The 144,179-nt window shown below is 45.4% G+C and overlaps 1 protein-coding gene across 1 annotated transcript; it reads right to left on the bottom strand.

Annotated features, from left to right (window-relative positions):
- Positions 1–73,377: 73,377 nt before the first annotated feature.
- Positions 73,378–120,487, bottom strand: TMEM170B (transmembrane protein 170B). Its single transcript, XM_066579365.1, has 3 exons — positions 120,045–120,487; positions 97,330–97,500; positions 73,378–77,557 (listed from the first exon to the last, which is right to left on the bottom strand). Exons 1-3 carry the CDS (start codon positions 120,139–120,141, stop codon positions 77,427–77,429), a joined length of 399 nt encoding a protein of 132 aa, XP_066435462.1. The 5' UTR covers positions 120,142–120,487; the 3' UTR covers positions 73,378–77,426.
- Between the last annotated feature and the right edge of the window lie 23,692 nt (positions 120,488–144,179).

Here is a 144,179-nt window from a genome sequence, read left to right as displayed (position 1 = left end):
TTAGATTTCAGTACCTGAGATGGGAGCTCAAGGTCTACTTTCTTGTACCTTGTCTTTCAGGACACTGATGCAGGACTGGATTCTGTGTGCTTACTCTAGCAGGGATGTAACTATAGAGGATGCAGGGGATGCGGTTGCACCCGGGCCCAGGAGCCTTAGGGGGCCCATAAGGCCTCTCTTCTCCATATAGGGAGCCCAGTACTATGAATAAAGCATTATAGTTGGGGTCCCCATTCCAGGTTTTGCATTGGCGCCCAGGAGCTTCAAGTGACGCCTCTGTACTCTAGTGTTCCCCTCCAGTGGTCTGGAGTCTCACAGACCTCTGCACTTGGCTTCTCACCTAGTGGCAACTCTATATGTTTTAGTGCCCTAGTGGCACTAGCAATGTAATAGTATTACTGAAACTTGCCACTAGGGATAAAACTATATATCTGTCACTTAACATTAGGAGCCTCGTGTGGTGCAGAATGCAGTCCTAAGCTCTCGCTCAAGACCTGAAGGTTGCGAGTTCAATCACTGCATGGTTCAGGTAGCTGTCTCAAGATTCACTCAGCCTTCCATCCTTTGGAGATAGCTTGTTCTGCACTATAAAATGTATACTCTATAGAATTAATGTTTGTGCTATTGCATTTTTATGTTTGCTTAATTTTGTATTGCCACAACAGCAGATTTGTACTTGCCCGCTTCTTTTCCTTTGTTTGTATGTAACTTTATTTTTGGTGGTGTTTGTTTGGTGATTCTGAAGTGTTTTGTGCTGCACTGTAGTATTTGCTTCTACTGAGGGCTACTATTTGTGCTGCATGGTGACATTTGGTGGTGTTCCTATGGTGGGATCTGAGTAGATAATGTTTTTGGAACTCTACTTTAGGGTGACCATACACAATTGATTGGGCAAACCCAGACTGGTCGATCATCCAATGTCTATGGGGGCCTCCTGATCTCCTCCGAGGGCAGATGTTGGGGAAGATAAGGATCTTGATCTTTTGTTCTCAGTAGATACGTCACTACCAGAAGTATCTAGCAGCAGCTTTCTCCCATTACTACATACAAACTCTATGCATGCCAAGTAAGCATGTTTATGGGGTGGGGGTGCCAGATAGATAGCAGTCGGCTGTATGTGCGTTCATCCAACAGTTTATGGGTTCATGGAAAAGTGCTGGCAACTTGGGTTAGAGTCCTCACTTTACTATTGTTTTCTAATGTTGACTAAAACCAGTTTTAGACCCCTAGCATTAAATTAAATCTTTCTAACATTTTTAAAAAAAAACGTCCTTTAATCATTGGAGCATTTCTTTAATTAGTTTGACTAATTCAAACACAGTCCTGATTAGTGAATTACAAATGTATGGAGTTTATAAACTTGTTCTATCGTCTGATTCTCATGCATTACAGATCTCTAGGCAGCTGCCCTCTCTGGTCTACCAGTACAGCTTGTGCACTTCTATGCTCTTCATTACAGAAGTTCATTTTCAGTTGAATCGTGTGGGATTAAGAACATTTTGTTGTGCTTGAGAAATGCTGAGATGATCTCAGTGTGAGCAGCTTAAGCTACAGTAACTCAACACTTTGATATAGTTATGTATACAGAAAATATAATTGGATTTTGCACAGAAGATATGCTGGAATGGATACGTTAAATAATTAATTTGTATAATAAAAATAAATGTAGTTTCTGATGTGAGGGGGTTGTATAGCAAGCAGCATCCATATAAGACACAAATAATTACCTCCACATGGGGAGATATTGTATAATTCATGTTTGTGGATCAAACTTTCATTGACCTGGAAAACAAACACGAGAACTGGCAATGACTAGAGGAGGATGCACCGAAAAAGAATCAAGCCTCCATTAAGTTTGATATGTAGAGCCATTACTAGTAATAATTCTTATAGTTTCACTTTATACTCATTTTATTTGGGGGCTTTTAAAATTATTTATTCGATTTTGGATAAGGGTTAGGATTGGAGATGAGCGAGCATACTCGCTAAGGGCAATTACTCGAGCGAGTGTTGTCCTTAGCGAGTACCTGCCCGCTTGGAAGAAAAGATTCGGGTGCCGGCGCGGGTGAGCGGTGAGTTGCGGGAGTGAGCAGGGTTGAGTGGGAGGGAAAGAGAGATCTCCCCTCCGTTCCCCCTGCTCTTCCCCCGCCGCTCCCTGCCCCCCGCCGGCACCCGAATCTTTTCTTCCAAGCAGGCAGGTACTCGCTAAGGACAATGCTCGCTCGAGTAATTGTCCTTTAGCGAGTATGCTCGCTCATCTCTAGTTAGGATTGCTTTTGCGGAGATAACAACACTTTTCTTTATATTAGTGGACCTAAAACACAAGGAATTTTTACATCCTTCCAATCATGTAGAGCTAAAAATGTGAGTCCTACCACAGTCCTTCATCTAGGGCACACAAACCTATTGCCAGAGGTAGACAGGGAAATGGACTGCACTTAGAATTTGTTGTTTTTTCTTGGATGCGAGGCATTATTTGTCTAGATGGAATAAAAATGTCCCCAATTTGTTGACGAGCAACTTAAATCTTAAAAAAACTAAAAAACTGAACTGAACAGTTGGTGTAAACACCTATATCAATTCTCCTCAAGGTGTATTCAAAAGTGTCAAAACTAAAAAAAAAAAACTACCCTGTTTCCATGATAATAAGACTTACCATGATAATAAACCCTATGCTGATTTTTGGGAGGAAGGGGCTTGAAATATAAGCCCTCATCTGAAAATAAACCCTAGCTACACGAAATGAAAAAGGAAAAAAAAAGCAATGCTTACCGAGCCAGCGACATCCCAGTCCCTCGCGCTAGTCTCCGGCGCTGCAACAGGTTGCTGTGTCCTCCGCGCTGACAGCATTCTCTTCCTGGTAATGGGGCTTTGAATACCCCGCCTCCAGCAAGCAAGTGCTGTGATTGGATCACATGCACCACTTGCTTAGCCAATCAGAGACGGCGCTCAATCATTCACAGACGTTCAGTGAACGACATCACTATATGGTTGTGATTGGTTCATCGAGCGCCGGCTCTGGTTGGCTGAGTTAGTGGCACTTATGATCCAATCGCAGCACTCGCTTGCTAGAGGTGGGGTATTCAAAACCCCATTACCAGGAAGAGAATGCTGTCAGCGCGTAGGACATGGCAGCCTGCCACAGAGCTGGAGACTAGTGCGAGGCACCGGGCCGCCGTCGGCTAGGTAGGTATAAGACACCCCCAAAAATAAGACATTGTGCCTCTTTTGGCACAAAAATTATTATAAGGCAGGGGCTTATTTTTGGGGAAACACGGTACATGTTGTCACTTTAATCTTTATAGGTGGAGTGCCCAAATTTCTTTTAATCACATGACCTCTAGTTAATGTTATCTCTTTTCAGCGTATTGCCTCAATTGATGATTCATGTTTGAAACATTGGGGCATATTTATTAATGCTGTAATAGTTACACAATGTAAAGTTAGACTAGACAGTCTAAAAATGTGCCAGATTTATTGTGAGACACTGTGATAAAATCTGGTGCATTTTAAGAGTGTTTAGTCAAAGTTGATAATACCTATTATTTGTTGGAAAGATTTTGTTCCAAAATGTTGTGCATTTTAGTAGGAAAATACCCATTAATACCACGCCCTATTTCCTAATGAAGTCACGGGCATTTGGATGAAAATATGGCTTTTTTCAGCCTAACATACTATGCTAGATTCTATTCCAAAATTTAGCACATTTTGGTAGAAAAATTCACATTCCCTCACAAAGCCACACCCCTTAAAGGACATGGCAAAAAAAGTGTCTAAAAATGTTTAAACACATCATAAATGTGGTACAGGGCATTTAAGACAGTTTTTGACAATTTGGACGAGGAAACTGGCACATTTTCAATAATGTACCCCATTGTCTAGCGCTAGAGGAAAAGGTATGACACACATCTTATAATTAGAGTTATTTATCTGCCAGTTAACGAGTGGATTCAATCTAGCTCTCAGCCATATAATAACCTGATGATAATGAAAACTACTTTGCAGTTCTATATGAGGAAAATGTTTTGCTGAAGTAGGGATAGAAGGCTGTGATAAGTGGGCCGGGAGGGGGTCATGTTACCACAAGAACACTTGACACCAAGTAATAACACACATAACGGCTTCAGCGCTGGGATTTTGATATTTATATGTGGCTTGCTGGTTATCGTGTTTCTTGTCCATTCTCTGTTCTTAGTGACTTCCTGTTCTGTTCATTACCAGGGTTATAACGAGGAAATCTGGAGTGTGCAGAAGTAAACCATGGAAGAGTACAAGAAAACACGGGGCTGCAGGCACGACTTTCATATTATTCATTTACTCTCTGTACATTTTGTGCTTAAAGTTTGAATCCATCATCTTTTTTATTTTCTAAGCTATTATTTTAACAGTCTTGTTTACTTCACACTTTGTTCTCTAAATCTTAATCACAGTCATTCACTATTGTGCGAATGTCCAGGGACAGGAAATAAATGTCTGATTTACCTAACTTTGAGATTGATGACGAGTCTTGGACTAAATATTTCTTTTGGTCTCATTAGAAGTTGATTCCATATGTAAAATAGTGTTTTGTTATTTTATATGATTTGTATTTTCTGAAGGTTAACCCCCTTAAGGCCGTGGCCCATTTTTTTGGGGTGGGGTGAGGGGTGTTCCCTCCCCACTTTTAAAAATTGTAACTCTTTTCTTTATCCATTAGCATAGCTATCTGAGGGCTTGTTTTTTTGCAGGACATGTTGTATTTTTCAATTGTACTACATAATGTTCCATATAAGTAGAGATGAGCGAGCACCCAAATGCTCGGGTCCGCGTTATTCGAGTGGAGCTTTTTGTAAAATTCAAGAGCTCTACTCGAGTAATAAACCCCATTGGCTACAATGGGAGACTCGAGTATTTTTGTATGTGGGACGCCGGGTGCCGAGCTTTTTATTTTCCCCTAGGTTCTATCTCTCTCCCGCTGCATTGCGGCGGGGAGGGGCCAAAACAGGCACGTCACAGCGGTGAGGAGCCAAAAACTGGGGCGGGGTCGAACACGGGTTGATGCTCGTTCGAGTAACAAGCACCATCGAGTACACTAAAACTCGAACGAGCATCAAGCTCGGCAGAGTATGTTCGCTCATCTCTACATATAATGTACTGAAAAACTTTTAAAAAATTCTAAGTGAAGTGAAATGGAAAAAGAAGCGCAAAACTTTGGGGTGTCTTGAGTCTATGGTGTACATACTGCAGCAAAAATGACACGATGACTTTATTCTATGGGTCGGTACTAGAGATGAGCGAGCATACTCGCTAAGGACAATTACTCAAGCGAGCATTGCCCTTAGCGAGCACCTGCCCGTTCGGAAGAAAAGATTCGGGTGCCAGTGCGGGGGAGCGGTAAGTTGCGGGAATGAGCAGGAGGGAGCGAGGGGGAGTGAGGGAGAGAGATATCTCCCCTCCGTTCCCCCCTGCTCTCCCCCGCCGCTCCCTGCCCCCCGCCGTCACCCGAATCTTTTCTTCTGAGCGGGCAGGTACTCGCTAAGGACAATGCTCGCTCGAGTAATTGCCCTTAGCGAGTATGCTCGCTCATTTCTAGTCGGTACGATTACTATGATAAAGCAAATTCATATGGTTTTTTTTGCTGAACTACTTTTAAAAAATAAAATCTTTTCAGAAAATAAAATTATTTTCTGCAGTCATAACTTTATTATTTTTTAGTCAATCTAGTTGTAGGGGGGCTCTTTTAAAAAAAAAAAACGGCCCGTACTTTCTATTGGTAACATTTTGGAGTACATATGACTTTTTGATCGCTTTTTCTAAAATTTTTTCTTCTGGACGCGGTGACCAAAAAAAGTGCCAATTGAACATTCTGGTTTTTTTTTCTGACAACGTTCATTGTGCGGGATAAATAATGCATTTCTTTGATAGATCTCACTTTCATAGATGCAGCCACACCAAACATGTTTCTGTTTTTTTGGTTTTTTTTCATTTAATTAGCTTTTATTTTTTTTAATAATTAATAAAAACTTTTTTAAAACTGATTTTTCTTTATTTTAGTCCCCACAGGAGACGTGAATTTGAGATGAGATGGTATGGTTGCTACTGCAGTATGATGTAATAGGGTCTCGTGTGGCGCAGAAATGCTGCCTTAACACTCTGCACCACACAAGGCTCCAATCCAACCTAAAGATTGTCAGAGCCTCTCTTATAATTGAGGCTCTCACTCACAACCTGAAGGTTGTCAGTTCAATCCCCGTATGGTCTCAGCCTTCCATTCTTCCGAGGTTGGTAAAATGAGTACCCAGTTTGCTGGGGTGGGGGTGGGGGGTAAAGAGATGACTGGGGAAGGTAATGGCAAACCACCCTGCAAAAACAGTCTGACAAGAAAATGTCAAAATGTGACGTCACACTAAAAGTCAGTCATGGCTCGGTGCTTGCACCAGGGGACTTTACCTTTACCTATGATGCAATATCATATTATTACATCAAACTACTGTCTGACAGGTAATCTACCAAGCCACGCCACAGGCATGACTTGATAAGCAATCTGCAATGGCAGCCCTGGGGGCTTTCAGAAAGCCCTGGCTGCCATGGCACACCGTGATCTCATTGTGAGGGGCTATTCGGGACCCCTGAATTGAGATCGGGGCATTTAAATGCTGCTGTCAGAATTGATGGGGGCATTTGAAGGGTAAACAGCCACCGTCAGCAGGTGTGCTGACCACAGTGGTTGTGTTTGAATGTCAGCTGTAAGAAACAGTTGGCACCCACATTGTATAGAGCGGGATCAGCCATGATATAACTGGATGTCCTGGAGAGTTAAGGGGTTAAACAAGAATAAAATCACTCTACTCGTACAAATGGTTTTTTTATTGGCTTTTAGGAAAGTATAAGAAATAATAATTTATGTTAGCATCATGTGATACAATATATTAGAAATGTTGAAAAATTGAAGGTATAAAGAACTAAATTCTTTATAGCAACAATAGTCTTAGAGCTCAGACACACGGGCGTTTTAATGTGCATTTTTCCACATGTCAAAAAATTCGCTATCGCATCCAGGGGTTTCACCTTGCGCTCGATGGGGCTGGTGGCAGCAGCGCCGACCACATTGAGAACATATACTGAAGATCGCGATCCTCTGCCACAGGAGCGTGATGTTCTCCCATTGAATTCAATGGAGTCGGCAATACAGCTGGCTCCATTGAAAGCAATGGGCTGCCGGCAAGCGCTGCAGTGATTTTCAGGGAAGGGCTTAAAATATAAGCACTTCCCTGAAAATCAATCCAATAATGTGTAAAAAAAAAAATCTATACTCACCTCTCTGCAGCTGCCGGGGCTCACCCACGACCAGCCAGCTCTTCTCCAGCACTGCTCTGAGGAGTATTTAGCAGATGGGGATTTAAAATCCCCGGCTGCTGAATGGGCTGCCTCTGATTGCCTGAGCACTGTAACCAATCAGAGGCAGCTCTCAGCTGTCATTCAATAGCTGCCTCTGATTGGTCACAGTGCTCGCTCTCCTCTGCCACAGATGTGACAGCTGTGGCAGAGGAGAACGATCTTTAGTATGTGTTCTCAATGGGGTCAGCGCTGCTGCTGCCGCCCCATTGGCCACAGGTGAAACCCCTGGCACAACAGAGAGTCATCAAGCATAATACTCAATGATAAATATATCAACAATTGCAGAAATGTAATAACCTGCCAGAAAGAAAAGGTTACAAGCAACAGGCAAAGAAAGTGAGACTAAGGCCTCATTTCCAATTGCACACACGGATTCCACTGCAGTAGTATCCAGCCGTGCTCACGGACATGGAGAGGAAGAGACAGTTTCTTACCTCTCCGAATCCAGCGCGGGTCTGAGTCGGCTGGATCTTCTTTCTTCAGCACGGCGAATCCATCTGGGAGCGTTGGCCGATGCTCCCAGCGCATGCACAGTGCTTTTTTTTTTGTTTTTGAATCTCCTGTTTCCTGCGGATTTGCGGCACAGCCACAGCTGCGGGTGTGCCGCACATCGGACAGCTTCCATTGACTTCAATGGTAGCCGTCTTTGCGGGATCTGCAGGAAAATGGAGCATACTGCGATTTCGCCCCGCGTGTGCGATCCACAAGCCGGGAAAAAAAAAAAAAAATCACATCCGCATGTTTTAAATTGCCGTGCGGATGCTAATGCATCCCTATGGGTGGCAAGAGGTGTGGATCTCCGGTGCAGGAAACCTGCACGGATTTTATAATTAAAATCCACCCATGGACACTGGGACTAAAGAGACTGTGCGTCAAGTATATGCTATGTCTACCCAGAACTCTGGAGCTCAGCATTAGAAAACCGGAGCTCTGACCGCTATAAACATGTATTATGAAATTAATCAGCACAAAATTTGGAACCGAATTACTATAAATGAAATTGCTGTAAATGATAGCGAAATTCTATGCCAGTTGAACTGGCATAAATGTCATTTTCTGGTGCATGGACAGCCAAAGATGCACCAACTTTATTAAGAAGCGTGTGCCTTTTAAGAAATTTGGTGCACCTTCCTCCAGTGCATTACAGATAAGGACTGGCATATGAAATACCAGTCTTAGTACATTCTCCCCAGAGGTGTAACTTGAAGCTCCTGGGCCCCAATGCAAAACCTGTAACAGGGCCCCCAACTATAATGCTTTATTCATAGTACTGGGCTCCCTATATGGAGAAGAGAGGCCTTATGGGCCCCCTAAGGCTCCTGGGCCCGGGTGCAACCGCATCCCCTGCACCCTCTATAGTTACGCCCCTGATTCTCCCCAATAACTTCCGATTCTTATTCCATGTCAGAGAGGTATTGTGTCATACGGCACCTCTCATAGCTTAAGTAGCTTGCATATTGCAATTATTTTATTACTTACAGCATGCATTAATCAGGAGCTGCAGATCTCTTTGTCGCTTTTGATAGCTGTAAATGTAATATGTCAAATTATTTTTGTGAATTAACCTTCAAGTCTGTGAAAGTCTCCCATTGTAGAGGAAGTTAAACTGATTGTGTTAATGACTAAAAATATAATTCTTTATAGGATCCCGTGAATAACTGTCTACTTGTCAGCTGTATGTCATGTAGTCATAATGAAGAATCGGGAGAAAAGGGAAAATGTAAAACAGGTGTATTATGCAACAGGGGAAACTATTACCTGTAACTAAAACTGAAACTAAAGGCAAAGTTTCTTCTTTTGACATACTATAGCTATATGTTTCTGGCTTTTCTGAGCAGTGCTCCAATTTTGAGGGATACGGTATTTTAAAAGCAGATGGTCTAGAGTTGTCCAGTTAGGATAATCCCTCTAATTAATTTTATGCTAGTCATACACTATAGTGGCAGGCAGGGGCATAACTAAAGGCTCAGGGGCCCTGATGCAAAATGTGAGCTGCCCCCCCCCCCTCTATCTGTATTTGTACCCGTACCCATACCTAAACCATGCTGTACAGAGACATAACTTGAAGCTTCTGGGCCCCAATGCAAAACCTGTAACAGGGCCCCTAACTATAATGCTTTATTCATAGTACTGGGCTCCCTATATGGAGAAGAGAGGCCTTATGGGCCCCCTAAGGTTCCTGGGCCCGGGTGCAACCACATCCCCTGCACCCTCTATAGTTACGCCCCTGGTGGCAGGCTTGGGAAAGCATGGGAATAACCCCCTTGGTAGCTATACTGGTGACCATATTAATGCTTATAGTTGAAAAACTTTTTTAAGGGACTATATTACCAAAAGGTCTTTTTAATTAATTAAAGCCAGATAGAAAAACATTTTCCAGTCGTCTAATCTGTTTGTATTTTTTGATTGTATATTTTTTAATTCTGCTGTCTGTACTTGACTATGGGGGTGGCCATCTTTTCTGAGCTACATCTAACAGTGTTTAGAGATATGCTTTACAGCAGCCTCATGGGCCATTCACACAATAGACAGGAGCTGACCCATTGACTTGTATTGACTGTTCTAGACATGCTCTGTGACCTGTATAGAGGTCAATTTACAAGGAGGGGGAGGAAATTGTCGCAGTTTATACCTATTGTTAATGGTGGAGCCTGTGCTATCTACATAGAGGTGTTAAGGCCTATTTACACTGAACGATTATCGCTAAAAATTCGCTGATCATTTTAGTGATAATCGCTGCATGTAAATGGGCGCCGGGCACCCGCATTTCGGGCACTTTTAGGTGATCATTAAAATCAAGCTCACCTGAAAATCATCCCTCACTTTTATCAGTTGTTCTCAATGGGGAGTGCTGATAGCATTGTTTCCCGCTGGAGAACAAAGGATCTGAGCGCAGATTATAGGCTAGGGCTATTAGCCTGTGTTCACTGAAGGCTTAGTTTGCGTACATAATTGGTATTTAAGTAGCTGAGTAGCTACTTAAATACCAATACATCGCCCTGTCATAACATATACCATAAACTATTATGGTATATGTTATGGTATATGTTATGACAGGGAGATGTAGACTTGTATAGGAAATCTGAAAAGAGTCCGATTTTCGTATGCAGTCTGATCTTTACCTGGTAACAGCACCAGATTGTAGGAAAGGGTAAGTATAAAAAAATACATTACCGGGCTCCTCTTACATTCCCTAACAGCATTATAACTTAGTTTATAGTGTTGGGGGAACATGACAGGGTCTCTTTAATAAATGAGTAGTAATTATTAGGAATTATATAGTACCAGTGTTTCTGGTGGCTCAATGCGCCACACAGCTCTGCTACATGCACATCACACACACACACACACATCTCTGCTACATGCACGTTACAAACACACAACACTGCTACATACATTCTTCATACAACAGGGATGATAAGCAGCACAGCAGAGTCCTGCACACACTGAACACCCCCAGCTCATGTGACCCCAGATCTCTCCCACACAGGTGACTGATCACATAATGGTGACATCATCACAGGTACTGTAAGCACACGGTTGTTGTAGGTGTTTGTTAGTATTCCATTGCCTACATCCCCCACAGCCTCAGTTGCTATGGAGTACTAACGAACACCTACAGCAGCCGTGTGCTTACGGGACCTGTGATGACGTCACTGCCATGTGATCAGGAGTGGAGCATGTAACTCACTCACTCGGGATGAAGGACTTTTGATGACGTCACTGTCATGTGATCAGGGGCGGAGCATGTAACTCACTCACAGACAGGTTGTCGTTAGTATTTTGAATGATTAGGGCAAGCGAGCGGAACCAAAGTGAGGGGAGGAGAGAATGCACTGAGAGTATTGCAGATTTAAAAGGTAGTTCTGTCTAAATAATGTGAAAAAAAATCAATAGACCAAATACCCATTGATAAGGTCCACAGTATGCTGTGATACAGTACTGGCCTGAAACACTTCGGTCATCATATGTAATTCTTCGAATTTCCATAATACCATAGCTACTACACCTCTATACTCTAATTTAGGGGTGTCTAACTTGCAGCCCATGGACCATATGCAGCCGAGGATGGCTATGAATGTGGCCCACAAGTGCAGATTTGCTGTTTTCTGCACCGGAAAAAATTCCCAGTGGACCAACGTCTCTGTGGGCCGGCCACTGCGATTCAATATACACAGGGCCGGCCTCTGCCAGTAACAACCTAACCACATGTGGCTGACCCTGTGTATATGAACCACAGCGGCCTGCCTGCCCAACTACTACTGTGTGTGACTGTGAAGTAATGACGTATGGAGACACTGGCCCACAAGGAGGAGGAGCCTGGGGAGTGCACACTTACAGTTTAGCCACCGATGTTGCTGCTCCAAGTTGCAGGATAGTCCGTGTGGAGAGAAGAACCAATAGGGAACGATGCTGGCCAAGTCTAAGCTAGTGAGCCGCCTCATTGGTCCAGCACTATCAGGTTGCAGATAGACCAGCGCTCAGTGCCTGGCAGTAGTACTGCGAGTCTACATGAGTTTATGAGCAGGTAACATAGTAACGTACATAGTATGTGGTGGCCCAGTGCAGACAGTAGTTAGTAGACTAGCTAGGTCTATACAATTGGGTACTGACTATTCGAACCCTAAGGATACATTAACACGGCGGAATTTCCACACGTGTGAGTCTCGCCTCTACAGACTTTGGCAAAATCCATGACTTTCTGTCGCAGCTTTTACCTTGGCTCCACATGCGGATTTTGCCTGTCATTGGGCAAAATCTATGTGTGGAATTCCAACACATTTGGTTAGTGTTTGTGTACTTAATGTGTGGCCCAAAACAACTCTTATTCTTCCAAGGTGGCCCTGAGACGCCAAAAGCTTGGACAACCCTGCCCTAATAGTTACAGAACACATTACACCATTAAACGGAAAGCTCCATTTTACGCTTCATGAACCTATCTAAGGTGAATTGGTTTTTCCTTATATCCGATAACATAGTGAATAAACATAAAAGAACTCCTTCCTTATAACAGAACGAGTGTGCTTCAATGTAAGCGAATGTTCTTCATAAACCTAACAGCACGTTCTATTCAAATGTTTTGACATTCAGAAGAAAAAATGTTGAAACAAATACAGAAAAGCTTGGAGCTGGCACGCTGGCCCCGATTCAGACGTATTTGGATCCTGGATCTCATTTCTGATTGGAATGCTGACTCGCTGTTTTGCATTTTATTATTTTGGTGTACAGCTGCATTGTTTGCACCTGCCGGCTCGTACTGTGCGTAGCTGGAATTTCTGTAATGCGTAATCATTTTAAAGACAGGAACATAAACATTGTTGCCTTTCCTTAAAAGACTTTGAGTATACATCTCAAAAACTTCCTATAGGCTATGACTGTAGGCTTCTGCCAGGCATCATAAAATGACTTTCCTGTGCAAACGGCCCTTTCAATATAGACTCGGATACCGGGAGAAGAACAGAAGGTCAATAGACAGGATACTCAGCACATATTGAATGGAGCTTACTGGTCAACAGATGCCACATATATCAAGAATTCTGCCCTTCGGGAAATAATAAACCTGCATCTAACATCCGCTTTCCATTACGTCTTCAAAACAATACTACACATTCCAGAACAGAAAAACATTTTTGCTAAGGCGTATCAGTAGGGCTGCTCGAAGGACAATGACCATAAATGTTAGCTTTTTACCATCGCTGTTCTAGTATCCTGGAAGTAATAGTGTTAAAGTGAAAAGAAAGTCACTCTGTTCCGTCTTCTAGGATAAGAAATCATTCTGTTAACCTCAGAAAAATAACGTCAGCTTGTTGACCCTTTATGGATGATGTATAATTAAGGAATGTTCGTGACATCCGCATTCATCAAAGAATCTGAATGAGTTAATCGTCCAGTCCCTCCAGGAATCCAGACATCATGATAGTCATCTGGGTATCAATACACTCAATTCTATTGTTTCGTTTATCTTGGTGACATATTAACCTGTTTTGTAACGGTGTACTCTTAAAAATGCAAAGGATGGAGAATCAGAAGCCTTAAATATACAACTAACTTCCTCAAAAGACCTATATTGACCTGACTTTTCTAAAACCTACCTACATTACATTTCCTTGGCTTCCAATGCCACAGTCATAGCACTAATCTTATGTACAGGCATTACAACAGTAACAAAGGGGCCTTAGACTTGGTTGCCGTACAAACATAGTAGCCTAGTGTAAGGCTGGCATTGGAATCCAGTACCGGGAAGAGTTGACGTTCGGCTGTCTACTAATAGCTGGGCTCATACTCTAAGAGCTTATTCAGACCACGGTATTTATGCAGGTATTTCGGCGAAGCATTGGATTTCAATGGGTCCATTCAGACGACCGTTTTGGTCGCCTGTTTTATAAGGCACGTGAAAGTATAGGTCTCGCCCTATCTTCTGACATGATACGCAGCAAGCTCCCATAGGAAAAAGGGAGGGGGACTGAGTTACCCTGCGTATAACCTTGGGAAAAGAAGACAGCCGAACATAATTAAGGATTTGTGGTCATTCCAAGGACTTCACTGCTTGCCATCGCTTCTGCGGATTATTTAAAATTCACAGTGTGCAGAAAGCCTAGAAATATTCGAAGCCCTTCACAGACTAGACTCTTTAAAATGATTATTCTTTATTGAAAAGTATCTAAAAAAAATATACACTCAAGGGCTAGACCAAATGGGATAGGGGTAAATATGCCCCAAAACCATGTGAAAAACACACAAAAACAGACTTAGACACAAAGAAGAACTAGGAGAGACACCGCTCTCCAGTAAAACCCCATCAAGGGCTAAAGATGGTGATACGAGAAGAGGACACAATGCACATCCATATCCCTAGTGTCAGGGTCGGGTGTAATAGATAAGGAGCAGAGGGTCTCAATAGAAGTGCATTGGGGTTAGTGATTGTCAACAAATGAGCATCACTACAGGCTCTACGCGTTTCACCGCCCGTGTGGCGGATCTTCAGAAGATGTGGATGTGTGGGTTAAGGCCGACTGAAATAATCAAAAGATTGTGGTTTGAGTCACCAAACCATAAAATGTTATGGGTGCGGCAACATTTATGCAGTCACCCTTGAAGAAAATAGGTTAGGGACCGACGCTCAATAGTGATCAGCTGTCAGAAAGATTGTTTCCCGCTCATTCAAATAGTACCTATCTAAAGAAAACAAAAAAGCAGCAGCGCCTCTGGCCTGTATGGTAGTGCGCATTATTTAACATTCACGCAGGAGCGCCCCATGTGAATGGCTTGAAATACATGAATAAAGATTAGCACTCAATCGAGTCAAAGCTTCATTCGTATTATTATACGGTGCATATGGACGAACATTAAAACGCATACGGTCATGTGAAGGAGGCCTCAGGCTGGATTCACGCAGACAAATTTGCATGCCCAATACGCAGTGAATAGAACCCTTTGATTTCACTGGGTTCATTCACATGCGCATATTTTTCTTGCACATTTCGGTTGTGCAAAAAAATATGGAGCATTCTCCAACAATTTTGCGCAATACTCTGGAAGATGAAGCACTGCGTAATTGCGCAGGAAAAAGGAACACTTCTGGAATTGAGTAGACTAATTAGCTATTTGAATCAGCTTTATTTTTTTGGCAGCTCGCAAACACACACGCCTTGCATGTGGAAAAAGTACAACAAAATATACCATAACATAATTCGTTACGCAAATATGCTGCGCTCATGCGCACTCAAATACGCATACGCTTGTGTGAATCTGGCCAAATGGCCAGGAGCAGAGAAACCTCTGATCAGATTGTAACCCCCAACATGCTGCAATCAATAGCAATCACGGCATGTAAGCGGTTGACAGAGGAGGAGGCTCCTGCTGTACCCATTAGCATTCTGCAGTGTGATGGCAGGCACTGGTGTAATTATAGTGGATGCAGGGGATACGGTTGCACCCGGGCCCAGGAGCCTTAGGGGGCCCATAAGGCCTCTCTTCTCCATATAGGGAGCCCAGTACTATGAGTAAAGCATTATAGTTGGGGGTCCTGTTACAGGTTTTGTATTGGGGCCCAGCAGCTTCAAGTTACGCCTCTGCGTTAAATGGTTAAGAGAAGTCGGGTGGCCCCAAGATAAACTTTTGCCCCCGGGCCCATTAGCTTTTAGCTACACCCCTGATGGCAGGTATATGTAGAATACCACTGACTATATTTTCAAGTATGCTTGAGGGACAAGAAAATGTGTATACATGAAACAAATAAAGTTCAATTAAAAAAACTGAGTAAAAGGACCAACACGTTTTTCCCTATAAAACCCTCTTTTATTATGGAAAAAAAATTAGGTATCACCGCTTTCATACTAATAAAAATATTATGTCTGTTATCCTGGAAGGTGAATGGCGCAAAAATATATTTTTTTTAAATGCTAGATTTTTCCATTCTTCTGCCTCCCAAAAAAGCAATAAAACTACAACTTGTCTTGCAGTAAACAAAACCTCATACAGATTATTTGGTGAAAAACAAAAATGGGATGGATGATGGAATCAAGCAACGCAAATACAATTTTTTCTTTTTAGGAAAAAGTGTTTTTTTTTATTGTGCACAAGCAGTAAAACACATAAAAAATATATAAAGTTGATATCGCCGTAATCATATTGACCCAAAGAATAAGGTTAACATATTATTTATACTGGACGGTAAGCGCCATAATATAAAAACTACCAAAAAAGCCAGAATTGCTGTTTTTTGTTCATTTACTTCCTAAAAATCACAATAAAAGGAGATCCAAAAGTCACATATGCCTCAAAATGGTGCTAATGGAAACTAGAAGTCCCATAAAAAAGAAGACCTCACATAGCTCAGTTGTCGGGAAAAAAAAATGTAATATATCTTGGAATGCGGCGATACAATAATTTCCTAAAGGTTTTTATTGTGGAAAAGTAATAACACATAAAAAGTTATATAAATACGGTAGCGACGCAATCATATAGACTCTTAGAAAAAAATAATATGCTATTTAGGCCGCTTTCAGGCGAACATTTTTTAGCTCCGCATTTGGTCCCTGTTTTGTGGACTGTAAAACAAAGCTATTGCAAATCTATGTATTTATTCAAATAGCAGTATTTTTCACAGCAATTTTTTAAAGAACGCAGCAAGACCTATTTCTCCATTTTTGCCTCCATATTTCTATTCTTCTCTATTGGGTTTATTTGGATCAGTATTTGCCCAGTAGAAATAAAATATACAGAGGCAATGTTATGTCTGTTACCTGAAATCTGTAGTTCTACAGGTTCTCTGGAGTTCTCCTACTTAGGTGTGGGGGATTGTGCTGGCTGGGCATGTGTGTGTCTCCAGTCAGCCAATCATTCTAGGTCATTACACGTAAAGCGGTCTTCCCACGTGTGCGGGTGTTCAGCTTTCTCTGTTCTCATTCTCTCTCTGTGTGGTGTGAGCAGGTTCTATGTGTGGTGGGTGCAAGAAAGGTTTGTGTCTTGTGGTTTTGTTTGATTATGTTGCTGGACTCCTGGTTAGTGTAGTGACTAGCGGTATTTCTGGAAGCTGTGACGTGGCCTGCTAGCTTCCATATTTTGGCCAAAATGTCAACAAATACTTGGCATTCTCAGCATTAACATCTGCTACTAGTGTTTGCATATTGACTACTGTATGATATAATTATGGCTTTGTGTGTCTTCTTATCCTGTCCAGTTGTCCCTGTCGGTGGTGGCATTTGTATGCGTCCTAGCCTCGGTGCGTCGATTCCTAGTGGCAGCAAGGACCAAGATCCGAAGACCACTGGGCCGCCCCCTATTGGGGCGATTGCCCTGTTCAGGTAGGTTCTTGGTCATCTTCCTTTGTAGAAGATAGCGAGAGGTGTTAACCGGTGGTTGTTTCACCTGGTGTTCCCTATCCTATTGGTAATGTTTGTGTGGGCCCGATGCTCACATGAATGTAACAGGCAAATTCTGATCAAATAGTAATTAAATACTGATGACATATGATTAAATTGTCATCTGTTACACATCTATAATACCAATCTATATTATCTACGTGTTACAATATGCTTGTTTGAAACTGGTCTTATATTGTATGGTGAATCCAGTTTTTAAAAAATGTCTTCTGTACACGGCACATAGAGAAATCAGAAGATTTTGCTCCTTAACTATCTAAAATACACATAGCAAATGAAGAGAAAAGGAGTATAGCTCCTGTGCTCAGGGTAACCCGTGTGGTACCGAATGTGACTGCCTGTCCGGACACTTATAAATGTGTGGACTAGGGAAGCACGTAGGACATGGTAAATAGTAACAGAGCCCTCTGGGGTGTAATAAATAATAGAATTTATTAAACAGAGTTACAGTGGACAGTGCAACGCGTTTCGGAACTAAAAAGCTCCTTAATCAAGCACTGTAACTGGGTCCGAGTCATTCGGTACCACACGGGTCACCCTGAGCGCAGGAGCTATACTCCTTTTCTTTTCATTTGTTACCACTTCTGGGTTTTTTCCCCCAACCTTTCTCCATGCATGCTGTCGTCTGATGCTTCTCGCTGTAAACTATCACAGGTTTACGCCTCACCAATTATCCACAAGAGGCGTTATCCAGTTCTCATGCTTTCTAAAATACACACAAAGTTATACAATCATTATGGAGAATATATACCAGTACTGAGAAGTGTAGATATGATTTCAGTATCAGTATATCACTTACCAGTTAGTTACAGCAGTGTCTGTGTCAGTCTCTCTTCTCTTTCCTTTCATCTCTGTAGACTTCGATGGGAAGCATGAGTCATCACCCTCCTACTGTTCCCAGGTCCCATCTTATGTCTGTTACTAGAAAAGGACTTCACTTGACAACAGGCAGTGGACAGCAAAGTAGAAGGGGAGACACCCTAGTTACCAGTACTAATTAGAATGGTTTTTCAGCACAAAAAAACATCCTTTTAGGTAAATAAAATGATCCACCCTATTTCTAATTATCACATTGGCTATCATATTAACACACATTTTCAAAAAAGTGCTGAGGCCACTTAAGTATTTAGACTACTATACAGTAATTAGAAATTCAGACATACCTTCTATAGGAGACATCTACTTCAAATGTAATGGGATGTACAAAGGGTAAAAACTGCAGGACTGTGATAGCAAACATTAGAAAACTGAGTTACGAGAAGACCCAACTAGAGATGAGCGAGCGTACTCGGATAAGCACTACTTGCTCGAGTAATTGGCTTTATCCGAGTATCGCTGTGCTCGGGGCTAAAGATTCGGGTGCCACTGCGGCTGACAGGTAAGTCGCAGCGGGGAGCAGGGGAGAGCGGGCGGGAGAGAAGGAGAGAAAGATCTTACCTCCGTTCCTCCCCGCTCTCCCCTGCAGCTCCCCGCTCCGTGCCGGCACCCGAATCTTTAGCCCCAAGCACAGCGATACTCGGATAAAGCCAATTACTCGAGCGAGTAGTGCTTATCCGAGTACGCTCGCTCATCTCTAGACCCAACCTCTACAAGGTATTGTATTTAACTCTGTGTTCATATCCGAGTCGGAGGCTCCGTACAAAATTCTGGATATTATAGCACAACAATAGCACAACATGTTCAGGAACATGCCAAATGGTATGATGGAAGCCGGGCAGGCCCCATCAGAATCAGCGGGGTCCGGTGAGCTCTATTTGTATCAGTGAAGTACTGGACCTGGCCGAAGAACAGAAATATACAGCGCAAGTATGAACAAGGCCTACCCCAATAAAGTCTTAAAGAAATAGTGTTCAGGTCACTATGGCCTATTACTAGTTATCCCCATTTTATAAAGTAATGTGTAAATATATTTAGATTAAATTACAATAATGTGTCTCAGTGTTAAAACATCTGTAAAGAAGTTAGAAAGAAAGAAGTTATCTAATCTTTTGAAGAAACATCTGTAGGAAATAGCACAGCAAACTTGTAATCTCTCAAAAGACTAACACTCAGGCACCGGGCTGGTCAGGGAATAAGGAATATGATCCTGCTATAATGGGGCCTTAGAAAAGCTCATAGGAAATTATTCCCTAACTTAAAAAAAAAAGCAAAGAACAAACAAAAGGAAAGCAAGTTCTTGATGGCCACAGACTTAACACATGGATTTTGCATTGAGCTTGGAATTAAATCATGGCTTGGAAAATAGTTGACAACGAATTTAAGGAAAAATTAGCGAGAGGCAGTGGAATCCATTTATTTTTTTCATAAGGCTGGTGGGATTTCCAATGTGCCAAAATAGGATTACTGTAGAAAAAAATAACATAATATGAGCTTTTCAGATGTTTTAATATTTGTAAAGTTATATTAACTGGTGGAACATTTTATGGTCTTTAAAGGGGTTGTCTATTTTTGAAAACCCATTTATAGCCTTTTTTTTTTAAGTGTGGGTCTATAGTTAAAACTAGAGCCCTCTATTCAAGATTCTCATCACAGTGGGCAATCTGGCTGCGAACAGCATCATTCACTTTGGTGGGCCCAGTAAATCCTTGCATTGCACAAACCACCCATTGATTTCAATGGTAACTGTAATTTTTCATTTCCCCTTGTGCTGGTGGCACAAGGTAATTGAATGTCGGGTTACCACCACAGATCAAATAGCAATAATCATCAGGGTTTAGTATGTATAAAACTGAAAAGCAGTCTAGACAGTAGTTTGGTGGAATCAGCCAACAATCTAATGTTTATGAGGCCTAATAGTTCTCAGTCCAGAGTGCATAAGAATAACAATAGGAGCAATATGAATATATAGGAATCGCAGGCACTCATGAATCTGTCCAATTATGAAACCTTGACTATCAAACCTGCAGATAAAGGGTGTACCATCGTGGTTATGGACACCTCTAATGATCAGAGAGAAATTCTTAAACAGTTGAATGATAGGGATGTGTATGAGATCCTGAGGGTTGATACAACATCTAGACTGCAGATACAACTAACAGTTCTGCTAAACGAGGCACTTCTTCAAAGTGTGATTGATTCAGACATTGTGAGATCCTAAAATACCAACCTTGTATATCCTACCCAAAATTCATAAGGACCTGAAAAATCCACCTAGTAGGCCCATTGTGTCAAGTTGTAATTTTCTATTTAGCAATGTGGCTAAATTTCTGGACAAAATATTACGTCCATATGCGGATGAAGCAGCTTCATACGTACGGGACGTACGGGCAGCTTCATACATACGCATGCGCCCCAAACCACAGGATGGAACAGACTGGGATATACACCTATACTATTTTGGTTACCATGACAATTAACATGCCGGTAGTGATGGAGAGACGCCCAAATCACTCTGAGAGTGGGAGGTTCCACGTCAGATGCGCTGATGCAGAGGCATATATAAATGAGTATGGGCATTCGGAACATAAACTTACTGCATTGTTCTATCAGATAGCAGTATGTAACACACTATTCTGAGAATTTTTAATTACCTATGTGTTTTTAGAATATCTTGTACATGTACTGTGTGTATATATATTTATGTGTATATGTCGTTTGGCATTGTTTTTAGGCTTGAGAAAGACCATTTTGGTGGAAACGTTGCCTACATTTCTGACTATGCAACAATAAAAGCTGTGTTTGTATTAAGAAGCTATTTTGCACCAATTAATGCTGCCAGACTTTGATATACTCTGAAGATTTGAAGTTGAGTGTTCACAACTTTCTTGATGGCTGTGCATCTATATATATAAAATTGAATGTATGTCTGTGTGCGTGCGTGTCTGTCTGTCTGCGTGTCTGCCTGTCTGTTTGTCCTTTATGCGCTACTACACCATTCATCCGATCGCCATGAAACTTTGGGAAGTTGTTGAGTACACTCCTGGGAAGATTATAGGCATAGTACAACTATCCTACGATAAATGGTGCGCGCGCGAGCGTCGTCGAAAGTTACCACCCCCCCACGTAGATCGAATAAGTAAGCCACCTGCTATTGTGATGTCATCACTGATGTCATCAACATCGGACGCCCTTGAACATGCCCCAACATGTTCTATAAAGCTGCATTGTGATGTCATTAAGGCTCTATTATGACACTTACAGCTTGGAACCACTAGAGCACGCCAGCCAATTACCATTGGAGTTGGAAGTGGGTAAACAAGTACTAGGATATCTTCCTAAGAAGCCACAGCAGCCGGATAAATTGTATGTTCCACCCAACGGCTATGTTATTCAGCCCGCAAGGGGGAAGCAGCGGCCTACAAAATCTCATTCCCTCATTTCCTGATGTCATAGATAGATAGATAGATAGATAGATAGATAGATAGATAGATAGATAGATAGACTGTATGCAATAACCCTGATAGATAGATAGATAGATAGATAGATAGATAGATAGATAGATAGACTGTATGCAATGACACGTACCGCTTGGAACCATAAATACTAGAGCACGCCAGCCATTTACAGTCAGTCTCCATTGGAGTTGGAAGTGGGCAAACATGTACTAGGCTATCTTCCCAAGAAGCCACAGCAGCCGGATAAATTGGATGTTCCACACAACGGCTATTTTATTCAGCCTGCAAGGGGGAAACAGCAGCCTACAAAACCTCAGTGGTCGCTGCTGCCGTCATCTAGATATATAAAAACGAAGTATGTATGTATGTCTGTCTTCGCAGCAACGCGCAACGGGTACGCTAGTTTACTATAAAATTAGAAGATTCCCCCCCCCCACCCCCCAGAGCGGGGCTTGCCTATTTTGTGAGTGCTGCTGGATATTTCAGTATTATATGAAAACCAGGAGTCAAACGGGAGTCAAGCAAAGAGAACGTGGGTGCAGCTGGAAGACCATGCCAACACTGGCAAGGATCAGCACACACAGACCGGTTTAAATGCTGTCAGAGCTCCGGCCCCAGCAGCTGATTGGGTCGGGAGTCCGACAGCAACAGAATATCACACAGGCGGAGCTGGGAACAACCCCCAGCTCTGCAAGATAGGCGAGGTTCAAGATGCAAGCCTGGTTGCCATGGCGCCCAGGACATGGTGGCGAGGAGGAGCGCGATGGCCAGGGGAGGTAACCATGACCGGTGCTCCCCTGCGCCGAACGGCAGCCGCTTGCATGACAGGACCAGCGGTGAGGGCACGGAGACCCGTCAGCCACTGATCCTGACATAAACACTAGCAGAGAGATCCCGCGCCTGCGCGCTAAAGCATGCTGCAAAAGATTTGGTATTCTCTGCTAGGCAGTGAACGCTACGTCACTCCTAACATTCACTGCCCTGCAGGAAGCAGAATGCCTGCGAATGTACGCTATGTAACAGAAGGACGAGCATCCGGCCGGCTGGAGGTGAGGTGACCCGGGGGGACTGGAGGAGCCAGGAGAAGATCGGTGAGAAGAAGATCTGGTAAGAAGACTGACTGGGGAGGAATAGGTAAGTATAGGATTTTTTTTTCTAATGACAGAACCCCTTTAACTCTTTTGTTATTAGTATTTATAAAGAGTCAAAAAATATCATCATCTATCTGGAGTTCAGTAAAGTCTTTGATATGGCTCCACATAAAGAGCTTATTGATAAGTTATTGAAAATTGAACTTAAAGGGCCCCCTCACCTGATTGCCTGTCACACTCTGGAAGTCTTCTCTGTGTATTCCAGCTACTTCCATGCAGTACAGACCCCTGTCTGTTGCTTATCAGCAGCATCTTGAGGGTGAGTTTTTTTTTACTTTCAGTTTCACATCTATCCAGTGATGCATCAGCACAGCATTAACTGAGGCCAGGGGTGTAACTATAGGGGATGCAGAGAATGCGGTTGCATCCAGGCCCAGGCACCTTGGGGGGCCCATAAGGTCTCTCTTCTCCATATATAGAGCCCAGTACTATGAATAAAGCATTACAGTTGGGGGCCCTGTTACAGGTTTTGCATTGGCGCCCAGAAGCTTCAAGTTACACCTCTGGCTGAGGCTATATCATTCTGCCTGCTAGGGTGGACAGTTCCATCATTACCTTCTGTACTCACTTAAATAAGCTACAGACCATACGTATACAGTCAGGAGGTTGAACTGTGATCTCCTCTATTATAACTGTGTGACAGGAGCTGTATGATCATCATTAGTAACTGTCATAGGAGTGCCTGTTTCTCCCCCTTCTAGGCAGTCTCTATTCCAGATCCATGTAGTAGCATCACACAGACTGAGAATCTGACTAGAAAATGAATTGATAACCCCAAGAAATTCTGAGCTATTCAGAATTGAGATCATATGACCATCTGAAGAAAAAGTGGCTGGTATTTTCAGACAGAAAGAAGGTCAAGTGGGGTGTCATCTCTCCTTAAGGAGAGTGCCTAGAAAGTGTGTGGAGACACCTAGAGGGCGAGTGGGTTGGGGTAGAAGGGCATCGTCTCTCCCCATTGGTTTCCATATCCCCAATCATTGTTTTACAGACTTGTTAAAGAGTCGTACATTGATTTGAAGGAATACTGCCATCCAATAGGTGGCACTGCAGAGGTATTGCTCCATCTCCCTTATTTGCAGATGTAGTGTACAGAAGTCAATGTACAGAACTTTCTAGACATTTCTGAATGATCTATGTAGGTCTTGTGCCTATGTATTATCAGTGTCTTCTATGTGAGTGCATTTTATGTGTATTGCATAGCTGCAGCACCAAATGAGGTAATGTCTGGGTTATGTGTGGAAATGTATCTTTTGTATGTCATGTGACCTTTTTTATATATGTGTTTGCAAGGTGCATGAGTGAGGTCTTTTCCATAAGCCTTCTGCTAGGGGTATTCAAGTCAGGAGCCTGTCTGCACACGGACACCTTTAGTCTGTGTGTAGTGAAGATGGAGGAAGCTGAGAGAATGGCATGTGTGTGTCTTGGGTCCCTTCTACCAAAACCCTGTCTCTACAGAGTGAGAGAGGAGACGCAAGTCTGCAGCACTAACTAAATGTTCTACCCCGTCAGTGTGAACCGTTAGAGAGTTGGAGAGTGTGAGAGGAGTGGATGGAAACAGACATACACAGATAACTAGGCCTGTGAAATCCCTCTATCCTCCCGTGACTCCTCCCTGTCACACCACGAGTCCTCCTGCACCAGTATCTTGCCGGGCCATGTAAATTGTATGGACTGTTTTCCAAGTTTATTCAACTTATTTTGCAAGTAGACGGCTCTACCGTCCATTTCCAGTTTATCCTTTAAAGCTCAACTCTGTGTGCATGGACCTTTTGTTACATCGTCTAGAATTCACCACAGAGGATGGAACAGTGGCGTCACACGTGACAAGAAACTAAGGTAAATCGCAGTTGGGTTACTCCTTTCAATAGCCTGTCCTCGGCCCCTTGGATGTATCCCTGATTACCCTCTGGGTGGGAGACGGTAGAGCCTGTGACAAGGCCCAAACTCTACCCCGCTGTCTCTTAGGGCGGGGGCCCGCTCCTCGGACACTGCACAGACAGAAATAAATAACTATTCAAGGTACTGTAAGACTATCCGACTTATATGTACATGGGATACCTACATAACTAATGAATTTTTAAAAAAATCACTGGGGTGGCCCTTTCATCCTTTGATACTCCAGTGGATTTGCATTTTGTTAAAATAGATATGAATGTTGTAATCAATAAAGTGTATTCTGAACTGGGACAAGTTACAAGTGGTGACCACAAGGGTCTGTCCTGGGTCCTATTCTTTTTTTATATGTTCATAAGTAACGTAGGAGAAGAATTAACAAGTAAGGTCTGTCTGTTTGTAGATGACACAAAATATGCAATAGGGTTGATACTTCTGAAGTCGTCTTGACCTTGAAAGATTTAATAGCTAAATTGTTTAAACCATGGAAACTGCATTTCAATGTTTCCAAATATACATGGAGCTCTGGTAAGAACATATCTGAAATACTATGTTCAGTTTTGGAGACCTTATCTACAGAAAGACATTGATAAAATGGAACCAGTCCAATGACGGGCTACAAAAATGGTGGGAGGTCTCAAGAATAAAATTTATCAGGATAGACTTAACTAGCTTACTTTTTAGAGCCTGGAGGAAGGAAGGGAGAGGGGGGGGGGGGGGGGGGCATGAGCAAAGCCCTATGTTAAGGTAATAAATAAAGTTCAGGGGGGGAAGTGTTTTTATTAGGAAACACTAGAACAAGGGGACACAATCCGAGATTAGTTGAGGTAAGTGTCAGGACAGTGTCCGGGATATGGGGGTCCCTGATATATCCCGCAACCCCTGTCCCTGCCTACTTGCCCCCCTGGGCTAACCCCCAGGGCGACAACTGGGCGGCGGTCCCTACCCTCACTAGGGAAGCGGGACACGGGAAGACAAACAGACACTGAAGACAAACAACGGTAGAACGGTCAGACAATCCGGGTCGGCAACAGGAGGGTACGCAGTACAGGGGGGTCAGGCAAAAACGTAGTCAAGGTCCAAAAGCAGAGGTCAAGAAAGCCGGGGTCACAAACAGGAGTCAAAAGAATACGCGGGTGCAGCTGGAAGACCAAACTAACACTGGCAAGGCCTGAGAGGAAAACACACCTATTTAAATGCTGTCAGCGCTCCCGCCCCAGAAGCTGATTGGGGCGGGGAGCCTGACAGCAGCAGGGCTAATCAGGGCGGTGCTGGGGGCACGCCCCCAGTCTCACTGCACAGACAGTTACCAGGGAAGCCAGCCTGGTAGTCAAGCGACTAGAAGCACCAGCTGCCTCCCTAGCAACCCGGCGGCGACCAGTCTTACAGCGGCCCGGGGAGATCACAAGAACCGGGGTACCTCTGCGCCGTGCTCCTGTACCCCGGGTGGCCGGACCGGTGGTGCGGGCACGGCGGCCCCGAGAGTTGCCGGTTCTGACAGTACCCCCCCTTCTACGGGGGGACACCGGACCCCCATGGCCAGGTGCGGGCTTAAGCGGGAAAGCCCTGTGGAATGCCTGGACTAGGCGTGGCGCATGAACGTCCCTGGCAGGGACCCACGTCCTATCCTCAGGGCCAAATCCTCTCCAGTGGACCAGGTACTGCAGCACACCTCTAACCCGTCGGGCATCCACCAGCCTTTCTACTTCATACTCCAGTTCCCCCTGTACCAGAGAAGGAGGAGGCGGGTTCTGGGTGGGTAGAACTGGAGTCACATACTTCTTAAGTAAGCTTTTGTGAAACACCTTGTGGACCTTCCAGGGGTCAGGAAGTGCCAACTTATATGACACCGGGTTGATGACCTGAGAAACAGTAAATGGGCCAATGAACCGAGGAGCAAGTTTCAGGGAGGGAACCTTGAGTCTCAGATTCTTGGAGGACAACAAAACTTGCTCCCCGACTACAAAAGGTGCAGAGATGGTACATCTTTTATTTGCGTATTTACGCAGTTTCTCTTGGGAACCCTGAAGGTTCTTACGAACCTGGGCCCAAACTGTGCACAGTTCCTCAGAGGATATGTCGGCGGCCGGATTGTTCGAGACCACAGGAGTGGAAAGCGAGAACCGGGGATGAAACCCATAGTTACAAAAAAAAGGTGACAATTGGGTCGACGAGTTAACATGGTTGTTGATAGCAAATTCGGCGAGAGGTAAGTAGTTGGCCCACTGATACTGGTTATCAGAGACAAACAGTCGCAGATACTGGATAAGTTCTTGGTTCATTCGTTCCGTTTGTCCGTTACTCTCGGGATGGAAAGCGGAGGAGAAGGACAAATTTACGTTTAGATTTTTACAGAAGGCTCGCCAGAAGCGAGCGACGAACTGAACCCCTCTATCTGACACAATGTCCTCGGGGATCCCATGTAACCGAACAATCTCCTTGATGAACATTTCAGACAGAAGTTTGGCGTTAGGCAACTTGCAAAGCGGAACAAAATGTGACATTTTAGAGAAACGGTCTACTATTACCCAGATGACCGTATTCCCCAGCGAGGATGGCAGATCAGTAATAAAATCCATGGACAAATGGGACCATGGCCTGGACGGAATGGGCAAGGGAAGAAGAGGACCCTCAGGACGTCTCCTGAGATTCTTCCCCCTTGCGCAAACCGGGCACGCGGACACAAATACCCGTACCTCCTTGGCCATGTGCGGCCACCAATAGAGTCTGGATACTAACTCCAGCGTACCCCTGATGCCGGGGTGTCCAGCTAGGACAGAAGCGTGTGTCTCCTCTAACACTTTCAATCTCAGTGACGATGGGACAAATAATTTGCCTTCCGGAAGGGCTTCAGGAGCAGATTGTTGAGCGGCGTGAATGAGAGGTGAAAGGTCGGAGGAGACAGCAGCGAGGACCACCCCAGGGGAGAGAATGCTCTCAGGCTCCGGCTCGGCAGGTTCCGGAGAACCAAAGCTCCTAGACAGGGCATCAGCCTTGACATTCTTAGAACCGGGTCTATAGGTAACCACAAAATTGAACCGAGAGAAGAACAAGGCCCAGCGGGCTTGCCGAGCATTTAACCTCTTAGCGGAATCTAGATAGGTGAGGTTTTTATGGTCTGTGAGTACCGTGATCTGGTGATGGGCTCCTTCCAAAAAATGCCTCCACTCTTCGAAAGCCCACTTAATCGCCAGCAATTCCCGGTTGCCTATATCATAGTTCCGTTCGGTGGAAGAAAACTTCCTAGAAAAATAGGCACACGGTCTAAGGTTGGTGAGAGTGGAGGGACCTTGGGACAGTACCGCTCCCACACCAAACTCAGAGGCATCTACTTCCACCAAAAAAGGGCTGGACAGATCTGGTTGTACTAGGACAGGTGCAGAAGAGAACGCCGCCTTTAGGGTATCGAAGGCCCTCAGAGCCTCAGAAGACCAGGTCCTCACATCTGCCCCCTTTCTGGTGAGGTCCGTTAGAGGTTTAGCCACCACGGAGAAGTCTTTGATGAATTTGCGATAGTAGTTGGCGAAGCCGAGGAAGCGTTGAAGGGCTTTCAACGACCCTGGCTGGGCCCACTCCGTGATGGCTTTCACCTTTTCAGGATCCATCTGGAAGTCGCATGGCGTGATGATATACCCCAAAAATGATATCTTTTGTACCCCGAACACACATTTCTCGAGTTTAGCAAACAGCTTGTTATGTCTGAGTCGAGCTAGTACAGTCTGAACGTGAGTATGGTGACTTGGCAAGTCGGAGGAAAAAATCAAAATGTCGTCTAGATATACAACCACGAACACCCCCATGATATCCTGAAACACTGAGTTCATGTACCCCTGAAAAATGGCGGGGGCGTTACACAATCCAAAAGGCATAACTAGGTATTCAAAATGCCCGAGGGGCGTATTGAAGGCGGTTTTCCACTCATCCCCCTCCCGAATGCGGATGAGGTTGTATGCTCCCCTGAGATCAAGTTTAGAAAACCATCGGGCACCAGCGACCTGGTTGAGGAGGTCAGGAATGAGTGGAAGGGCATACTGGTTTCGTACTGTGATTTTGTTTAGCTCTCTATAGTCAATACAGGGCCGGAGGCCCCCATCCTTCTTCTCAACGAAGAAAAACCCGGCACCCACCGGGGATTCTGAGGGCCGGATGTGCCCCTTGGCCAGGCTGTCCTGGATATAGTCCCTCATGGATTCTCTCTCAGGAACCGTAACGTTATAAATGCGGCCCTTAGGAAGTTTGGCCCCAGGAATCAAGTCTATTTTACAGTCCCATTCCCTATGAGGGGGCAGAGCTTCAGATAATTGTTTGGAGAACACGTCAGAAAACTCGGAGAGGTAATCTGGTAGGGGGGTCCCCTCGCAGGTGGAGATTCCCACCTTCACCGCACAAAGGTGGTTGGCACAGCGGGGACCCCACTTTACCAGTTCCAACGTGTCCCAATTTACTACCAAGTTGTGCTCCCGGAGCCAGGGGAGGCCTAGGACGACGTCCACAGACAAATCTCTCATCACTAGAAAGGTGCAGGTTTCCACGTGTAAGGCTCCTATCGTAAACCTTACTTCAGGGGTAACCAGATGAACCACCCCTGCTTGCAATGGGGTGGAGTCCACTCCTGAAACCAGAATCGGGGTCTCTAAACGTAAAAAAACCCCGGACAGTTGAGCAACGAAATTAAAGTTAACGAAATTCGCCGCAGCCCCAGAATCAACAAAGGCTTGCCCAGTACGGTGGAAAGCATGAAATTCTAGGGTGCAAGGCAATAACATTTTGGATAACACAGGGAGTACCTTAGCTCCTAGACAGTCCTCCCGACAACTGCCTAGGAGCGGGAGTTTTCCTGCCGTGGCTTCTTAGTGCAGGTGGCAATGCGGTGACCCGGCTCCCCACAGTAGAAGCAAAGATTCTTCTTCAGGCGATATTCCCGTCGCTGCTTGGGGTTCATGGCTCCCAGTTCCATGGGCTCGGTGGTGGGAAGTGAGAGAGTCAGGTCAGTAGAAGAAGTGGGCGTGGGGAGTGGAGTGGCCCGAGCGGCGTGTCGGCCCCTCAAACGTCGGTCGGCCCGAATAGCAAGCGTCATGGCTTGCTCCAGGGTTCTAGGCTCTGGGTGGGCCACAAGTAGGTCCTTGAGACCCTCAGACAGACCGGTCAAAAATAAGTCTTTTAGGGCGGCATCGTTCCACCCGGATTCCGTACAATGTTGACGGAATTGGGAACAGTAGTCCTCCGCCATTTTACAACCCTGGCGCAGGGCCAGAAGTTTGGAGACTGCGTAGCCCGCCCGGTCGGGTTCGTCATAAATTTGACCCAGGGCGGAAAAAAAAGCGTCAAGGGATAGTCGGGCTGGAGAGCCTGCTGGTAGCGAGAAAGCCCAATTTTGGGGGTCCCCCCTCAGGCGGGTAATTACAATTCCCACTTTCTGATATTCAGTACCAGAGGAGTGGGGTCGGAGATCAAAGTAGAGCTTGCAGCTCTCTCTAAATGCAAAGAACTGACCTCTCTCTCCAGAGAAGCAGTCCGGCAGCGTGGCTCGGGGTTCTGACATAGTCCCGGGAGCGGAAGGGGGCTGCATGGGACCTGCAGCCGCCACTTGTTCCTGTAGCTGCATGCGGGCGGTTAGGTCCTGGACCAGGTTAGTAAGGACCTGGACCTGGTTCGCTAACGCAGCCACGGCCTCCATCGAGGGATTCAAAGTAGCCGGGCGGATGCACGAGTCTGACCTACCTTCGGCCAGTGTTACTGTCAGGACAGTGTCCGGGATATGGGGGTCCCTGATATATCCCGCAACCCCTGTCCCTGCCTACTTGCCCCCCTGGGCTAACCCCCAGGGCGACAACTGGGCGGCGGTCCCTACCCTCACTAGGGAAGCGGGACACGGGAAGACAAACAGACACTGAAGACAAACAACGGTAGAACGGTCAGACAATCCGGGTCGGCAACAGGAGGGTACGCAGTACAGGGGGGTCAGGCAAAAACGTAGTCAAGGTCCAAAAGCAGAGGTCAAGAAAGCCGGGGTCACAAACAGGAGTCAAAAGAATACGCGGGTGCAGCTGGAAGACCAAACTAACACTGGCAAGGCCTGAGAGGAAAACACACCTATTTAAATGCTGTCAGCGCTCCCGCCCCAGAAGCTGATTGGGGCGGGGAGCCTGACAGCAGCAGGGCTAATCAGGGCGGTGCTGGGGGCACGCCCCCAGTCTCACTGCACAGACAGTTACCAGGGAAGCCAGCCTGGTAGTCAAGCGACTAGAAGCACCAGCTGCCTCCCTAGCAACCCGGCGGCGACCAGTCTTACAGCGGCCCGGGGAGATCACAAGAACCGGGGTACCTCTGCGCCGTGCTCCTGTACCCCGGGTGGCCGGACCGGTGGTGCGGGCACGGCGGCCCCGAGAGTTGCCGGTTCTGACAGTAAGATCAGAAGCAATGTCAGGAAATATTTTTTTACTGGAAGAGTAGTAAATGCTTGGCACAAACTTCCAGCAGACGTGGTTGGAAAATTAACAATAAATGAATTCAAGCATGCCGGGATAAGTATATATCTACCCTAAGGAAAAAAATAAAAATGAAATAATAGAAGGACAGACTTGATGCACCAAGTGGTCTTTTTTGCTATCATTTTCTATCTTCTAGTGTAAAATTCTTCTTCCTGACTCCTCAGTTTAGAGTCCATTAGAGGTTGACTGGTCTATCATGGCTTTCTGGTCTTGTCTCTGTTTTTGTCAGTAAACAAGTTCTGGATTCATAGTCCCTCTTGCTATTATGCACAATGTTTAGTCAGTGTGGGATAAGTACCTGAACTACTCTGGTGGCCCGTCTGGGGAAAACATGCCGCACTGCACCCTGGCCTAGTCCGCCCTTGGGACTATTACTAGTCCAAAACAGAGCTGAGCATCCCTACTTCTTGGTTTCGTGCTACACAGGCTAGAAGTACTTTCCTATAGTCCATTTTTGATCTTGCTACTGTACAATAAGACACGTGAAAATTTCATTTATTTTTTTTACTATTTTTAACCCAATAATTGACAATCAACTTTTCAAATCATCCAATATACATTAGAGTGTTGTAGAAAACAAAATATTTTAGGCTTCTTCAACTTTTCCTATTTCTCTTGCTTACAGTGTTGGTTATTGGACATGACCTGTCTGCACGGTGCTTGTATATATTTTCAGGAAGGTTTTGTTAAGTAATTAGTTTCGAACAATTAAATGGTGAATGTCGGAGCTGACCCATAACATTCCTCTTCAGAATCACAGAGTAATTGTTGTTTTCTTCCTTTCCAAGTCGTACATCACTCAGCAGACAGATCTACAGAGGTCCCCTGAGCATTTGTTTATTTGTCTAATAAGTCTCTTCCTGACTGGCACACTGCTGAACTGCTATCCTGATGTAGGGGAGACCTTTATCTCAAACGTCTTCCTTCCTCATCCAGGCTGATTTTAATCTCTAGTTGATATATAATAAATTTGTCATTTTGTAGAAATGCAGATAATGAGATCCAGCTGCCAATGAGCAACATGTATACACACCCCACTGCTCACTAAGGTTGCAGCTCAGGAAGCCTTTTATTTTAATTACCAGTTCACACTGACCTTTGTCACCAGTTTAGAATTTGATGCATGTGAAAGCGGGACAATTAATTTTTAATATATTGTAATTTTATGTCTACTGTAGAAGTGGTAGTATAGTTGTAGTGAAAAGTTGCTATTTAGGCTCAAGTGGCTACGATCTCAGAGCCAACTCAAAAACCCATAAAGGACCTGGCAGCCTCACTGACTTCATGAACATTTTTTCTTCTTTCTTTTGCATACTTGCCTCCTGTTAGGTGTACTGTTCAGACACAATCTTCTGCTTCTGTGCCTGGTAAATATGGGCGTCGTCCCATTCTCTTTCTTCCCTGAGCTTATAGTCACTCTCTTGCAGCAATCCTAGGGTTAATAGCTTCTGGTTTCCTGGTCAGCTGATGCTCCTTTTCTAATCACCGTCTTATATAGCTGCCCTGGGCCTTTCAGACCTTGCTGCAGTGTTGATGAGAGTTTGTTCCCTTCACTTCACGTCTAGCCGCTGCTTCGGCAGTTACCTTGCAACCTTGCGTTCTGCTTGTGTTCTGTGTTCTTTGTTTGTGTACTCTGTAGTCTGTTGTTCCCATTGTCCGCTTCTCTGTTTATCCCTGCCCGCTTCTTCCTCCATTATTTCTTTACTTTACTCCATTTATTTCTATCTTTGTCTTATAGGTGTTCTGGCCCGCCAAGGTAAGTCAGTACCTAGAGGAAGACCATGTGGTCATCCTTATTGGGATGAGTGCTTCACTTGTAGGCAGGGGTCTCCCTCTCCTGGTTATTAGTTCAGGGCAAGACACCTTCCCTAGTCTCCATCTATATACGGGCTGTCATCTGGTATCTTAACTCCCACGCTGGGGTTGGCTGTCAGCTGTGCTGGATCGGATCTTTACCTACCCGGTAGGTTGACACAGTGGTTCCACATCATCAGTCCTTACACCTCTTTTCACCCGGATGGGCTTTTCTTAGGTCCAATGCCCAGAACTGTCAAACTGTCACGTGGACAGTCACTACCATTCATTGTCAATGGATGACTTCAGACTATCAATCATGTGTGGACCACCCACTTGACACAATAACAACACCAGAAGGCAGACCTAAGAAAAGCTTGCCCAGGAAGTCAAGTATGAAAAAAAAGGGTGTTGAGTCAGCAGGGTTGTGGCTACAGAGCCATACAGCAGACCCTGCTGACTTCATCTTGTAACAGGTCCTCTTTAAAGCATTCCTACAATTTCAAGTGACTCTACATAACAAGCTGTCGTGTGTGTACATAAGGAATAATACTATTTGTGGCAATTAAATGACTTATTTTCTGAAATTTTCACCAGTTTTTCCCTTTGCATGCTGTGTTTCTAATTATCAGTTTTCTCTTAGCAGTTGGGTAGAGACTAGCTGCTCTGATGTTTCCCATAAACTGTACATTAAGGAAACAGTAGATTCTGCTCCCTCTGCAGCAAACAGAGAGAAATAACAGCATCATGGAGGACAGTGTACAGCAGCACTGAGCAGTGTAGATGTGATTTCAGTAGCTGTGACAGTAAATCACCCACTGTTAGCTACAGCAGCCATGTCGTTCGCTCATCCTCTTCTCTATAAATTTTTATGGACAGTATTAGCCAACACCTTCTTTCCAAACAAAAAAAAAGAAGCACTACGGGTAAGAGTTTATCAATCCAAACCTCAATGAGCCTGTGAACCGAGTGTTCGTGCCTGACATAACTGTACTGTGTCGTAAGTGTGAATTGGGATTAAGGACTTTGGAGTCAGGTACTTTGGGGAAATCATTTGGATTTAATTACTTTTTATCTATTTGAATTTTTGCATATACTACTTTCACCTAATCTTTCTGTACGATCCCCATTTAGAATGTGCTCCATGATTGACAATGCCGTTCAGTGTGTATTTTGCGCCATGTATGCAGTCCTTGAACAACTGTTGGAGGGTGCATACTGCTGTAAGAGATGTGAGCGTGTTGCACATTTGGAAGCCCAGATCCTGGGTGTCAATGATCAGCGTGCAACACTGAGATCAATTGACAACACAGAAAGGAGTTTGCTGCTCACTGAGCACTTGCTGGGGTAGATGTGGGAGTGGACGGTAGTTCGGGAGAGCAGGATGAGCAGGCAGCTAGCTGGGTGACAGATAAAAAGGATTGGGTTTACACATGACTAAGAAGGGCTGGTGAGGATCCAGTAGTCATGGTGCACATTGGCGCCAATGACAAAGTTAAATGTAGGTGGAAGGTCCTTAAAAATGATTTCAGGGAACTAGAATATAGGTTTAGAGCAAGGACCTCCATTGTAGTATTTTCCAAAATTCTACCTGTAACACGTAGCACACCAGAAAGGCAGAAGAAGATTAGGGAGGTAAGCAAGTGGCTCCAGAGTTTGTGTAGGAAGGAGGGGTTCGGGTTCCTGGAGAACTGGGCTGCCTTTGCTGTTTGCTACAGGTTCTACCGTAGGGATGGACTGCATCTCAAATGGGGAGGGTGCAGCTGTGCTGGGGGAGAAGATGACTACAAGGTTGGAGGAGTGTTTAAACTAGGGACTGGGGGGAGGGCAACCAGAAAGATAGGGGGGAAGACAGTGTAGACAGGGACCTAGGACTAAGTAATGGAAATGGGGGCATTGAGGTGGGAGGGGTTAGTACAGTTAGAACTGGCAGAACAGTTAGTAGGGACACACATAATATAAAAATAACCAAAACCTTCTAAACTCTATGGTGACTAATGCTGGAAGTCTGACCAATAAAGTAGAGAAACTAGAAGTAATAATGTCTGAGGAAAACCACGACATAGTGAGAGTAACGGAGACCTGGTTAGATGAAAACTGTGTAACCCTGTAAGTTCACCTCCCAGGCAGTCAGTTCAGAAGGGATTGTGAAAACCAGAAAGAGGGAGGAGTTTGTTTTTATGTAAAATCCTGTTTAAAGCCCACATTACGGGAAGATATATGGGAGGGAGATGAACATGTGGAGTCTCTATAGGTAGAAATACACAGAGGAAAAAAAAATAAACTCCTCATAGGGGTTTTCTATAGCCCACCAAATATTACAGAAGCCACTGAAAAACTATTATTGAAACAAATTGATGTAGCAGCAAATCACAATGAGGTAATTATTATGGGGGACTTTAACTATCTGGATATAAACTAGGAAGCCAAAACCTGCAGCTCTCACAAAGGAAACAACTTTCTGTCAATTACTAAAGATAACTACTAGAGATGAGTGAGTATACTCGCTAAGGCACATTACTCGAGCGAGTAGTGCCTTAGCCAAGTATCTCCCCGCTCATCTCTAAAGATTCGGGGGCCGGCGGGGGGCGGGAAGCGGCAGGGGAGAGTGGAGAGGAACAGAGGGGAGATCTCTCTCTCTCCCTCTCTCCCCGCCGCAACTCACCTGTCACCCGCGCCGGCCCCCGAATCTTTAGAGACGAGCGGGGAGATACTCGGCTAAGGCACTACTCGCTCAAGTAATGTGCTTTAGCGAGTATACTCGCTCATCTCTAATAACTACCTCACCCAACATGTACAGGACCCAACTAGGGGGATGGCTGCATCGTCCAAGGAGTGGGCCCTCAGCCTAGGAGACAGCAGGGTAGAGTTTGGACCTTGTCACGAGGCTCTACCATCTCCGACCCTGAGGGTACCCCAGGACCCATCTAAGTTACTGAGGGGAGGTCTTGCACAAAGGGTAACCCGATACATGGTTTACCTTAACAGTCTGTTGTCACGGGTGATGCCACCATTCTTTCCTCTGCGGTGAATCCAGATGATTAAGTAAATGGTCCAGACTCATAAATGGTTGATATATAAAATGAGGATGCCTGGTCTTGGCAAGAATGTGTGTAAGTGGGTAAGTAACGGGCTCAGAGATAGAAAGCAGAGGGCGTTTATAAGTGGTACATACTCTGATTGGGTCACCGTTACAAATGGGGTACCACAGGGTCGAGCGAGTACAAAGGCGGGCAACTAAAGTAATAAATGGAATGGATGGACTACGATGCCCAGAGAGGTTATTAAAATTGGGATTATTTAGTTTGAAAAAAAAAAAAAAAGATGGCTGAGGGGCAACCTAATAACTCTGTATAAATATATCAGAGGACAATACAGAGATCTCTCCCATCATCTATTTATACCCAGGACTGTGATATAACAAGGGGGCGCTCTAATAACTATGTATAAATATATCAGGGGGCATTACAGGGATCTTTCCTATGATATGTTTATACCCAGGACCGTGACTGTAACAAGGGGCATCCTCTGCATCTACAGGAAAGAAGGTTTCTACACCAATATAGGAGGGCGTTCTTTACTGTAAGAGCAGTGAGACTATGGAACTCCTTGCCTGAGGACGTGGTGATGGCAAATTCAATAAAAGAGTTCAAGAGGGACCTGGACACCTTTCTTGAGTGTTAAATCCAAAATGCCAGCTCACCACATGGATACAGCAACAATCGGGTGCACAAGCAGGCGCATCCCACAGCAATAGAAAACAAAAACCTCCAGCACTTCCATGGATACCAGGATAGAAACAGTACTTTATTTTGACATCATGGACAAAAATATTTTCCAAAAAAATTTTTTTGCGCTTACATGTTTCGAGTTCTTATTCATAGCATATTTTCTTACACAATGACTGTTCCTTAAATATACAGAAAGAGCAATGGAGGAGCCAGAAATCCCAGCCAATAACAAAATGACATTAATTATGCTACATCTGTGAACAGCAATGCATATAAAACCCAACAACACAATCACATTTGTTTTTCTGTATCTACAAATAACCCAAATAAATGTTCAAGAGGGTCAAAACACCAGATTTAGGGTGCATTCAGATGACCGTATATCGGCCGTGTATTCACACTGACCGATATACGGCGTCTCTCTTTGCATGGGGAGGAGGCTGGAAGAGTCAGGAGCAGTGCTCTGAGCTTCCGCCCCCTCTCTGCCTCCTCTCCACCACCTGCACTATTTTCAATGAGAAGAGGCAGGACGGGGGCAGAGCAGAGAAAGATGCCGTATTTCGGCCAGCGTGTATACCCGGCCGATATACAGTAAGGTCGTCTGAATGCGCCCTAATATTGATATGACAAATCAAAAGTCTTCTTTTATCACCCCCTCTCCCTGGTGACTTAACCCTCTCAATCCCAATCACCTGACAGGCTGATGTGTCTCCTTTATGCACCTCCTGAAAATGCAGATTGTAGCAGGGCAGTATCAGAATGGCCTACAGAGGGTGCTAAACAGGCATTCTGATACCTGGAAAAGAGATAGAATGGGTTAACACCCTAGGTGTAGCAGGAATTCGTTACAGCTGAGATGGATAAAAGCAAGTTCCTGCCAGAATCAGGGAGGAGAGGGACAGCGCAGCAGAGCTGAGGTGCTGCAGGCTGGTGGTCTAGCAAAGGCCCGAGTCCGACAGGGACGACAACCTTGGACTCATACCCGGTACTGTTGTATCTTGACACCACCGGATGTTAGGGCTTTGACAGTCCTCAGATGGAGGGATGCCCCTGTCACACCCCTAGCTCCCGATTGGCTGCATTGTTGTCCGGCCGGGAAGATACTTCGGCCGGGGAACATAGTTAGAGCTGCCATGCTGAGCGACCTGGAGAATTACCGGCTGCCTGGTAACATTGCTCAACGATGCAGCACAGCTCAGAGGCCAAGGGGGACCCTGAGAAGGTTGCTGCTGCTGGCAGTGGCAAAAGACCCAGCACAGTTCTGATGGTGAGAGTGACCATCAGGAGACTGCTGCTGACGGAAGTGGGCAAGGCAGTGTCGGCGGTAGGAACATCAGCAGCAAAGTGTGGCTAGCAGCTCCGCTGCAGTTACCACACGGTGAGTGCAGCAGCGGGGGTGAGCTGAGTGTCAGCGGAGCCACCTGCAGCGGCTGAAGCCTGGACGGGGCGACCAGGGGGAAGGCAAGTACAGGTGGCAGTTCGCCAGCGACAGCTGCAGGGGAGAAAGCTGAGTGACAGCGCTCCTGTTTGCAGTGGCCGAAGCCTGGATGGGAGCTGAGATGGCAGTGGCAGAAAAGTGGCAGGGAGAGATGTGCGTTTTTCGGCATGGGGGCAAACAAGCTGGCCCAACTGTCAATGTCCTCCCTGCCGCACTAACAGCCAATCGAAAGCTAGGAGCCGGACAGGGGGCGTTAACTCCAGCAAAGCCCTCTCAGCCCCTAGCTTCCGGTGGCGTCAAGGTACAACAGTACCCTCATACCCTAGTTGGGGCAGACAGGCCCTGAGTTAGACAGGGTCGACAACCTTTGACTCACACCCAGATAGGGTGCATATGAACTGTGTTTTGTGATTGTTGTGATGATGAATAAACTCTGGCAGGTGCCAGATAAAGAAATCCACTTCTCCTGAGCAGTTTCTGTGCGTGTGGTGGCCATTCTGAGTTGAAAGGTGGGCGATCTGCAGGCAGGTGTACCCCAACTTGTTACAAGATGCATTAACTGCATTGGTGTGAACACTGTCTGACAAATGTTTGCAGAACCGGACTTTAAGAGTACAGGTAGTGCAACCCACATATTGTATCTTGCATATCCCACATGTAATTCAATATACAACAAATATGGTATTGCAGTTTATATAGAATGCTATTTTTTATGTTTTGCTATTATTGCAAGATGCAAAAGTGTCAGTTCTCATCATGTGTTTACAGACTTTGCAAATATTGTGGCCGCACCCATAGCATCCCTTTACTGACAACCAAGTTTTGTTGTTTATCTTATTTTCAGAGTACCGTACAAACTTGGAGTTAATTTTTGTGCCAAAGTAAGAGCCCTTTTTGATATATATTTTACTCCATCTTTGATCAAGTTATCTAGGATCCTACCCTGTGCAAAATTGGTAAACCGTTAAAAAAAACAAAAAAAAAAACATTTTTAATGCGACCAAATTCTGAACTATATGCAATTGAGAAGACTAATCCTCATTTTACATTTTTTTGTTCAAATATATCTTCCCTGTCGTTCAGTGATATAGCAAGGGGGCGCTCTAATAACTATGTATAAATATATCAGGGACAATACAGAGATCTCTCCCATGGTATGTTTATACCCAGGACAGTGATATAACAAGGGGGCGCCCTCTACATCTAGAGGAAAGAAGGTTTCTACACCGACATAGAAGGGGGTTCTTTACTGTAAGAGCAGTGAGACTATGGAGCTCTCTGCCTGAGGACTTGGTGATGGTGAATTTGATAAAAGAGTTTAAGAGCGGCCTGGACGCCTTTCTTGAGCGATACAATATTATATGTTCTAGTCACTGATTATTTCAGAAGGGTCGGTGATACGGGTATTTTTCCGATTGCCAGATTAGAGTCAGGAAGGAATTTTTTTTCCCTTTAAGGGCGCCTACCCACTGGCGATTTTTTTTTTTCCTGCGATGTTTTGCGTTTTTCTCAAGAGCAATTAGTATAGAATGTGTTCTTGTCCATCTGGGTTTTTTTTCCGTTTCGTGGGGTTTTTTCACATAGGAACTGTCAGTTGCATATGTTTCCTTATTTTTCTTTTAATGCACCCATGATTGTCAATGAAGGGCCGCAAAAAACGCGCGAAAACGCCGCGTTTTTCACGTGCGAAAATCGGCAACGCAAGTGGGTAGGCGCCCTTAGGGTGACTACCCACTACAGTTTTTTTTCACTGTGAAATTCACAGCGTTTTTTTTTCTCCAAGGGTCTATGGGACTCATTAATGTTAAAATCACGATCGCGCAAAATTGCAATTTACCGCGAAATCGCGATTTTAACATTAACAAGTCCCATAGACCCCTGAAGAAAAAAAAACGCTGTGAATTTTGCAGTGTAAAGGAATTGTAGTGGGTAGGCACCCTAAATGAGGAAAATTGGCCTTTACCTCATTGGAGTATGTTTTTTGTTTGTTTTTTTTGCCTTCCTCTGGATCAACATTGGAGGTTAATAGCCTGAACTAGATGGACATATGTACTTTTCACCCTGACATAGTATGTTACTTCCTTTTTCTATGTTCCATCTGTATATGAACATAACAGGACAACAGGCAGTGGCCAGCAAATTAGAAAGTAATGGAGCCCCTAGTTACAAGAACATTTGAGGGATTTTCAGCACAAAAAGTCATTTTAGATAAATAATGGGATTTGGACTTTTCCTAGTTATCAAATTTGCTATTAAATAAGCAAAAGTTTGTTCAAAGCTCAGTGATCATTAAACTAGAAACTGAATTTTCATCTAAACTGGTACAGAATCTGAGCAGCTATATAAAGGGGTATAAATTAAATGCCTTCATGATTGGGGGGGGGGTCTTCGTGCACAGAGCAAAATTTCCCCTTTTGGAATGCTACATACTAAGGGCTTATTCACATGGGCGTAGGCGTTATTACATGTGCCCGCCAGCCCCGTAAAAACATGTGAACAGGGGCAGAAATCTGCTGTTTGTGCGCCCGTTCAGATAGCCCGGGTCCAATGCATATACGCCGAGCCCAGATTGGCAGCGGTCGGGGGAAGATGGGGAAAAGGAGGCAAGAGCTAGTGTGCTAAGCTCCTGCCCCCTCTTCACCCTGGTTGGCTGCCAGCAATGGGAGGGGGCTAAGCTCTCATCCCCTCCCATTGCTGGCAGCCAACTAGGGCGAAGACGGGGAGGGAGCTTAGCAACTAGCTCCCGCCCTGGCCGCCCCCTTCCATTGCAAACAGCCGGCAAGGGTGGAGAGAAGGAAGGAAGGGGGTGGAAGTTTTGCAGAAACGCTACTAAACTCCCTCCCACCTCCCTTCTTCCCTTCTCGCCTCCCTTCCATAGGAGTCTATGCAGCGGCCAACGTATTCCAGACAGGAAGATAGTTCCTGAACTATGTTTTCTGGCTGGCATAAAAGTGCCCGTCCGAAATGCGCTCGTATGCGCTATCTTGGCCGGACGGACGCTTTTATGCCGTGGTAATGCGCCCATGTAAACTGATGGATTGTAAACTAATGCATCAGATGGACAGCGTATATCGACCAGGCATGAAAGCGTGTGCTCGTGTGAATAAGCTGTAAAGGTGGGGTTTTTTTTTTAATTGTTTATTAGTAGAGATGAGCGAGCACCAAAATGCTCGGGTGCTCGTTACTCGAGTCGAACTTCCCGCGATGCTCGAGGGTTCGTTTCGAGTAACGAACCCCATTAAAGTCAATGGGCGACTCGAGCATTTTTGTATATCGCCGATGCTCGCTAAGGTTTTCAATTGTGAAAATCTGGGAAATTCACAAAAGTGATGGGAACGACACAGAAACGGATAGGGCAGGCGAGGGGCTACATGTTGGGCTGCATCTCAAGTTCCCAGGTCCCACTATTAAGCCACAATAGCGGCAAGAGCGCCCCCCCCCCCCCCCACACTGTGAGCATAAAGATCGTTCTCCTCTGCCACAGCTGTAACAGCTGTGGCAGAGAAGAACGATGTTAGCCCATTGAATTCAATGAAGCCGGCAATACAGCCGACTCCATTGAAAGCAATGCGCTGCGGGCGATCGCGGGATGAATTGTCGGAAAGGGGTTAAATATATAAGCCCTTCCTTGCAATTCATCCAGAAATGTGTAAAAATAAAAAAATATATATATACTCACCCGGTCCCGGCAGACGGAGTTCAGCGGCGGCCGGCGGCAGTTCTCTGAACTGCTCTCTGTAGTATTCAGCAGCCGGGGATTTAAAATCCCCGCCTGCTGAATGAGCTGCCTCTAATTGGTCACAGCCTGACCAATCAGAGGCAGGTCTCACTCACACACCCATTCATGAATTCATGAATGGGTGAGTGACTGCTGCCTCTCATTGGCTCAGCGGGACCAATCAGATTGGTCCCTGCGCTGAGCCAATGAGAGGCAGCAGTCACCCATTCATGAATTCATGAATGGGTGTGTGAGTGAGACCTGCCTCTGATTGGTCAGGCTGTGACCAATTAGAGGCAGCTCATTCAGCAGGTGGGGATTTTAAAGCCCCGGCTGCTGAATAGTATAGAGAAGCAGTTCAGGAGAACTGCCGGCGGCTGCAGCTGAACTCCGGCTGCAGCGGAAAGGTGAGTATATATATATATATATATTTTTTTTTTTTACACATTTCAGGATGAATTGCAGGGAAGGGCTTATATATTTAACCCCTTCCCGACAATTCATCCCGCGATTGCCCGCAGCGCATTGCTTTCAATGGAGCCGGCTGTATTGCCGGCTCCATTGAATTCAATGGTCAGTGCTCGTTTAATCGAGACGAGTACCGCGTGGTGCTCGTCTCGAGTAACGAGCATCTCGAGCACCCTAATACTTGAACGAGCATCAAGCTCGGACGAGTATGCTCGCTCATCTCTATTTATTAGTTCACCCCAAAATGTTTTATTGTCTTTTTTGGAGCACATGGGGCTTTTTTATTATTTATATTGGAATGAATATAAATTAATTTTGTAAGTCTTATTTTTAGGGGAAAATGGTCAAAAATTTTCCCACACTATATTTCTTTGTTCTGGAACTATGTTTTGACCGGAATACGTCCAGCCGCTGCACGGGCTTCTATGGAAACCCATGGCAGTGGCCGTAGGTGGGAGGGAGTTTAGCAGCGTTCTCCGCCCCCACCCATGCAGGCTCACCTGTCTTCCTCCCTTTTCGTTCTGTGCAATGGGAGGGGGCGGGATGTGGGCGGAGCTAAGCACGGGTCCACCCCGCCTCCTCCCATTGATGCTAAGGACAAGGGATGGAGCAGAGCTAAGTGCCCACCCTCTCCCTACCCCTTGTCCATAGCCATCAATGGGATGAGGCGGGGCAGACCGGCGCTAAGCTCCGCCCTGCCCCCTCCTATTGCATGGAAGGAGGAAGAGAGGTGAGCCTGCGTTGGGGAGGGAGGGGAAGTTGGTGATTGCCTGGTGAGCTCGGCGCATTTGCGCCTTCCTCACCAGGCCATATGAATGAGCGCACAAACGTTAGATTTGTGCGCCCATTCACCAAATCTTTCACTAACAACGTAGCGTATATCGGCTGGCTGTGAAAATGGCCGGCCGATAGGCGCTCTAGTGAAAGAAGCCTCAGCCTGTATGCAGAGGGAGCTTATTTCCTGGTCATCGCAGCATGAAATGATTGTTGTGGTGCTGCTGGGACCAGAGAATCACAAACTTCCTGCTTCTTCAAGCTCCCACTATGGCTGTAATTAACAGCTGCTGATCCAGGATCCGTTATCGGCACTGAACTAAATAGTTTCTGATATAGGCACCTGGACCAGAGGCTGATAAATACCACCATAGCCGGAGCTTTGAAGTAGTAAGAAGCCTGCAATTGCTACTGAAAGGCTGGCCGTAAATAGACAGCAGGTCTGCAAACTGGCGCACATTTATAGCATGTGATGTGGTCGGGAAGGGTCTAAGGGCAGGGGCGTAACTAAAGGCTCAGGGGCCCTGATGCAAAACGTGAGCTGGGGCCCCCCTCTATCTGTACCCGTACCCTTACCTAAACCATGCTGCACAGAGACATAACTTGAAGCTTCTGGGCCCCAATGCAAAACTTGAAACAGGGCCCCCAACTATAATGCTTTATTCATAGTACTGGGCTCCTTATATGGAGAAGAGAGGCCTTATAGGGGCTCCCCAAGGCTCCTGGGCCCGGGTGCAACTGCATCCCCTGCACCCTCTATAGTTACGCCCCTGTCTAAGGGGGTTCTGACCAGTTTTATTTAGGTTCTTCTGGTTTGTTGTCTGCATGAGAAATAGGGGTCATGTGTCCTATTTGTGATTCAAATGGGGTTGGGTGTCCTATATAAATGGGCAGATGACAAGGCCAAACTTTTTGTATGCCCCTTTTAGGAATCTCCCCAATATCTCTACTCAAAAGCCAACAAGTATGTTCTAGAGTCCGACGAAATGTTCTCATTTAAATGATTGATTCTATCATATTCGGTTCAATGCAGATTGATACATTTCAAGGTCCGAGAAATTATTTTCAAGATTGTTAATTGGACCATTGAATGAAACCTTCATCATATCTCTGACTTTTCCTATAAGGTTGCATACATGCTGACTATTGCTTTACAAAAGCATGTACAAATATAGACATTACAGTCTATATTGTTCTGTGGATGGCTATGGCTGGTACCATTACCAATATAAGCTGGTCTCATTTAGGAAACTACAGAGCTCTAATGAAATAGCAGAGGATTTGAAAGTGTCATGCTGCCATCTAGTGTATCACAAGTGTAACTGGATTAGCAAGACATCAGAAATATACATTAGAATCCAGAACTTATACAATTAGAAGTAGACAAACCAGAAATTCAGTCCTAGTCCTGGCACATACATGATTGAGCAACATTAGGAAAGATTTATGAGTGGAACTGGCACCAAATTTTACTACAACCTTGAAAATATTGATCCCTTTAGTAGCAGAGTGATTTTGCTAAGAAAATGTATAATAAGACTGATAAATGAAGTTGAACTCTTTCATGATTCCGGCATGAAGGTATTATACATTAGTCCTATTCCAGTGTAATCACTTCAATAGACAGTTACATCCAATTACTTTATTAGGTAGTTATTCAAAGTTTACAAAGTAGAAGCCTGTAGATTTAAAGGGGTTTCCCAGGGAGAATACTATTGATGACATCCTCAGAAAAAAATCAAAAGTTGATTGGCTACGGTCTTTTGCTCAGGACCCCAACTGATCAGCTAATTGTGTACCCGCTTACAGCACTGCAATTGCACAGAGGTCAGAGCAGAAGTCTCTGCTCTGACCTTTGTGTAGTGGCCGGCGCTTGTAACTGCAAGCAGGGCTCTCATTGAAATCAACGCCTGCCATGCCTGCAGTTCAAAGCGCCAGCCACTACATAGAGGTTGGAACAGAGACTTCCGCTCCGCCCTGTGTGCAATTGCGGTGCTGTCAGCAGGCACACAATCAGCTGAGCGGTCAGGGGCCCGAGCGAAAGATCCCACCTAGAGATGAGCGAGCATACTCGCTAAGGGCAATTACTCAAACGAGCATTGCCCTTAGTGAGTACCTGCCCGCTTGGAAGAAAAGATTCGGCTGCCGGCACGGGTGAGAGGTGAGTTGCGGGAGTGAGCAGGGGGGAGCGGGGGGGAGAGAGAGATCTCCCCGCTCTCCCCCGCTGCTCCCCGCCCGCAGCCAAACCTTTTCTTCCAAGCGGGCAGGTACTCGCTAAGGACAATGCTCGATCAAGTAATTGTCCTTAGCGAGTATGCTCGCTCATCTCTAATCCAAGACGATCAACTATTGATGATCTATCCTGAGGATAGGTCATCAATCGTGTTCTCCCTGGAAAACCCCTTTAAGTACTATCCTGCATTGAGTGCCTAGAAGAAACGGATCATCCCTGTGCCAAGAAGAAACCACAGGTAAATGCTAGGCAACACTTTTCACTTTACACAATCAAGTAACGTTTGATTGATTGGACTTGATGCCATATACAATGCTTTATAGTTGTAAGATCCTTGTTTCTTGTGCCTTTGAGATAGCTGAGCAAAGACTGACTATTGGACAAGGCTTTGTTTGCGCACGTATCAGCGCATCTTATCGCACCTTTTTTGCCCACAGGGCACGTTCATTTGTTTGCGGCAAACAAAGACACTGATTGAAATGACTAAGTGTTCTTTTTGCAGCAGAATGGCGCAGTGTTTCACACATCTCCTTCTGCATTGCGTTCAAATTTGTGCACCCCACCATTGACTTCAATGGGGAACTTTGGTGCGCAAATACGCAGAAAGATAGAGCATGTTCAATTTTTTTTTTTGGGCGCGCGCAAATTATGGAAATGTGAATAAAGCCATTGAAATCAATCAGTTCTAATCTCTGCTTATTGCAAATTTTGAGCACGCAAATTGAAGGCGGCCTATTCCCTGTCTAAACAACTGCTATACACGATCTAGTCAGAGGTTACAAGACAGACAGGATGGATACAATGTAACGACTGAGAAAATATTAGTTTGGGGCTGTTTGTATTGGCTGTCATCAACTAAAATAAAATAACATAAAAGCAAAAAATACCTTTTGTGCCTCTTTTAATAATATTTTACATATCTAATATAAATATGTTGTTGTAATCTAATAAATGTAAGCAATGACACAAATAACAGGAATCCGATATAGTCAGTGGAATACGTTCCTCAGGTTTCGGAGAGGTCTGCAGTTCTCCAATAGGATCCCTCTAGTACTCCACTAATCCTGTACTCAATGGGAGGAGATGTAGTATTATTGGTGCCTTTCACGCTGAACTGAAGCTTTTGTTCTGACTTGTTGAAACGATATCCAGTGTTTAATAAAATCTGAACCTGTGGGGCATATCGGGGGTTAAATAAAGACCTAAAATAAGCTGTGCCGGCAATGGGAATTCTAGTTTTTACCTGCTGTTTTCTAATTGTCATGATTAGGTCAATTGATTTGACCTGGTCATGACATGTCACCTGGAGAAAAGAAAGCTTTGTGGTATAAAGTTACACAAGCTGAAGTTTCAGAGTTTGTTTGAGTTTCAGATGTTCCTTCTGGGGAGGTGTTTATTATCCATCCAGTTTATAAACTGAATTTAATTTAGTATAAAGGAGTACTTTAACTGGGCGATGTTTCGCTGAGATATCATTGGGTCTAGGGGCCTTTAAGATGGAACAGTCATCATTCAAAAAAAATCGTTCAAATGAGCGAAAGTGAATGATAATCATTTGGTCTAAATCAGAGGCGTAGCTAAAGGTTCATGGGCCCGGGTGCAAAAGTTTATCTTGGGGCTGCTGGGCCACAATGGAAGAGCTGTAACAGGGCCCCCAACTGTAATGCTTTATTCATAGTACTGGGCTCCCTATATGGAGAAGAGAGGCCTTATGGGCCCCCTAAGGCTCCTGGGCCCAGGTGCAACTGCCTCCCCTGCATCCCCTATAGTGGTCTAAACGCAGCCAACGACCAGTGAGAATCGTTCAATTTTGGTTGAGCGTTCATTTTATGGAGCATAAAAATCATCGTTAACCTATCATTCAGGTGTTCTAATTCACTTATACAGCGAATGTGAAAGACTGAACGATTTTGAACACTTCTCCTTTGAATGAGCCAACGATGTATGTGCCTGTGTGTACGGGCTGCACAAGAGCGAACAACTTAGCGGTGACATCACTCGTCCGTTCGCTTGTTCAAATGATTAATCGGCTTGTCTAAAGGCCCCCCTAGGCCGGCTTAAAGGGTGTTGTACAGGATTAGAAAGACAGGATTGCTTTCTCTCAAAAGCAGCACCATAGCCGTCCACACATTGTGGGTGGTATTGGAGATCAACCTCGTTCACTTCCATGGAGCTGAACTGCACTGCCAGACAAAACATGGACAGGTTTGGCGCTGGTTCTGAAAGAAAGCAGTTTTGTTTTCCAATCTTGGACAATGTTAGATATGGGGTTACCACTGGGGGCGCCAGGGTCTGGTTGGTACAGGGTGCTCGGTCTGGCAGTTCTGTCCAGGGTTCCCCCACTCTGGTGGTTGGTCGCAGCGGCCGGCAGCGTGTCCCACGTCAAGCGCGGGGACGTCTGTCTGCTGGTCGGCCGCGCAGTGCTTGGGCTGCTGCGCGCCACCGTCGGGAGGCGGGTTTATGATCCCCTCCAGGTGTCATGTGACCTTGCTACACCCCGCCGTAATTTATTTATTACCCCTCAGCAAGCTGGGTACTCGTTACCAACCTCAGAAGGATGAGTCAACCTTGAGCCAGCTACCTGAAACATGCAGGTCACGAGTGAAAGCTTGGGACTACATTTCTTCTGCTGCCTTAACATTCTGCGCCAATCGACCCCTTTATCCTCTTAATGACGTCTGCCGTACATGTATGGTGGATGTATATGGGCTCCCCAGGAAGCAAATATGCGCTTGTGAAGCTGGCCTTAATTATGACAAGAAAAAAAAAATATTAAAAGAGTAAAAAAAAAGTTTTGTCATTTTTAAGGTAAAAAAAATCAACACAAAAAAACGAAATGGCCCATGTAAAGGAGTCTTTGGGCCCATGCCTTCTACTTGGTGAGTCTATGAGGAGGTAAAAGAGAATACCAATTACAGCCTGTAAATGAAAGGGCTCCTGCACACTGGTGATCGCAATATCGTTGCAAGACAATCGCAGCGAAATCGGGCAATTTATGAGCGTCAGCGCCGTTTTTTCTCAACAAAAACATCCCTGTTAGGGCTCCACCACACTTGCATTTTTCTTGCACTTTTTTTCACATATCATTGCTGCATTTTTTTACCCGATTGTCAATGGGACTTTTTGTTAAAAACGCATGGCAAGTTTGTGCTATTTTTGTGCGATGTGTTTTCTTTAACATTGGAAAGTCCCATTGACAATCACGTTAAAAAAAAACGCAGCGATAGTGCGTGAAAAAAAACGCGCAAGAAAAACGCAAGTGTGCAGGAGCCCTTACTTGCCAATTCCTTGCGTTTTGTTTTTTTTTTACGGGATTTCGCCGTGATTTTTTTAATGCGAAAGTCAATAGGATTTTCTAATGTCAAAAACGCATCACTTTCCATGAAAAATCACAAGTTTGTGATTCGTTAAAAAGGAGGCTTCATAGGGAAACATGGGAGTTTAAAAAAAAAAAAAGCAAAACGCAGAAAGATAGACCATGCAGTGATTTTTTTTTTCCTCATCGGTTTTATAATTCTGTGTTTTCACCCACACTTGCATCGCTCAAAAAATGCACGATTTCCTTGAAAGTGTGAAGGAGCCCTTACACTTAACCCTTTCCAATCCACTGTCTGACCTCTGAAGACATTATGATTTAAGGCTGTACAGCTCCGATGTTGGAAGACATCCGTCGGGGTTCTCTTGCTGTACATTGCCGGCCTCTCTGCTGTCGGAGCCTATCCAACATGTCACCTCATGCAATACTGGCTTTAGCCAGCAGATAGCACCGTTGTATAATGGCAGAAAAAGAGTAAGCCCCCTAGGAAAACCAGGATACAAATTGGATTGGAAAGGGTTAAAGGGGTTGTCTGATTAATGCAGCATTGGTTGCAGTGAGGGGAATGAAGTAAAATAAGAAACTTGATACACACTGCCCCTGCCGCCGCTCCCATCCTGCCGGGGGACCTAGGTTTACATCCGCGGCAGCGGGCGATGTAGTTATTTACCCACATGACTACAGCAGCCAATGTCAGGCCCCCAAAATGTCAGTGACATCCCATATACAAGCCAAGTCTGATTACATACAAGCTGATGTGAACTGGTTACCGGACTTCACTGGGCGAGAAGATCCGGTGACATTACGGGTTACATGATGTGGTGCCAGAATGTAGACCAGGCGCTCAGTAAGTACTTTTTAAAAAAATTTTATTTAAAGCCCAAAAAATAAAGAATTCGGAAAATCCCTTTAAGTGAAATGAATGGGGTTGGCTGCAGTTCTCCTCACAGCCGGGTGGTTTGGAGCATTACTTTGTATAGGGGAAAGTTAGAAGTGGACAGAATATAACACCAGCACTGCGTCTCTTTTAGGGGTGTAACCATAGTGGGTGCAAAGGGTCGCCCGTGGGCACTAGAGCCTTAGGCGCCATACGCATAGTGTGATTTCCCCATAGACTGAGCACACATTCCACAATGAATTTTGCACCATTTTATCATTCTTTTGAAAATTATGGCAAACCTGGCTTCTGAAATCCACAATCCAAAGAAGAGAATTGTGATTGTTCTCAGCAAGAGAAACGACGTAATCTTGTAGATATGATACCTTTTAATGGCTAACAAAAATATAATAATAGCGAGCTTTCGTACCAACGCAGGGTACTTCTTCCGGCTTAAATGGATTGGATCTGAAGAGGCATGCAAGAAGAGAATTGAGATGGCAAGTCTTGGCACGGTATCTGCGTGGTAACCACACTTGTAAAGCAATGGCATATCTCAGTGACAGGTCATCACTTTACAAGCAGGGAATGCTGCCTTGACTAAAGTGAATGAATACCAATAGCCTGCTGCTGCCGCCTTGTCCTGTGCACACAGTGACATCTAGTGGCTGTTATATGCCCTGCGCTCCTTGTACTAGAAACCAAATCTAACTTTTTTTTTTCTTGTCATATACAGTTACACCATTCTTCAATGAAAGGACCATTTTTAATTAGACTTGAGATGAACATATGAGCAATAGGTGTTTAGAAGTTTCCTTATAGTTATCTTTTAGTTTATAGTAAGCTTGTCACATCGTTATGACATTACTGTTTCCAGTTATCACTATTCTTAACAAGCTGATGATGTCTTGAGTGAAGACATCGTAAATGAGAATGAAACCATTGAAAAAATCATTGGTTTCATAATCATGCATTTTCACTCACTTTCACATCACAGGAAAGTCTATCGCCAGTGGGTATGAACCCTAACAAAGACCCCCAAGGCTGTAATACTTTGGGTGTAATGACATGACTAGAGATGAGCGAGTATACTCGCTAAGGCACATTCCTTGAGCGAGTAATGCCTTAGCCGAGTATCTCCCCGCTAGTCTCTAAAGATTTGGGGACCGGCGCGGGTGACAGGTGAGTTGCTGTGGGGAGCGGGGGGGAGAGAGGAAGAGAGAGATCTCCCCTGCGTTCCTTCCCACCCCCCGCATCCTTAGAGATGAGCGGGGAGATACTTGGCTAAGGCACTAATCGCTCGAGTAATGTGCCTTAGCGAGTATACGCGCTCATCTCTAGACATGACCTATAAAGTTATGTTTGCTATCTCAATAATCAACCCCATAAAATCAGAATTTGTGTATTTTTTCCATTCCTCCACAATAAAACGGATTTTTTAATACATTACATCTACCTCAAAGAAGAAAAAAAACAGTCCCAAAAAAACAAGCCTTCAACAGAAAAGTTAAAAGGTCAAAGAAAGTGGTGGAAAACTAAAAAACTAATATCCTTCAAGGAGCAAGGGGTTAATAAACAGAGCAAAACAGGGTGTGTGTCCAGAGAGTGTCATTACTGCTGGCAGCCACACACAGGTGTGAGTGCATATACTCTCAGGCTAGGGTCACACAGGGCGGATTTGCCGCGGTTTTGCCGCAGCAGATCCGCCCGCGGCAAAACCGGCCGCTAATCCCGGGATTAGCCAGCCATGTGGATGAGATTTCTCAGAAATCTCGTCCACACAGGACGGCTAATCCGCTGCGGTAAATCTGGTTGAAACCGCGGCGGCGGCCGCAGCCGCGGTTTCAAGAGAAGCAGCATGTCCATTCTCCGCTGCGGCCGCGCTCTCCTCTATGGGAGCGCCGGCCGCTTCAAAGCCGCAGCGGCTTAAACCGCGGCGGTTCTCCGGGCGGAAATCTCGCGGTTTTTGCTGCGGCCAAACCGCGAGATTTCCGACAAAAATCCGCCCCGTGTGAACCCAGCCTCAGGCCTCATGTCCACTAGAAAATTCGGGCCCGCGCAGATTCTCCATGCAGAATCCCGCAGCAGGTCCCTCCTTTCCCGCGGACATGAGGCCTGAAAATTGATTTTTCTTATCTGTCCGGACGCTGCGGATCTTCCCTCCGTCGCGGCCGGATCTTTTTTCTTCGGCCCGGCGGATGTGCTCGGCATCCCGGAGAGCAGAAATTCAGCTGCGGGTGTGCCGCAGATACGGACAGCTTCCATAGGCTTCTATGGTAGCCTGCAGGAGACCCACAGAAAATGGAGCATGCTGCGGGTGATTTCCCGCATGTGCGATCCGCGCGGCAGGGAAAAAGGACATCCGCAGGTATTTACTTACCTGCGGGTGCCCAATGCATCCCTATGGCCGCAGAAAACGTGTGCAGGACACCCACGCGGATTTTGTAGTTATAATTGTCCAGTGGACATGAGGCCTCAGGATACCGTAACGTAAATGTGCTATGCAGGGCACGTGGTCCTGGCAGCGCCATGTTTGAGTAGGCGGGCGAACCTACTTAGTCCCAGGTGTTTTTGATTTTCAGTGTGAAATTGCGCATTTGGTGCATGATTTCGGGCAGAGCATGTCACATTTTTTCCTGCTCACGGAAAAAAATCCCTGTGTGAAGGAACCCATTTAAGTCAACGGGTTTCTCTTCTCTGTGTATTCTTTGCACAAATTTTGTGAGCGCAAATTGCAGACATAAATGCGCCCATTTGCAAGAGCCCTAACAAAACTCCCACGTAGTTTTCAGTTCTTATTACCATACGATGACAAAACACTGCACCACTCCACAAAGTAAAGTGTCATTCGCACAGCCATTTCTGAGTTGCGCTCATAAAAAGTTTAGCACGGCGCAAAATACATTGGCCAACACATGAACACCTAGTTATTGCTTGTGCTGTTCTTATCCATGGAAACAGACAAGAATATGGCCTACAGCAAGTCTATTTTTCCCAACCCCTGTGTACTGTCTGAACTACATGGCCGAATATACGACTGTGTGAATGGGCCTCAACCTCTTAATGCAACAGGACATAAACATACATCCTGTGGATGAGCCTACACCATTCTGCAGTGGGAGGCGGCTGTGACTGTCAGCTGGCATTCCGCTGCAACAGTGGGGATTGATGAAAACACTGATCCCTGCTGTTAACCCCTTACATGCTGCCATCAATGTACAATCAGCATGTAAAGGGTTCACAGAGGAAGCGCACTCCATCTGTGACATCATTAGCCCTCCATGCAGGGGCGTAACTATAGAGGATGCAGGGGATGCGGTTGCACCCGGGCCCAGGAGCCTTAGAGGACCCATAAGGCCTCTCTTCTCCATATAGGGAGCCCAATACTATGAATAAAGCATTAAAGTTGGGGCCCTGTTACAGGTTTTGCATTGGGGCCCAGAAGCTTCAAGTTATGCCTCTGGGCAGCATGGTTTAGGTATGGGTACGGGTACAGATAGAGAGGGGGGCCCAGCTCACCTTTTGCTTTAGGGGCCCTGAGCCCTTAGTTACGCCCCTGCCTCCATGATGTACTTGTGGAGGGCCAATGGGTTGTTATTGCAACCAGAACACAGTGTGATTGTTCTCAGTGAGAGAAACCAAGTAATCTTGTCGATATGATACCTTATAATGGCTAAGAAATACATGATGTTACAGCGATCTTCTGGGTCTTCTATCTATCCTTCCTCAGGCTAATATGGAACTCGTATAACCAGACCCCATACACTTGTGTCTGGGCCTGCCATGGCCTGTGATTGCTATTGTGAGCAATTATATATTGCAGTACTATCCTATAGATAGACAAGGTGACCAGATTTGGCCAGGGGGCAGGTGTTATTATGGCATATGGTTTTACCTCCATAATTATAAAAAGTACAGGGCCATTTCCACAAACACAGGGGGCATATGCCGCAGCATTTCAGCATCCAAAAAACAGTCAAAATCCATACCATTGGTGCAGATTTTGACTGGAAATCATGTGTGCATTTGCATAGCTGACTTCATACCATGCAGCACTCCCCCTCATCTCCTCTGAAGGCTTTCCACTGTCAGCGCTCCCCGTCATCCAGTTCCTGGTTTCTACGGTTTATATAACTTATTAATAATTATATTAAAAAAACCTAATTGCATCATAAACCATCCCAAACACTAGTTCAAAGATAGAATAGTGGAGTAACTGCCCCAAAAAGGATGACCCCACACAGGAAACTAATCCTACCTTTTCCTTAATAAATAAGAGTGTTACGTAGGGTTTGTGGATCCACTGCGTCGTCCTACATAGTGGAACCACCCAGGATAGACAGCTGACACCGAGGCGAAGACTGTGCAAATGCGGGGACTCGGTACAAATTATGAGAACTGGCCTTATGCTGAACTTAGCTGGGCTAAGCTATCCCTTACCTGGAGATAATCCTGAAGGTGGAGAGGCCCAGGCTGCCTTTCCGATCCCTGACTCCTAGACTTCCCTACCTACCTAGTGAGGAGAGGGACCAAGAGTCTGTTGCACCGATCTGCGTAGATATGGAGGAGTGGATTACGGTGGCAACCGGAGGCAGTCCTGTGCAGAGACCATAGATACAGTGAACAGATAGACAAACTAGAATCCACCAGCAAAACACAGAGAGCTGGAAACACCCAAAAACACAGTATAATCTGGCTAACAATACACAAAAAACTGAATACAGACAAGATAGCTGCACCAGCAGCTTGCATGCTGTCATACAGGAAATGACCAACAGCACCAAGCATTCTGGGAATGGTCTGGGGAGGTTCAATCGTAAGCTGATTGCAAATCCCCACAAGCTGGGTGGAGGAGCCAGACACAGTAACCCTGTGAATGCTGAAAGAAACAGAAGCAGACTCAGGAGACACGACGATACCTTTGTCTGCTAGACCTTGGGCTGCATTCCCACGAACGAGCCGATATACGTTGTCCTCGTGTGCAGGGGGGAGGATGGAAGAGCCAGGAGCAGGAACTGAGCTCCCGCCCCCTCTCTGCCTCCTCTCCGCCCTTCTGCACTATTTGCAATGAGGAGAGGCAGGGCGGGGCTAATTTGCGGAACTTAGCCCCGCCCCCGCCTTACCTCCTTTCATTGCAAATAGTGCACAGGGGTGGACTATGGGAGGCAATGACTATGGCCGGAGAAGGGAGGTAGGAGGAAGTTTAGCAGCGTGACTGCTAAGCTCCCTCCCCTTGTCTCCTCCTCTCTCCTCCCTTCTGGCTGTTTGCAATAGGAAGGGGTTGGGCGGAGCTTAACTCCGCCCCCTTCCATTGCTGGCTGCAGACAAGGGGCGGGTGCTTAGCTCTGCCCTGATCCTGCCCACTCCTATTGCAAGCAGTCGGAGGGAAGGAGAGAGGAGGTGAGCCGGCGAGGGAGAGGGAAGGGGAGGCAACGGCATTGCAGCCTCGGCGTTTATGCATCGGGGCCTGTGCCATCTGAACGGGCGCACAAACGTTAGATTTCTGTGCCTCTTCACGCGTTTTTACAGCGATGTGAAAGAGGCCTTAAAGTGAAACAATCCAGTCACCCCTATTTGTTTCTAAAATATTGCTATCCAGTGCCTCTCCCCTTACTGCCCACCTTGTAAAGCATCTATTTGCATAGATTTCATATATTAGAGTACTAGGTAGACTAAACTTTTGTCTCATAAGTCTTTCGCTTTCATTTATTTACAGGGACCATTATAAACTTGAGGTCAAGAAGTTCCTCAGTTCGCCTAAAAAGCTTCAGCAAATGTAAGTAGTGATACCCTTGTCTCTAAATATTGCTTTGATTCTATAGTATGAGCCTGACTATAGTGCTGGACAAGCATCATTCATCTATTTTTATTGAATAATCAGACCTAAAAAATGATGTCTTGCTGGAAAGAAAATGGGTATGATTGTATCTTGACACCACCGGAAGTTGTGATGGAGTCAGGATACTGAGTGTTTGACAGGGGGTTGCCGCCCCCTGTTCTTGATTGGCTATCCAGCTGTATCCCAGTCCTGGCCCTGACACCTCCTAAAGGCAGCGGCGTTCGGTGTGCAGAAAGGTAACAGGCGGTGGTCGAGAGTTATCAGCTCTGCTGCCGACCGAACTACAGCGTTCACGAAGCTGAGAGCGGCCGGTATCCAGTTTACGGTGAGCAGCGGCGCTGGGGAGTGAACTGCACTGCTGTGGAAGGGAGCGCTGAGCGCCGGCGGTCCGCACTTCACAGCGACATATGGGTGAGTGCTGCAGAGTGCCAGAGAGGCCCTGCTTGATTCCCAGAGAGCAATGGTGGAAGCTGCTGTTCAGGAGACTGTGTGTAGGAGGCATAAGTGCTGCACAGCGGTGGGGGAGAGCAGCGGGTTAGCGGATAGCAATGCCGGCAGCATCGGAGTACAAGTGTATGTGCTGAAGGCTTAAGGGCTGCACTGCGGCGGGGTACAGCAGCAGGTTCTCGGACATTAATGGCGGCAGCAGCGGGGTAGGAGTGTATGTGCACCAGCCTTCAGCATGCACAGCGGAAGGAGCTGCATTAATGAACTGAGCACTGTGCTTGCTCCATGGACACTCTGTGGGATAGTGCAGTTCCTCCACGCCGGTGGCTACAGGACCTGTGAAGGGCAGGACAGGGAGACAGACGGACAGGGGCAATTTTAACAATATAAGGCTTCTTTCACACAAGTGCATATCGGCCGTCCTTTTTCACGGCCGGCTGATATGCACTGTGATCTGATGAATTAGATTCCAATGCATCAGATCACATGGCAGTATTCCTGAGACGTTTTTACGTCAGGCCCAAAATATAGTCCTGCAACTATCTTTTGGTCCGGAATACGTCTGCTGCTGTGTGGGATCCTATGGGAGTCCATAGCAGAGGCTCCTTATTGACTGAGGAGTGCATGTAGATGCATCCTCCTCTCACCATGCAGGTAGCTGACTACCAAATGGAGGAGCCAATAACACCTGTGCAGGACACCTCTCCTCCCTGCTCGTTCTGTACAATGGAAGGGGGCTGGGTGGAGCTAAGCGCCGTCCCATCCCGCCTCCTTCCATCGATGGCTATGGACAAGGGGTGGGATGTGGGCGGAGCTAAGCTACCGCCCTCTCCCCACACCTTGTCCGTAGCCAACAATGGGAGGAGGCTGGGTTGGACGCCGCTGAGCTACGCCCTGCCCACCCCCTCTCATTGCAAAGAATACGCGGGAAGGAGAGGAGAGGTGAGCCTGCGATGGGGAGAGAGGGGAAATGGGCGACGGCATGGTGAGCTTGGTGCATATACACCGGGCCCCATGCCGTGTGAGCGGGTGCACAAATGTTAGATTTGTGCACCCGTTCACAAGCTTCTACGCCCCAGATGGAAGTGTATATTGGCCGGCCGTGAAAACACTGGACAATATGCGCTCTTGTGAAAGAAGCCTAAGTCTGGTTTTGCATAAGTGTGTTGCACATCTATATCCTGGCCTGACCAGAGGTCATAGCACCATAAATTCCGAGGATGCTATGAGTTTGGGTCCGTAGACCCGTGGTCAGACCAGGACACTTGTTTGTATTATGGGGGCATAAATACGCCCATGATATGCTTCTGTAAAATTAGCTTTACACCTAGAACTTCCATCGTTAAGGCTCCCTTCACACAAGCGTATGCGTATTTGCAGACTGAGCAATGTTTTTATGCGCATGCATCCGCGTATTTTACTGTACTTTTTGCATACGCAAAGCATATTTATTTGCAAACAAAGACCGATTTAAATGGCTAATTAGTCTAATAGTTCTATGCTCTGCGTATTGCACATGCAAATTCTGAGAGCTCAAATACGCATGCCCGTGTAAAGGGGGCCTAAACAATCTTCTTTCTGTATTTCTCTTGCATTACTTATCATTCGTTCTCTATGCGGCTCCTTCTATTTCTGATACCCAGGTGCATCTTTCAATGCAGGGGAGTTTCTTTTATGCCTTATATAACATATCATTTTTTGTAAATTGTACATAATTCATGTGTTTTGGTCATTTCCTTGTTCTTTCTGTGAAAGAAAAAAAAAGCATATAATGATTTTTGTAGTCTAATCTGACAGTTTCCTTATGGAACACTTCTCTTTACTGCATATTATACAATGTTTCTTTCTATATATCATTGTTTCTAAGGTCACATAGAAACTGTAGTGGATAATGGAGTCTTGGCTTTGTATTTACCTGATGAGTAGCTGAATATTCTGGTCTATATCAGCGGACAAGAGATATCTCATTGTATAGTGAAAGTCATGGGGAAAAGTCTAGAACTGAAAAAATTGCGGTCCATAAAGCAGGTAAAAAGTGCTAAATAGTAACAAGCGACTTGTTTACAGGCTCATAATGGGGTTGTCTAGTTGGACAACCTCCTATCAGACTGCAGATTCAGCAGCATAGACAAGCTGAATGTTGACAGTCAAGGACATAGAGCTATTTAGTAGTAAAACAGGAGGCCAGAATATACAGCAATCACCCCTACAGCTGCTAATGTGAAGGGATTTGTACTTACAGCACAGCTTGCCTGCATAGAGACAATTCTAGTGCTACCTATTGATTTTAACTAATAAGTGTTAGCTGCAGTCCACAAGATTACATACAGCTCAATGAATGGCGTTAAACATGCCGTGTTCCCCTTTTTTTCCGTTTGCTTCCATGAAGGATGTTTTTAAGTTTGCTATAATAAAAGTTTTCTTTTTAACTTCATATCATTGCTGGAAGAAGTCTTGTGTTTTGGAATTGGATCCATCGGTGGCTGAGGCGGCTTCCTTCCATGCACCATGCTACTTAGATTCCAGGACAGCGTCCGGTGTGGGTGAGCTGGTTTGACTTTTTCTATTGACAATTCTGCGCACCAGACAGCAAATCTATGTCAGCCCACTGACGTAACTTTAGGGGATGCAGGGGATGCGGTTGCCCAAGACCCAGGAGCCTTAAAGGGCCCATAAGGCCTCTCTTCTCCCTATAGGGAGCCCAGTATTATGAATAAAGTATTATAGTTGGGGGCCCTGTTACAGATTTTGCATTGGGGCCCAGAAGCTTCAAGTTACGCCTCTGCGTTAAGGGGTTAAGAGAAGTTGGGGGGCCCCAAAATAAACGTTTGCACCTGAGCCCATGAGCCTTTAGCTATAAATTACATGCATATAAGTATTGATTAATAATGAAATGTTGTTGTAGTGTGATTGAGAAGTACAGATTTGCCACTAACCAGGCTTTGTGTGCTTTTATTTAATGGCAAAACCTATGAGCCCCACACTTCCAATCTGATCTCTTTAATTGAAACAGTTTTTCACAATTAAGTCTTGAAGAAATCATTAACACACAGATTCACTTACTTTTTCTCCCTGCACTGTGCATGTTTACTTGGTGGAATCAATAAGACATGAATAGTATTTTGCCTCTAATTAGTTTAGTTAGGTTGTGTTGATAATTGTGATTTAAATAACAATCAGACTGGTTTTTATTTGTAGTCAATGCAGAAATCTAGGTAATTTCAAAGGGTTCACTTACTTTTTCTTACAAATGTATATGTCCCCATGCTGTCTAAGATAACTTTTCAGTGCCGGTGACTTTCCACCATCATTTATACAAAATTTCACATTTCATAAGAGACAATAAAAAAGAATGAGTCTAAATGTGCCTATCTTTCAGTTTTCTGCCGAACAACGATTTGCAGTTCTGCTTGAGAACCATCCTTCAGCAGAACAGCTAATAAGCAGGACCGCACGCTGTGCTCTGCTCGCGGAGATCTGATTACAGCTGATAACATTGTATTAGCTGTTCTCAGCTGTCAGCCCTGCAGACAGAACAGCTGATAAGCAGGACTGCACGCTGAGCTCTGCCCGGGGAGAGCCGATTACAGCTGATAACATTGTATCAGCTGTTCTCAGCTGTCAGCCCTGCCTGCAGAACAAAGCAAAAGTAATCAGGGAACAGCGGGAGGTTGCTGCTACTTGTTTTAATTACTTAGAAGGTGGTAATATAATTCCCATGTAGTAATGGAGCTGTCCAAATTCTCAATCTAAAGATCCAAATCTCCCAGCTGAGGATGGCCAGGCTGTACATCCTAAATTTCTCTACCTACACATTTTTATAAGTGGCCTATCTATTTCATTAGGACAGTGTTCCCCAACTCCAGTCCTCAAGGACCCCCAACAGGTCATGTTTTCAGGATTTCCTCAGTGTTGCACAGGTGATGTAATTATTGTCGGTGCCTCAGACGTTGCTACAGTTGTTCTTGCAATAGGATATCCTGAAAACATGACCTGTTGGGGGGCGCTGAGGACTGGAGTTGGGGACCCCTGCATTAGGGGATTTAGAAAGGGTTCTGTTACGCAGACAGCTGTATGAGAAACATATTGTGAGTTGCATCCATAATGTTTTTTCTTACATTTTCTCTTCTATCGATCCAAAGCAGCTGCTCTGTGACACATAATCACTCTGTTCTTGGTTGCTGCTGACCAGGACATGTGACTGCTAGAACCAATCATTGTCTATAGAAGGTCACTGTTGTTGCCAGCTATCACATGTCCTGGTCAGCAGCAACCAAGAAGGGCAGATTGGTTGTGAGTGAATTTTAAATTGTGGAAAAAGCCCTTTAAAGGGGTTGTCTAATCATAAACTATTAATGGCCTATCTTCAGGACTATTAATGGCCTATTGCACAGGACCCTTACCAATCAGCTGATTTCTGCAGGAAGCAGACAGCTCCATTCCAACTGTAGTGGCCAGACTTGGTATTGCAGGCCAAGCTCTTATTCATTTCAATAGGAGTTGTGCCTGTAGTACCAAGCCTGGCCATTGCAGAGGAAATGGAGCTGTCTGCTTCCTGTAGTAATCAGCTCAGTCCATGGGTACACTGGTCCAGCAAACAAGTGATTTGTAGGTGCTCATGGTAAAAAAAAGCCACACCAATCTACTACTGATAGCCTATCCTGGCGAGGGGTCATCAATAGTTTACAACTTGACAGCCACTTTAAATGATAAATAGAGTTGAAAAGATTCTTGAGAATCCTCAGAGTCTAGGCCTTAGGCCAGTGTGTGCTCACAAAATGCTATACATGTAAGACCGATTTTAGCTCACAGTAAGGTGGTCCCATTTTTATGTGGTCATATCATGGAATAACACCCGGATCTCCAGCAGATCATCATAACTGGAGTTAGAGTACCATAGATGTCTGTAGTGCTGTAACTCTGTTTCCGATGAACCGCATGAGCTCCAGGTGTGGTGTCCTTAATATGGATCCAAAAAAGCATCCATACTGTGGCCATCTGAAAGCAGCGTTCAACTCTTATTCAGATGACTGTATATCGGCCGATATATGTGACCATCTGATGCATTCGATTCCAATGCACCAGTTAAGATGGCCGATTTTCTGGTGCATAAAAACGTCTGTCCTGAAAAGATAGCGCATACGGTGCGTATTCCGGCTGGCCATTTTTATGCTGGCCGGAAAAGATAGGTCTGGACCTAAGTTTTGGGCTGGAATGCACCGGCCGGTCCCATAGACTCCTTACAGACTCCATAGAGAGCTGCCAGAAAAGGGAGGTGGGAGGGAGTTTAGCAGCGTCTCTGCTAAACTCGCTCCCCTTCTCAGCCCCTTGCCAGCTGTTGGCAAAGGGAAGGGGCGGGAAATTAGCACTCTAGCTCCCGCCCCTCCCTTTGCTGACAGCCGGCAAAAGGCAGAGAGAAAGGGGAAGGAGTTTAGCAGAGCTGTACCTGGGCCGTCTGAATGGATGCATAAAGGGGCGATGCAGCCACGACTTGGTCACGGCTGCCCCTTGTTAATGTGATTTTTGGCTGCCATGTGGCTGTAACGCGGCAGACCGAAAAACGCAGTGCCCATGTGAAGGAGCCCTTATACTGCGTTTCATTGACATAAGCATTGTTATTTGCCCCTTTCTATCGCTGTGAGACTGCTACAGGATTGTAGGTGGAAGATAGAATATGCTGTCTGTTTTTTTTTCTTACTCTTAATTAGTAGAGATGAGCGAGTATACTCGCTAAGGCAAACTACTCAAGCGAGTAGTGCCTCATGCGAGTACCTGCCCGCTCGTCTCAAAAGATTCGGCTGCCAGCGTGGGGCGGGGAGCAGCAGGGAGGAACGGGGGGGGGGGGGGGGGAGATCTCTCTCTCTCACTCTCTCCCCCCCGCTCCTCCCTGCTCACTCCCGCAACTCACCGCTCACCCCCACCGGCACCCGAATCTTTAGAGACGAGCGGGCAGGCGAGTAGTTTGCCTTAGCGAGTACGCTCGCTCATCTCTATTAATTAGATATAAAAGATAAATACGGTTAGTTTTTTTACCCAAAATTCTAAATAATCTGCCATCAAACCAGAGAATGATTTATTACCAGATTTACTATAAGTAAGAGCCAAATTATGAAGAACATTACACGCAGAATTAACAATCTCTTACTTGAAACAAAACATTTTATTTTTTTATTTCCATTTCCATAATGATTTTTGTACAGTAATGCGAAAAATAAAAAATCTTATAAAATTAAAAATTAATCATTTACAATATTTACAACTTTCTAGTGAATTCTTCAATATTTTAGATCATGTACACTGATTAGTAACCAGCTTCAGTCAATTGGCATGCAATATTAGTTAAAGTGAATATGTTTTGGGAAAAAAATAATTAGTAATATATTTAAAGTGGTTATCCGGGCAGCGTCAGATTTGGTGTGGACATGCTGCTCCGACCCCTGTGTAGTGGTTGGCGCTAGCAGTTGCAGATGCAGATGTCATTCAAATCAATGGAACCCCAGCCCACAATTGCAAGCACAGCTTCTATTGATTTCATTAAGAGCTGTGCCTGCAATTACAAGCTCCAGCCACTACACAGGGGTCGGAGCAGCGTTTCCGCTCCAACCCCGATGTATCCTGGTGGGCGCTGCCTGGAAAACACTGTTTAAGTAACAGCAACATTTGCCATCACCAGGAAAAGGCAACTCATAGTAACAATCAGAAATAAATGGTTTTATAGCTTTTTTTTAAGGCTATGTCCACCTTCACAACTGAGGTTTTTTTTATATAGTCTCTATACATCTAAAAATGACAAATGGCACAAATCTCCTCAATTTAAACATTTCCTATTCTTTTTGTCTACAGCTCCTATGCAGACCAATGCATCTGGCAACGCCACATAGTCTGATCCTGCAGACATATTCTCATCCATCTGCCTTCTACTCCTTGCCAACCTACTAAGCGTCTGTCATGAAGAAGAAGGGGAAGTTGGAAGGGGCTCGGCTGTAGAATGAGACTACGCAGAGTTCATATGTAGTCTGTTACCATTGAGACGACTGGTCTGCATAGGAGCTGCACATACATAATGGTAGGAATGCAAACCCTTAGGAAAATTGCTTTGCTTTTCTTATTGGATACATTGTAACAATTAAAAAAATTAGTTGCGAAGATGAATATAGCATTTAAAAAAAAATAATGAAAGGGAGAGAAGAAGCAGTCTGGATTTGTCACATTAGCCTTTGCTGCTGAGAGCACATGACGGCTCATTAAGTCCATTTGTAACAATACGGATGTTGCATTGACATATTACAATGTGCCGCAGTAAAGGACAAATTCAGCTCTGCTATAGTGTTAAACCCAATATGACTTTATATGTATAAAGGTATACTCGTTAGAGCTTTCAGGAGTATGTACATTCTCATTGAGTCTTTCATTGCCACAAAAAGAAAAAAAACGGAAGAGATATTACTTGTATTCAATGTTGTAGACTTGTGGAAAAAGATGTATATACTCCATCATTACAACATGGTCAGCAGTGGAGGTTTGGCACCTGTATGTTTTCCAGTCACCCAACTTAAATGTTGTTTCTTTGTAACACCAGCATGTAGTACACTGAAAAGCGCTGTGTATGAAATAGATAGGGCAAACTTAGATTTTTGTTTATTAGTAACTTCGGCCTACAAAAAGGTAGTACTGCAGGGATCAGATGCAAATGCGGGTTGGAATAAGATCTGAAACAAGTATCACTGAAAGGAAGCAGCAAACCCATAAATATAATCAGTGGAAGTAAGTTTATATTTCGAGATGAGCTCCCCGCTGCCCCCCGCATGCTGCTCGGGCGAGTACACAGTTACTCGATAAGGCTGGATTCACACGAACGTATATCGGCTCGGTTTTCACGCCGGCCGATATACGTCGTCTCTCTCTGCAGGGGGGGAGCCTGGAAGAGCCAGGAGCAGTGCTCTGAGCTCCCGCCCCCTCTCTGCCTCCTCTCCGCCCCTCTGCACTATTTGCAATGGAGAGAGGTGGGATGGGGCGGGGCTAATTCTTGAAATTTAGCCCCACCCCCTGTCCCGCCTGCTTTCATTGCAAATAGGGCAGAGGGGCGGAGAGGAGGCAGAGAGGGGGCGGGAGCTCAGAGCACTCCTCCTGGCTCTTCCATCCTCCCCCCCCCTGCAGATGAGGACACCGTATATCGGCTCGGCGTGAAAACCGAGCCGATATATGTTCGTGTGAATCCAGTTTCAGACTGCTACTCGATCGAGTAGCAGCCTTAAATGAGCATGCTCGCTCATCTCGATTTATATTCTATCATTTGGGGGCAATTCACACATGCCGAGTTAGTACCACTTTAAAGTACTTGTTCATCCAGAATAAATCCAGAACAAGATCTGCAGTATATTTAGTGCTGTGCGTTTTGACGAGGATCAGCTGCAGATTTCACACTTGATGGGGTGAAGTCTGCTGTGGATCCGCGTGAAAATTGGCACCAATGGTGCTGAGTTTGGTACAGAATTTGATGCGGATTTTGGTGTAAGGGCTGCTTCACAAGGGCGCATGCGTTTGTGTAATATATTTGCGCTATGAGCAAGTCTCTTTTGCGCGTGTATCGACGTTCTTTACTGAACTTTTTGTGCTCACAGGGTATGTTTTTTTGTGCACGGGATACAACCAAGCCCTGATTTAAATGGCTGTTTAGCCTATCGAATTCCAGATGTGTTCTTTTTCTCTTGGGATTGTGCAGAGTATCGGGCAACCCATTGCGCACCTCCCACAGATTTATGTAGGGACCTTTGATGGCCAAAAACTCACAAAAAGTAGAGCATGCCACGTTCTTTATTTTGCATGTATGTAGTGCATACGCAGAAAAAAAGGATGAACCCATTGAAATCAATGGGTTATATTCTCTGCGTATTGCAGGTGCAAATTTTGTGTACGCAAATACGTAATGGGATGTGCAATTCTGCGAGAAAAAAAAGGACCCTTCTGGAACTCATTAGGCTGAATAGCCATTTAAATCACAGCGTAGTTATGTGGAATGTCCAAAACCCCATGCCCTGCGAGCGCAAAAAGTACAGTAAAATACGCCAATAAGTGTACAAAAAAGCCTTGTTCATAGTACAAGTGTGTTGCTCTCAAGAAAACATGCATATGCCTGTGTGAAGCCACCCTTCGCCCATAATGCAGTATTACATGGCAGCCGTTCAAATAAATGGCGGTCCACGTAGAACATGAATGATCTGAGTCTGAAAGAGCGAGAGCCTCGGCTTGTTGGCTCATAAAAGAGGGTCCTCAGCAGGAAACCCTCCTCTATGTTGACCGTTGCCCCAAAAGAGCATATAGAAAGAGGTTTAAATTACACAAAAATATAGACAGGAACTATAAACCAGGTGTAAAGTAACAAACCGTTCCTGTATAGAAAGACCAAACCCAACAACGGAACATTCAAGATTACGCAAAAAAGTGACGGTGTTATTTACTCAATTATTGTTCATACGACAATCACTACAACAAATAGCAACGAAACAAGCCACAGTCGTCACTTACTAATGGACACTGCACAGTAGCCATTGCCACTGGAAATAGACTCATTTAGTCCTACCAACTCACAGCTCTTCACTAGACACCACACTGATTACGGTTTTACACAATACTGGAACTTCCCATTCACACCAGCACATTGCTCATTCTAGAAGTACACAGAAAATGGTTTTTTTAAAGTTCTTTCTATGACAAAGTGGATGCATGCAGGCAAAACAAAAGATCTGCTGTTTCTGGCCATTTCGATATAACTTTTGGGCATGATGTTTGGGCACACCATGCAGAGAAAGGAAACGGGTACGACCAATGCCTGTTATCTCCATGGGACATTTTTGAGTGAACTGCATTTTAGTTCTACAACCTATTTCTGTGTCATGTAAAAATTCAAATAAAATAGATAAGTACAAAAGTCCTACAAATGTCAATATTATGTACAGGGGGTGAACAAAAATATGGAAACACCATGCGATATGCATGCCTTAAAATCAGTCTGTGCATGTCTTATTGAAATATGATTCGTAATCCCATGGAATTTAATTGGAGGTAATATGACACAGATGCTGCCGGGCAGGAGGTTCCATTGGTCAGGGGTTTGAGCCACTCAGCTGGCTCCCAAAATCACCCCAGAGCAGGGCAAGAGGTGAAGTAAATACAAATTTGGCGGGATAGCTCTCAGCCAAAGAGGGGTCAAAAGGGCAGCTCAGTGATTAAAATCCCATGCATTTCATACGGTGTTTTCATGTTTTTGTCCACCCCCTGTAAATATTCTACTGAGATAAGATTAAAGTTAGGATACTGGGTCTCAATATTGTCATGCAGATTTTCTGTGCTACACAGCTTTACACAGCTATTTCTGACTTATCGGTAGGTTCCAGTAACAGCAAATTTTATTATGACATTTCAAAAGCTACAGCTATAGCATGCAGCACATACTTAGATGAAACAATTAAGTTGATACTAAGGCTTGGTTTCCATGCTGTGGTATCCACTTTTATTAGAAACCCCACCTACCCAGAGTAGCCAATGCTAGCTTTATTGGCAACAACTTGAGACTTTAGTTATTCTTGGTGGGTGTGGATCTGAATGCATATGGCTAACACAGCATGGAAAACCAGTCTTAGGCCTCCCTCACATACCCCGCTTTTTACAGCATTCAAACTCTGTCCCATTGTTTTTTGACCTTGAGCCGGCTACCTGAAGCATGTGGGGATTGAACTTGCAACCTTCAGGTTGTGAGCAAAGCTTAAGGCTGCATTTCTGCTGCCCTAACACTCTGCACCACACAAGAATTAGGGCAATAGTTGTCCCATGTACAAGCGCCTGCCAACAGGATCCTGAGCGACAAATCGATCTCTTGTTGGAGTCCATCGATTTTCAGCTGAACTAAAAACCAAGCAACCATCGGTTCATGTAAACAGGCAGTCGATCATCTATTAATGACTGCCTGTTTACAGTTAATGGAAGTGGGTGACTGGAAGTTATTTTCAGCCCGCTCTAACTCCATTCACAGAATAACTATCGCTCCCGTGCAAAACAGAGGAGTGATAATCGTTGGCATGACTGTCGGGTGCCTATGTGCCCAACAATCATCCCATGTACACCCAACTATGAAAAGTTTTACTTCTGGCATAAAACGCCACTAATTTGTGCACAAACGTTAACTTGCACGACAGTTGTCAACTTTTCCCCTTTCTGCGCCGACCCTGGCACTTTTTGTAAAAGTGGTTGAGGTTATTGGTAGGGGGCAAGGCTACACAGGCCGACAGATTTATGTATAATTTATGCCAGTGGTATAAATAATGCCAGAGATGTACACCCGGTTGGACCTGGCATAGGCACACAGAGCAGTCGGGGACACACTGAATACATGACGAGGCCTTTTCGTGTATTCAGCACCATACCGGGATTAGTAAATTTCCCCCAAATCTTTAAAGGGTTATTGCCATCTCATAAAGTAATGACAAATTGCTAAGACATGTCATAACTTTGTGATTAGTTGGGGTTCAAACTCTGGGACCCCAGTGTTCTTGAGGATGAAGAGGTTGCCGCACTGATTTACCCCTGTCCCCTTCAAAGTTACCCTCCGCAGTAATGTTCTTGGCTGTGCAGGATGTTGCGGCACTATCCCATTCCCTTGAATGTGGCTGTTCTGCAGTTCCTTGAGCAGCACGGCTATGCCAGAGGTTGGACCCCTACTGATCACAAAGTGATAGCATGTCCTAGCCATATGTTATTACTCCATGGGATGGGAATAAAAGACACCGGCATGTGAAGGAATCCCTGGAAATGCTGAGATTTAACTTGCCATTATGAAGCCAACATGTTATTTTGCATTCAGGGCTATCAAGCTGTTGTTATACCAACGTCCTTTAAAACCTGCACCGGTAAGCAACTGTTCAATATCGATTGCCTATGTCTACTGCAAAGACTATCGTAAAACAATAGTCCTTTTAAATGAAGAGCTCGGAAAAACCTATAAAATAAAATTGCTAACTAATCACCAAAAACTTGTTATTTCTAAACTTTTTGCCCATTGCTGTAAAAATTTGTAGGCTTTTATTACATACTGACTTTGGGGATTACAAACGGCTCTTTGGGGTTTGTGTAGTCTTCCAGACTGAACCTAGTTTTAGGCTGGGTTCACACGGGGCGGATTTCCAGCGGAAATTCCATCTGGAATTTCGCTGTGGCAAATCCATCCGTGGCCGCTAATCCCGGGATTAGCCAGCCATGTGGACAAGATTTCTCAGAAATCTCGTCCACACGGGATGGCGAATCCATCGCAGCAAAGCCGACACTGCGGTGCGGATCCGCCGGACCGCAGCATGTCCACTTTTTTTATTCCGCTGTGGCCGCGCTCTCCTCTATGGGAGCGCCGGCCGCAGCTGAATAGCGAGCGGCCAGGCCGCTTCAAAACCCGCTGGATTTGAAGCAACGCTTTTCCCGGCGGAAATCTCTCGGTTTTTCGCTGCGGCCAAACCGCGAGATTTCCGCCGGGAATCCGGTGTGTGAGAACCCAGCTTTAGTGAAACTCAATTCAATAGTTTTGGAATTCTTTCAAACTTGTGCGCAGAGTTTGAATGGTTCGAGAAAAGGAAAATTTTAATGTACAGAATAGGTGATTCTAAGCATTTTGCAATATGTTTATTAGCCTATTTTGTACATTTTTCCTTTAAAACCCCTCTTCTGCTCTGCAGCTAGGTGAATAGGTTGCTAGGTCGATCCGTTTTCCCCTCACTGCACAGCAGAAGAGTCAGCAGAGGGCATTTTAGCTGTGTCCGCACCTGTACTCTATAGAATAGCTGCAGACACAACTGTTCCCCTACACCGCTTCATTCATAAAGGCTGCCTTATACATTTATTGAGTTTTAGGGCTAAAACAGATGAGCGCATGCGCAACGGAGTGCATATGCGCATGAACAAGGGAAAATTCTTTTTTCTTTTACTGTTTACATTTTGCACTATTGTGCGTGGGTAAAAAAAATAAAGCAGGAAGATAGGTCCTGCCTTAAATTTTCTTGCACTTAGTTTTTCTACGTGCCAAGAAAATAGGGCAAGCCCTATCTTTTCTTGCGTGAGAATCCCGATAGTCGAAACAAAATGGTTTTGTTTTGCGGCCGTGAAAATCACGTTAGTCTGTTCTAGTCATTACCCACATAATTGCTGCTATGCCCCACATCTGAACATCTGTCCGCAGCACTGTTATTGCCTGTGCAGCATGTTGTTTATAGAGAAGCTGTTTATGCTGATGGCTTCTCCCCTTCACGGAGTGCCGCTGGTGACTTATAGTACTCTATAACTAATGCACTGAAAGCTCTGACAATGCATTAGGATCAGAGGGGAGTGGAGAAGCTGTTGGCATAGAATGGCTTCTCCTGTACAGTGCACTGACCGGGGAAGAACAGCAAGCAGAAGAGAAATAACCATGCTTGCCACAGATGTGTGTAAAACTCAATAAAATGTATAAAACAGCCTTTATACATAATAAAGTAGTATATGGGAACAAGTGTGTCTTCAGCAGTTCTATAAAGAACAGGAAACAGTTGCCCTTTAATGCCTGTTCTTCTATGCAGCTAGGCAAGTATGGCTTTCCCTTGCAACTTCTTAGCAACATAATCTCCTCGTTACATAGCAGAAGAGGAGTTTTGAAGGAGATATGTATATAATAGTCTAATAAAATACATTGCAAAAATGCTTAGAATCGCCTATCCCAGGGGCGTAACTATAGAGGGTGCAGGGGATGCGGTTGCACCCGGGCCCAGGAGCCTTAGAGGGCCCATAAGGCCTCTCTTCTCCATATAGGGAGCCTAGTACTATGAATAAGCATTATAGTTGGGGGCCCTGTTACATGTTTTGCATTGGGGCCCAGAAGCTTTAAGTTATGTTTCTGTGCAGCATGGTTTAGGTATGGGTACGGGTACAGATACAGATAGAGGGGGGGCCGAGCTCACCTTTTGCATCAGGGCCCCTGAGCCTTTAGTTATGCCCCTGGCCTATCCTGTACATTAAAAATAAGTTAATTAAATGACAGTTACATATGAGAAGGGTATATCCAGATGGGTGCCATTCAATGCTTCTTCTGCAGGAAAAACTGTGACCTCTCAGGAAGCCTCATCCAGCCCTACCGGCTGATCATGGCAGGGTCTGCGGCTCTCTTGGTCTTGAGATTGGTGGTGACCTAGCTGCCAGACAATAAAATGCTCATTGATCAGATTTTATTTCTTCTAACTTTGTCCCGTTGTCTTCCAAGGTAGAACGGAATGATCAGGAGATGGAAATGGAATGGGAAGAAGAAAGACAACATTTCTAAAGTTTACTAACTAGAAAATCTACTATTTGTACGTAAGCATAAAACTACTGCTATGTTATATTTATCACAGACCCCAGATATAATTACTCAATGCAGAGTCCTATCTTAACCCTTTGCAATCCAATTTTGGATTCAGGGTTTCCTAGGGGGCTTTCTCTTTCTGCCATTATACAATAGCACCATCTGCTGGCTAGAGCCAGTACTGCGGTATGGGACATGCTGGAGAGTAATATACAGTAAGAATACCCTGCCGGACGTCTTCCGACATCGGAGCTGTACAGCCTTCAATCAGAATGTCTTCAGACATCAGACAGTGGATTGGAAAGGGGTAATCCTTTAGGTTTAGGACCACGTCATTTTGGCTTTAATGCCCACACAATGTTTTTTTTTATCCTGGCACTTTGCATTGAATGGATTCTTTTTTCAATTTATGCAGATAAAGTTGCACTTTTTTATATGTAGCATTTTGGGTAACATGTGAATTAACTTTTAATCTTTATTAAATATAAAAAATAAAAAGGGGTACGGTGGCAATGCCCATATTATCACTTTTAAGTAATGGTACATCAAGGTGACAGGACTGCCTCAGGTGGTATTACAGATGTAATGGTGTGCTACATTTTTACTGCAGACCGCCATACGCTGCTATGCTATTTGCATAGTGCAGGCGCTGCCATTCTGTTTAAATGGTGCTGCTATGCAAGTAGTGCAGCTGTGCCGTGACTAATTACCTCAGTAGTGCGCCAACGCAGGTTGCGTTTACATCAGTAGGTCTGTTATGTGGAGAGTATAGTTGGTTGACAATAATTGACGAGTGATTATTCTAAGATGGACAGACCTCACAAGGAAAAAGAACCCCTCCTTCTAAATGGGTTCCTTCACATGCACAATTGATTTTTCACTTAGACCAATAGTGGAAATGGAATGGAAAGACCGCTAATAGAAATCAATGCATGTCCTATTCTTGGACGATATTAGAACATGCAAATGTGCAGCGTCCTACACATTCGACTGCACATGGACGGGGTGCCGGTAGGCTGTCTGATGCAAGTGGTCCCCGAGTATGTCAGGTGCAACTCACTCTTGGCCATGGGAATACGGCCTTACTGGGAGAAAGTAATCTACCAATGTTAACAACCGCAATTTGAAGCTTCTGGGCCCCAATGTAACAGGGCCCACAGTTCTAATGCTTTATTCATAGTACTGGGTCCCTATATGGAGAAGAGAGGCCTTATGGGCCCCCTAAGGCTCCTGGGCCCGGGTGCAACTGCATGCCCTGCATCCTCTATAGTTACACCCCTGCTCAGATGATTGTCAGAAGACACTATTGGAAAGTGTCTGTGAGCTGGGACCTTCACCTATCACCAAAATAATGAGCGCCCTTATGATGTTCCATGTGCCATTAAACGTAGGTTTAGACCCTGGAGGTCAATTCACATTTTTGTACTCATTACATGACCCTTGTATGGGGCACAAATCACACATCTGATATTAGCCTTACCCATGACATACGTGTGCCCCCCCCCCCCCCCATAGACATGCACTCACAAACACACTACATGAATTTGCTTTTACATGACTTAGTTTTTACTAGTTTTCTTGTATCATTGCGCAGAACTACATTTAAAAGTCTACTGATTGTTATTGGAAACTATCAACAAGCAGTTGAGCTGAACTCCTACAGTATTGTTTCATTGGACGGTCAGCTCTTACATTACATTACTATAGAGAGCCTAAAGTAAAGACTATACCAGAGGATGTGAGGAATGCTGGGAGATTTTGTTGAAAAATGGCTCTGGACGATGTAGTAAGGCCAGCTTCACACGGACGTATTTGTGTGTGTATTTGCAGTGAGCGGGACCCACTGGGTTGGTTCAGATGCACGTATTTTCCTGCACATTTGGGTCACGCAAAAAAAAAAAAGCGCAGCACGCTCTATTTTTCTGCACATCTTGAACTTTTTAGACTAATTAGTCATTTCAATGGGTGGGAACATTGGTGCTTTTTTTTGGCATGAGCAAATGCACAAGCCTTGCGCACACAAAAAGTACAGTAGAATACACCGACATGCGTGCAAAAAAGCAATAGTCATTCTGCAAAAACAGGGCACTCGTGCGCACAAATACACAAACACTCAGCTTCAAATGGGGGTATTTGCAGGTGTAAAAGTTCTGTGCGCAATATGCACAGGATAGAGTCCACTGATTTCAATGGTTTGCGCTTACTTCCCGATTTTGTGCGTGGGGGGGGGGGGGGAATCAAATCTGCTCTAAGGTCCCCATAGACGTCTATAGGAGAATGTGCAATGAGATGCGCAATACACTGCAAAATTCCATTAAAGAAACAGAACACACCTGGAACTCTTAGCCATTTAAATCAGGCCTTGTTTGTCTGCTGCACGCAAAGGAACATGCCCTGCGTGCGCAAAAAGTGCAGTAAAATGTGCCGATATGCACAAAAAAAAAGGCTTGGATATAGTGCAAATACATTGTGCTGAGGTGTGCACAAAAATGCATACGCCTGTGTGACGGGGGCCTTATTTAGGAACGCTATCATTTCTCCTTAGGGAGAGCACCTAGACGATGCGTGAGTGAGGAGACTTATAAGGCCATTCAAGCTCCTCTGGGTAATATGCAAATAAGGGAAATGGAACAATACCTCTGCAGCACCACCTACTGGAAGGCAGCATTCCTGCAGGACAGTGTTAGACTCTTTATACAAGCCTTGTAACAATGACTGAGAATGGCCAGTGGATTCCCAGTCATTGTTATAAGGCTTGTATAAAGACTCTAACATTGACTTGAAGGAATGCTGCCTTCCAATAGGCGGCACTGCAGAGGTATTGTTCCATCTTCCTTATTTGCCAGCAGGCCTTAGTCATGATCAGTACAAGATGTCATGCAATGCACAAAAACCTTTTATGTCGTAAACTGTACTAGATGTAATCTGCAATGGATGTTCATCCATTTGAAATCATTATGGAATGTACCGCTTTTTAGATTTGAGCCGTCTGATTTTGGATTAAATACTGGGAGTAACAGCATATAAAACAGGCATTATTAAACATGCATCTAGAGGACCTCAGAGAGGACATATATAGGAGCGGCAAATATCATTGTGATATATTAATAGTGCATAATGCTCATCAGCAAACCTTTCCTTATATTCCACTATCTAATTGGCTGGATCTATATTATTGCTCCTGCAGACTCATAGCTGGAGATATCATCTCATTAAGAAAAAAAAATAGTTCACATCAATGCTTGTTGTTCCCTACAGATTTAATACCAATGAAAGTAGAGTCTTAAACACAAGTCATATTGTACTTATATAAATCAGAACTTTGAGGGTAATAGTCATATTTAGAATTGGAATCTAATGCTAAGAATGGAGCAACCTTCACCATGTATGTCAACCCATAGATGGAGAAGAGCTACAGCGGATAGAAAAAGTCTACACACCCCGGTAAAAACCATAGGTCGATGTCATGTTAAAAAAATCCACTCATTTCAGATTTATTTCCACCTTCAATGTGACCTGTTATTAGTACAATTCGATTAACCCTTTCCAATCCAATTTGTATCCTGGTTTTCCTAGGGGAGGTTACTCTTTTTCTGCCATTATACAACGGCGCTATATGCTGGCTAAAGCCAGTACTGCATGAGGTGACACGTTGGATAGGCTCCGACAGCAGAGAGGCTGGCAATATACAGTAAGAGAACCCCGACGGACATCTTCCAACATCGGAGCTGTACAGCCTTACATCATAATGTCTTCAGAGGTCAGACAGTGGATTGGAAAGGGTTAAAAAACAAACTGAAATCTTTTAGGGATAATGCGCACAGCCGGATTTCCGCCAAATCCGCGGCTTTACACTGCAGCTATTAGGTTTTATTGTACCTAAAAGCTGAATTTTCACGCTGCGTAGGCATACACGCAGACGGCTTCCATTGTAGTCAATGGAAGCCGGCAGTCACGCTATACTTCCACTGTAGCACAGCGGAAGTATAGCTTGAATATGCGCTCTGCCAACCGCGTCATGCACTGCGCCTGCGGGACTCACACAGCGTATCCGGGAGCTGAGTATGGGGTGTTTGGGGGGGGCGCTGTGACGGACTCCGCTGCGGTATTCCGCTTGCGGAGCCCGTCTTGACCGTGGGCATGAGCCCTTAGGGTAGAAAAATAAAAATAACAAAACTAAAATAATGATGTTGCATAAGTGTTCACACCCTCTTATATTTGGGATGTGGTTGTGTTCAGAATTAGCCAATCACATGTAATCTCCTGATAAATAGTAGTCAGCACTCCGCCGCCATTATTTACAGGGATTCTGATGTACCCCATGTAAAGTTCAGATCTTCTAGGAGGAGTTTCCTGACATTTTCTTACTTGCATTTTTTAGCAAAAGCTGTGAAAAGCTTACAGCACATCAAAGAGATCTGATTGTTGGAAGGCATCAGTCAGGAGAAGGGGACCAAAACATCTCCAAGGCATTACATATACCATGGAACACAGGGAAGACGTCTCAAGAAGTGGATTAAACTTGGCACAACAGTGACATTACCAAGAACTGGATGTCCTTCAGCAATTGATGAAAATACCAGAAGAAAATTGGTCCAGAAGGCCAACAGGCCGACAGCAACAGTAAAGGAGCTGCAGGAGCTTCTGGCAAGTGCTGGTTGTGTAGTCATGTGACAACCATCTCCCTATTCTTCATATGTCTGGGCTGTGGGGTACGGGCAAAGATGAAAGCCTCTTCCTACAAAGAAAAACCAAAACTTCCATCATGTCTGCCAGCAGTCTGTGGGGGAACGTGTTCTGGTCTGATGAGACCGAGGGGGAACTTTTTGGCCATAATTCCAAAAGGTATGTTTGGGGAAAAGCCAACCCTGCACATCACCAGAAGACCCCGTACCCGCAATGAAGATGGTGGGGCAGCATTATGGTTTGGGCTGTTTTGTTGCTGGAACTGAGGCTTTAGTCAGGATGGAGGGAATTATGAACAGTTCCAAATATCAGTCCATTTTGGCACCAAACCTTCAGGCCTCTAAAAAGATGAAAATGAAGAGGAATTTCACCTTTTAGCACAACAACCCAAAGCAGACCTCAAAATCCACAAAATATTGGCAACGTTTTGGCAAGGCCGAGGCAAAGCCAAGACCTGAATCCCATTAAAGATCTGTGAGTTGACCTGAAGAGGGCGCTACACATGAGATCTGACAGATTAGGTCCTCGCAATCTGACAGATTTGGAACACTTTTGCAAGGAAGAGTGGGCAATGATTGCAAGTCAAGAATTGCCATGCTGATAGACCCCCCAAAAACTGAATGCTGTCAAATGGTACATAAACAAGGTATTAGTTTTTAGGGTGTACATATTTATGCAACCACATTTTTTTAGTTTTTTTATTTTCCACCCTAAAAGATTTTTAGTTTGTTTTTCACTGGAATTGTACAGATAACGGGGCACAGTGAAGGGGGAAATAAATATGAAATGATTCATCTTTGTTGAACATGACACAAACCTGTCATTTTAGCGGGGGTGTGTAGACTTTTTATATCCACTGTATATTCATCATGTAGAGCTTTATGTGAAGATGCTTTTAACAAAAAACACAGACAATGCATAATATTAGATGTGCTAAATGCAAACTCTGTTACATCTGTATTATATGTAATGTAACAACCTGATGATACAGATTAAGAGGTTATGATAGCCACCATAGGCTGGGCCCACAATGGCAGATCGGATTCCGCATGCAGGAGGCCCGCGGCAGAATCCTGTTTTGAGTCTGGGCGGTGACCCTGTATATGGCACTAACCTGTATTGTGTATTGCTGCCTAGGCCATACAGTTACAGTATGGCACCCACAGAAGTCTATGCGTCCATACTGTACCTTCATATGCCTTTGAGTTTTTCTCTTGGGTCCATAGAAAAACGGACAGAAAACCAATTGTGCCATATCCACCAGGTTCTGTATTATAGAGTTATTCTCCTCCGTAATACATTGTCGTACTGAAGCATATAGGGCACAATAGTTTATAGTGCTGAAACATAGTAACAATGTGTGCCTCTGTACAGGCTCCATGTACATAGCCCTATCATTAAGCCTAAGAATGCACCAGTATCCATCGACAACTGCTCCAATATCTTCTTGATGGATTGCTCAACCTAGAAGACGTATATTACAGCATATATAATTGGCTGTGCTTTTATACTATTTGTGAAGTACGCTCAACATATGCAGAGAACGCTTGAGTCCATAGGGCCCCATTCCCTCAGCATATGTCATAAGGGTGTTCTTTTGACATATGGAGGACCAGTAGACCGAAGGATACAATAAAAAAATGTATACAGTACGCTATTCATTTATTTTTTACAATGGCAGCCTATTGGTGACATACGTATGCTGCCGTTTGCCTATACAGTGGCATAAGCCATAGCCTTCTATTCAGGTACAGCTTGGAAAATGTTTCCGACCTATACCTTTTAAGGGACAACTTTAGGGGTGGGGTGCGTGAACGGACCCTCCAGTAGTGGTACTGGCAGTTCTAGTCACCAAGTTACTGGATATAAAGGAAACAAATAGACAGATTAGGTCAATGCAACTAAAGTCATGAAATGTTTGTACTTATTGGTTAGTTGACAAGTTTGAAGGTTCATAATGCTAAACATTTATCACTTTCATGATGATGATGTCATCGGTAATCAGCATGTCATCATCTAGGACTAAAATCATAAAAAAATGACCTAAAAAACAATTTGGCACATATAAGCTTTTCACCAATGCATTCTACCCACAGCAGTGGTACAGTGTTTGCGAGGCCTTCAGTACCTCAGAAGAACCTCCGGTAGGTTGTATATAATGATCGGATGATCCCCCAAAAAGATTCAGTGACTATTTGGTGTCCTAATGGAGAATCGAATCCATTGTGATATAATGAAATCTTTAGGAGAACAACACTGTACACCACTGCCATGCTCACATCACTAGAGGACCAGATGACCAGACAAGTTCTGCAAGGTGCTCCTTCCTACAGCACTGCAGAAAAAAGTACTCCTTGCCTGTGACCGAGGCACGTGAGGTGCTAGACAATTTACTAGTGCAACAGCTTAGCAATCGGAAGCCACGTTCGCTGAAGAGATGATCTTCCCTTTAAATGTGAAGTTCTGCTGAGGGTAACTCTTCGAGATGTTGTTATTCATGACTACACAATGGGTAGTGGTCAGCACTACCACATTATGTACATAATAACCTATGTGCATTTTCTTTGCTTCTGACCAGATCCCTCTGGAACTATTTTGTTACATACTTCCACATTGAATGTCTTAAAGTGTGGCAAGAACACGTGAAAAGGAAATGATTACAGTCAGCACTGTCTGTCCAACTCCAAAGACCAAAGCTTCTAGTGGTGCCATGTTCTTTCCTGCAACTTGATAAATGCCTGCAACTGCTGCACCTGGAAAAAGATAAAGATTGCATATGATCAATCAACATTGGAGCGGATAGCAGAACTCGTCCTGTCTTATGGCCCATTTACCGTGTTTCCCCGAAAATAGGTCCTACCCCGATAGTAATACCTATCGGGTTTTTGGAGGAGGCTTCAAATATAAGGCCTCCCCTGAAAATAGGACCTATTTCGGGTGCCCAGCCCCCCCAAAAAAATCAATACTCACCTGCTTCTCGGCAGCCATTCAGTGAATGACATTACTGAATGGCTGTGATTGGCTCATCGAGTGCTGGCTGTGATTGGCTGCCAGCGCTCGATAAGCCAATCACAGCGCTCGCTTCTGCTGGAGGCGGGGAATTGAAAACCCCGTCGCCAGCAGAAGACATCCGTGAGACAAGGACGAAGCTGCATCGTCCCGGAACACCAGGACACCATTGGCAGGCACTGGGATGCTGTATACCAGGTAAGTACAAGCCCCCCCCCCCCCTGAAAATAAGACATTGTGCCACTTTTGGGGCAAAAAAATAAGACAGTGTCTTATTTTCGGGGAAACGCGGTAGACACAACGATTACACTGGTCAACAAATCAAAGAAAAAATTCTATATCTGGTTTGGAAACAGGTTGATTTAACTAATTTTGGGGTGCTGAGTTCAGTGGAAGAATCAGATTCTATGTATCACGGCACATTTCTGAGACACATAGCATTATTACATAGACAATATTACAGTGTTGCCAAATATTGTCTGGTTTTAAATACAAGAAGAAAATATCACTCAGAACTCAATAATGTTTTTCTCGTAATGTATCTGTGAATGAACCTCAAAATTACTGATATACTGAGGGAGGAATGAAGAGAAGTGCGTCATGCAGATTACAACAAACACTAAACAGCAGTACGGATAGGCTCATGTTGGTAACCTTCCTGCTCAACTACATTGTTCGACACCATCTAGTGACCATTTTTAGAACTTCATCCACTGTGTATTACATTCAAATAAAGAGTTTAGCTCAGTCACCGATGTAATTTTATATAAATAATTCACCAGAAAATGTGCACAAACACAAAAATCTTTTTTTTTTTAAATTGAAAAAAATCAAAATTACATAAAAACCTTACGTGATACATAATTTCTAAAGGTAAATTCAGATTGTACACCCAAAAATCCATAAGAATTGATATATCGCACACCAGATGCAAAAATGCTGTTGAGAAGTTATCGCTCAAAATTTGCTCAAAAGCCATCTTTTCAGTGATAATCGCTGTGCCTAAACACGCGGCCATTGTGCACTTTTATGTGCACTATTCATTCATCTCTAACTTTTAGCAAGCTAAAAGTCAGCGATGAGCCTTATAAGTGCTGCGCACTGAGTTCTCAGCGGGATACCGCTGACAGTATTCTTTCAGCTAGTATCCCGCTCGGAGCTCTCAGCGGGATACCAGCTGATAGCTCTGAAAACAAAGCAGTATCCCGCTCCGCCTTCATTTACATGGGAAATTTGCAAAGTGATTGCTCAAAACTGTCACTCAAACTGCCGTTTGAGCGAATTTTGAGCGATCATCGTTCCGTGTAAATGGGCCTTTAGTTAAGTGGCTGGGAGGACCTACTGAGGGGTGAAGTAAGGTGCTGTACGAAGACCCCTTTATATCAGGGTCTTCATCCGGCATCTTACTGGAACACTCACAATTAAGGCTGGTGGTTGAAGATCACTAAAGAAGAACACTATGAATCTTTTCACAAATCGCAGTTTGACAACATAATGAGATCCTGGGTTAAAACTTCTTGCCAGTCACTATACTAGCTTCTATTTTCCACCAACAGTGCACTAGTCAACTCTGCTCAGTGCTCTCAGCCCAGCTGCAGATTAATTGGTAATTACCTATTTAGCTGAGCTGGGAATTCTCCATCTTGGCCTCAGTACTGATGTGTGTTTGTCTCAGAAACCAGCATATCTGGTTCGCCTGTCTGTTAACTGTTCGGTCTATCTGATAATACTTTTGTATCTGTTTATTCTATATGTTCTTTGACTTGTGCTTTAGCCTGTGTGTGTGTTTCCATTTCCCTCCAGTCAGTGCATCATTCCAATCTCTGTGGTAAGTCAGTCCTGTTCTGTGTTTTGTGTGCTCTGTGATCAGTACATCCTCCATGTGTCCTGTCAGGGATAGTGAGCCCTTTGGTTCCAACATGGGGCCGTCCTTATCAGGATGATTGCCCTGCTTACAGGCAGGGGCCTTTCCATCTTCCTGATCAGCAAAGGGCTAGACTCCCCACTTGATATTGCCCTGCAATGGTACCCTCTTACCACTCGGGTCAGCTGCCTGCCACACCAGGTCTAGTTCAAAAGGCAGGTAGCACAGTGGGTCCACACTCTTAGTCCGTAACATCTCTGCCTACCAACCTACCTATGCTCTACTAATGGCTGAAATGCTCTGTAATTTGAACCTCCTACTTTGGTCTCCAACATTTTTTCCAAGCTGCACCAGTTCTCTAGAATGCGCTACCCTAGACAATCTGGTTAAGCACCAATATCTACGGTTTTCAGCATGCCCCAAAACACCTCTATTTAAGAAGGCCTAACTCTTCTCCATTTATCCCTGTTCTAAATTCTTCCTCAGAAGCAGATGCCTTCATCCAGATGTAACACCCACACTCCATGTACCATAATCTACTTCATATCTGTAGATACCAGTTGGTGACTGGCTTATACAATTGATTATAAAGAACAAATACTTTTACCTATTGTGCCCCCCCCCCCCCCATGTTGTCAAAAAAGTACAACATTTATGGCTCTTTCTGTTACATGTGCTGCTGGGATTTGTTGTACTATGTACTCCTAGTAGCACAGTCAGGTGGTTGAGGGTTAATTGAGCTGGCTGGGTGTGGTACTTCCTGCTAGCCAATCTCCTGGATCTGTGCTCACATATAAACCCAGCTTCTGGTCAGTCTGGCTGGGTTCCCTAGGGTGAGCACTCATGTTAGTTCTGTGTCCTGTAACTTGTTATCAGTCATGTTCAGCTTGCTCCCACTCTGATCTGTGTTTGCAAGTAGGTCTATTGTCTCTCTGCATCCCCAAGATTGTTTGGACACCTGTAGTCCTAGTCTGCAGTACATGCAGCCCCCTTTTCCTTCCCCCCGTACAGGTGCAGCCTCCAGAGGTCTTATGTCTTAAGCCTCCTTCCCACGAGCGTGACGGGCTCCGCAGCGTAATATTCCGCTGTGAAGCCCGTCACGGCGCCCCCCAGAGCCCCTATACTTACCTGCGGGAGATAGCGTGAAATCGCTTCCCCGCCCACCACCGCCGCGTCACCGCTCGTCACCGCTCGTCACCGCCCACCGCTCTCGCGTCACCAGCCGTGTCACGTGACGCGGCCGGACCGCGTCATTTGGCGTCATATGACGCTCGGCGGTGGGCGGGAAAGCGTTTTTTCACGCTATCTCCCGCTGGTTACAGCGGGAGATAGCGTGAATGGACGGCTTCCATTGACTGCAATGGAAGCCGTCAGTGCGTACAGCCCGTCCTCACCCGCAGAAAATAGAGCATGCTGCGGGTGAGGACGGGAGAAATCGCGGTGCGTAATTCCGCGGTGGAATTACGCATCGTGAGCATGGAGCTATTAGGTTCAATAGAACCTAATAGCTGCGTGCAACGCAGCGGATTTTCGCCGCGAATTACGCGGCGGAAATCCGTTCGTGGGAAGGAGGCCTTACTCTGGGTGTCAGTTGGTGTAACTGGACACTCCCCTATGTCAGCTTGTGTAGCTGACTGTCTAGTTTCATCTGTGTGCATGTGAGTTCTGAGTGGAGTCTGTCTGGCTGTGTGCCCTGTACTCTGTCCTGTTCCTGATGCAGCTGGCTGTGTGTCCAGTGCTCTGTTCTGTCCTGTTGCAAGCTTTGTTGAGTGATCTCTGTCTTGCTGGTTCATGTCCGTTTGTACATTTAAATTCTGTCAGTTTCTTGTCAGTCTGCTGCGTGACCTGCTATCTGTGTCCTGTCCTGTTGCAGCCTTCTGTGTGAACGCTGTCCGGTTCTGCTGGACTCCTGGTTAGTATAGGGACTAGCGGTATAACCAGGAGCTGTGAAGTGACCCGCTAGCTTCCAACATCTTGTACAACATGTCAACCAATACCTGGTATTTACGTTTCAGCTTATCTGTTTCTAGTGGTTGCATGTTGTGTGCTGTGTATCCTGTTCTGTCTTTGTCATGTGGCATGTGTATGCCTCCTGTTTTGGTGCGTGGTTCCTAGGATCAGCTAGGGCCGAGTTCCGACCTTATTGGGGCAATGTTCCCCGCTTAGGTAGGGCCATGCCAACCTCTGGGTAGTACAGGGTCAGTTTGCTTGAAACCTGTGTGAATCCTGTGTGACCCTGGTGCTACCTGTGTGTGTCCATCCCATCCATTACATTTCCCTTTTAGGGTGCGATCGTGTGGGCTCCCATGCTTAGGTTGCCCACACGATCGTAACACTTTCAATACGATGATGAAAAAAATAGGAAAATACCTTGGTCATTGGAATGCAAAACAGGCCAGCCACTAAGGGGTTAGTATTAGTCAGTCATTATTTCAAACTCTTCATTTTGTGAAAAGTTAACTGTATTTGTGTGAATTATAATATCTCAAACTTTTTAAAGGTCAGAAGACGTTACAGGAGGAAATAAGTGTTGCTGAAATCTGCTTATTTTTAGAATAGTACCAGGGGAAATGGTATTTTTTTAGCTTATGTGTGAGTCACCGTGCTCAAGCTTAAGCCTTCCACTATGTTGAAGTTAACAAAAACTTCTTTTCAGAGCTGTATGGGTACAAATCACCCACTGAGAATGCAACATTAAACTATGAAATGGACAATAAAAAAAAAAATCTATAAAAATCACTAACGCTGAGACCGATCTCAATAAAGTAGGTAAGCAACGGTGTTATTATACCCCCTAAGATTAAGGTGTTAAGAATAAGACGCAATTGTGTTATTAACCCAATAAGGACCAAGCACCTCGGTCCCGGGCTTTAATCCCAGGCTATTGTAAAAATATCGCATAGGTTTAAGGCCTCAAGTCCACGGGCGGATCGGATTCCGCATGCTGGTCTTCTGCTTACCTGTCTGGCTCTTCATTTTCTTCACTGCGGATGTGTATGGAAGCGCTGGCCGCACATGTGCAGTGGAGTTTTTCTTTTTTTTTAAACTCCTCCTTTCCTGAGGAATCCGCGGCCTGTGCGCAATTCAATTGCGGATGGGCCGTGGCCCAGACGGCTTCCATTGACTTCAATGGAAGCCGTCTGTGCAGGAACCACACTGAAATGGAGCATGCTGCGATTTGTTTTCCAAACCAAAAGGTCCACAAATCAAATCTGCATTCTTTATTTCATTTGCGGACGCCCATGCTTCTCAATGGGCGCTTGATTTGCGGATCTTTGATTTCCGCAATTCAAACCCGCCCGTGGCCATTGGGCCTACAGCTCCTGCAATCTAGCAGGAGCAAGTTGGGTGCTTGGCTGTCAGAGATAACTGAGGACCCGAAGGAGAAGACAGAAGCGGTTTTTAAGCACTTCTGTCTTCTTTTTTTAGAGGTTCAATGAGCACTATGTAGATATAATACAGGAAGCCGTTTCTGGCATGGGAACTGGTGATTATGTGACCGCCGGCGACCCCCTGCATGTCAGAGCTGCTGGGTCTTAGCAAACCCCAGCCCAGATCTGACAGTGACTAATATCACTATAGGGGGATGTTTTCCGCTGTAACTGGGGCTCCTATGGTTGCTGGTCTTAGGGATGCCCCAGCTACAGTGGAAAAGTGTGAAAAAAAAATTATAATGTGAATGACCCCCAGAGGTCTTATATGACATCATGGGTGACAAAGATCTTACAAAAATAAGAAATTCCGCCATGTTTACTGACTGTGTGAAGGCAGCCTAAGACCACTTTCAGACATGCGTATATTAGTTTCGTATTTGGTTTGTGTTTATGCAGCATGACCTACTTTTCCCCTACTTACCTGCATATTAGTATTTTTTCTATTGGGTAAATACAGATTAATGAATTCCCAGTAGAAAAAAAAAATTATACGGAGGCAAATACTGTTTAAATAGTGCTGAAATACTGATGTCCTACGGTTGTAATGTCATCTATAACACGTCTGTCATACGGATCTATATTACGGACATGTTACAATACGCTCATCTGAACCCGGCCTAAGACTATGTAGGAGCTTCCATTGCAGATCTGGCGGGATGAAAAAGTCCTGTATGGGGGATGGTTGAATGGAAACCAAGCAGACCCCGTTATGGTCAATGGTATCCATTTTGTGTCGCTCGGTTCCATCATAAACGGATCCTTTGGCCAGGGGATTCCCCTTTCCTGTTCCTGTTCGGAAAAAGGAATCCCCAACGCAGATGTGAACATAGTCTTTTTGGGATATTATAATGAATGCTAAGATAGGCAGCCTAGCGGCATTGTGGGTGTAGGACTGTGAACAGGGCAACATCTACCGGAAATGTTCATGTTCGCCCCAAGTTCAAGTGAGTTTCCTGCTGTTACTTTGATTTCTTCTAACATTCCAACAACTTAATTGGCTTCCTGTGAAAACTTTCAATAAAACGTATGAGCAATTGAGATGCTTTAGAGATCTGAGCATCGAACAAATCCCCACCCTCGGCGAGCTTCCTCCTGTCTCTTCTGTACACTGAATAAATATAGATGATCAGTGCGGAAAGTGGTAATCACCGGAGTATGCTTAGCACGTCAGCACCGAGCAACCCTACAATTACATCTGGCCTACATTCTCCTCATTCACTGAGCCGATGACGATGCAGCTACGAGCGCTCTGCTACTGCTTGCATTAATGCAGAGAAAATACACTATTTTGAGGGCGCTAAATTGGCATTCCAGTTCCAACAAGTTATCCCTTATCCATGGGCTAGAAAATAACTAGCAGATCGGTGGGGGTCCAACCACCACTAATCATGAGAATGGGGGCCCGGTCGGTGCCCGAAGAAGGGCAATGCGGAAAGTACAGATCGAGCAGGTGTTCTGCGCTCCATTCACTTCAATGAGAGCGCTGAAGATTGCTGAATGCTTGACTCGAGAATCTCCGACACTCTGATTGAAATGAATGGAGCACAGTGCGAATGCTTGACCTGTGCTTCCCGTACTGCCTGACCTGCACTTCCTTAATTCGAGGACCGACCAAGCCTCTGTTCTCGTGATCATTGGGGGTCCCAATGGTCAGACCAACACTGATCAGCTACTTATTTCCTATCCCGTTGATAGGGGGTAGGTTGTTGGAAGAGGAATACCCTGTTAGTGTTAAATGGAATAAGGCCGGTTGCACATATCACATTCTACTTGTGGAACTTTTCCAGCACCGAAATTGCGCAACTCTGTACAGTACAAAGTTAGTGAATGTGGGTTTAACCCTATTCATGAACATCAGAAAAAAATCAGCTGCGGTTTTGCGTCATGCTGTGGATTTCCAAATCTGTTCTGGAAAATTTACTGTGGATTTCATTCATTTCATCGTAATGAGTGAAATTCTGTGGCGAAGACTAACTTCACACTGGCGAGCGCGATATGAGGCTGTGAATCTCGCCCCTGTATCGCACTGTCCACTATGTGAATTCCCTAAGAAAACGAGACATTCTCATATCAAAATGGCCTTGCATCACTTCGGGAAGGAAGGGATCCTCCGTCGAGGCTTCCGAGATTTGCAGAGTTTCTCCCACTGTTTTCAATGGGAGATCTTGCATCGTACTGCGTGCACCTAGCACACGGTGCAAAGCTACCAGCGGCCCCATTAAAAACAATTGGCGCTGCGATGCGAGGGCACACAGCAAGATAGAACATGCAGTCATATGTTTCCTGCATCGCATCGTGGTGCCATGTGAATATACCCATTCAAAAGAATGGAGCTCTTATTTGTGTCGCCCGTGTTAAGTCAGCTTAAGGCCTCGGTCAGACGACTGTTTTTTGCCACGATTTGCGGATCGCATGACGATTCGCCGAAAAATCTGCAGCTAGCAGCGTTTTCGGCGAAACGGGCCCGATCAAAGGAGCGCTGTCCAACCCATTGAAATTCAATAGAGCCGGCAATACAGCCGGCTCCATTGAAAGCAATAGGCTGCCGGCGAGCGCGGGATGAATTTTCGGGAAGGGCTTAAAAATATAAGCCCTTCCCTGAAAATCATCCTAAAATGCGTAAAAATAAAAAAAAATATATACTCACCTTGTCCCTGCAGCCGGAATTCAGCCGCCTGCTGAATACTACACAGAGCAGTTCAGGAGAACTGCCGGCTGCGGGGACAAGGTGAGTATATATATATTTTTTATTTTTACACATTTTAGGATGATTTTCAGGGAAGGGGAGAATGATCTTTGTAGTATATGTTCTCAATGGGGTCGGCGCTGCTGCCGCCGGCTACATTGAGCGCATATATAAAACACAAGGAATCGCAGAATTCAGATAGGCGCGATCTGCGATTCCTCGTGTCCTATAATTTATCGGACATCCGCATAAAAAGCGGCCATGTGACCGATCCCATTGCGAAACAATGGTTCTATATATGCGCAGATCGCATGCGCAAATCGCACGAAAAAACGCCCGTCTGACCGAGGCCTAAGGGTGGCTTCTCATGGACGTATGCGGAAAAACGCATGCAATAGCGTGACTTTTTTTTGCGCAGTGAAAGTCACGTTACCGTGCATGTTTTAGTGCATTTTACTGTACTTTTTGCACTGTTGGGGACCATTCAAATTGGCGCGAGATACACTTGTGCCGTGATTTAAAAGGCTGTGTAGCCTAATTAGTTCTTAGTCCCTGGTGTTTTTGATTTCCCTGCCTGTTTGTGATTTCCTTGCAGTTCATTGCACAGGGATCAGGTGTGTATTTGTGCACCCCCATAGACTCATACAATGCCTTTGTTGCACACATGCACACCAAAAAAAGCATGCACATGCAAAAGTGATACTGCCTGCCGGAGAACAAAAGTGATGTGTTTAGAGAACAGACCACCCACTGTTCTGTAAATACATGCAAATTAAGCTAGTTAGTTACTAATGGGCTGTTAGTTTCTGACGACTTTTGAGCGATCATCTTTGGGTGTAAATGGACCTATATCCATCTCAGCACCCAAACACCCACTGATCAAAATGTTTGCCATATCGCTGTGCTACGAGGCTGCAGGGACTTTTCTTCACCCTCCCCTCTTGCCAGCCAGGGAACAGATGAAGGCGTAAAAATTAGAGATGAGCGAGCATACGCATTAAGGACAAATACTCGAGAGAGTATTGTCCCTAGCGAGTACCTGTCCGCTTGTGAGCAAAGATTTGGGTGCCGGCGAGGGGCGGGGAATGGGGGGAGATCTCTCTCCCCCGCCAGCTCCCTCCTGCTCACTCCCGCAACACACTGCTCACCTCCTCCGGCACCCGAATCTTTTCTCATGAGCGGGCGGGTACTTGCTAAGGACAATACTCGCTCAAGTTTTTGTCCTTAGCGAGTATGCTCGCTCATCTCTAGTAAGAATGATTAAAGACCATTTTACTGAAAATTGATAATTTTAATTAGAAAATATTAAGGTTTCACATCTCGTCAGGTCTGTAGTATACAATGAAGTTGAACTTTGTAAATACATGCAAGGAACATTTCGAAAGCTGAAAACATGACTGGAAGTTATAGAAAATGTTTTTTGTCTTTGCCTTAGTCATCATCTGGAACATCGCCCAGTAATCGTGGCATCACATTGGGGGAAATTGTTTTAGAGCCTGCGAATCTTTGTATTTGTGATGGAAGAAGAGTCAAGTACAGATTATTCAATGTTCCAGCATCTTTAGAATTACGTTTTGTGAGTTTTGACAAAGTCCAAGGTCTGCTGGAAGGCGCGGCGCTGCTGCACAAGATGGGGAGCTAGAGACGTCACTTGCTATTCCCTTGTTTTTTGTGAAAAGGACTCTGGCACCGGTACAATGGCTGGAAAAATCATACTTTTTTTTAACAGATCCTGTTGGCGTCGTTCTGCCAGCAGCCCTGTTTTCTTTGCACGGTTTTGTAATAGATTATGATCATTCTTCTATTTATCTGCCTTCCCCACGCATTCTACAAAATTAGGCCTCAATCAGACAAGCTTTTTTTTTCGCGCTGCTGTCAGCGCACAGAACGCGCTTCTACTAGGAAACCAATAGGTTACTATAGGAGCGCTCACATGAGAGAATGTTAGGCGCGTGAAACGATGTGCACCTAACAAAGATAGGACATGCTGCAGGTCACACGTAGCTCCGTGGTGCGCACCAAAGGTAGGACCTGACCTATCTTTAGTGCGCTGGACAGGAGTTTCCATGGACTCCTATGGCAGCAGGAGTCTATGAAAATTCCTGCACAGGAAAAGGATCTTTACCCGAGTCCCTCATATGTACCTGCGTGTACATATGCATGCATTTGCACACTCACATAGACTCCTATGGGGACTTTTGGTACGCAAATGCACACAAAAATACAGCATGTTGCGTTGTTTTTTTTCAGCAAAAAGAACAGTGAGAATGAACCCATTGTAAACAATGGGTTCTATTCTCTGAGCAATGAGAGCGCAAATGTTGCAATTACACGCCCATGTTAAGCGACCCTATGACTAATTTCAACTAACACAGCACAAGCGCATCCATGTTATGTTCAGGTGAAACTGGACTAAAGATAAGAAAACTAGTAATTATTAGGAAATTATAGTACCAGTGTTTCTAGTGGCCCAATGCGCCACACAGCTGTGCCACATGGTACATCCATTATGATCCTCACACATCACACACACAACTCTACTACATCCATCATGATTCCCACACATTACACACACAACACATTACACACAGCTCTACTACATGCATCCTGATTCCCACACATTACACACACAACACATTGCACACACAGCTCTATTACATGCCCCACATGGTTCTACTACATTCATCTTAATTCCCAAACATTACACACACAACACATTACACACACAGCTCTACTACATGCCACACACTGTTCTACCACATACATCTTGATTCCCACACATTACACACACAGCTCTACTACATGCATGCTGATCCCACACATCACACACACAGCACATTAAACACACAGCTCTACTACATCCATCCTGATTCCCACACGTTACACACACAGCACATTACACACACAGCTCTACTACATGCATCCTGATTCCCACACATTACACACACAACACATTACATCCACTGCTATGCTACATGCTACACACAGCTCTACTACATCTATCTTGATTCCCCCAGATTACAGACACAGCACATCACACATACAGCTGTGGACATACATGGTATGTCCATTATGTCCACACACATTACACACACGGCTCTACTACATCCATTCTGATTCCCACACGTTACACACACAGCTCTACTACATTCATCCTGATTCCTACATATTATACACACAGCTCTTCTACATGCCACACACAGCTTTATTACATCCATTTTGATTCCCACACATTACAGACACAGCACATCACACACAGGTCTACTACATCCATCCTGATTTCCAAACATTACACACACAGCACATTACACACACAGGTCTACTACATTCATCCTGATTCCCACACGTTACACATACAACACATTACACACACAGCTCTTAGTACATCCATCCTGATTCCCACACATTACACACACAACACATTGCACACACAGCTCTACTACATGCCACATGCAGTTCTACTACATCCATCTTAATTCCAAATATTACACACACAACACATTACACTCAAAGCTCTACTACATGCCCCACACTGTTCTACTGCATCCATTTTAATTCCCAAACATTACACACACAACACATTACACACAGCTCTACTACATGCCACACATGGTTCTACTACATCCATCTTAATTCCCAAACATTACACACACCACAAATTACACACACAGCTCTACTACATGCCACACACTGTTCTACTACATCCATCTTGATTCCCACACAGTACACACACAACACATTACACACACAGCTCTACTACATGAGACACACTGTTCTACAACATCCATCTTGATTCCCACACATTACACACAAAACATTACACACACAGCTCTACTACATCCATCCTGATTCTCATACATTACACACACAGTGCTACTACATCCATTCTGATTCCCACACATTACACACACAGCTCTACTACATCCATCCTGATTCCCACACATTATACACACAGCTCTACTACATGCATGCTGACCCCACACATCACACACACAGCTCTACTACATCCATCCTGATTCCCACTCATTACACACACAACACATTACACCCACTGCTCTGCTACATGCTACACACAGCTCTACTACAAATATCTTGATTCCCACAGATAACAGACACAGCACATCCCACATACAGCTTTGGACATACATGGTATGTCCAATATGTCCACACACATCGCACACAGGTCTACTACTTCCATCCTGATTCCCAAACATTACACACACAGTTCTACTACATCCATCCTGATTCCCACACATTACAGACATAGCACATCACACATACAGCTGTATTAAATGGTATGTCCATTATGATCTGCACACATCACACACAGGTCTACTACATCCATCCTGATTCCCAAACATTACACACACCACAAATTACACACACAGCTCTACTACATGCCACACACTGTTCTACTACATCCATCTTGATTCCCACACAGTGCACACACAACACATTACACACAGCTCTACTACATGCCACACACTGTTCTACAACATCCATCTTGATTCCCACACATTACACACAACACATTACACACACAGCTCTACTACATCCATCCTGATTCCCATAGATTACACACACACAGTGCTACTACATCCATTCTGATTCCCACACATTACACACACAGCTCTACTACATCCATCCTGATTCCCACACATTATACACACAGCTGTACTACATGCATGCTGACCCCACACATCACACACACAGCTCTACTACATCCATCCTGATTCCCACTCATTACACACACAACACATTACACCCACTGCTCTGCTACATGCTACACACAGCTCTACTACAACTATCTTGATTCCCACAGATAACAGACACAGCACATCCCACATACAGCTTTGGACATACATGGTATGTCCATTATGTCCACACACATCGCACACAGGTCTACTACTTCCATCCTGATTCCCAAACATTACAGACACAGCTCTACTACATCCATCCTGATTCCCACACATTACAGACACAGCACATCACACATACAGCTGTATTACATGGTATGTCCATTATGATCTGCACACATCACACACAGGTCTACTACATCCATCCCGATTCCCAAACATTTCATACACAGCACATTACACACAGAGGTCTACTACATCCATCCTGATTCCCACACATTACACGTACAACACATTACACGCACAGCTCTACAACATCCATCCTGATTCCCACACATTACGCACACAACACATTGCACACACAGCTCTACTACATGCATCCTGTTTCCCACACATTACACACACAACACATTGCACACACAGCTCTATCACATGCCCCATACGGTTCTACTACATTCATCTTAATTCCCAAACATTACAAACACAGCTCTACTACATGCCACACATGGTTCTACTACATTCATCTTAATTCCCAAACATTACACACGCAACACATTACGCACAAAGCTCTACTACATGTCACACACTGTTCTACCACATACATCTTGATTCCCAGACATTACACACACAACACATTACACACGCAGCTCTACTACATGCCACATATAGTTCTACTACATCCATCTTGATTCCCACACATTACACACACAGCTCTTCTACATCCGTCCTGATTCCCACACATTACACACACAGCTCTACTACATCTGTCCTGATTCCCACACATTACACACACAGCTCCACTACATCCATCCTGATTCCCACACGTTACACACACAGCACATTACACACACAGCTCTACTACATGCATCCTGATTCCCACATATTACACACACTACACACAGCTCTACTACATCTCACACACAGTTCTACTACATCCATCTTAAAAATTCCCACACATTACACACACAGCTTTACTACATCTATTCTGATTCCCACACATTACTCACACAGCTGTACTACATGCATGCTGACCCCACACATTAAACACACAGCACATTACACACAAAGCTCTACTACATCCATCCTGATTCCCACACATGACACACACAGCTGTACTACAGGTATGCTGACCCCACACATCACACGCACAGCACATTAGACACAAAGCTCTACTACAGCTATCCTGATTCCCACATGTTACACACACAGCACAGGATGTAACTGTGACTACAGTATGAGTTAACTGTATGACTCCGCTCCTGGACACACGCACTCTGGGACACAGGATGATACCGGGCCTACAGTCCAAGTTATCTCTATGACTCTGCTCCTGGACACACACACTCTGGGACACAGGATGAAACCAGGCCTACAGTCCAAGTTATCTGTATGACTCCGCTCCTGGACACACAGACTCTGGAATACAGGATGACACCGGGCCTACTGTCTGAGTTATCTGTATGACTCCGCTCCTGGACACACACACTCCAGGACACAGGATGACACTGGGCCTACAGTCTCAGTTATCTGTATAATTTCTTTCCTGTACACACACACTCCGGGACACAGGATAACATCTGGCCTACTGTCTCAGTTATCTGTATGACTCTATTCCTGGACATACAGACCGGAGGAGGACATAACACTCCACTGACACTCACTTGCAGGTGGATGCTTGGACACTGCACGGCGGCTCCTTCTCTCACTCTCACTTAAGGTAGGAGTCCTGGAGTTGGAACATCCAGGTACCTCTCCTCTGCTTCCATTCTTCACCACTCAGAGTTGAAGGTACCGGCATGTGGCTGGCACTCTCCCTGCCTACTCTACCATTAAAGAAATACAACTTCAAAGACGGCCAGGAACGACCATACATTTTGGCACTCATATTTATATCTTATAATATATATATTATTATATTATATATTTATATATCTTATTTATACCCACATGACAGGACAATTGGTTACATTTTCCAGGCATATCGCAGACATTCATAGACATTAACCTCTTACATGCTGCAGCTGTGCAATATACATAACTAAAGACAAGACAATCTGCACAGTGCATCCACATTGAAGATATGACATGTATGACAGTTATGGAGGGGCCAGATATATAGATTTCGGGCCACTACACTAGAATAGCTATTTTTCTTTTGTTTGCCTCCCAAAAAATGCAGTAAAAAGTAATTCAAAAGTCACATGTACCTCAGGATAGTACCAATAAAAACTACATCTCTTCCCACAAAAACACAACACCTCATAGAGCTCCGATAAAGCTGCTATGGATCTGAGAATGCGCAACATAGAGTCAATTGTTTTTCTTTAAGGGCGCCCACCCACTGGCGTTTGCGATTTCCGTGCGTGAAAAACGCAGCGTTTTCCGCGCGTTTTTCGCGGCGTTTTCGCGGCTTTTCCGTTAATTTCCATTGACATTCATGGGTGCATTAAGAGAAAAATAAGGACACATATGCAACTGACAGTTCCTATGCTAAAAATCGCAACGGACCAAAAAAAAAACGCCAGTGGACAGGAACACATGTTATCTCTATGCCTGTGCAGGAAAAACGCAAAACGCAAACGCAGGTAAAAAAAACGCCAGTGGGTGGGCGCCCTAAAGTGTGTTTTTATTCGGCATAAATAGTAAAAAAAATATAAAAGATCTCTATGACCGCAGAATCGCAGTAATCGTGCCGATCAGATAAGAAAATGATCATGTTGTTTTTACCGAATGGTAAACGCTGTGAAAACAAAACCCCAAAACAATGGTGGAATTTCTGGACGTAAAATGTAATAATAGTTCTACAACACATTATATAGACCCCAGAGTAATGGCATTAACCCTTTGCAATCCAATTTTGGATTCAGGATTTTCTAGGGGGCTTTCTCTTTCTGCCATTATACACTGGCACCATCTACTGGCTCGAGCCAGTACTGCGGTATTGGACATGCTGGAGAGGCCCCCGACAACAGAGCAGCCAGTAATATACAGTAAGAATACCCTGCTGGACGTCTTCCGACATCGTAGCGGTACAGCCTTTGATCAGAATGTCTTTAGACGTCAGACAGTGGATTGGAAAGGGTTAAAATATCCAACTTGTCTCCAAAAAACAAGCCCTCAGCCCGTACTTAAGCTCCATTGAATTCCTGTGTAAATGCGTATTTACTAGGAATTTTTAATGTGGCCATTGGCTTACATGAGCCATTTTGATTTATAATACAGACAAAAATATGGGTCGGAAGGGGTGTTGTCTCTCTTTAGGGAAAGCACCCACAAGGTGTGTGGAGACACCTAGTAGGTGAGTGGGTCGGGGAGGGGGGGGGGCGCCATCTCTCCCAGAAGGGATGTGGAGACACCTAGGTGAGTGAGGAGACTTATAAGGCCATGCATTGCTCTCTGGGTAATATGCAAAGAAGGAAGATGGAACAATACCTCTGCAGCGCCACCTACTGGATGACAGCATTCCTTCAAATCAATGTACGTCTCTTTAAACAAGTCTTTAAAACAATGATTGGGAATAGGAAACCAAGCTAGAATCCATACACAGACAGCTGTTTTGGGGTGTTTGCTCCTCATCAGTGTGTAGTAGGATTCTGGCTTGGCTGGTGAGAGACCTGTCATGTGGGTCGGGAGGGGTGTTGTCTCTCTTTAACGAAAGCACCAAGAAACTGTGTGGAGACACCTAGAGGGTGAGTGGGTCGGGGAATGGCATCATCTCACCTCAGGGAGAGCACCCAGGTGTGGAGACACCTAGGAGGTGAGTAAGGAGACTTATAAGGCCATGCATGCTCCTCTTGGTAATATATGCAAATAAGGAAGATAAAACAATACCTCTGCAGTGCCACCTATTGGATGGCAGCATTCCTTCAAATCAATGTATGACTCCAATCATTGTTTTAAAGACTTGTTTAAAGATTCATACATTGATTTGCAGGAATGCTGCCATCCAATAGGTGTCACTGCAGAGGTATCATTCCATCTTTCTTATTTGCATAGACCAAAATAACAGCATGTTGGTATTTCTTGCATGCATGTGAAAAGCAGATGCTTGCATACCCCAATGCAAGTCAATGGGGTTAATGCTGTCCATATTGCTTACATATAAAATACCATTGTAATACACATGACAAATACGCCCGTGTGAGTGAGACCTTAGGGCAGCTTTACACAAGCGCAATTCACTGTATGCAACCTGCATAATGACATTGTGTTCTTGCAGCATGCCGCAAATCGCCATGCTTTATCTTATGCGTGTAATATGTGCCAAGCTAGAACATACCGTGTTTCCCTGAAAATAAGACACTGTCTTACATTAATTTTTGCCCCAAAAAAGCCACAGTATCTTATTTTGGGTGGTGCCTTTTAATACTCAACTAGCTGAGCATACTCGCTAAGGACAATTGCTCGAGCGAGCATTGTCCTTAGCGAGTACCTGCCCACTCGGAAGAAAAGGTTCGGGTGTCGGCGCGGGGAAGCGGTGAGTTGCGGGACTGAGCAGAGGGGAGAGAGGGAGAGAGAGATCTCCCCCGCCGCTCCCCGCCCCCCGCCAGCACCCGAACCTTTTCTTCCGAGCGGGCAGGTACTCACTAAGGACAATGCTCGCTCGAGTAATTGTCCTTAGTGAGTATCCTCGCTCATCTCTAGTCTTGGGCGCTGCTGCAGGCTTCCGTGTCCTCCTGAACGCAGACCGAGCATTTCTTACTGGTAGGAGGGCTTGAATACCCCGCCTCCAGCAAGCGGTTGCTCTAATTGGTTCATCGAGCGCAACGTCAGCCAATCAGAGCAGGCGCTCGATAAACCAATCACAGCCATTCATTGAATGACATAATTGAATGGCTGTGATTGGTTAATCGAGCGCCGGCGCTTTTTGTGCACGACTAAAATGTGCGAAAAAAAATCATTAATGAGAACGAACACAGTGACATCAATAGGTTCTATTTAGGGATGAGCGAGTATACTCGCTAAGGCACTACACGCTCGAGTAATGTGCTTTAGCCGAGTATCTCCCCGCTCGTCCCTGAAGATTCGAGGGCCGGCGCGGGGCGGGGAGCTGCGGGGGAGAGCGGGGAGGAATGGAGGGGAGATCTCTCTCTCCCTCTCTCCTGCCGCTCTCCCCTGCTCCCTGCCGCGACTCACCTGTCAGCTGCGTCGGCTCCCGAATCTTCAGGGACGAGTGGGGAGATACTCGGCTAAAGCACGTTACTCGAGCGAGTAGTGCCTTAGCGAGTATACTCGCTCATCCCTAGTTCTATTCTCTGCTCATATATTCAGTATATTTTTCCATAGTCACATATTTTATTTGTATCTACTTAGGATTTATGACAGTTCATGACCGCTGAGATCCCCACCAATTTTGTGAAACAGCAGATTTCATTGCCAAAATCTAACGGCACAAGTGATCTTAATAGAAGGTTTGCATCATTCTAGTCGATCTCAGCAGAGGGAAGCCAAACGCATATAGCTATATACAGGGGGTAGACAAAAATATGGAAACACTGTACAAAATGCATGTGACATGGGGCAGAAATCCGGCGGAAATCTCGTGGAATTACCGTAGCAGGACTGCACGGAGATTTCGATGGCAGAAATGCAGCTTCAAAAGTTGCGCCGCTTGGCGCGGGTTTTGAAGCGGCTTCACTGCCTGCATTCCGCTGTGGCTATCTCTCCCCATGGAAAGGAGAGATGGCCACAGCGGAGGTGGCGATAAAATTGACATGCTGTGGCTTTGGATTCCGCACAGCATGCGAGCTTCATCGTAGCTTGACCGCAATGGCTTCTCCGTAGCGTGTGGATGACATTTTTGCAAATCTCGTCCACTTTGCTGCTTTATTCCGGGATAAAACTTGACGGCCACATTTCTGTGCAGAAAGTCTGCATGGAAATTCCGCGACAATTCCGCCTTGTGTGAACCCATCCTTAGCACTGAGCTGCCCTTTTGACCCCTGCTTGGCTGAGAGCTTTCCTGCCAAATTTATGTTTACTTCACCTCTTGCCCTGCTCTGGGTGGTTCTAGGAGCCAACTGGTAACAGCAGCTGAGTGGCTCAATGCCCTGACCAATGGAACCTTGTTGCATGGGCAGATGTTCACTCCATTCAATAAAAGTAAGGCCACATGAGTCGGCAATGATGCAGCCGAGGGGTATTAAAGTTGATTTTTAATTGGCCACATACTTCTGCCCATAAACTGTAACTCCCTCCGTAAAACCTGCATCCCTAAAGGCCGCCTGCAGACGGCCGTGTTGGATCCCCTGCAAGAATTCTTGCAGCGGGATCCGACCCAAGTCCCTGCAGGGGCCAGTGCATCGCTCACCTGATCCCACGGCTCTGTGATGTGCCGGCTGTCGCCCAGCTGGCGCATGAGCAGGGCGCAACGGTGTGCCAGGAGTGACATTTCTGTGCAGGCCTCCACGAGACCCGCACAGAAATAGAGCATGCCGTGATGTGTTTTCCGTGTGTATTTTCACGTGGGCAAGTCGTGGCCGTCTGCATAGGATTGCGTTTTGTAAGGCGGGCACGGGCAGAAATTCTGCGGGAAATCCCGCTGCAGAATTTCCGCCTGTGTGCAGAGAGCCCTAACACTGACTGTTAATGGATGTTTGAAATTGCTGGTCACCCACCAAATTGTATGTCCCGTTAACAACAGCAGCGACCGCAGTGCCTACAATATAACACTTACTAGTTATCATGGCTCCGGTGACAGAAGCCAGGAACCCAATGCTGACCAGGACCACACAGATCAGCCTCCCCTGTTTGTGCCTCTGTAGCATGACAAACATCAGAACTCCTGCTGCTCCATGGACAAAGAGAGAAGAGAAGAGGGCCCACAGGAAAACCCAATACCACATCTCTGAAAGAAAAGCAAGAAGTATGTCAAGGTGTTGGATGTTTTAAAGAAGGATAGAAGAATACGAGGTCAGAATGGGTCTAAAATACAATCTATGACCAATAACTATCACACGCATACAGAATTCACAATAGCAGGCTCAGATAGAAATCACAATAGCATAAGAGTATTATTTCATACAAGTAAGTCATCTTCATGAGTCAGAAAATTCTGCCCACTCGAAACATATTTGCCGTGTTTTCTGGTGTGTAGGTGAGAGCTATCACCGGGCGAGCCACACGGAGGGAGGGAAGGAGGAAGCTAAGTAGAATTCAGACTTTGGTCCCTGTTCACATCTGTGTTGAGCCTCCGTCACAGACCCAGTCAAAACAGACCAGCATGCTGTGCTAATCTGTTCAACCAAAGCCGATGGACCACAATATAGTCAATGGGGTCTCTTAGGTTCCCTTGGTTTTTGCAGGTAAAATACACACATGTGAATGAACCCATTGATATCAATGGAATAAAATCACAGAGGTGAGGAAAAAGAAAAAAAACACATTATTCACTGAAAAAGCCAAAAATACAACACCTGAAGGTCTGCAAAGCAGACACGGTCGCCATAGGCACGATCGCCATAAGGCAGGCACAATCGCCGTAGGGCAGGTGCAATGGCCTTAAGCCCTGAAGATATGTGCCTATGGCGACCGTGTCTGCTTTGCAGACCTTCAGGTGTTGTATTTTTGGCTTTTTCAGTGAATAATGTGTTTTTTTTCTTTTTCCTCACCTCTGTGACTTTATGTAATTTATTGTGAGTTAGCGTAGGTACTGACGGAAGCGGTGTGACCTCGACGCGGTCCGTCAGCCTATTTGTTTTGGCCAAAATGCAGTACCAACACCCGCATTTTATTAGTATGCATTAGTATTTTTGTATGTGGTTTGCTAGTTGGTGGGGGAGCCCAAGATGTCAGCCAGTGTGGCCCACCTTGGAGATACAGGGCAACCCGCTGTCATATCAGCCAGGGTTGATATCCTGTATGGTGGGTCACCACCCATCTATGGCTGACATCTTTGGTATCGTTCACATGTGCAGGCTATTAGTATATGCAGTCACTCCTCCCCAATCTGGGCTGGGTTGAGTGGGTGACTGCATATTAGCCTGCCAGGAACAAGCTGCTCCTCCACACATTATTGTCTGGCTGACTACATATCTTCAGGGCTTAAGGCCATTGCGCCTGCCCTACGGCGATCGTGCCTATGGCGACCGTGTCTGCTTTGCAGACCTTCAGGTGTTGTATTTTTGGCTTTTTCAGTGAATAACATTGATATCAATGGGTTCTAATCTCTGCTAATCTCGCGCAAATACATCTGTGTGAATCTAGCCTAAGGCCAGATTCACAAGAGCGTAGGCATATATGCACGTGTATGAGCGTAGCATTTTTGCAGAACAAACTATGTTTTTTGCACACACATTGGCGTATCTTACTGTACTTATGCCGTGCCAACATACATCGCCTCCCTCCTGTCCGTATACCACCCAGCCCGCACAATCCGATCCGCTAACACACTCAGACTAAACACCCCTCTAATATGAACCTCACATGCTCGCCTACAGGACTTCACCAGAGCAGCACCCATCCTCTGGAATGCTCTACCCCAAGGCATCCGGACAATTCCTGATGCATGAAACTTCAGACGCACCTTAGAAACGCACCTCTTCAGGGAGGCACACCAAATCCCCTGACCTAGTCCCTCGCCCCTCCCTATGGCTCCCAGCACCTTCCATCCTGCCTATCACATACGACCTCTACTCCTGCACCTCCTTACCGCCCCCACTTCCTAATAACTGATTTCCACATGTAATTCCCGTACTGCCTGTGTTCCCCATGCCTTATCTCCCCCTCCACCGGTAGCACCAAATGCACAAGGAAATACACACGTGAACTAACCAAATTAAATCAATAGTCTCTATTCTCTGCGTATAGTGTGTGCAAATTTTACACGTGTAAATATGTGCAAATACAGCCGTGTGAATCTTGTCTAAGAGCCTCAAAGAGGGCAGAAGAAAAAAAAAAGATAAGAAAAACTAAAAAACTTTTTTGTCTGTTCCTTGTGAGGTACAAGAGGCCTGAACTGCATGCGTTGCGTGCCTGACATGTTAAAGTGTTAGGGCTCCTTAGACAACCGTACACACAATTGGGCGCTCTACAGCATGACGTACTTGCATCGTGATCGAGGTTTGATGAAGTAGATTTGCACATGTATAGGCACATAGTGCTGCATTTTTTGCGCATGCAGGGCCAGACCAGACGCGCCGGTAAAAATTGCCCCCCGATGATTTAAAAGGCTATGTGTTCTTTTTCCTGTGAAATATTGCGCAATTGCATGGGTATTGAGTGCACATTTGAGCAGTACAGGGGAAGAAATGTCCGTAGTTCAGGCACAACTACGCTCGGTGTCGGTGAGTGTGGTGACGCATACGGCCGTCTGAAACTGCCCTTATGGTGCTCAAAGGTGAAGGAAGGGGGATGCATGGGAGCGCCGTCGCAGAACAGTCCATCTGTTTGTGAGCGCCAAGTTCACAGGGACACGGCGCAGGAATGAGGGACCGAGCGAGTATAACACATACCTCATAAGACTCCTGATCCGTCACCTTCCAGCACCGTCACGCAGCTGCTCAGACACCGACGAGGCCCTTTATAGCCCTTCCTGTGTGGTTTTGGTTTGGCTGTATGTTTTAGTTTGCTAATTGGGTAAAATAATAAATCCTCTCCACCGTCTCTCTGCACCAATTTTTCCTCCATGATTTATCTATATTTATCTCGCATTCCGCATTCCATGCGAAACACTGCACGGAATGCGAGTGCCATGTGATGCCTTCGAAGGTCCCATTAAAAACAATGGGTGAGACGTTCTGAGGAAACACACAAAGGTAGAACACGCTGCGATTTTCTTTTTTTCCTCGCATGCAAATGCATCAATCCAAAAGAATGGATTTCATATTTGTGTAAGTTTTGTTTTTTATCATCCATGTGAATGCGACCATAGCCTTATGCCTCAAGACATTACATTTATACTGCCCACAACTTCAACTGACATCAAGCTAAGGTTCCCCACAACTGACGTATGCCCCTAGCACCATGATGGCGAACCTATGACACGCGTGTCAGCACTGACACGCGTGGCCGTAGTCGCTGACACGCAGCCGCTGTCGGACGTTCACCCCGTTGGTGAATACTAGCAGGGGCCGCGGCTCCCCTGCTTGTGTTCATTAACCAGCGCTACTACCGGTAGCAGCGCTGATCCCGGCGCACGCTGTGATGTCAGTGTGCAGCCGGGATCCTCCTTCCCCCTCCCCTGACGTCTCTCACCACTTAGTTCCGCGAGAGCATCCAGGGGAGGAGGCGTCCGGCAGCACACTGACGTCAGTGTACGACGGAGATTATCTTTACTAGCAGCGCGGAGGGCAGTGGAGGAGCAGAGCTTCCAGGACGTGGATGGAGTGAGTATGTGGGTCTCGGGGTCCGCTGTCACTGCTGGGGGTCCGCTATGGGGGGCACTGTTGCTGCTGGGGGGCCACTGTCGCTGTGGGGGGGGGCTGCTGTCATTGCTGGGTGTCCGCTGTGGGGGGGCACTGTCACTGCTGGGGGGCCGCTGTGGAGGGCACTGTCGCTGCTGGGGGGGCCACTGTCACTACTGGGGGCCGCTGTAGGGGGCACTGTCGCTGCTGGGGGCTGCTGTGCGGGGTGCTGTCACTGCTGGGGGGCCGCTGTGCAGAGAGCTGTCGCTGCTGGGGGCCACTGTGGGGGTTTGCTGTCGCTGCTGGGGGCTGCTGTTGCTGCTGGGGGGCCGCTGTGGGGGGCACTGTCACTGCTCGGGGCCCGCTGTGGGGGGCACTGTCACTGCTGGGGGCCCACTGTGGGGGGCGCTGTCACTGCTGGGGGGCCGCTGTGCAGAGTGTTGTCGCTGCTGGGGGCCACTGTGGGGGTCCGCTGTCGCTGCTGGGGGCTGCTGTTTCTGCTGGAGGGCCGCTGTGGGGGGCACTGACACTGCTGGGGGCCCGCTGTGGGGGGCGCTGTCACTGCTGGGGGCCCGCTGTGGGGGGCGCTGTCACTGCTGGGGGCCGCTGTGGGGGGCACTGTCACTGCTGGAGGCTTATCATTACTAAGAAAAGTGAGGGGGAGGCTGGGAGAGGCGAGGGCCTGTGCTATGGGTGTTTTGGGTTTACTAAATACAGTTATACCTTACAATTATACACTTTTGTTATTGAAACTATAAATATCACGAATTTATGAATTTTTTTCAAAGTGACACACCACCCGAGTTATGCTCGGTTTTTTGGCAAATTTTGGCACACCGAGCTCAAAAGGTTGCCTATCACTGCCCTAGCAGATACTGAGGAAGAGGCTTTGCAGCCTCGAAACGTGTATATATGCTGATTATATACCAAAGTTAAGGGAATACACAGCTGTGTACTTTTATATGTTCCTGAGTTGCGCCTCATACCCAACTTTTTGCCTTGTCCGATATCTATTTTCAACACATCCAACCTTGAAGTTGTAATGGTCATTGAGGTTGGCTGCACCCATTACATAGGAAAAAAAATTCTGCTTCCTAGAATCGACCTACATATCCCTACGAAAGATACAGTTCCCACGGTCTCCTTTTCTTACTTTGGGTGGCTTCCTTTTTTGTACTGACAACTTCAACTGTAGAACGTCATTGAACATTTCTGCACTTTATTTCTGACTCTCTCAAGTGCTTGTGGGTAAACTGCTGCAGACATTTTTACATGACATTTTGTTTTTACAGTAGTTTTCTCTTTGCCGTGACAGTCTCTGTCATCTCAGCATCAGAAGACCACACTCCTTCAGATTCATCCTAGGTCTTCTGGTGGATAGACTTACTAATCCCTTCTTTACATGGTAACTATGTTTTTATGGCAGCAACTGCAGATTTTAGGCACAGATTGCACTACAAATACATGTCAAACTTTTCTGATGCGTATTTATCCTATCCTTAGGATACATCATCCGTAGTTGATCAGCAGAGGTCCCTTTATTACACTCCCGGTACGGGGGTCATTGCTGGACGTATAACAGAAGGCTTTGCTCCTATTGCACAAAGGCTGGACAAATATCTGTCTGGGATCATTTAGTGATCCTGCACTGAGCAGGGGGTCGGACCCGATGACCCTGGAGGTTCCTTCCAACTCTACCATTCTATGAAATCAATGGGAGCTATATCTTCCACAGCACTCCTTGCTTTGACCCCAATGTTGTCGGAGTTGTCAACATCTTGCCCACTGCAATGAGTGTCAGGGCTGAGATCAGGTGATCATTGGAGTACCCCTGACGATCAACTACTGCTGATCTAAGAATACCCAAAAGTAAAAACATGCAAAAATGACAACTTATAAAAATATATCATTCCTTAATGAATAAACAAAATTTTTAGGGCTCACTCAGATGAGCAGAGATTTGCGCGATTTTCCGCACAGGAAAAAAACGCAACGCATGTGCAGGAAAAAAATCTGCACCTACAAAAGATAGTACATATGGGTGGCAATAGACGTGGTCATGCAGATTTTTTCCCGCACATGCATTGCGTTTTTTTTGACGCGGAAAAACGTGCAAATCTCCGCTCGTCTGATCGAGCCCTTAAAATTTTAAACGCCTTAAGGACCAGGCTGTTTTCATCCTAAAGGACCAGACACTTTTTAGGGATTTTACACATGTGGTGCTTTTACAGCCTTATTTTTTTCCTACAGCTACCAAAATAATTTTTTTTGTGTTTTTTTTCCCCGTGATATATTTGGCTATTTTCTTTATATCTTTTTTTCACTGACTTTTTTCCCCCCGTTGTTTAGTTTCATTGGGGGTAAAAGGCTAAAAAAAAAGTTTTAGTTGTTTTAAATTTATAAATTTTATAGCATATTTACGCTAAAATAAAGTATGTGTTTCTACTTATGTTTCAGACATTTTGATATATAATATGTATAGTTTTGCATTACAGGACGCATATGGCGATGATTTAAAGTGTCGTTAGCGGTGGGTCATTTTCTTTTTGATGTATATATTTTTATTTTATTCTGTAATATTTTTAACTATTTTTTGTAACTTTTTTTTTTACTATCTATGTCCCCAATGATGTTATGTAAGACCTTTGGAGGTCATTCATATTGTTTTTTTTATTTTTTTTCACACTTTTTTTTTGTAGCTGGGGCTTCCATAGGTGCAGCATCCATAGGAGCCTCAGTTGCAGGGGAAAACATCCCCTTGTAGGGACAATAGTCACTAACAGAGCTGATCAGGGTCTGCTAGGACCCTGCAGCTCTGCTGTGACAGAAGGGACCCAGAGTAGAAATTATACTTTCACTTTTTAGTACATAGCGCTCATTGAGCGCTATGTATCCAGGAAAGGAGAAGGCAGAAGTGGTTAAAAACCGCTTCTCCCTTCTCCTCTAGATCCTCAGCTGTGACTAACAGCTGACAACCCGACCTGCTTCTTCTTGATTGCAGGAGCAGAGGCTTTAATCCTGCACCATATTTCTACTATTGGCTGGGATTAAAGCCCAGGAGCAAGTGCCATAAATTTAGCACACTTGGTATTGCAGTCCTTTCATATGAGGTTGTATTTACATTGTATAAGTCTCTCTATGGCTGACATTTCTTGTGGCACCTCTACTTTTACGATGTTTTAAATTTTGTTTACTCAATGAAGAATTATTGTTTGTTTAGATTTAAATAAATTTGACATTTTTACACTTTTTTCTTTTGCATATTCTTTGATGTGTTGCTTTGATATGTTGAGGATAGGTCATCAGTACTGCAAGGGGTAAAATGCCCAGAATACCCCTTTAAATGTTTCATTTTATCAACCAGCTACTCCAGGAGTTATTCGGTATAATGTATTCTGTATCCATCTCATGACTGCAACCATTCAGAGACTTTGTCATGGAGTTGTCATATTCTTCAGCAGTTGGACCATCTAGATATATTCCTACTATCCTCCTATGCTTACAGGGGACCTCCAAGGCTAATTAGGTTACCAAAACCAATTGGCTGTCCCAGTGATGGTTTATGTATTTCATAGTAATGGGGTAATTAATAACTATGCAGTGAATTGATGTGGTTAATTAACTTTAATGAAATAGTTCACTTTGGAAAGATTTCTTATTCTTGTTGATCAGTATCCGAGGAGGAAAATCTTTTTTAGGTGCTGTAGATTGCTAACTATGAAAATCTAGATATCCAGGCTAGTATAAAGCTCAAACCTGATCATAACTATGAGTCACCTATGATCTCTGCATAAATGTAACATAGTATGTTGGGCTGAATAAAGACACATGTCCATCCAGTTCGGACGATTATCCTACAATGTTGATCCAGAAGAAGGCAAAAACCAACAATTTTCCTCATTTTAAGGTAAAAACTCGGTTCCAACTAAAAATCTGGCAATTGGATTAAGGCCGGTCTCACACGACCGGATTTGAATTGCCGATTTAACTCTGCTAAACTGCCTCCACCTCCAGCTGTCAGCAAGGGGAGGGGGTGGGACGGGGCTGGAGCTAATGTGCTGATTCGTGATTTTTCCGTCCATTTACACAATTCAGGCAAATTGCGCCACAGCTCCGAAATCCGTCAGTCGGCAGAACTACTAGTAATCACTTTTAAATGCTTCACTAGAGGCACCTGTTAGTTTTTAGCAGTGCTAGCTGCAGATAAACTCCATCCCCCTTCCTTTTTTAATGGCTCCCATAGGAGTCTATGGAGGCTCCAGCATTGCCTTGACAAAGATAGGGCGAGACCTATAATCTTCCGCAGAAAGAAATTTCAGTCACAGAAATAACGTGCTTATATGCTATATCTTTGGCACGCCAAAAAAATCATTCTTCTGAAGGAATACATTGGAAACCAATGTTTAGTACTTTAGTGCATGGTTCCATTAGCCGATATAACGCTTATGTGAATAAGACCTTAGTACCAATCCTAATATATAGGGACCCAGAAATGACTACACAGTGCACCCTTAGCACCTATCCTACTATATAGGGCACCCAGACATGGCTACACAGTACAACCTTAGTATTTGTCCTAATATATAGGGGAGCCAGACATGGCTACACAGTGCACCCTTAGTACTTGTCCTAATATATAGGGGACCCAGACATGACTACACAGTGCACCCTTAGTACTTGTCCTAATATATCGGGGACCCAGACATGGCTACACAGTGCATCTTTAGTACTTGTCCTAATATATAGGGGACCCAGACATGGCTGCACAGTTCACCCTTAGTACCTATCCTAATATATCGGGGACCCAGACATGGCTACACAGTGCATCTTTAGTACTTGTCCTAATATATAGGGGACCCAGACATGGCTACACAGTTCACCCTTAGTACCTATCCTAATATATAGGGGACCCAGACATGGCTACATAGCGCACCCTTAGTACTTGTCCTAATATATAGGGGACCCAGACATGACTACACAGTGCACCCTTAGCACCTATCCTACTATATAGGGCACCAAGACATGGCTACACAGTGCAACCTTAGTATTTGTCCTAATATATAGGGGACCCAGACATGACTACACAGTGCACCCTTAGCACCTATCCTACTATATAGGGCACCCAGACATGGCTACACAGTGCAACCTTAGTATTTGTCCTAATATATAGGGGACCCAGACATGGCTACACAGTTCACCCTTAGTACCTATCCTAATAAATAGGGGACCCAGACATGGCTACATAGTGCACCCTTAGTACTTGTCCTAATATATAGGCGACCCAGACATGGCTACACTGTGCACCCTTAATACTTGTCCTAATATATAAGGGACCCAGACATAACTACACAGTGCACCCTTAGTATTTTTCCTAATATGTAGGGGCCTAGACATGACTACACAGTGCACCCTCAGTACTTGTCCTAATATATAGAAGACCCAGACATGTCTACACAGTGCTCCCTTAGTACTTGTTCTAATATATAAGTGACCCAAACATGGCTACACAGTGCACTGGTAGTACTTGTCCTAACATATAGGGGACCCACATATGGCTACACAGTGCACCCTTAGTACTTGTCCTCATATATTAAGGACCCAGATATGGCTACACAGTGCACCCTTAGTACTTGTCCTAATACATATTGGACACAGAGATGACTAACATTGCAGCCTTAGTACTTGTCCTAATATATAGGGGAACCAGACATGGCTACAGAGTGCACCCATACTACTTTTCCTAATATATAGGGGACCAGACATGGTTATACAGTGCACCCTAAGTACTTGTTCTAATATATAGGGGACCAGACATGACTACAGAGTACACCCTTAGTACTTGTTCTGATATATAGGGGACCCAGACATGGCTACAGAGTGCACCCATAGTACTTGCCTAATATATAGGGGACCGAGACATGGCTACAGAGTACACACATAGTACTTGTCCTAATATATAGGGGGCCAAGACATGGCTACACAGTGCACCCTTACTACTTGACCTGATACAGAGGACTCATAAATGGCTACACAGAGGACCTTTAGTACTTGTCCTAATGACTACACAGTGCACCCTTAGGACTTATATTGGTGTAGTGTCTCAGAACAACAAGATGGCACGTCTCCGGATGTATAAACTCTGTTTTAGAGGCGCCGGGATCGGCTTATTTTTAAGTAGGTGGGAACTGTAGTGTCCCAAAACAACATTCTGGACCCCTCCATAATTGTCATACATGTTTGTCTTATGTGGATGCACTGTGCAAAGCTGTCATGTCTATTTTCTGTATGTGTGTTGCACAGCTGCTGCGTCTGAAGAGTTAACTAACTTATAATCAGTGCTTGTGAGCTTGGCTGCATGTCTGCTGTATCTATCTTACAATGCCATGTGACATGGTGCGGATGAAGAGAGAGCCATTGTGAGTAAGTGCCTCCTAAAATGAATGTGCATTTATACAGCTAATAGCAGTGCAGAAGTCTACTGAACCTTTTGAAGGGTATTACTGTATCTTGTCACCACTGGAAGTAGGGGGTGGTGACAAGATGTAGGCTGTTTTACAGTCCAGTGACGCCCACATTAGCTGATTGGTTGATGCGGCTAGTCACTGTTCCTGGAACCTGTAGCTTACAGTGGGCCTGCATGATTGCCCCACTGTAACACTATACCAGGAGCCCTGGAATGTCGGCTGCAATCGCCGCCGGACAGTGCGAGCATTGTCCCTGCTGTCACTATGGACAGCGGGGACAATGCTCGCGGTGCCCGGCGGCGGTGGGGACAGAGGTGTCTGTGGCCATTGCGCCAGAGAGCCAGTGGCCGGAACGAAGCAGTGAGGTGCAAGACACAGAAATGGGGGTGCGGCCTCAAGGACAGACGTGTGAGGGAGCCGATCGCCAGGGGACATGCAGACCTGGTAGACGGGACGAAGCACTAAGGCCGAACACACATACCCGGGGGCGGCAGCTGGACGACGGAACTCTGAGGCGCAAGTACCTGCAGTGTCAGCGGAGGTGTGAGGGAGCGGATCGCCAGGGAAGATGCTGATCGCCTTTGTAAGTGATAGCGTGGTAGGGCTTCGCCAGGGCAGATGAGAGGCCAGAGCCCGAGAGCAGGGGGATTCGTACTGCGGCAGGGCCACAGTAAGCTACAGCTTCCAGGGACACTCAGCAGCCAGCATCAGCCAATGAGCGTCAACGGACTTTCAAGCACCCTACATATTGTCACCCCCCCCTACTTCCGGTGGTGACAAGATACAATAATACCACTTTGAAGAAGATATTAAGAATATTTATGATTCCTATGCGGCCGTTTGAAGTCTAGATCACCATACAGTGTGCACCCTTAACTGACACCCAACGTGTACTGAAGTCTATAAGAGAGGGGTGATCATTATTTCCATGCTGTGGCCATTGACTCTCACATCAAGTACTGCTGAATATTCAGTAAGTTTTCCTGAACTGTAAACTCTGCATTCTAAAGCCTGTTGTATTGTATGAAAAAGTCACTAGTAAAGTTTTACCGGGCCTTCACCATTCCGCAGGACCCGAGGTACTCCTCCAAAACATCACCGACTGTCAGTCTGCTGTTTCTAACACTATGTCCTCTCTCTACCTAAGACTAAACCTCTCTAAAATGAACCTACTGGTGTTTCTGCCCTCTACTAACAGACCTCATCCCGATAACTCCATCCCAGTATGTGGCACCACCATGACTCCCAGACAGAACGCCCACTGCCTTAGGGTCATATACGACTCTGATCTTTCCTTTACCCCCTACAGACAATCTCTTGCCCGAACATGTCAGCTGCATCTCAAGAACATCGTAAGAATCCGCTCTTTTCTCACAGTGGACATGCTAAAAACGTTCACTGTTGCCCTCATCCACTCCCGCCTCGATTATTGCAACTCGTTGCTGATCGGCCTCCCCTTCTCCAGGCTCTACACCCTCCAATCCATCCTGAATGCAGCAGCCAGGCTCATCCTTCTGTCCGGCCCCTACTCGGACGCCTCTGCCCTGTGTCGGTCACTGCACTGGTTGTCCATTAAATACAGAATTCAATTTAAACTCACTACCTTCATCCACAAAGCCCTCCACAGCACAGCACTGCCCTACATTGTCTCCCTTATCTCAATCCATCACCCAGCCCGGGGTCTCCGCTCTGCTAACAAAACCAGAATGAGTACCCCTTTAATTTGAACCTCCGATTCCTGCCTCCAAGACTTCTTCAGAGCAGCACCAGTCCTCTGGAACGCACTACCAAAGGCTATCTGGGCAATCCAGCACTCTCAAAACTTCAGGCGTGCTCTAAAAACGCACCTCTTCAGACAGGCATACCATAACCCCTAAATTAAACTCTGTACGCCGCCTGATAACATGCTCTGTGACCTACTGACTGCAATCCCTACTAGCCACCATCAACTGCCCCTGCAGTCATACCGATTTGGCTGGCACACATCTGAACGTCTAACCATTGTTTGTGTATAGCATCCGTCACTCTCCACCTCACCACCTCGTGTACGTCTCCAGCCCCTATACCTTCTCTATCACCCCATTACTTGTAGTATGTAAGCTCGTTGGAGCAGGACCCTCACCCCTACTGTTTCCATCAACTGATTACTATGTAACCGTGGTTCTGTAATTTATGTACTTTTGTCTGTCTGTATTCCCCGTCTTTGTAAGCGCTGCGGAATATGTTGGTGCTATACAAATAAAGATTATTATTATTACTATACACTTGTGATCAATGCGCCATGTTTGAATGCTGGTGTATGGAACAGTGGCGTTATGAACTGACAACTACTACCGCCATCATAGCCTGCCATTACAGAAAGTTTAGAACTTATTCTAATATGTAAAGGACCCAGACATGGCTACACAGTGCACCCTTAGTACTTGTCCTAATATATATAGAAGACCCAGACAAGACTAAACAGAGCACGCTTAGTGCCTGTCCTAATATATAGGAGACGAGACATGGCTGCACAGTGCACGCTTAGTACTTGTCCTAATATATAGGAAACCCAGGCATGGCTACACAGTATATATTAGAACAAGTACTAAGGAGTACTTGTCCTAATATATAGGGGACCCAGACATGACTACACAGTGTACCCTTAGTACTTGTCCTAATATATATGGGACCCAGACACGACTACACAGTGCACCTTTAGTACTTCCTCTAGCACATAGGAGACCCAGACAGGGCTACATACTCTTAGTACTTGTCCTTGTTATGGGAATAAATCATATTGCAGAAGATTTCACTGGTTTGCTCCAGATTGGTTATAATGAGAAGCTTCATGCATGAATATATGTATTTGAACTCACAGATGTTATCCGTCAGCCCCCATACTCTTCTGGTTTATTGAAAGGAAGTACAATACAGATATACTGAATGTGACGCACCAATTACATGCATGCCCCTCCCAACATCATAACAACTCATGATTGGCCTAGTATGTAATGATTAACACATGTTTATGCCCGAGGTGTATGTCGCTATGTTAACACATAATTCCTATATTCCCAAGTAGCATAGACTTTCTTAATATTCCAATCTGGACCAAGGAATCCAAGTGATGAGATAAGGAGCAGCCCCCCTCTTATGAGCAGTGGGCATCGCAGTTCCTGGGAACTGTATGTAGGAGTGTGTTGGAGATGCCCAACACAGTGTACAGTATTGAACCAGATAACCATTTCACTGCAAGCTATTTTCTATGAAGGTGGATATATGAATATATACATGTTTGCATAGCCTGTTTTAAGAAACACATCTATATATTAGAATGTTGTAGTAATAATAATATAAGAGACCCAGACATGGCAACACAGTGCACCCTTAGTACTTGTTCTAATATATAGGAGACCCAGACATGGCTACACAGGGCACCCTTAGTACTTGTCCTAATATATAGGGGCCCAGATATGGCTACACAGTGCACCCTAATTGCTTGTCCTAAAATATAAGGGACCCAGACATTCCTACACAGTGCACCCTTAGTACTTGTCCTAATATATAGAGGACTTAGACAAGACTGCACAGAGCACCCTTAATACTTGTGCTAATATATAGGGGACCCAGACATGGCTATACAGTGCACCCTTAGTACTTGCCCTAATATATAGGGGACCTAGACTTGGCTACACAGTGCACCCTTAGTACTTGTCCTAATATATGGGGGACAAAGACATGGCTAAAGAGTGTACCCATAGTACTTGTCCTAATATATAGGGGATTTAGATAAGACTACACGGTGCACTCCTAGTACTTGTCATAATATATATCAGACCCAGACATGACTACACAGTGAACCCTTAGTACCTGTCCTAATATATAGGTGACCAGACATGGCTATACACTGTGCCCTTAATAGTTGTCCTAATATATGGGGGACCCAGACATGACTTCACAGTGCAAAATTAGTACTTACCCCTAATATATTGGGTACTCAGACATGACTACACAGTGCATCCTTAGTATTTGTCTTAAAAAAACATAGGGGACCCAGACATGGCTACAGGGTACGTCCAGAGTGCCTGTCCTAATATATAAGGGACCCAGACATGGCTACACAGTGAATCTCAGTACTTGTCCTAATATATAGGAAACACAGACATGATTACACAGTGCACCCTTAGTACTTGTCCTAATATATAGAAGACTTAGACAAGACTGCACAGTGCACCCTTAGTATTTGTCCTAAAATATAATGGACCCAGACATGACTACACAGGGCACCCTTAGTACTGGTCCTAATATATAGGAGACCCAGACATGGCTACACAGTGCACCCTTAGTATTTGTCCTAAAATATAATGGACCCAGACATGACTACACAGTGCACCCTTAGTACTTGTCCTAATATATAGGGGACCCAGACATGAATACACAGTGCACCCTTAGTACTTGTCCTAATTTATAGGGTCCAAGACATGGCTACACAGTGAATCTCTGTACTTGTCCTAATATATAGGGAGACCCAGACATGGCTACACAGTGCACCCTTAGTACTTGTCCTAATTTATAGGGTCCAAGACATGGCTACACAGTGAATCTCTGTACTTGTCCTAATATATAGGAAACACAGACATGATTACACAGTGCACCCTTAGAGCCTGTCCTAATATATAGGGTCCCAGATATGGCTACACAGTGCACCCTAATTACTTGTCCTAATATATAAGGGACTCAAACATAGCAACACAGTGTACCCTTTGTATCTGTCCTAATATATAGGAGACCCAGACATGGTTACACGGTGCATCCTTAGTACTTGTCCTAATATATAGGGGACCCAGACATGGTTACACGGTGCATCCTTAGTACTTGTCCTAATATATAGGGGACTTAGACAAGACTGCACAGAGCACCCTTAATACTTGTGCTAATATATAGGGGACCCAGACATGGCTATACAGTGCACCCTTAGTACTTGCCCTAATATATAGGGGACCTAGACTTGGCTACACAGTGCACCCTTAGTACTTGTCCTAATATATGGGGGACAAAGACATGGCTAAAGAGTGTACCCATAGTACTTGTCCTAATATATAGGGGATTTAGATATGACTACACGGTGCACTCCTAGTACTTGTCATAATATATATCAGACCCAGACATGACTACACAGTGAACCCTTAGTACCTGTCCTAATATATAGGTGACCAGACATGGCTATACACTGTGCCCTTAATAGTTGTCCTAATATATGGGGGACCCAGACATGACTTCACAGTGCAAAATTAGTACTTATCCCTAATATATTGGGTACTCAGACATGAATACACAGTGCACCCTTAGTACTTGTCCTAATTTATAGGGTCCAAGACATGGCTACACAGTGAATCTCTGTACTTGTCCTAATATATAGGAAACACAGACATGATTACACAGTGCACCCTTAGAGCCTGTCCTAATATATAGGGTCCCAGATATGGCTACACAGTGCACCCTAATTACTTGTCCTAATATATAAGGGACTCAAACATAGCAACACAGTGTACCCTTTGTATCTGTCCTAATATATAGGAGACCCAGACATGGTTACACGGTGCATCCTTAGTACTTGTCCTAATATATAGGGGACCCAGACATGGTTACACGGTGCATCCTTAGTACTTGTCCTAATATATAGGGGACCCAGACATGGCTACACAGTGCACCTATAGTACTTGTCCTAATATATAGGGGACCCAGAAATGGCTACACTGTGCACCCTTAGTACTTGCCCTAATATGTAGAAGAACTAGACATGCTTACACAGTACACCTTTAGTACTTGCCCTAATATATAGGGGATACAGACATTACTACACAGTGCACACTTAAAAGTTGTCCTGATATATAGGGGATCCAGACATGGCTACACTGTGCACCCTTAGTACTTGCCCCAATGTAAAGAAGACCCAGACGTGCTTACATGGTACACCTTTAGTACTTTCCCTAATATATAGGGGACACAAAAATTACTACACAGTGAACCCTTAGTACTTGTCCTAATATATAAGTGACCAGACATGGCTATACATTGCACTCTTATAAGTTGTCCTAATATATAGGGGACCCCGGCACGGCTACACAGTGCACCTTTAGTACTCGTCCTAATATGCAGAAGACCCAGACATGGCTACACAGTGCACCCTTAGTACTTGTCCTAATATATAGGGGACCCAGGCATGGCTACACAGTATATATTAGAACAAGTACTAAGAAGTACCTGTCCTAATATATAGAGGACCCAGACATGACTACACAGTGTACCCTTAGTACTTGTCCTAATATATATGGGACCCAGACATGAATACACAGTGCACCCTTAGTCCTTGTCCTAATATATAGGAGACCCAGACATGGCTACACAGTGCACCCTTAGTACTTGTCCTAATATGTAGAAGACCCAGACATGGCTACACAGTGCACCCTTAGTACTTGCCCTAATATATAGGGGACCCAGACATGGCTACACAGTGCACCCTTAGTACTTGTCCTAACATATAGGGGATCCAGACATGACTACACAGTGAACACTTAGTACTTGTCCTAATATATATTGGACTCAGACATAACTATACACTGCACCCTTAGTACTTGTCCTAATATATAGGGGACACAGATATGATTAAACGGTGCAGCCTCAGAACTTGTCCTAATATATAGAAGACTTAGACAAGACTGCAAAGAGCATCCTTAGTACTTGTCCTAATATATAGGAGACCCAGACATGGCTACACAGTGCACCCTTAGAACATCTCCTAATATATAGGGTCCCAGATATGGCTACACAGTGTACTCTAATTACTTGTCCTAATATATAAAGGATCCAGACGTGGCTACACAACCCACCTTTAGTACTTGTCCTAATATATATTGGATCCAGACATGGCTACAGAGTACACCCTTAGTACTTGTCCTAATATATAAGGGACCCAGACATTCCCACACAGTGCACCCATAGCACTTGTCCTAATATGTAAGGGACCAAAACATTCCTACACAGTACACCCTGACTATTTGTCATAATATATAGGGGACAAAGACATAACTACACAGTGCCCCCTTAGTACTTGTCATAAAATATAGGGGATCCAGACATGATTACACAGTGAACCCTTAGCACCTCTCCTAATACATAGGTGACCAGACATTACTATACAGTTCACCCTTGGTCTTTGTCCTAATATATAAGGGACCCAGACATGGCTACACAGTCCACCTTTAGTACTTGTCCTAATATATAATGGATCCAGACATGGCTACAAAATGCACCCATAGTACTTGTCCTAATATATAACGGACCCAGACATGGCAACACAGTGCACCCTTGGTACTTCTCCTAATATATAGGGTCCTAGATATGGCTACACAGTGCACCCGAATTACTTGTCCAAATATATAGAGGACCTAGACCCATCGTAATATATAGGGGACACAGACATGGCTACAAGCTGCACCCTTAGTACTTGCCGTAATATAAGGGGGACCCAGACAAGGCTACACAGTGCACCCTTAGTACTTGTCCTAATATGTAGGAGATACAGACATGGCTACACAGTGCATCCTTTGTACTTGTCCTAATATATAGGGGAGCCAGACATGACTACACAGTGCACCCGTAACACTTGTCCTAATATATAGGGGACCCAGACATGACTACACAGTGCACCCTTAGCACTTGTCCTAATATATAGGAGACCCAGACATGGCTACACAGTGCACCCTTAGTACTTGTCCTAATATATAGTGGACCCAGACATGACTACACAGTGCACCCTTAGTACTTGTCCTAGTATATAGGGGACCCAGACATGGCTACACAGTGCACCCTTAGTACTTGTCCTAATATATAGGGGACCCAGACATGACTACACAGTGCACCCTTAGTACTTGTCCTAATATATAGGAGACCCAGACATGACTACACAGTGCACCCTTAGTACTTATCCTAATATATAGGGGACCCAGACATGACTACACAGTGCACCTTTAGTACTTGTCCTAATATATAGGGGGCCCAGACATGGCTACACAGGGCACCCTTAGTACTTGTCCTAATATATAGGGGACCCAGACATGACTACACAGTGCACCTTTAGTACTTGTCCTAATAAATAGGAGACCCAGCCATGGCTACACAGGGCACCCTTAGTACTTGTCCTAATATATAGGAGACCCAGACATGACTACACAGTGCACCCTTAGTACTTATCCTAATATATAGGGGACCCAGACATGACTACACAGTGCACCTTTAGTACTTGTCCTAATATATAGGGGGCCCAGACATGGCTACACAGGGCACCCTTAGTACTTGTCCTAATATATAGGGGACCCAGACATGACTACACAGTGCACCCTTAGTACTTGTCCTAGTATATAGGGGACCCAGACATGGCTACACAGTGCACCCTTAGTACTTGTCCTAATATATAGGGGACCCAGACATGACTACACAGTGCACCCTTAGTACTTGTCCTAATATATAGGAGACCCAGACATGACTACACAGTGCACCCTTAGTACTTGTCCCAATATATAAGGGACCCAGACATGACTACACAGTGCACCCTTAGTACTTGTCCTAATATATAGAGGACACAGACATGACTACACAGTGCACCCTTAGTACTTGTCCTAATATATAGGGGGCCCAGACATGACTACACAGTGCACCCTTAGTACTTGTCCTAATATATAGGGACCAGACATGACTACACAGGGCACCCTTAGTACTTCTAATACATAGGTGACCAGTAGAGATGAGCGAGCGTACTCGGAAAAGCACTACTCGCTCGAGTAATTTGCTTTATCCGAGTATCGCTGTGCTCGGGTCTGAAGATTCGGGTGCCGGCACGGAGCTGCAGGGAAGAGCGGGGAGGAACGGAGGGGAGATCTTTCTCTCCCTCTCTCCCGCTCGCTCTCCCCTGCTCCCCGCTGCGACTCACCTGTCAGCCGCAGCGGCACCCGAATCTTTAGCCCCGAGCACAGCGATACTCGGATAAAGCAAATTACTCGAGCGAGTAGTGCTTATCCGAGTACGCTCGCTCATCTCTAGTGATCAGGCATTACTATACAGTTCACCCTTAGTACTTGTCCTAATATGTAAGGGACCCAGACATGACTACACAGTGTATCCTTAGTACTTGTCCTAATATATAGGGACCCAGACATGACTACACAGTGTATCCTTGGTACTTCTCCTAATATATAGGGTCCCAGATATGGCTACACAGTGCACCCTAATTACTTGTCCTAATATATAGGGGACCTAGACTTGGCTACACAGTGTCACACTAGACCCCATCGTAATATATAGGGGAACCAGACATGGCTACAAGCTGCACCCTTAGTACTTGTCCTAATATAAAGGGGACAAAGACATGGCTAAACAGTGTAACCTTAGTACTTGTCCTAATATATAGGGACCCAGACATGGCTACACATTGCACCTATATTAGCTATCCTAATATATAGGGGACACAGACATGGCTACACAGTGCACCCTTAGTACTTGTCCTAATATATAGGGGACCCAGACATTGCTACACATTGCACCTATATTAGCTATCCTAATATATAGGGGACACAGACATGGCTACACAGTGCACCCTTAGTACTTGTTCTAATATATAGGGGACCCAGACATGACTACACAGGGCACCCTTAGTACTTGTCCTAATATATCGGGGACCCAGACACGACTACACAGTGCACCCTTAGTACTTGTCCTAATATATAGGGGACCAGACATGACTACACAGTGCACCCTTAGTACTTGTCCTAATATATAGGGGACCAGACATGACTACACAGTGCACCCTTAGTACTTGTCCTAATATATAGGGGACCCAGACATAGCTACACAGCGCACCCTTAGTACTTGTCCTAATATATAGGGGACCAGACATGACTACACAGTGCACCCTTAGTACTTGTCCTAATATATAGGGACCAGACATGACTACACAGGGCACCCTTAGTACTTATCCTAATATATAGGGACCCAGACATGACTACACAGTGCACCCTTAGTACTTGTCCTAATATATAGGGGACCCAGACACGACTACACAGTGCACCTTTAGTACTTGTCCTAATATATAGGGACCAGACATGACTACACAGTGCACCCTTAGTACTTGTCCTAATATATAGGGGACCCAGACACGACTACACAGTGCACCTTTAGTACTTGTCCTAATATATAGGGACCAGACATGACTACACAGGGCACCCTTAGTACTTATCCTAATATATAGGGACCCAGACATGACTACACAGTGCACCCTTAGTACTTGTCCTAATATATAGCGGACCCAGACGTAGCTACACAGTGCACCCATAGTACTTGTCCTAATATATAGGGGGCCCAGACAGGGCTACACAGGGCATCCTTAGTACTTGTCCTAATATATAGGGGACCCAGACATGACTACACAGTGAACCCTTAGTACTTGTCCTAATATATAGGGGACCCAGACATGACTACACAGTGTACCCTTAGCACTTGTCCTAATATATAGGGGACCCAGACATGACTACACAGTGTACCCTTAGTACTTGTCCTAATATATAGCGGACCCAGACATGGCTACACAGGGCATCCTAAGTACTTGTCCTAATATACAGTGGTCCAAGGATAGCTACAGTTTTGGACACTGCTAAGGAGACATGTTACAATGCGAACTAAAGCTGGTCTCACATGGGAGTACCTTGTGTACCTTCGCTTTTCTGTATTTCGGATGATCGTGGATTCTCAATATGGATTTTTTTTAAATTTGGTTTTCTGCGTCGTTGCTGGGCAATGACTCGGGTACCCACGGCCTATCTGCAATGTCAGTTGTAGATGGGCTGCGGGTCGACGTCTTGCATTGACTTTAATAGAAGCTGTCTATGCGGATTCCACGGAAAAATAGAACATGTTGTGACTTTTTTCAATCCAGTCACGGATATCGCTATCCCCTCATCTAAGTGGACATGGCAATGTACTATTTTTTCAATGTGTTTGGAATACCGCAGATGGTCGGTGCGGCTGTCGATCGAAGATTCTGCTATTGAAATTGTGTCGCGACCGGCCAAAGTGTGAGTTTCAGTTAAAAGAAAGCTCCTACTTTGTATGCACTGACCATGCTAGTATACACAATGGGACCTTGTTGGTCAGGGTACATCAAAATACCCGGAGGCGCCTTTTTGGCTGCAGCAATGGGGACACCATTATCATGCAGAGATGCAGAATTGTCTGCTGCAGAACAAGACACCAATATTGATAGGCGAGGGTCCCTTTTACAGCTTTCTATTGGAGTCCTATAGTTTTATCAGACTTGTGACTACTATGCTATTACTATGGGTTTGCTGACTACTCTGCTATTACTATAGACTAGCTGACTACTCTGATATTACTATAGGCTCGCTGGCTACTCTGCTATTACTATAGCCTAGCTGACTACTCTGATATTACTATAGGCTCACTGGCTACTATGCTATTACTATAGGCTTGCTGACTATTACATTATTACTATAGGCTAGCTGACTACTCTGCTATTACTATAGGCTAGCTAACTACTATGTTATTACTATAGGCTTGCTGACTATTACACTATTACTATAGGCTAGCTGACTACTATACTATTACTATAGGCTATCTGACTACTCTGCTATTACTATAGGCTAGCTGACTACTCTGTTATTACTATAGGCTAACTGACTACTCTGCTATTACTATAGGCTTGCCAACTACTCTGCTATTACTATAGGCTAGCTAACTACTATGTTATTACTATAGGCTTACTGACTATTACACTATTACTATAGGCTAGCTGACTACTATACTATTACTATAGGCTCGCTGACTACTCTGTTATTACTATAGGCTCGCTGACTACTCTGCTATTACTATAGGCTTGCCGACTACTCTGCTATTACTATAGGCTCGTTGACTACTCTGCTATTACTATAGGCTCGCTGACTACTATACTATTACTATAGGCTCGCTGACTACTCTGCTATTACTATAGGCTCGCTGACTACTCTGCTATTACTATAGGCTCGCTGACTACTCTGCTATTACTATAGGCTCGCTGACTACTATACTATTACTATAGGCTCGCTGACTACTCTGCAATTACTATAGGCTCGCTGACTACTATACTATTACTATAGGCTCGCTGACTACTCTGCTATTACTATAGGCTAGCTGACTACTCTGCTATTACTATAGGTTCGCTGACTACTCTGCTATTACTATAGGTTCGCTGACTACTCTGCTAGTACTATAGGTTCGCTGACTACTCTGCTATTACTATAGGCTGGCTGACTACTATACTATTACTATAGGCTCGCTGACTACTCTGCTATTACTATAGGCTCGCTGACTACTATACTATTACTATAGGCTTGCAGTGATTGATAAGCAGTGTCCATAGCTGGTCCAGGAACCATAGACATGTAATATAAGGAGCAGTGTATCCAACACAAGCTATGGCTATGCTACATGCAGATACATGGGGAGAGGTGACAATGGGTGACAATGGCTGGTCCTTGGTGACAGGTGCCACTCACCGGTCAGGGTCCTCAGCACTGTCCCGTGTGCCCACAGGCTCAGCACTTGCTGCACTGACAGGTTGATCATTGACAGGTCCTCCTTCTCCGCCTTCATTGTGCTCCTCGGCCGGCAAGGTGCTGGGAGAAGAAGGAGACGTGCGAGTCCCGGGGCTCCCGGCCAGCTGCTCCTCCTCCTCCAGGAGCAGCACAAGGAGTTCCAGCAGCAGAAGGCCAAGTAACGACGGCCGGGGGATGAGCGGAGGGCGCAGCTGGAGCGGGGAGGAGAAGCAGCCTCGCAGGGGAGACATTGAGGAAGAGGGCTGCTGCTGCCGGGCGCTCCGTGCTCTGCCCGACTAGCTACTGGAAGCCAGCGAGGTGCTACCGCAGTGGGCACAGAGCTGCCACAAGCCTGGCACTGCTGTGTGGGCACCGCACGGAACTGAGCAGCCAACCTGCATCCTCCAGCACCATCATTCCCATCAGATGTCTCCTCCTCCTCCTCATCATCATCACCCCAGTCACCATCATCATCCTGGAGGAGGGGACTGGGATGTAGTCAGGTGGGGGCATTCCTGTGCCTCATGCCTCTCTGCCGGCTATGGCATGACTATTGTATACACTCAATGCAGAAAATATCCTCCCCTAGAAGGAGGATGGATGAAACTTGTGATTGTAACCTTATATAAGTGATCACACTAGCAGAGAGGGAAGATGATACATTGTGGGGAACTGACCCCTTGTAGGGAGGCTCTAGTACCCTGCTGTAACGCCTCTAGCTTGGACACAAGATGTGATCCATGCAGGCATGGAGGCTCTAGTATCCTGCTATGCCACCTCTAGCTTGGATACAAGATGTGATACAGACGGGCATGGAGGCTCTAGTACCCTGTTGTACTGCCTCTAGCTTGGATACAAGATGTGATACAGGCAGGCATGGAGGCTCTAGTACCCTGTTGTACCACCTCTAGCTTGGATACAAGATGTGATACAGACGGGCATGGAGGCTCTAGTACCCTGTTGTACCGTCTCTAGCTTGGATACAAGATGTGATACAGGCGGGCATGGAGGCTCTAGTACCCTGTTGTACCACCTCTAGCTTGGATACAAGATGTGATACAGGCAGGCATGGAGGCTCCAGTACCCTGTTGTACCATCTCTAGCTTGGATACAAGATGTGATACAGGCAGGCATGGAGGCTGTAGTACCCTGTTGTACCACCTCTAGCTTGGATACAAGATGTGATACAGGCAGGCATGGAGGCTCTAGTACCCTGTTGTACCGCCTCTAGCTTGGATATAAGATGTGATAGGGGCGGGCATTGAGGCTCTAGTACCCAGTTGTACTACCCCAATTTGGATACAATATGTGATATGGGTGGGCATGCAGGCTCTAGTACTGTGTTGCACCACCTCTAGCTTGAATACAAGATGTGGTACGGGAGGGAATAGACGCTCTAGTCCCATCTGGTACTGCCTCTAGCTCAGATACAAGATGTGATACCACCAGGCATGAAAGACACTACTACCCTGTTGTACCGCCTCTAGCTTGGATACAAGATGTGATCCAGGTCGGCATGGAGGCTCTAGTACCCTGTTGTACTGCCTCTAGCTTGCATGCAAGGTGTGATATGGGCAGGCTTAGAGGCTCTAATACCCTGTTGTACCACCTCTAGCTTGGACACAAGATGTGATCCATGCAGGCACGGAGGCTCTAGTATCCTTTAGTACATAGAAACATAGAAAAGGGTTCTTTACTGTTAGAGCAGTTAGACTGTGGAACTCTCTGCTGGAGGAAATGGTGATGGCAAAATCCGTAGAGGAGTTTAAAAGGAGACTTGATGTCTATCTGGAGAGGAAGGATATTATAGGTTATAAATCTAAGATTATTTGTTAATCCGGGTAAACAGACAGGTAGGAAATATTAGGGGTTGATCCAGGGAATAGTCTGATTGCTATTAGGGAGTCGGGAAGGATTTTTTCCCCCAAAAGGGCTATTTGGCTCCTGCCTCTTGGGGGTTTTTTGCCTTCCTCTGGATCAACAAAACAGGAGGCTAAACAGGCTGGACTAGATGGACATTGTCTTCATTCGGCCTTACATACCATGTTACTATGTTACCTCTAGCTTGGATACAAGACATGATACAGGGGGCATGGAGGCTCTTGTACCCTGTTGTACCACCTCTAGCTAGGATGCAAGATGTGATACGGGCGGGCATGGAGGCTCTTGTACCCTGTTGTACCGCCTCTAGCTAGGATGCAAGATGTGATACGGGCGGGCATGGAGGCTCTACGCTGATTTAACCGCCTCTAGCTTGGATACAAGATGTGATACGGGCGGTTCAAGATGTGATGGAGGTTCTACTACTCTGTTGGACTGCCTCTAGCTTGTATGCAAGATGTGATGCAGGCAGGCATGGATGCTCTAGTACCCTGTTAGGCCGTGTAGCTCGGATGCAAGATGTGATACGCGTGGGCCTGGAGTCTCTAGTACCCCGTTGTACCGCTTCTGCTTACCCTGCTTACCTGTCAGATGAATCTCTTCTTCTGCATGCGGATGTGCCGCAAGCACGCCACTGGCACATACGCTGTACAGATTTCTCTGCGCCATCACCTAGGCAATGATGCAAAACCGCGACACAATGCTAATTGCGGAAGTGCCGCGGCAGGGATGGTTTCCATTTACTTCAATGAAAGTCGTCAATGTATATTCTCCTCTAAAATAGAGCATGCTGGGATTTTATTTTCGGTAGTAGCTGCTGCAGATAAAATCCGCTGGTGTGCATGAAGAGAGGAATCTCCACACACATCAATGGACACATTGAGCAGCGGATCGCCCCCACGCCTGCACAGAATCCGCTGCTTAATTTGCCCCATGTGCATGAGGCCTAAATCTCCCTGCTTGGACTAAAGTTCAAATCAACCCACTTTCCAGACTTCCTCATGTTTGTTGCTGCTACAAGAACAAATCTGTATAATAATCTTAAAAATATTTGCATTATATAAATGTGTAGCCAGACTTTGTATTCTAGGATAATCAGGGGGTGCAGGACATTGTACAGCTGTATGGGGTTACCCCCTTACCAATGTGTTCCTATAGGGAAAGGTATTTCTGTGCTTGTTGTTACTCTAGTGCAGTGATGGCGAACCTTTTAGAGACCGAGTGCCCAAACTGCAACCCAAAACCCACTTTTTTACCGCAAGGTGCCAACACGGCAGGAGGCGGGGCTTATCACGACGTATGACTTTACCGGCATCATTCTAAAAAGGACAGGGCCGCTTCAAAATAGACAGGGCGCAGATTTTGACTGCTTTTTGGATGCGGAAATACTGCAGAATGTCCTCAGCAGAACTTTCTGTGGAAAATTCTGCAGCATTTCCGCATCCAAAAAGCAGTCAAAATCTGCACCTTGTCTATTTTGAAACAGCCCTGCCCATTTCCGCCACAGGTAAACATGCCCCAGAGATAATAGCGACACCCCACAGCGATAATAGTGACACCCCCCCAGCGATAATAGTGACCCCCCCACAATGATAGTGACATGCCACAGCGGCCCCCAGTATAATAGTGACCCCCCCAGCAGTAATATTAGTGACACTCCCAGAGCGGCCCCCAAGCAGTAATAGTGACATCCCCAGCGGCCCCCCAGCAGTAATAATAGTGACACCCCCCAGCAGTAATAATAGTGACACCCCCCCAGCGGCCACCCAGCAGTAATAATAGTGACACCCAGAGGCGTAAATTAAAGCTCCTGGGCCCCAATGCAAAATGTGTAGCAGGGCCCCTAATTATAATGTTTCATTAATAGTACTGGGCTACCTATATGGAGAAGAGAGGCCTTATGGGCCCTCTAAAGCTCCTGGGCCCGGGTGCAACCGCATCCCTTGCACCCACTATAATTATGCCCCTGGTGACACCCCCCAGCGGCCCCCAGCATTAATAATACCCCCCCACCAGTGGTCCCCCAGTAGTAATAATGCCCCATATCGGTCCCCCAGCAGTAATAATGCCCCCCAGCAGTAATAATGCCCCCCCAGCGCAGATAGCAGCGCTGATGGCAGCGAGCTGATGAGTGAATGCCGGCAGGGAAGCTGCGGCCCCTGCAGGCATTCACTAACGTGGTGAGCGGCCAATGGTGACACGTGCCAGCAGGGAGGGCTCTGTGTGCCGCCTCTGGAACACATGCCATAGGTTCGCCACCACTGCTCTAGTGTATATTTACCAGGTGGTGAAATAACCACAGTAAGGCTGATGTTTTAGGGCTCATTCACACTAGCGTTTTCCTTTCCGTTTTGCTGATCCGTTGTGTGAACGGCGAAATCGAAAGATAACGTTTCCATTTTCAAGCCCATAGAAATGTATTGAAGCTGAGGCATTTCAGCATTTTCCGTCTTCCTTCTGTCTTTGTACCCTGGATCAAAAGAGAAGACTGGCGTTCTTTCGTTTCCAGTTTTGGAAACCGAATACGGATGGATCCTCTTTTATTTACCAGAGAAGAAAGAAGCTTGAGGGCTCAGTGGCTAGCACTATTGCCTCGTAACACTGGGCTTCTAGATGCATGTTTGACTATGGAGAACATCTGCATGGAGGTTGTATGTTCTCTTTGTGTTTATTGATCCCCTCCTCTGGCAAAGTAGGAGAAGGAAGGAAAGAAAAAGCTTGATGGCTCAGAGGGTAGCACTATTGCCTTGTAAGGGCTTATGCCACGGCCGTGACGGGCTCCGCAAGTGGAATACCACAGCGGAGTCCGTCACGGTGGCCCCCCAAAGACCCCATACTTACCTCCCGGTTCTGCTGTGCAAGTCCTGCATGGCGCGCCGGCATGCATGCGCAGTACAGCGCATAACGCAACGGCAGTGTCATATAACGCCGCTGGCGGTGAGCGGGGCGCGTATTCACGCTATACTTCTGCTGTGCTACAGCGGAAGTATAGCATGACGCTGGCTTCCATTGACTACAAAGGAAGCGGACGCGCGTATTCCCATGGCAAATAGGACATGCCGCGGGTTATTTCACGCTGCGGAATTCCGCAGTGTGAACATTGAGCTGTTAGGTTCAAAAGAACCGAATAGCTGCGGTGTAATGCCGCATTTTATGCGGTGGAAATCCGTCCGTGGGCATTAGCCCTAACACTGGAGTTCTAGGTTCATGTCTGGCTATGGAGAACATCTGTATGGAGGTTGTGTGTTCTCTTTGTATTTATTCTTCCTGCTCTTCTATTTCTCTAGCAATGATAGAACAAGTGTTGTGGCTCCGTTGTCAGCAGGGCTGTCTTAAAGTGCTGGAGTTGCAGGTTAAAATCTGATGAAGGGTGATGTCTGGAAGACGTTCTTCAAAGTTTATATTGCCCTTGATGAGATTTGAACCTAGGACCCCAGCACGGCAAGGCAGCAGTGCCAACTATTGAGCTGCTTTCATTAAATCATCACCACCAGCACACAGAATGCAGCCAAAACGGGAAATATAAAACAGATTGCTTGAGGTTCCATCCGCCTCCAATTGCATACAATGCAATACTAAAGGATCCATCTGTATTCAGTTCCCAAAACTGGAAACAAAAGAGCAACAGTCTGCTCTTCTGGTCCAGAGTAAAAAAAATAGACAGAAAATACAGAAAGGGCTTGAAACGGAAGACCAACCACTTCAATACATTTCTATGGGCTTGAAAATGGAAACATTTTCTTTCTGTTTTGTTGTTCCTACAATGGATCAGCAAACGGGAAATGAAAACACTAGTGTGAACGAGCCCTATAACATTAACCCTTTGCAATCCATTTTTGGATTCAGCGTTTCCTAGGAGGCTTTCTCTTTCTGCCATTATACAATGGCGCCATCTGCAGGCTAAAGCCAGTACTGCGGTATGGGACATGCTGGAGAGGCCCCCAACAGCACAACCAGACAACAGCACAACCAGTAATATACAGCAAGAATATCCTGCCGGACGTCTTCCGACGTCGAAGCTGTACAATCTTCAATCAAAATGTCTTTAGACGTCAGACAGTGGATTGGAAAGGGTTAACCTTAGGGCAGCTTCACACGAGCGTAAGCGCAAAAGCACCCACGATAGCGCGACTTTTTTGCACAGTAAGCCACTGAGACATCCAGCTTCTTCCTTTTCTCCGGAGGAGAAGTAGAACATTTATTTCTCATTCTTCTCCTCCTTTTCCTTTACCTCATTGTCTTTCACTTTCTTCTTCTTCTCCTCTGGCGGAGGAGGAGAAGAAAGAAAAAAGCATATTGGCTTAGTCATGACCACTGTTGCCTTGCTGTGCTGGGGTCCTAGGTGCAAATTTGACAAAAGACAACAGCTCCTTGGACTTTATATGTGCTCTTTGTATTTCTTGTTCTTCTCTTCCTCCTCCAGAAAAGTAAGAAGGAAGAACAAGGATGTTGGCTTAGCACTGTTCCCTTGCAGTGCTAAAATTTAAGGTTCAAATCTTACCAAGGATGTTGTCTGTTTTGGTTTTTAGTGTCTCTATGTGCTTATTCTTCTTGTGCTTCTATTTGTCTGATGAGGGAAGAACATGTGTGGTGGCTCAGCTGTTAGCACTGTTGCCTTGCAGCACTAGAATTGTAGGTTCAAATCTGACCAAGGTTGATGGCTGTATGGAGTTTTTCAAAGTTGACGTTTCTCTTAACTTTCAGCAGTGGGATTACATAGTGCTGGTCACACATAGGGTATATATAAGGCACGCAGGTGCTGAGGTGTAACTTGATTTGGGGGCCCCAATACAAAATCTATAACAGGGCCCCCAACTATAATGTTTTATTCATACAACTAGGCTCCCTATATGGAGAAGAAAGGCGGGTATTGGTGTACCTTGACGCCACCAGAAGCTAGGGGTTTGACAGGAATTGCATAGAGGAATGCCTCTGTCCCACCTCTAGTTCCCGATTGGTTGAAGTCTTTATGGATTTTTGCCTGGGCAGGAGAGTTAGGGTTATTTTTCCTGTTGTGCTTACATTATATGTAAGCCTAACAGGAAAAGTAAGGCTAACCGTAACGCTCCAGCCCAGGCAAAAATCCACACCGACGCTGCTGCTATGACCTGGGACTGTCCTGCTGCCGCCGGGTCTCCTGCTGTCACCGCTGCCTCTTTGCTGCCACTGCCTTTTTCCTGGCGCTGCCTCTTCTCCTGCCGCTGCCTATTCTCCAGGCACCGCCTCTGCCGCCGTGTCTCCCCCTGCTGCCGGCTCTCGTACAGTCCCCGCAGCCGCCATCACCTCTCCTCTCGCTCCTGCGGCCGTGGTGGCCGCCGCCACTCCCACTCTTCCCGCTGTCCTCCCTGACGAACAACGGCACTTGGGGGATGAAACACGCCCCTGGCCAATCACAAGCTGGGGGCATTACTCCATGTCAAAACTGCTGTCTTATGTTGCAATCCTTAACTTCTGGTGGCAACATAGTACACCAGTATCAGAGAGGCCTTATGGGGCCCCTAAGGCTCCTGGGCCCAGGTGCAACCACATCCCCTATAGTTACACCCATGACAGGTGTTTTGGTGCGTGTTGATTGTTGGAGCAGCAGATAGTAAGATAAAGCAACCTACAATCGAGAACCCGATGAGCCTTGGAGGTGTTACATACCAGGTTGTTGGGGCCAAGCTTCACAAGCAAAGAAACTTGGACCAGACATTAAAGGGTCCATCTTGCCTGCACCTAACTCTGGGTCTGTGTTTTGCCCTTTTTTATCACCCATGTTTCCCTATGAAGCCTTCTTATTATCACATCACAAAACACGAACTTGCGATTTTCGTGCGATGCAATGTGTTTTTAACATTAGAAACTCCTATTGTGTATTGCGAAAAAATCGTAAGCGGCAGGGATGTTTTGCAAGAAAACGCATCGCTGGTGCTCAGACATCCCAGGAGCAAAGTTGCGATTTTACCGCGATTTTCTCACAGCGTTTCACGATCGGCAGTGGGAAGGCGCCCTAAAGGGATTGCTTCACAATTGACTGTAAGATGTGCCAAAACATGTGCCATTGTATCATGTGTGCCAAATTGGAGTCAAATTTTGGCAAAATAAAATTGAGCATGTTCCATTGGCACTTGTTGATTGGCTAGGGCTCTGACATATAAAGGACAACTTTTGCTGCACCACAAGAACCCGGGGTGTGCTGCAGTAAGCTGAAGTTGTTACTGGCGCTGACTAAGTGGAGGAGCAATAGACTGCAAGGAAGCTGAGCTTCTTCCTATGAGAGAGAGTGAGAAAGAAGCAGCAGGGGATTCCCGTGACTATGAGAAGAAACTTCTTGGAGAGCACAGAGGATGCTGTGTAGAGGAACTAGAGGCTGCTTGCTGCAAAGAGGAAAAAAGTAGCTGTGTTACAGCCATCACCTGATGGGAGATAGCTAAGTGCAAAAAAAAAGCGAGAACAATGCGGTAGAGTTACACTCCTGACTTGGGATAAGCCTGAGTCATTAGTAGTGTAATTCCCACACATGTGAACTGTAAGTGTGACCACTCTCCATCCACATTGAAATTCCCGACTCACAGTGAGATTGCTCTGACTAGTTCAGGAGCGCCAGCTCCGCCAATCAGAGCCGGCGCTCAATGCACCAATCACAGCCATTCAATGAATGATTGTGGTTGGTGCATCCAGCGCTGGCGGCGATTGGCTGAGCCTACTGACAGTCAGTAGGCTTAGCCAATCAGAGCAATCTCTTGCTGGAGACAGTGTCTTTAAACCTCGTCACTAACAAAAGATGCTCTGTTGGCGATGACAAGTGCTGGGAGCTCTGGGGAGCAGCGTCAGGGACCCGGACAGCGCCAGCTAGGTGAGTATTGATTCTTTTTTTCAGCATCCTTGGCTGTGTTTTCATCCAAAATGTTGTCAAAGATGCACGACAACGCTGCATAAACCGCTGTAAATGAAGCGTTTTTCAACGCCTTTGTGAGGAAGGCCTAAAGCAGTTTAAGATCTTTCACTGAGATATTAGGTTACTTGTAAACAAGGATAGTTTATTATCATGAACTAGATATTTTACACTGAAATGTACTCTGTAACTTCAGGGTTCATTGCTATACTGCAGAGCTGTCCATTGGGGGGCAAATATCCTGTTTCCCTGAAAATAAGACATACCCTGAAAATAAGACATAGCATGATTTTCCAGAATTTTTGAGGATGCAAAATGAGTTTTCAGGCTTTTTGAGGATGCTTGAAATATAAGCCCTGCTCCAAAATTAAGCCCTGCTAACAGTTAATTAAAAAAGTCAATTTAAATAGTGTCCAGGCAGCTATACATGTAAAAAAGTTAAACCTTTTTGAACAAAAATTAATATAAGACACTGTCTTATTTTTTGGGAAACAAGGTAGGTATGTTATCAACCTCTACTGTGACAGTATATTAGTCCTTGAAAGAGGAGATCACTCTTATTAATGCGCAGCAAAGATACGCTCACTTTTCTAACAATGCAATTAACTTAAGAAGAGTTTTTGTTTTACTTGCCAGATGTGACTAGCGGAATATACTTTTGACAATTCTTCAGTCTTGACCTCCTCAGTTCTGTTTCTCAGATTTTGCAGGTGAATCTCATTGTTGTTTCTTTGGCACTACTACTTGGCTACCACCTCTCAGTTCTCTCAAGACCTTCTCTCCCAGCCATCCAACTGCCATGACCTTGGCTCCAGGACCAGGCTTCTCTATGCCCACGTCAGGACCAAAGATGATACTACCAGCACAGCTCACTTCAAGACTGAGAAACTGTCCGAAACACAAACCTCCTCAAGTAATGGCTGAATCTCATGCATTTACACAAAACTGACACTAGAGGGCAGCAATATATAAACATTTGTATTACTCCACTCCTGTATAGAGCAGACATTAATACGGTATACACGTGCATACATTGTGATACCACACAAAATAGTTCATAAATAACATTTATTCAATGTCAGCAACATTTCTAAGGCCTCATGTCCACGGGCGGGTCAGATTCTGCATTTGGGAGCCTGCAGTGGAATCCGTCCTTTGCCACAGTCAAGGACCACGCTTACCTGTCCGGGTCTTATTTTTTCTGTACTGCAGAAGCACCGGCTAGTAGAGTTTTTTTTTAAACTCCTGCTTTCCCGTGGAATCCACGGCCGGTCCGCAATGTCAATTCCGGTAGCGGTAGCCGGCTGTCACTGATAGCCGGCCTCCCGCTGCAACAGCGGGGGTGCATCGGAGATGATCTCCCTGCTGTTAACCCCTTTCCTGCCACGATCTATGTAGATCGCAGCATGGGAAGGGTTCACAGAGGGAGCGCGCTCCCTCTGTGACTTCAGCCGGCTCTCACGATGTTATTGCAGAGAGCCCGGCTGGTTGCCATGGCAACAGGATGCCAGATACTAGCGTACTGTATTGCCATTGCCTATGATCGCTGTAATAAGCGATAAGGCATTGCAGAAGAGAAGTCCTGCCATGCCTTATCATAGCGATCATCAGTGGTATGGTGCAAGTCCCTCAGAGGAACACAGATGGTGTAAAAAAAAAAAAAATAATAATGTACAAAAATTAAAAATGTAAAAAAACACCCTTTTTTATGTGTTTTCTCATATTAACATAAAAAAAGTTAAAAAAACAAAAAATAATAATATTTGGTATCGTTGTGTCTGTAAAGGCCCATACATCAAATCGAAAACGCTTTTTATCCTGCGCGGATAAAAAAAAGCGTAAAAAAAACGCTAAAAAACTGAGGCAAAATGCTAATTTTTAGCATTTTGCCTCCCAAAAAACCCAATAAAAGTGATCCAAAAACCCGTATGTACCCCAACATTGTACTAATAAAAACTACAGCTCGTCTCGCAAAAAATAAGCCATCACAGAGCTCCGTACATAAAAAAATAAAAACGTTACAGGACTTTGAATGCAGCAATTTAGAACAAAAAAAGATTTCCAAAAAAAGGGGTTTTATTACAGAAAAGTGGAAAAGCCTAAAAAAAATGTAAGAATTTTGGTATCGTTGTAACCGTACCGGTCCGCAGAAAAAATGGAATGTGTAATTTATGCTGCATAATTAACACTTCAAAAAAAAAAAAAAAAATCTATGGCAGGATTGATGCATTTTCTCTCTCTACGATCATAAAAAAATAATAAGTTTTACAATATAGTCTATGTACCCAGAAATGGTACCAATACAAACTACAGTTCGCCATGCAAAAAACAAGCCCTTATACGGCCGCATCGACGGAAAAATAGAAAAGTTATGGCTTTTCTGTACTAAAGGGGTTAAAGAACATTCCCCACATCAAATTTTTTAGGGACCAATTCAGTTTTGAAGTGGCTTTGAGTGCCTATATAACAACCACCACTATTCCCTCATAAATCGCTCCATTTCAAAAACTATGCAGTTGAGACTAGAGGTGAGCGTTAGATGGCACGTCTGGTATCTCAGCAATGATATGTCTCAGTGGACCAATTGACCGACCAAAGGTGGGGAAGTTACACAAATTTCCACAATGACCATGCAGCATACCTTGCATCAACTAGGGTTCAATAGCTGGAGACTGGCAAGGGTGCCCCTGATGACCCCATGTCATCATCAACTACACCTCTCATGGGCCATGGAAAGATGTCAATGGACCTTGGATACATAATGAGTCCTGCTGAACCTTGCGGGTGACCAATGACCAAAGAACATGACCAATGACTTAAAGGGGTTTTGTCATTAAAAAAAAAAATCAATACTTACCTATTTCCCCCAGGCCATCTTCTTACCGCATCTTCTCTTCGCTGATATTCTCCAGTCCCCCGAGTCACCTCACTGCAAGCCGTCCAGATCCTCTGCTTCCTTGTTATGGTACGTCCATTGCCGACATTCTTCTTCCTGCCGTGCAATGTACACTATGTCACTAGTGATGTAACGTTCACTGCCTAGCAAGAAATGCCAAGCTATTGCCAAAACTGTGCATGCATGCGGTTCTGCCACGAGAGTTCATATACTAGTGGAGAGAGCCAATATTTTGGCACTCCCTGCTAGGCTATGAACGCTTCCTAACTAGTGACACAGTGTACATTGCCCTGCTGGAAGGAGAATGCCGGCAATGTATGCTTCGTCACCGGAAAAAGAAGAATCGTCCGGCTGTAGGTGAGGTTTCCCGGGGGACTGCAGGAACCAGGAGAAGATCGGCGAGGAGAAGATGCGGTAAGTAGGCTGCCTGGGGAGGAAAAGGTTTAGAATTTTTATTTCTAGTGACGCCTTTAAAAATAAGAGGGAAAGAGCCAGGACATCAAGGGCTGCAGAGACCTCGTAACAACATGAGGCCCACATTTAAAAAGAGAGGGGAAGAGCCAATGTGTCAAGGGCATCAGAAAGGCCAGGCACGCTGGGTATAAAAGCTAGTAAAGAATACATTTAAGTTAAAAAAAACTTGAACAAGAAAGTTGATATTGGAGCTGATTGTTTTAATTTAGGCAACATTCTACAATTTAAAGGCAGGGAAAGATGATTACACGATTGTTTTAGTATTGCCCTTGTTGCCACTTACTTCACATTGTTGATTATGCGTAGAGATGAGCGAGTATACTCGCTAAGGAGCGAGTAGTGCCTTAGCCGAGTATCTCCCTGCCCGTCTCTAAAGATTCAGGGGCCGGCGGGGGAAAGCGGGGAGGAACGGAGGGGAGATCTCTCTCTCTCTCCCCCCCCCCCCCTGCTCCCCCCCACAACTCACCTCTCACCCGCACCAGCCCCCAAATCTTTTGATACGAGCGGGCAGATACTCGGCGAAGGTGTTACTCGCTCGAGTAATGTGTCTTAGCGAGTACACTCGCTCATCTCTACTTATGACTGTTATTTATTATACAGTTCGTTATGGAGATACCAATTCTGAATATATTTTCCAATCTTTATACGATGAAGTTAATGCTGTATTATATTCTACTTTTTGCGACTTTATTTTTATAATGGCTACTATCATTTTAGTTGCCATTTGTGTAAGCTGTGGTCTACTAGCATTAGGGGGTCCATTCCAGTTGCTGTTTTCTTGCTCCATTATGGCAGCAGGAGAATGGAATCCCTACCAGACCAGATCCGACCTATGATGGAACCGAATGGCACCGAACGGACCACATTGACTATAATGGTGTCCATTTGGCTTTGGTTATGATGTCTGGCATGCTGCTCTATTTCATATGGGATTTTTGGACGCATCTACAACTGAGGCCTCGAACTGAGCCTCCGAAGCAGATGTGAATAGGGCCTAAGACTTCTCATCGTTATGTTTTAACTATAAATGTAAATATTTGGGGACTTATAAGGTATTGAAAAAATGTTATTTTTAATCAATTTTCACAATGGTTTTATGGGTTTTGTTTGTATGGCATTCACCATGTGATATAATGCCAATCCAAGGGGCATGAGTGTGCCAAAGGGGTGACAGAGGGTAAACAATTAGGATTGGAGTTATCCCTGTTCCCAGGATGTCAGCTGTTAGTTGCGTTCAGCGCTCGCTAGTGGTGGCACAGATCTTGTGCCTGCAATATCAGCATGATGTGCATTAAGGCACTTTGTGCTTCGTGTATAGCTACAGCGCCATAGATGTTCATCAAATGTCGTCAAGACATTAAAAAGCTTGCTCTATGGAAGGTTCACTGACCACAATTAACTGTAAACCTCTAGTGGGTTAAGGAACAGGAACATTTGGCTCCCGTATTATGTCACTCTCCTGTTGTACATGTATTGCCCAGGAGGGGGCCATCCTGCTTAGCCAAAGTAGTAAGTGCTAGCACTCACAAACCAACAAAATAAAAGCGAATGGAAAAATTCAGTGAAAAAGGAGATTCTTTAAAAAAACATAGGTGTTTTTGCTTTCTAACTGCTCTCAATTGAATATGATCCTGGAATATACTAAGCTCAAAAGTAATATGAAATGCTGTTATGCTTGTATTGTGTATATATGGGCAGTAACAATCGCTTCTCTAAGACCATTGCTGATGTATTTCCTTCTTGGCATTTTGTTAACAAACCTTAATGCTCCAGACCAGCAGACTGCTAAAACTTCTGCTTTTAAAGAAATAGTCACACTTGCTGATGATCAATTAATCAAGGGCATTTGATTAGCAGCACCTGGCTGCTATTTATGTCAGAACCAGCAATTCTCGGGGGCCCCGTGCCCACACCACCGGTCCTGCCACCCGGGTTACAGGAGTGCGGCGTAGGGGAGCCCCGGTTCTTGTGATCTCCCCGGGCCGCTGTCAGACTGGTCGCCGCCGGGTTGCTAGGGAGGCAGCAGGTGCTTCTCTAGGCACTTGACTACCAGGCTGGCTTCCCTAGTAACTGTCTGTGCTGCAGACTGGGGGTGTGTCCCCAGCACCTCCCTGATTAGCCCTGCTGCTGTCAGGCTCCCCGCCCCTATCGGCTTCTGGGGCGGGAGCGCTGACAGCATTTAAAAAGGTGTGTTTTCCTTTCAGCCCTTGCCAGTGTTAGTTTGGTCTTCCAGCTGCACCCGCGTATTCTTTTGACTCCTGTTTGTGACCCCGGCTTTCCTGACCTCTGCTTTTGGACCTTGACTACGTTTTTGCCTGACCCCCCTGTACTGCGTACCCTCCTGTTGCCGACCCGGATTGTCTGACCATTCTACCGTTGTTTGTCTTCAGTGTCTGTTTGTCTTCCCGTGTCCCGCTTCCCTAGTGAGGGTAGGGACCGCCGCCCAGTTGTCGCCCTGGGGGTTAGCCCAGGGGGGCAAGTAGGCAGGGACAGGGGTTGCGGGATATCTCAGGGACCCCCATATCCCGGACACTGTCCTGACAGTAACACTGGCCGAACGAAGGTCAGACCCTTGCATCCGCCCGGCAACTCTGAACCCCTCGATGGAGGCCATGGCAGCTTTAGCGAACCAGGTCCAGTTCCTTACGAACCTTGCCCAGGACCTAACAGCCCGCTTGCAGCGACAGGAACAAGCGGCAGCTGCAGGTCCCATGCAGCCCCCTTCCGCTCCAGGAACAATGACAGAACCTCGAGCCACGCTTCCGGATTGTTTCTCCGGAGAGAGAAGTCAGTTTTTCGCATTTAGAGAGAGCTGCAAGCTCTACTTTGATCTCCGCCCCCACTCCTCTGGTACTGAATACCAGAAAGTGGGAATTGTAATTACCCGCCTGAGGGGAGAGCCCCAAAATTGGGCTTTCTCATTACCTGCTGGCTCTCCCGCCCGACTATCCCTTGACGCCTTTTTTTCCGCCTTGGGTCAAATTTATGACGAACCCGACCGTGCCGGCTACGCAGTCTCCAAGCTTCTGGCCCTGCGCCAGGGTTGCAAGATGGCGGAGGACTACTGTTCCCAATTCCGCCAGCACTGTACAGAATCCGGGTGGAATGATGCCGCCCTAAAAGACCTATTTTTGACCGGTCTGTCTGAGGGTCTTAAGGACCTACTCGTGGCCCACCCGGAGCCAAGAACCCTGGAGCAAGCCATGTCGCTGGCTATTCGGGCTGACCGACGTTTGAGGGCCAGACACGCCGCTCGGACCACTCCACTCCCCACGCCCACTTCTTCTACTGACCCGACTTTTCCACCTCCCACCACCGAGGCCATGGAGCTGGGAGCCATGAACCCCAAGCAGCGACGGGAAAATCGCCTGAAGAAGAACCTCTGCTTCTACTGTGGGGAGCCGGGTCACCGCATTGCAACCTGCGCCAAGAAGCCATGGCAGGGAAAACGTCCGCTCCTAGGCAGTTGTCCGGAGGACTGTCTAGGAGCCAAGGTACTCCCTGTGTTGTCCAAAATGTTATTGCCTTGCACCCTAGAATTCCATTCTTTCCACCGTACTGGGCAAGCCTTCGTTGATTCTGGGGCTGCTGCTAATTTCGTTAACTTTAATTTCGTTGCTCAACTGTCCGGGGTTCTGTTACGTTTAGAGACTCCGATTCTTGTTTCAGGAGTGGACTCCACTCCACTGCAAGCAGGGGTAGTTAATCTGGTTACCCCCGAGGTAAGGTTTACTATAGGAGCCCTACATGTTGAAACCTGCACATTTCTGGTGATGAGAGATTTGTCTGTGGACGTCGTCCTAGGTCTCCCCTGGCTCCGGGAGCACAACCCGGTAGTAAATTGGGACACGTTGGAACTGGTAGAGTGGGGTCCCCGCTGTGCCAACCACCTATGTCCGGTGGAGGTGGGGATCTCCACCTGCGAGGGGATTCCCCTACCAGATTACCTCTCCGAGTTCTCGGATGTCTTCTCCAAGCAATTATCTGAAGCCCTGCCCCCTCATAGGGAATGGGACTGTAAAATCGATTTGATTCCTGGGGCCAAACTTCCTAAGGGCCGCATTTATAATGTTACGGTTCCAGAGAGAGAATCCATGAGGGACTATATCCAGGACAGCTTGGCCAAGGGGCACATCCGGCCCTCAGAATCCCCGGTGGGTGCCGGGTTTTTCTTCGTCGAGAAAAAGGATGGGGGTCTCCGGCCCTGTATTGACTATAGAGAGCTAAATAAGATCACAGTCAGAAACCAGTATGCCCTTCCGCTCATTCCTGACCTCCTCAACCAGGTCGCTGGTGCCCAATGGTTTTCTAAACTTGATCTCAGGGGGGCATACAACCTCATTCGCATTCGGGAGGGGGATGAGTGGAAAACTGCCTTCAATACGCCTCTCGGTCATTTTGAATACCTAGTAATGCCTTTTGGCTTGTGTAACGCCCCCGCCATTTTTCAGGGGTACATGAATTCTGTGTTTCAGGATATCATGGGGGTGTTTGTCGTTGTATATCTAGACGACATTCTGATTTTTTCCTCCGACTTGCCGAGTCACCGTACTCATGTTCAAACCGTGCTAGCTCGACTCAGACATAACAAGCTGTTTGCTAAGCTCGAGAAATGTGTTTTTGGGGTACAAAAGATATCATTCTTGGGGTATATCATCACGCCATGCGACTTCCAGATGGATCCTGGGAAGGTGAAAGCCATCACGGAGTGGGCCCGGCCAGGTACCTTGAAAGCTCTTCAACGCTTCCTCGGCTTCGCCAATTACTATCGCAAGTTCATCAAAGACTTCTCCGTGGTGGCTAAACCTCTAACGGACCTCACCAGAAAGGGAGCAGATGTGAGTACCTGGTCTTCTGAGGCTCTGAGGGCCTTCGATAACCTAAAGGCGGCGTTCTCTTCAGCGCCTGTCCTGGTACAACCGGATCTGTCCTGCCCATTTGTGGTGGAGGTAGATGCCTCAGAGTTTGGTGTGGGAGCGGTACTGTCCCAAGGGCCCTCCACACTCACTAACCTTAGACCGTGTGCCTATTTTTCTAGAAAGTTCTCTTCCACTGAACGGAACTACGATATAGGCAACCGGGAATTGCTGGCTATTAAGTGGGCTTTTGAGGAGTGGAGGCATTTTTTGGAAGGAGCTCGTCACCAGATCACGGTACTCACAGACCATAAAAACCTCACCTATTTAGATTCCGCTAAGAGGGTAAATGCTCGGCAAGCCCGCTGGGCCTTGTTTTTCTCTCGGTTCAATTTTGTTGTTACCTATAGACCCGGTTCTAAAAATGTCAAGGCAGACGCCCTGTCTAGGAGTTTTGGTTCTCCGGAACCTTCCGAGTCTGAGCCTGAGAGCATTCTCTCTCCTGGAGTGGTCCTCGCTGCTGTCTCCTCCGACCTTTCACCTCTCATACACGCTGCTCAACAATCCGCCCCTGAAGCCCTTCCGGAAGGCAAATTTTTTGTTCCGTTGTCACTGAGATTGAAAGTGTTAGAGGAGACACATGCTTCAGTCCTAGCTGGACACCCCGGTATCAGGGGTACACTAGAGTTAGTATCCAGACTCTATTGGTGGCCGCACATGGCCAGGGATGTACGGTTATTTGTGTCCGCGTGCCCGGTTTGCGCAAGGGGGAAGAATCTCAGGAGACGTCCTGAGGGTCCTCTTCTTCCCTTGCCCATTCCGTCCAGGCCATGGTCCCATTTGTCCATGGATTTTATTACTGATCTGCCATCCTCGCTGGGGAATACGGTCATTTGGGTCATAGTTGACCGTTTTTCTAAAATGTCACATTTCGTTCCGCTTTGCAAGTTACCTAACGCCAAACTTCTGTCTGAAATGTTCATCAAGGAGATTGTTCGGCTACATGGGGTCCCCGAGGATATTGTGTCAGATAGAGGGGTACAGTTCGTCGCTCGCTTCTGGCGAGCTTTTTGTAAAAACCTAAATGTCAATTTGTCTTTTTCCTCCGCCTTCCATCCCGAGAGTAACGGACAAACAGAACGGATGAATCAAGAACTTATCCAGTACCTGCGACTTTTTGTCTCTGATAACCAGTTTCAGTGGGCCAACTACCTGCCTCTCGCCGAATTTGCTATTAACAACCATGTTAACTCGTCATCTCAAGTGTCACCTTTTTTTTGTAACTATGGGTTCCATCCCCGATTCTCGCTTTCTACTCCCCTTGTCTCGAACAATCCGGCCGCTGACATATCCTCTGAGGAACTGTGCACAGTTTGGGCCCAGGTTCGTAAGAACCTTCAGGGCTCCCAAGAGAAGCTACGTAAATACTCTGAGAAAAGATGTACTATCTCGGCACCTTTTGTGGTCGGGGAGCAGGTTTTATTGTCATCCAAAAATCTGAGACTTAAGGTTCCCTCCCTGAAACTTGCTCCTCGGTTCATTGGCCCATTTACTGTGTCGCAGGTTATCAACCCGATGTCATATAAGTTGTCACTTCCGGACTCCTGGAAGGTCCACAAGGTTTTTCATAAAAGCTTGCTTAAAAAATACGTGACTCCAGTTCTACCCACCCAGAACCCGCCCCCTCCTTCTTTGGTACAGGGGGAACTGGAGTATGAAGTAGAAAGGCTTGTTGACGCCCGACGGGTTAGAGGTGTACTGCAGTACCTGGTCCACTGGAGTGGATTTGGCCCTGAGGATAGGACGTGGGTCCCTGCCAGGGACGTTCATGCCCCACGCCTAGTCCGATCATTCCACAGGGCCTTCCCGCTCAAGCCCGCTCCTGGCCATGGGGGTCCGGTGTCCCCCCGTAGAAGGGGGGGTACTGTCAGAACCAGCAATTCTCGGGGGCCCCGTGCCCACACCACCGGTCCTGCCACCCGGGTTACAGGAGTGCGGCGTAGGGGAGCCCCGGTTCTTGTGATCTCCCCGGGCCGCTGTCAGACTGGTCGCCGCCGGGTTGCTAGGGAGGCAGCAGGTGCTTCTCTAGGCACTTGACTACCAGGCTGGCTTCCCTAGTAACTGTCTGTGCTGCAGACTGGGGGTGTGTCCCCAGCACCTCCCTGATTAGCCCTGCTGCTGTCAGGCTCCCCGCCCCTATCGGCTTCTGGGGCGGGAGCGCTGACAGCATTTAAAAAGGTGTGTTTTCCTTTCAGCCCTTGCCAGTGTTAGTTTGGTCTTCCAGCTGCACCCGCGTATTCTTTTGACTCCTGTTTGTGACCCCGGCTTTCCTGACCTCTGCTTTTGGACCTTGACTACGTTTTTGCCTGACCCCCCTGTACTGCGTACCCTCCTGTTGCCGACCCGGATTGTCTGACCATTCTACCGTTGTTTGTCTTCAGTGTCTGTTTGTCTTCCCGTGTCCCGCTTCCCTAGTGAGGGTAGGGACCGCCGCCCAGTTGTCGCCCTGGGGGTTAGCCCAGGGGGGCAAGTAGGCAGGGACAGGGGTTGCGGGATATCTCAGGGACCCCCATATCCCGGACACTGTCCTGACAATTTACCCTCAATTCTGATGGAAGCAATGCATTCTTCATGCTGATGGAAGGGTGTATACTTCATTTTTCACACACTGCTTCTGCATTTTGGCCTAGTTTTTGCTAAATATGTAATTCATCTGAGGTTGTAGTTACCTAATTTTAAGACCTTGGTAGGACCAGATTTTGTTAAATTATGTCCTGATACGTAAAACCATAGAATTCAAGGAGGGTGTAATTAGTTTTTCTAGTTTTTTCCATGACTGTATAGCTATATTCAAGCTAACATTAGCAGCACTGTGTAGATTTAGTAAAGTCGAGTGTTCATGCCTTAACCACAATCCAGGTTAGCTATTTCAAGCAATGGGAAAGTGTCAGCACCCTGTTAAAATAGAAGTTTACATGAGTTATCCATTAACCACTTAGTGACCACCCATATGTGTTTTCACGTTCTGGGCGTCATGGTTTTATTCTACAGGGCCATGATAACACGTCGGCCATGTAGAATAAAGCTGCGTGGCAGGGAGCATGACAACTCCCTGCTAGCTGACAGCTTGGAGCTGGCACCTAGGGCCGTGGTGTCCGGTCCCCAGTCATGTGATCACCATTTTTTAATGGATAGCAGTGATCATGTGAAAGTGTGTTAAAAAATTTAAGAAAGTAAAGTTTCATCTCTCCTCACCGATCGAATCGGAGTTACTGATCGAATTTTGGAAGTTACTGTATGTGCCAACCTTGAAGGGGACACCTCCTGGTTTGTACATTAGGCTAATATTTTTCGGACTCCGGAGCAATACCCACTGGGCTGATGAGAGTGTGACAGCTGCCTATAAGGGTGGAAATGGTATTTGTTGCGGAAAATCCACAACATTTGCAGTACAAGCCATGTGGATAAGATTAAAAAAAATCTCACCCCGGTTTCACGTATCGTGTGAAATTAGCCTAACGGTAATTACCTGAGACTTTTTGATCTGGTAATGAAAACCACATAAAGAAACACGTTAAAACCGCAGTTGTGAAGGTTTTGCAATGCATTTATTGGCCACGTAAAGTAAATGTGTGACCAAAAACATCTCACATTCTCCCCCCACCACACCCCTCTTTTCACTAAGCACTACATTTTTGTTTTTTTTCTTCTTCTTTGATTTTCATTGATCCATTCAAACTTACGTATATTCATTGCATATAATACGTGTGTAAAAAAAGGATGCAGCATGTTCTATTTTACCGCACATTACACGTGATAGAGCCCATGGTGCGTAATTAACACTGTACATATGCAATTACATTACGTATGAGCGGCGTTTATACATAACATCGCTAAGCGACAGCGGGAAAAAATAAAAACAAGTCAGACTGTGGCAATTCGACAGGTCACACAGCATATATAAGGCTGGCCTAATAGTGCCTTGGGTAGCAAGAACTCAAAGGGGGGTCTCACACGGACAGATTCTAATTGTGAAATCCGCAATTGTCGTCCCCATGTGGGAGCCGCGGCAAAAGGCAGGCATTGAATGGCATGAACTTTTGCTTTTTCCTTCACACTTGCGGATACAAATTGTGTATTACGCAAGTGAAATAAAAATTGCAGCATGCAGTATTGGCAGCGGACATTGAAGTCAATCAAGGCGTTCGACCCGCAGCCCATATAGAATTAACATTACATATGGGCTACGAGAATCTGCGTCATTGCTAAGCGACGGTGCAGGAAATAAAAAAAAACAAAACTCTACTGCGCATGACCAACGGCGAGCCGCCACGGTCATTCGGAATACGGAAAAATCAGGTACGCAGGGTGACTGGCCAGGCTTATACCCGGAATCCACTGCAGGCCTCCTGTATGGGGAATCTGACCTGTTCGTGTGAACCTGACCTAAGAGTGTTCCCTTAAAGCAAATTCCACGGCATTTCCCGATTTTGACTTGAAATCGGCTGGGTATCTGCAGCTGATGTTAGTAGTTACGGCGCTCCCCTCACCTCCGAAGTCTTCATGCTGTCAGCGCTGCCCAGCACCCAGAGGCTTGTTGTAAGCACAGCACCACTGGTCAGGCAATGCGGAAGTGGCATCACCTGACCGGCACTGTGCTCACTAGAGGCTTTCGGGTACCGGGAAGCGCTGACAGCGCAAATACTTAGGAGCTGAGGGGAGCGCCGTAACTTCTAAAATCAGCTAAAGATACATGCGCTCTTTGATGGCTTTTTGTTACAGATGCAATGATACCAAATATTTTTTTTTGTTTTGATTGTTTTATTATAAATATGGGGGAAAGCCTTTTTAAACTTTCATTACTTTTTTTTTCTCTTTACTAATAATTAATAAAGCTTTTTGAAACTCATTATTATATTTATTTATTGTTAGCCCCCTCAGGGGACTTGAACTTGCAATTGATCACTCTTAGAGCATAATGCAATACCATGGTATTGCATTATATTGCAACCTGATTGACATTCAGGCATGGCAGCACTCAGGACCTTCAGGCGGCCCCTCATCGCAGGAGGGGCTGTTCAGGACCCTGCAAAACCGATTAGGAAATCATTTAAAAGCCGCTGTCAGAAGAGACCGCGGCATTTACAGGGTTAGCAGCTGCGATCAGTGTTTATGTTGCTGGCGTGTGTTAGCTGTGAGAAGCAGCCGACATCCGCATTGTATGTAGCGGGATCGGCTCTTGACCCCCTTCCATACAAACCCTGAACAGTGGATGTAAATTTACATCCTGTGTCATTAAGAGGTCCAATGGGTGAGTACAATTGAATATAGTGTATACATTCTGTAACTTACCAGTGTCGGCCAGTGGGGGGCAGTAAGTACCTTTAAGATAATTGTGTTCACATATTGATGCACATATTCTAGTTCTCAATAAAACCTTGTCTTCTAATTTAGTTTGAAGTTCAGAAAAGGTTGTTTTTAAACACTGTTTTTTGCATTCTAAAGTTAAGTCTAGGATCTAGTCTAGCAGCAGCTGACTGAGAACAATCAGCTCTTGCCTATTAGATTATTTAACCCATTAACGATACAGGACATACAGTTACGTTCTGTGCATTCAGGAGCAGACCGCTCCATACAATGCAGGTGCCAACTATTTTTCACAGCTGGCAATAGCTGTGATCAGCGTTAATGCTGATCGTGGCTCTTAACCATGTAAATGCTGCTGTCGGTTCTGATAGCACCATTTAAATCTCCCGATCGGTTTTGCTCCAAGACTGTCCCCCACAATGAAATTACGAGGTGCAGTTTGGTTGCCCTGGCAGCCTTCTGAAGGCCTGCAGTGCTGCCATGGCTCATTACCTATTAAGCCATGCCTGTGATGTGGTTTGATTGACTGTCTGTCAAAAATGTAAAATGAGTTTTAAAAAGTTTTATAAATTATTAGAAAAAATATCAGGTAGCAAAAGTGAAAAAAACATTTTTCCCATATTATTAATAAAAAAAAGTTAAGAAAAAAGTTGTATGTACTCCAGGGTGGTACCGATAGAAACTAAAGGACGTCCCACAGAAAACAAGTCCTCAGACAATTACGTGGAAGAAGAAAACTGCGTAGAAAAATTATAAAAGCTATGGCTGTCAGAAGATGGAGGCAGAAAAGAATTTTAGGTTTTCCAAAGATATTTTATTTTTCAAAAGTAGTACAGCAAAAAAAAAACATAAATAAATATATAAATATTTGATCCAGTCAGAATCCGTTCATGTGAGACCTCCTTAACTGAGTATGATTATAATTTGCGATCACCGTCCGCACAGACTTACCGCAGCAAAACGTGGGCATTGAAAGACATGTACTTTCGAATTTTTTTTTCACACTCGTGGATACGAATTGCGTATTCCGCGAGCAGAAGAGAAATCGTAGCATGCTGTATTTTGCCAGAGACGGCCTCCATTGGAGTCAATGCAGGTAACCACGCTAAGCAACGGTGTGGGAAAGGTATCTTCCTACAAATCCGCCATGCATCACAATTAAATTGCGGATGTATTCTGGATCGCTCGCTTCCATTGAGATCACTGGAGCCCATCCTCTTGGAATCTGCGGGAAAATGGAGCATGCTGTGATTTCTTTTCCGCACGCGGAATCCGCAACTCAAATCCGCATGTGGGCGTAGAGCTGAGGAAGCTCCATGCTTTCCCATGGGCGACTAGTACAGCGGATCTCCCGCACAGGTGGCGATCGCGGATTCTGCACATCAAATCTGCCCGTGTGAATGTTGCCTTATGCAGTTAATGTCTAGGTTAGTGAAGGGGTTAATGTTTGCAACCTTGGTGATCTAGGGCAGTAAGAGGTTAATAATGCATCCCTGAAGGTCTATGGCAGTGAAGGGGCTAATGTCTTCATCAATGATGGACGAGGCTGTAGAAAGAATGGATGGTAGTATCCTTGATGGTCTGCTGAGGAAAAAGGGTTAATGTGAAAATCTATAATGGTTTATGGCAGTGAAGAGGTTAATACTCGTATTCCTTGTGGTCTAGAACAAAGCGCTCATTCTGCTGTGAAAAATCCATAGAATTGTTGATTGTGTGAACATACCCTTAGGCCCCCTGTCCACGGC

This window comes from Eleutherodactylus coqui, chromosome 9, assembly GCF_035609145.1.
Source record: "Eleutherodactylus coqui strain aEleCoq1 chromosome 9, aEleCoq1.hap1, whole genome shotgun sequence".
NCBI lineage: Eukaryota > Metazoa > Chordata > Amphibia > Anura > Eleutherodactylidae > Eleutherodactylus > Eleutherodactylus coqui.
The sequence above is the reverse complement of the archived record's forward strand: the minus strand, read 5'-3'. Positions and strand labels throughout refer to the sequence as shown.

Coding starts and splice junctions, on each gene's coding strand:
- TMEM170B (XM_066579365.1), bottom strand. CDS start 120,141: ATGAAGGCGGAGAAGGAGGACCTGTCAATGATCAACCTGTCAGTGCAG. Junction 97,501..120,044: donor AGTGCTGAGGACCCTGACCG/GTGAGTGGCACC, acceptor CTTTTCTTTCAG/AGATGTGGTATTGGGTTTTC. Junction 77,558..97,329: donor CACCGGAGCCATGATAACTA/GTAAGTGTTATA, acceptor ATCTTTTTCCAG/GTGCAGCAGTTGCAGGCATT.